Source organism: Pipistrellus kuhlii, unplaced genomic scaffold (genome assembly GCF_014108245.1).
Source record: "Pipistrellus kuhlii isolate mPipKuh1 unplaced genomic scaffold, mPipKuh1.p scaffold_m20_p_3, whole genome shotgun sequence".
NCBI classification, from domain to species: Eukaryota; Metazoa; Chordata; class Mammalia; order Chiroptera; family Vespertilionidae; genus Pipistrellus; species Pipistrellus kuhlii.
In genome coordinates, this window is record NW_023425529.1 from 109,477,686 (window position 1) to 109,621,864 (window position 144,179).

At 39.2% G+C, this 144,179-nt stretch overlaps 1 protein-coding gene and 1 long non-coding RNA gene across 2 annotated transcripts; one reads left to right on the plus strand and one right to left on the minus strand.

Annotated features, from left to right (window-relative positions):
• Positions 1 to 743: 743 nt before the first annotated feature.
• ITM2B (integral membrane protein 2B) lies at positions 744 to 28,515 on the minus strand. The gene is made up of 6 exons (XM_036454642.2): positions 28,234 to 28,515; positions 6,798 to 6,926; positions 5,326 to 5,532; positions 3,066 to 3,176; positions 2,462 to 2,612; positions 744 to 1,431 (listed from the first exon to the last, which is right to left on the minus strand). Exons 1-6 carry the CDS (start codon positions 28,348 to 28,350, stop codon positions 1,346 to 1,348), a joined length of 801 nt encoding a protein of 266 aa, XP_036310535.1. The 5' UTR covers positions 28,351 to 28,515; the 3' UTR covers positions 744 to 1,345.
• Positions 28,516 to 45,161: 16,646 nt separating this feature from the next.
• On the plus strand, positions 45,162 to 63,432 carry LOC118728287. Its single transcript, XR_004990853.2, has 3 exons — positions 45,162 to 45,569; positions 45,996 to 46,121; positions 63,066 to 63,432. It is a non-coding gene; the product is annotated as an uncharacterized LOC118728287 (long non-coding RNA).
• The last annotated feature ends 80,747 nt before the right edge of the window (positions 63,433 to 144,179 follow it).

Sequence of the window (144,179 nt, forward strand, 5' to 3'; positions counted from 1 at the left end):
TTAATGTGCTCTTAAATGTTCTTAGCTTCCTAAAATACCATGAAATTTTAGAGCCTGGAGGGTAGGGAAAAGCATTTTTCATTTTATCAAAACATTCTCTTCTAAAATAAATTCTCAACCCCTGAATAACTCACTTGCTGGCCTAAAGCTCTCACATTACTGAAATGAAACCAAGAGCCAAGAAGCAAATAACATCCTTTTGAACTAGAATGTTTCTAGGCCAAATCCTTTATGGTTTGTGAAGCTTTAAAAATTCTGACCTCCTAAATTCAGAAATAATTTTTTTCGTCTTGAAAATTTGCAACAAAATTATTCTTAGGTATTTTAAATGGTGGTGGATTCTCTGAATTCACATAGGAAGCAACTTTAGAGATTTAAAAATCATCACTATAATTCAAAGCATTCCACTTGCGAGGAGACAGCATCAGAAAAGCACTGTATTTTTATGCTACTTGGAAATCTTAGGTTTAGTAACAACCCTTCCATTAAATACAAAGGAATTATTTTTAAATGTATTAAGCAGCAACTTTCAAGGTTCAGTCTTAGGTATTACTTTAATAGTACTAATGAAGTATATAGTTATTTTAAAAGCTTATTTTAAAAATTTTTTTTACTCACTGCATATAGAAAACTAGATATTTTTAAAAATAGTTTCTTCCTTTACATGGAATATATCTTAAGATACAAAGAACCAAATTGTTTTTATTTTTATTATATGGGAAAAACAACACACAGGCCTTTAGTCAAATAATTTTGTGATATTTATGCTTTCCATTGCACATATGAGTTATACAAATTAGTAACACAAGTTAATTCTCAAATTCCAAACATTTTCTAAAATATTATTACAGCAGATGCCTACGATATTAAAACACTGAAGTGGAAATTATATTCTAAAGAGTTAAATATGACACTGAAAATACTGCATATTTTAATTAGAGAAAGATTAAATTTTGTGCTTAAATGCTCTAACAACTAAGTAGCAGGGCAACTAACAACTACAAATAAGTCACAATGGTCCATTTATGTGACTATCCTTTAGATAATCACTCCTCTTGAAAATGCAAAAACATAAAATCTCTCTACCTAAGATATATGGTGAAGTGTATTATGATTTATGACTTTATACAACTACTAAATTCAAAGATAAAAGACACCACACTTGGAAAGAAGAAAATGTTTTTTAAAAGGAAATGGTTTTAATTGAATTAATGAGATGAAAAGATAGTGAAGCCCTGTTTGCTACTTACATGAAAGAAGATTTTAAAAAATAATCACTGCACAAAATACAAAGAGTATGGTTATGCTGTGAGATTAAGTTTTTCTCCATGTTTTTCTTGAATGTTCAAGAACAAATTAAAGTTTCCACGCCAAATTTGTTTTCAAAGTGCCGAATTGTGATACAATTGCCGACTTCACGTTTCTGAATACCTGTTTGGAAGGGAAAAGTTGTTAAATTTTTGGTTCTTTAGTCATAAATATTCACATTAATCCACACAGTTATTATTTATTTAGACATATGAAAATATCCTACTCTATATTCTATTCTATAGCTTGATTTTTTAACATTAAAGAAAATAATTTTCTCTCTTTTCTGAACTAAATGTCTTAACAGATCTTAGTAACAACAATAATGCCATATGTATTACTTAGAAATATGTCTTGACTGTGGTGGTGATTTGTTGAAACTTCAGACTTAAAGGAGAGAATCTCATTATATGCATAATCTGACCTTTAAAAAAAATTATGAACCATTAGATAATTGAAAAATGTAAGAAGTCAAGCAGATTTCAGGTGACTGACTCATCATGTGAAGTAAGTAAAAATGCTAACCAAAGCCAGGAAAGCACTTTTACTGGGTGCTGCAGTTCCAAAGAAATCACAACTTAATATCTGAATGTCACTTCTTGCTTTCCCACAGCTCTGCCACATGTACTTTCATTTTATTTTATAATGATCTTGAAAGGAAATGGGGAGGTACTGTTATCCTTATTTTTTAGGTGAGAAAACAAAGGCTTAATGATTTGGCAAAGCTATATTAGTTGTGTCAATGCTCTTAATTCTTCAGCCAAATTCCTTTGTATTACCTGACTGTGATTATCTCCAACAAGATCAAAAGGAAAACAAAATGCTTAGAATCCAGATGCCTGAGCATACACCTGAACAGCTTCTCTAGACACCCTTGGCCATGTGACTGTACCAGACGGGATGGAACATGGCCTGGATGACTACATGGAAAGAAACCTTCTAGCAGCTGAAGGCAATGAGATTTCACATTCACCTATTCTCTCTCTCTAAAAAGAGTGGATTTAGAGTTAAGATGATTCTTCAGAAATCTACAAATATTATATAGCGATTGAACAGAGTTCTATTTCTCATTCATGGCAAACATACTAAATCTAGCTTAACTCAATGAAGTGAAACAAAAAACTTTTCTGCCAGCACTTTAAAAAGTTACTACCTCTAATGGTATCTCTGCGTTGCAGTCTGTAGGTTTCCTTGTCATGGCACAGTCGATAAATAAAGAAGCCCAGGTGTTCAATGTCTTCAATGCGGTCAGTGATAACCATGTGTTCATGAATTAGATATGACTGAGGCAAATAGGTTCCAGCCTACATTTGGAAAAAAATAAATTACAAGAATTACCTCAAGGCTTACACTGAATGGACAAGGAAAATAAACAAAACTCTTACAGATTATCGTTGGAATAGAGGCTGGCAAACTACTGCCCATCATCTGTTTTTATAAAGTTTTATTGAAAAACAGTCATGCCCTTTTGTTTACATATTGTCAATGGCATCAGAATTGAGTAGTTGTAACACAGATTTTATTTCTTAAAAGCCTTCTATTTATTCTCTGGCCCTTGAAAACTTAAGTATGATTTTAAAAGTTACATATTTAATTTCAGAATTAGAAAAAAACAAACAAGAAAAAAAAACCATGAGCCCTAGTTCCTCACAGCTATATTTACAGTAAAATGGGCTCCTTTTGGGCTAGTTTCTCAATAAGAAATTCCAAGATGTTATAGCAGCAGCATTAATAAGAAATATTTCAAAATTGTATACCTTTATGTTAATAAGTAACTCCAATAGGTTTCTGGGTGGCATAACAATGGAAGTGTTCAGAGGAATCACATAGCACTTATCCAGGTTAAGATCTAAATAGGCCGTGAGTTTCTGGGAAGAAAAAGATAATTTTTTGTTAGATTAATATTTATAACTCAAGCAACAGCTGGACTTTTAAGAATAATTTATACCATTAAAATGTGTTGGCTTTAGAATATGTAAATCACTTGCACTTCAATAAATCAAGATTTTGCTGGGATAAGAATGGAAATAGTAATGGGAGAAGAAAAATTAATGCTATTAAAAAATAAAATTCTTTAAAAAATTTTATCTATTTATTAATTTTAGAGAGAGAAAGTGAAGAAAGTACAGAGAAAGAAACATTTTAGAGAAAGAAACATCAATTTGTTGTTCCACTTAGTTATGCATTCATTGACTGATTCTTGTATGTGCCCCGACTTGGATTGAAACACAACCTTGGAGTATGAGGACAACACTGTAACCAACAGAACCACCTGGCCAGGTTGGAAATAAAATTCTTATCAGGGGTTTGTTTCTATAATAAGCTATTAAAATTAACAGCAAATAACCTATAATCTGATTTAAGATATTTAGTTAGTTCCCTTATTTACAAGTCCTAATGCCCTCCAAGGCATCCATCAATTGTAGATAAAAATAAACTTCTCTCCTATGCATCAGGAATAGTATCCTATCCTATATAATAAAAGGCTAATATGCAAATAGACCGAACAGTGGAACAACCAAACAACCGGGCATTATGATGTGTGCTGATCACCAGGTAACATGGCAGGCATCGGCAGCAGGCGGCAGAGCTTGGAACATGGCAGGTGTTGGCCATGACACAATGGTGGATCAGGTGAAAGGGGGCACCAGACCAAGGCGGGGGAGGCACCAGTCACTGTCACCAGAGTGAGCCTCTGATGGTTACTGAAAATTCTTTGCTCCAGTGCACTGGAGTCCCACCAGGCACTGGCACCTGCTGCTGGCACCAGCAAGGGCGCCAGTCGCACTGGTACCTACTGCCGGGGCCGGGGCCGCCACTCAACCTTCAGGGCTTCTCCACCTCCCTCTGCTCCTGAGGGGCGATTGGGCCAGCAGCCACCTCTCACACCCACTGCCGGCACTGGCCCCACTTGCACCCACTGCTGGCACCAGCCCCAATTGCTCTGTACCATCAGCGTGTAAGAGCGGCGGCAGTGGGAGCAGGGCTGCCAGCAAACAGGGGACCAGGGGCCATCGTAGGAGGGGCTGTGCGGGAGCGCAGAGGATGGGCTGAGATACGCCCGTGTCCACCGCAGCCTCGGGGCCCACAGTTCCTTTCAAGGTGCACGAATTCATGCATTGGTCCCCTAATTAACATCCTCCAGTCAATTTAATGATTGTCTGTGTTCTTGTGGTTCAGGTGAGAAAACCTGGTTGAGAAAGACTGTCAACAGGATGGTTTTGAGGGTTAAAATGAGTTAACAAAACCACGCAAACATTTAGATTTTAAGAGCTCAGTAAGTGTTAGCTATTATTATTTACTATTTGCTTTGGATAAGGTTTATTATCATGAAGTAAGTAATTTTTCAAACGGGCTTATAAATATTCAGCAGATGTATTTTATCAGGGATAAAATGCAATGCCAATTTCAGGATATGTCTACATGTTCAAAATAGTAAATATATACTTATTTAACATCTATAGGTAATATGAGAACTTCTACATCCTGGTTTGAAAGAACAAAACATTCTTGGGACAAAAATTATTGGGGGAATTTAAATATCAACTGAATGTTAAATAATACTACATTATGTTAATTTTCTTAGATGTGATAATTATGTGGTTATGCAGATAATGTCCTCATTCTTAAGAGATCACAGTTTTATGTATCTAGAATCAAGTGTTAAAAGTGAGGAAAAGATAAAATAAAAATGAAACATATGATAAAATTTGAAAGAAGTATGACAAAATTTTGTAACCATGTGGAGAATTTAGAATATTAACTGTATTTTCACTTCAATGTTTCTGCAATACTTAACATTCAACAGTTGGGAAAAATGTAGATGGGAACTTAAAAAGAATTAATGAGCCCATCAAATGTTGACAGTTTTTATTTTGTAGGACAGAAGAAACCCAAGTTCAATTTTTTAAATAAAACATAAACTCTAAGTAGAATAAATCTGGAAATATGAAAAACTACAAAAAGCATAAATTAAAGAACTTGCACTCTTTTTACAGTTCAGGACATCTGGCTCACCTTGTTAAAGTCATGAACAATGTTGGCAGGATCACTATCTGCAAACTCTGGGACAGGCACACTGATGAATTCAACTTCATCTTCCTCAAAGATCTTAATATTTTCCTCAATTGTCTGGTAGCGAGCAGCTGGGGCATCTGCAGAAGGCTCATTTAGGAGGACATCATCTTTGATGTACTTTATTCCGCAGTAGTACACGTCATCTGGCTATAAAGGGTTTAAACACTGTTTCAGCAATTCAGTAAGAGACAGGTTTTTAAATGTAAGCATTACTTAAGCTGCCACATCTATCCAAGTGATAGTTTGCTTGCAAACTCTTACTTTTAGATGACAAGTCAGACAGTTTAATTATAGAGTTAACACATTCTTTAAGATCAGATTTTAAAGTATTGTTTTAAAAAGTTTCAAAAGAAGAAAAGCAGCTGATTTTCCCTTTACTTTTTGTAGTCCACAGAAATAGAATATAAAGGCAATTATCTACCTGGTGACAAGTACATTTGAAGAAACGCATAGGCCTATTTCTACTTGTAGGCATTATTTTTATAAAAGAATATATTCAGAAATTAATGTTTCTTCTGAAAGAGCATACTTTTAAAACTTTTAATATCATTCACTGATTCAATAATTTTTCTATTAGCCAAAAGAGGGATGGATAATTTTTCTGAAATTTCTGGTCTGATTTTTCCTTAAAATATATCACAATTAAATGGAAAATATTACATTAACGCAAATCATTATAAAGATTGCAAAAAGTACACATATATAATAAAAACTAGAAGTATATAACAAAATACTAAGACAACAAATATCTTTGGACAATAAAACTGCAAATGAGTTTTCCTTTATTAAATATATTTATTATAAAAATTGTATTAAACAAGGTTGAATGGTATTTCAGTAATGTCTATTGATATGCCATCATCTTGAAAAATATAGAAAATGAGCATAAAATTTATACATCTTCTGGCAGACTAATAAAAAATATTTGTCAACACTCTCTCTAAATTTTAATATTAAAACATTTGAGGTAGTCATAAAAGCTTATTCCCCAAGAAAAAAACAACAATAAACCTACTGAATTATCACCCAGAAAAATGTACCACAAAACAGAGGGGATAATTATAATCAGAGGAAAAGTCTGTCTTAACCCACTAGGATTACTATTAAATACTTGTTTCAAATAACTTCCATCTTAAGTTACTTCAACATTATTGCTGAAGTCACACAATTCTCTAGAGAAAGTAATGACAGAGAAAGAGGCAGAGAGAAGTATTCCAGTGTTTTCCTCTGTGTGTCTAAAAGACTGTCTAAAGGCTAGGCAAACAAGTTGAAGAGACTCAAACACAGCTTTAAAATAGAACCACCGCTCTGGCTACAGGCCACAGACTAAAGTGCAGACTTAGAGCAAGTTAGGATCAATTTTCTAACACACATGAAGAAGGCAAAAATGGTCTTAGTATTTTTCCACTTACTTGAAGTGCAAAATATTTGTACAGGTATGCTCCTCCTAGAATGACACCTGCAAGCATAAATGCTAGTCCAAAGCACATGCACCAACACCAAGCTCTTCTCTGGCCAACTGGTACCACTTCATCTGGGTCCTAAAATATCATATGAAAACAGATGATGGTCAATATCTTATCTCCCATCAGAATCAAAGGTCAGCATTGAAAGAAACCTTCAGGATTATTGTTTTATAAACTAAGAGACCATCGAGTCAGGTCTCTAATCAAGATCAAAGTGGTGGTGCCAAAACTCATCATAATGCCTCTGGAGAGTTCTGTCTTCTAATTCTCAATACCTCACCTGCTATCCTATCTCTATAGTAAAAACATACTCCATAATTTCTTTTTTCTGTGCACAAAATTTGGTGGTTAATATGTCTTCTAACATTTAAAAATTCAGAAAAGGTTACAACACAACTTTATTATGCAATATTATGGTGCTGAGCCTCGTATAATTAGAGTATAATAGATTACTTACAGTAGAAAATGGTCTAGGAAATTTTTAAATAAAACCTTTCTAGGAAAGATTCAATTTAAAAAAAATCAAACCCTTATAAAGTCAAAAGACATAAAACAAGCATACAATTACTAGAATAGAATTTTTATTTTGATTCACACAAGGAAATAATTTAGCATTATAATGTCATCTGGGGTCAATTCCTAAGATACCCTTTTGCCCTCTTAGTTTATCTGCTATTTTCTTACTAGTATTTGTACCCTGTTTAATATGCAAACAGCAGACAAAGGAGGTTATCTGCTGGAATTACATTACTAATGGTTCAAAAAATAATATAGTCAATAGCATTGCAGTAGCTACTTATGGTGTCAGTTGGGTATTGGAAATATTGGGGAACACTTGACAAAGTTGTGATTGTCTAACCACCAAGTTGTGAGAACATTAAACTCTGCTAGAGTAGGTATGCTTGTTAATGTACTGTATACTAACATAACAAGTGCACTCCAAGGGAGTAGTACATAATAAGACTAGAAAATTTTATTAAGTCATGTAAGATACTACACACCTGTGAATAAAGAGTTATTAAGAATTCCATGAAGCCATAAGGTAAAATGAATGATAAAAGTAGTGTTTTGTTAGATAAGAAAACATTCCAAGCATAATTTTAAGATGAGGCAGAATGGAGGGGTGGAAATAAGTCATTTCTAAACATTTAATACCAGCTGTTGAAACAGTCAAAAGTGTGTACAATACCCACTGTTTGGCAGGCTCTCTTTTCTAGTAGCACATAAGTGACTAGCCAAAGAGCATGGGTTGACACTTGTAAAAGAATATATAGCCCTAATTATCAAATGAATGACAAGTTTCCAAACCTTTTGGTATATCAGTTTTTACTGGCCAGTAAACAATAACTTCAAGAATGTCTACTACAGTGGTTCCCAACCTTTTTTTGGCCGTGCCCCACCCACAGCATCTCTAAAATCCTGATGTTCCCCCCTCTCCTGGGACATAAAAGTGAGCTCCCATTCACGTGGAGGAAGCCTAACAGACCATTAACTCGGTCTAAACAAACTTTCAAAGAACATGGCATCCATGAAAAAGAAAAAGAAAACAACAAAAGGACAGTTGAAGTACTGAGGAAGAAATCACTAAGAAATTATTAAGAAAATAATATGAAGTGATATGAAAAAAATAGCAAAGTTTCAAAACACATAATAGAAAACAAATGCACAAATATGTCACAATATATATTTACATACTGTATAGGAGGCCCCTAGAACCATAAGAAATGCAAAAAATTCACTGACAACTCATTCTCAAATGCCCCCCTTAAAAAATAAAATTGTCCCCACATTGTGAACCATTGATCTATAATACTATGTTCTAGGCACTGGTAAGATAGCCTCTCAAGAAGAGATCAGACAAAATCAGTCTGGAAAATAGTTATGCAAAGAGAACATAAATATGACATGGGTTCTAATAAAGAATATGGAGAGTACAGAAGAGGGGGTGATATTGTTTGAAGAAGACTACCGAAGTGAGAAACTAATGGAATGAAATATTGAAGAACAAATATTCATTACTCACACACAGAGTTAAGGGGCAAAAAATGAATGAAATCATCAAGCTAAAATGTTTATCTCCAAGGGCCACATGTGGTATGGCTAGAGTGCCCAATATGGTGGGAAGGGGTACAAGAGATGAGAATGGAGAAGTAAATGGGGCAGACCAACGGAGAAGTATCAGGATTGGCTCAGTTGGATAGAGTATCATCTGACACCAAAGGTTGCAGGTTTGATTCCTGGTCCGGGCACATATCTATGGTGCATATGGGAGGCAACTGATTAATGCTTCTCTCCCACATCAATGTTTTTTTTCTTTCTCCCTCTCCCTCCATCTCTAAAATAAAAAATAAAAAAAGAACATCTTAGGTCTCTGCTCTGCACCATGTAAGGATACAAAGGGAAAATAACTATCTTCACCAGGAAGGAGGCTCTCACCAGAACTGTATCTGCCTACACCTTGATCTGGGACTTCCCAGCTTCTAGACTGTGAGAAATAAAGGTTTTTGTTGAAGCTAAAGAAAAATGCAAAACAAACAAAACATTAAGACTATGACAGTAAGACAAAAAATTTAGGCTTCTCAAAGAATTTAATTTAAAAAATACTGTACTTATTCACAGACCATTGCTCAGCACCTCAACACTGTGAACCCCATCTTAAGAATCAGAAAATAAAAATCTTTCAATCGCCAAATTATGGAGCCAAAGTCCATGGCACTGCAGTCATGGAATAACTACCAGGTATTTAAAGTTCATCTAATCTCTCTTCTTCTCTAAATTCAGTGATCACCTTCTACTCTGCATTAGAATAACTCAGATACAGATCTTTTCTTTCCCTGCTAGGCTACAAGGATGTTGTAAGTATTCATTCATATTCGCTGCTTTCTGAGTAGCTTGCTACCACTTGCCTCAGCTAGCTGCCCCACCCACCACCACTTGCAGTTCTCCGCCCCACTAGCTCACTGCCCCACCCACCCGTAACTCTACCATTCGCAGGTTGCTGCCCTGCCCTCCGGATCAGTCTTACTGATTGCATCCCAAACAAGTTGCATATTACCCTATTGTAAGTATCGATTATAGTCATACAGGCAAGTGCTACATGATGTTTCACCTAAGGATGTGCATATAGGAAGGTGGTCCCATCTATACTAAGAAAAGGGTAATATGCTAATTAGATCGGATAGACTGGACGTCCTTCCGGACAAAGACAGTGGCTGCAAGGGCCAAGTAGGGCCAGCAGCAGTGGAGTGATGGGGGTGGCACCTTCCCAATTGGCCCAGTTGCCTCCCCCATCACCCTGAGTGCTCCCAGACTATGAGAGGGGACAGGCTAGGCTGAGGGACCCCTCCCTCCAGGGCACGAATTTTTGTGCATCAGGCCTCTAGTCTATATATATAAAAGGCTAATATGCTAAGTGTACTCTGACTGGTGGCTATGATGTGCGCTGACCACCAGGGGGCAGACACTCCATTCAGGAGCTACTGTGACTGGCCATTTACAGAGAAATGGCACCATGGACCTGGCGCCCACAACACTCTGCTTCCCCCAAGTAGGACACAGGCCCCACCAGCACCTGAGCAACAGCCAACCAAATTGCAGCCAACGCTGCCAAGACCCATGGTACAAAATGCGGCCCACAGTCCAGCCCAGCCCAAAAACGGTCATTATGGGTGCTGAGTAATGACATCACATAGTATGCCCGGCTCCCTCTCCTTAGTGACCAGCCTTCTTGAAGTTTCTTCAGCCCAGGAACACCACTTGCTTTATAGCCAGGTGCAAATACTTTAACCAAATGTCTGTGAAGCATTTTCCCATGCTTCATCTCATTTGATCCCCACAGAAGTCCTGGAGTAGGTAGATAGGAGACTTCGTGGAATCCTATTTTCTTTTCATAAGCAAGAAAACAGAGATTTAGAAAGCTTAGAAACTTGACCTGACTGAAAAGAAGAAATGGTGGAACTTGAAAATAACTTCAGGTTTTCTCACTGTGAAGAATATAGTCAAACACTGCTGCAGTTAAATATTTTACTCTGTGTTCTCCCCATGTGATCTACAATAGTCTACTTCATGTTGATATTTACTGCTGTGTTGCTAACAATGACCTGAAAGAGAAGTTGAGGTGTTTTACTGGGCTGGAAAGAGTTTAGCTACATCAGAAAGCAGATCTAATTAAGCAAGTTTATTCTATAGTAGAGGCCCAGTGCATGGAAATTCATGCACTGGAGAGGAAGTCCCTCAGCCCGGCCTGCCCCCTCATAGTCCGGGAGCTCTCAGGGGTGAGAGGCGACCCAGTGATCAGGGAAAGGTGACGCTCCATCACACCTCTGCTGCCACTGCCGGCAGCTCAAGCCTCAGCCGGCCCTGGTTATCTGAGCCTCGGGCGGCCCTGGGCATCTGGGCAGCCACCATCTGAGGCTTGCCTGCACCTAAGGTCGGCCCTGGGTGGCTAGGGAGCTGAAGAGACTGGGGGACTCCAAAGGCAGGAGCATGGAGTGGCTGGGCATCTGCCGCCCCAGTGGGGATGAGGGCACTGGGCATTTTTGAGGGCTTGACAGTCAATTAGCATATCCCCTCCTAATTGGCAGTGGACACCACCATCTTTTGCGATGGTGTGAGGGTCAATTAGCATATTCTCTTTATTAGATAGGATATATTAAAGGCTAAGTTGACTCGTATATGCGCAATACATATAAATAAAGCTCTCACTGGTGCGAATCACATGCATGTGTTTCGATCAGTCATTGTCGATCGTAAATTTGGTTGACACCGGTTATAGAGAAAGGGCAAATAGCGATATTAAAGTATTTCTTCTAATTAATGTCCTTTCAATGTGCACAAATCCATGCACTGGGGCACTACTAAAATTATAACGCAGCTGAAAAATTGCTATTAGTGATGTCAGAGGTGCTGTAATGCAATGTGTTACTCCTGCTTGTGGTAATACTAATGTAAAGAAATCTACTGTGCTGCCAGTTGTATAAAAGTCTAACACATATAATGGACATAAAGCTCTGGGGAGGGAGGGGATGGGTGGGAGGGAGGGAGGGGGGGAAATAAAATAAAATTAAAATAAAAAAAATAAAAAAAAATAAAAAAAAAGTCTAACACATATAATTACATAGCACATATTTTATGATAATCAACGCTTATGTTGCTGGTTTATGTATTTACTATAGTATACTTTTAGTCTTTTATTTAGAGTGTACTCTTTTTTTTCACTTATCAAAAGAAGTTTGCTGGCCCTCGCCAGTCCGCTCAGTTGCGAGAGCGCTGGCCCGGGTTCGGGTTCGGGTTCGATCACCAGTGGGAGCTGTGCATGAGGTAGCAGGTCAATGCTCTCTCTCATCACTGACATTTCTCTCTCTCTCCCCCTCCTCCTTCTGCTCTGGAATCAATAAAAATATATTTTAAAAAAAGTCTGCTGTAAAACACTATGCCATGTCACAATGGAAACAGCCTCATATAACTCCTGGCCACCTCATCTTAATTGCATCATCTTCTCTTGTGCTTGATTGAATCTCTTCTTGTTTTGTACAGTACATGCTGTACAGGCTTGTAGCCTAGGAGCAACAGGTTGCACCATATAACGTAGGTATGTACGTAGGAGGCTATACCATCTAAGTTTGTGCAAGTGTACTCTATAATGTTCACACAATGACAAAACCGCCTAACACAATTCTCAGTATGGATCCCTGTCATTAGGCAGTACTGGTAGCTTACAGACAACCTTGGCACCTAGTTAGTTCGTGAACTGGTGACATACAGTGGCTATTTAGCAAAGAAAAGCAGTCCTAAGTACTTAGCCCAGTTCAACATTTATGAAGGACCTGTTATTTGCAATGTACAGTGCTAGAACCTATGAGAAATTCAAGTGTGATTAAGCCCTGGCTCATATCTTGATTAAGACATGGCTCATATCTTAAGCAATTTACAGCATACTAGGGGTCAATTTTATTGCATGTAAATTATATTTCAATATGGGGAATGAGAGGGGGGGAAAATCAACTGAAATTCTACATGTATCAGGCGATAAAAATCTAACACCAAAAGCTGGAGAAAGAATAAAAAAAGAATTGAAACTATTTATAGAGTTTCATAAACAGGAGTTAGTACAATTGCTTTGGAGAATAACTTGGCAGCATCTAATAAAATTAAAGCTACATCCCTATGACCAGCAATTCCATTCCTAGGACTATAGCCTTAGATATCCTTTTGTGCACATACATATAAAGATATAACTCCAAGAATGGTTACTGTAGAATTGTCAATAAAATATTGGAAATAACCTAAGTATCCATCAAGTGAATAAAGTATTATAGGTTCATATAATAATAGTTAAAATGAAATTGCCTAGCATTGTTGATTTTGAGCTAAATCTCAGAAGTAATGCTGAAAAACCAAAATAAAAACCACAAACCAGGTAATCTGCAAAATACAGAGTATATGTACCTAAGACTTTAAAAATATAAGATGATATAAAATGGTATTACAATTCTCTTTACTTTTATATGCTTAGATTATTATATTATTAATTCTCCACTGAGGATATTTTTCCCATTGCTTTTTCAGAGAGAGTGGGAAGAAAAGAGAAGAAACATCTATGTGAGGGACACATCAACTACCTCCCACACATATGCTGACTGGGGGCAGGGAGTGAATACACAGCCCAGGTACTTGCCCTTGACCAAGAATCAAACCCGAGGCTGGTGCTCTAGCCACTGAGCCACGCTGGCCAGTGCTACGATTACTTCTTAATTAAAGAACAACAAAAAATCAACGAGAAAGAAAATCACTTGTGGACAAGAGCTTCTTCACGGAATATGTGACATTACCTGGCCTAATTTAAGGCAAATTGCAGAAACATAACTTCCCTAAGTACTGCAATAAAACTAGCTCACCTTAAATTGTGCTGATCTCCCACAGGTGCTGTACAATTACCATTTCATTAATCTTTCTAAAACCTCAAGTTTTCACCCCGGTTTATAATTGAAGACACTAAAGCACACGTTGGCCTACAATTATTCTTCAACAGCAGGTATAGAAAGACACGGCATTCAAAAGCATTCTCAGTCTTGCACTGTACTAATTTCTAGTTCAAATAAATCTTACATGACAAAGTAAAATTGCTTAATTATATTTTAAGCAAAATGAAGGACAAATTCTGTCCTGGTACTTCAATTAGTTAAGAATTAGGTCAACTTCGTCATTTCCCTAAGGAGCTTCAGAAATGTGCTTCAGTTATAAACTTAACTCAGACAAAATGCAAGGGTTTTCATCTCATTTTTATTCTGATCCCATACTAACAAAGCAATTTACATACCCAGGCCTTCTTTTTAGGATGAATGAAAAAAAATTTTTTTTTTCAAAGCTCTCAGATATTATTTTGCATTATTATTGCAAATGAACAATGCTTTAAGAACCAAAGTACTAAAAAAGAAAAATATCTGTTAGGGTTAAAATTATATTACATTAAAAAAAAATTTATGTCATAAACACTTCCGGTATAAAAATGAGACAGAAATACAGAAAAGAACCAACATAATTTATTCAAATCAGAGTAACATGAGCTACTGAACCTTCAGAAGTAGGTTGTTATTTAGAAATGCACATTGTAAAACATATTTGGTAAAGGTTCATAGTGGGCCGGAGTCCTGCACCTATGACATGAGGTCATAATGTATCAAAAAAGATTTTATTCCAGGCACCTGTGTGCAGGTGGGCCAAGTCGAACAAAATGGGAGTCAGCAGGGAGAGAAAGGTTTTTTAATTTTTGTTGGCTGTAAGAGTCCAATTGTTCTTGGTTCCTTCCAGTATCAGTCAGATGGCTAGTGGTTTTCTGGGCTATGAGGTGCTCAAGGCTGCAAGCTTTCTGCAAGATATCTGCTAAGCACAGTAAGTTTTCCTCTGTCCCATTTTATTCTCTTTAACCCTTTCATGTGGTAATATGGATAAATATGGGGATGCACAGGCCAGCTGCTCATGGATGTGCTGTTTGGCCTGTGTACTGTTTTCCAAAATACAGAATTAGTTGCCAACATTTTTAAAAATCAGGTGGTTCAAATTTTTTAAAATGGATTTCTGATTAATGGTCTAGTTTTCTCGACTCCTTTCTCATCATTTTGTCCCAAGTTGGAAACAAAGCATATCAAGTTCTTTTCTATTGTATATCACAGGGTTTTGAACCCTGGTCTTCATTTCCAGCTATGACTAGGGATACACTATTTTATAAAACAACCAGTCTAAACCAGTTCCTCATATAAAGGATTTTGAGTTCTGGATTTTAGAAACTAGATTAATATGGTTAACAAAGCACTTAATCTTTCTATAAGAAAAAGAACAGAAAAATAATATTGATAGCAGACAAGAAATGTCAAAATTTTAGAGAATGGGAAACAGCTGGACAAGTGGTATTTTAACTTTTCCATCTCAATTACTCCATCATAAATGTGGGTTATCTGATAGGATTATTGTGGGGATTAAATGAGACAATATATAAAGCATTTAAATTATTGTTTGGTACATAGTAAATGAGAAGTGCATAATAAATTACAGCTGTCATTTCCTTTACCAGCTGATATAACTGGGAAAGATAAGCTGAAATAAAAAATCAAAGGTTGAAGCAAATAAAAAGCAATCTATAATTGAAAAGGCCAATTACAAAAAGACTTACATTACTGGACAACAAAATTAAATCCCTTTCCATTCCAATAAGAATTTTAAAATAAACAATCAAAAACCTTGGTTATCATTTAAAATCTACATTAAAAATTCCAAAATGCTCTTCTAACTATAATCTTAGATCCACAAAAGTTATGTCAGAAATTGTTCCGATTTATTATTCTTAAACTATAAAGACAGCAAACATTTGTTTGCATTTTTTAATTCATTTAAGTCAGTATTTGACTTTTCAAACAAGATTGCTACAATCTTAACTATGGTGACAAAAGTCCACATGGGAAATGCTATGTCTGACATAGCAAAGGAAAGCAGTTTTTCAAGTGATTATCATTACATGAATAATAGAGTTATTATATTATTCTGTACTTGGAATAGGGGGAGATTTAAAAATGAGAAAATCTAAAATTACAATGTCCACAAAACACATTTCTCATTAACGAACGTCCTTTACTGTTAAAAAAAAAAAAAAAAAATCCTACAATATACAAGCAGCAATACAGGCACAAAAAGAAATTAAAATTTAAAGTCACTGTATCACAATCTATTGTGAGAAATCTATAAAATCTGAACCACATATTGACATTTTATATAATCAGCACAGGTATAGGTTTAGAAAATAGGTCAGAAATAAAAAATCAGAGTATAAATGCTTTTAGTGCTAGATAACTCACTTTTATATGATTAGGAATAAAGCAGATTAATATATGAATATGTACCTTAACATCATATACATATAGATATATAGGACATATATATCATATTGGTGAGATTTAAAGGCAATGGGTAGTCAAAAGAAAAGTCTAGACCAGCACTTATAGGCAGGTTTATAAACAAAGATATTACATATGCTACTTATTGTTAATTGTAGCATTTACCAAGAATAGATAAATTGGTCAAGATAGGTTTCTTCTGCCACTGGCTAAATCATGACTTCATATTGTTCCTAATAAGAATGTCAATTGTCTTCCTGAAAATTTTAGGTATGATAGGAATAATAATTTCTATAATTCATTATAACTTTAAGTGTAAAGATTAGAGGGGGAAAAGCAAACCTTTCTAGACTCATTTTTGTTTAAATCTTGGATCTTAGTGTTATTCAACAAAAGAATTACACATTCATATCCAAATATGAGTAATTCCACTTAAAATGCAGAATTTTTAATAAGAAAATTCCTAGGATATTCTACTAAAAGCATAAAATAATTTAAATGTGGAAAGTTTTATCTTCTGACCAAGTTGAAAAATTATGTACTTTTCTGGCTTTCATTATATGATGTATTGGGCTTGTGCAAAATGACTACTAGAAAAGTAAAACCAGTTCTTGAGATCAGGGATATTTCTCTCTAGAGTGAAAAGTGCTTTGAGCCTTGCTCAGTGGTTGTCACACTGCAGGTTCCATTCCTGGTCAAGGGCAAGCATATGGGTTGCAGATTGGATCCCCAGCCCCAGTCTGGTGTGTGTAGGAGCAACCAATCCATGTCTCTCTCACAGCCTTGTTTCTCCTTTTCTGTTTGTTTCTCTCTCCCCCCTTCCTCTCTCGCTACTTCTACTCTCTCTAAAAATCAATGGGGAAAAAAATAAATCCTGGTGTGAGGATTAACACATAAAATAAAATTAAAAGTGCTTTGAACCCTATGCCTAAGCACCAAATGCATCAACAATAAATACTCAATAGTCATGTGATCTTGTTCCCTCATTCCACCACTCTTCTGGCTCTTGGATCCCAGAGTATTGTTTTCTTGTGAAAGCAGATACAGACATTTAAGTAGGCTGTGATTAATTTGGTTTACATAATTTGTTAGTCTATCTCATCTACCCTAAGTTCTTCTCAAATGTTGGGGCTGCTTAGTAACTTGAAAATTCCTAGTTTAGTGTCTGGCCATGCAATAGGTGCCTCTGAATATATGATCAGTTTAGTTCTCAGAAAGAAAAGCTTCCATGTGGAAGGACCATGAAAAGGCACTTAGCCCAATACATCAATTTAATTATAAATATAATGAAAGCCAGAAAAGTTAAGTAAAATTATTTGTGTACTATCATAGAACTAATAAGACCTAAGTATCATCTGACTCCATACGCATCTTAGGGAAGAGGAAACATGAAGCTATTAGGTCAACCACCTGTCTGACAGCTCAGGCAAAGCAAGTCTGGTAATAGGTAAAGTGACATGATGTCACAACTGGATAATACTTATATCCAACAACAACAACATAGCCTGAGTTTCTACAGAATTCTATCATAATGGGTTTACCTTAATGAAACCACACACATAAATGCTGTGTGTCAGATTTTTATCTGTTTGTCGAATTACAAAGCATAGTAATAAAAAAAATATTATCATATGCACAGAAGCAAAAAAATAAAAATAAAGTAAAATAATTCGGGCACAACAGCTTATATAAGCATGTCAAAATAAATGAAAAAGATATTAAGTACAAAATGAAACCTAAGTAAAGGTAGGAGTAATAAAGCCACAAAGCAAAACCACAAAGTTGGTGATGAGTTGTTGCTCTAAAGGAGACAGTTTTGGAGCTTTAAAGAGGAAGACCAAAAGATGCCTTCTCTCTCTCCAGGCAATCCTGTCTGACCTTAACATGTGAAGCGCCCAGTCAGTCACCTGACTGATACTATACTTTCCATTCAGAAGACAAAACAGGCTGGGAGTTTAATGTGTTAAACTAGTGCTGATAATGCAGCTGGTTTCCATGATCAATTTATTAAGTCCATTTTTAATGTTTAAGGCATATTCTAATTATTATATTCATATTAGAATAATAAATCTTTAAAAAGCTATCAAGATAGCAAAATTCAAAGTCCTATTGATTTCCAGGTAAATATCTATCTTTACTTCTTCCTGAAAGCTGGGCAGAGTAATAGTAAAAAGAACAAACAAAATAAACCTTAATACAGAGAATAAAAATGAATGGCAGCAGATAAACTATGTCAATAAAAATTTGCAAGTTGAAAGTACAAGGAAAAATATCTGAAGCTTCTAGAGAAAAAAAGTAAAACAAAACTGGCCATGTACAAAGAGCCAGGAATCAGAATGGAATTAGACCAGAAGATAAAATGCTGGAGGGAAAATTACTGCTCACCTAGAATTTTATACCCAGATGATTGATTAAATGTGAGAATCAAGATTCTCAGACATGCATGGTTTCAAAAAAATTGATCTCAGATTCATAAAACTACCAATCCAACATGGGATGGAGGCAAAGTTAATTCAAATCCAGGGCAGCAATTACCCTCAGGACATCTGCATAGCAACATGGCTGGAGTGTAACCAGTCTAGATGATAAGACTTAAGAATAGTAAGTGGACTATCACCAAGAAAACAGGAAACATCATCAAGCTATCTGGTCTGTACATACAGAAAAGCAATTATACTACTGTCAGAGAGTCTGAAGATGAATGAGCAATAAGTACATAGAAAAATAAACAACCCTCCCTCTCAGTCTAAGGAGCAATTATCAAATAATAAAAAGGTTTTGTATGAAAAAGATAGTATAAAGTCATTCTATACTACTCAGATGTAAATAATGTTTGTCAATTATAAAAGCAAAGAATATAAATTCAACCAGAAATTACTCTAACTATAGTAGGAAAATAGAATATGTGCAAAATGTAAAAATATACAGAAAAGGCGAAATATCCACTTTTTTATTATTAGGAAGCTAGTAGGCAATACATATTGAAAAAAAAAAAAAAAAAGTGAAACCATGCAACTGCAGTATATGCAAGTATTTAGAGTTCTCCAAATGTGGTCCAGGGGACACCCTTTCAGGTGACCCACCTGTTAGAACTATTCTTGTAATAAAACTAAGACAATGTTTTCTTCATTATTCTCAGCCTAGTATACAGTGGAGTTTTCCGAAAAGCTATGTGGATGATACTACAACAGGCCAGCTGCTATGAGAATCCAGCTACCTTCTATTAAGTTAAGAATGCTGCAAAAAATAGAAAACAATGTTACTCTTAGCTTCTGAATGCTAAAGCAGCGATATTTTAACCTTTTTCATCTCATGGCACACATAAACTAATTTCTAAAATTCTGTGCACACCAAAAAATGTATATTTTTTGCCAATCTGACAAAAATAATTTTGAGTCATTCAGACCACATGGCTATTGTATTGGCTGTCATTTTATACATATATATACATATATACATACACACATATAAATGTGTGTATATACATGTGTGTATAATTGATTTTTTACAGAGAGAGAGAATAGAGAGCTAGAAACATAGATGAGAGAGAAGCACCAATCAGCTGCCTTCTGTACACCTCCCACTGAAGATGTGCCCTCAACCACGGCACATGCCCCTGACCAGAATCGAAACCAGGACCCTTCAGTCCACAGCCAATGCTCTATCCACTGAGCCAAAGCAGTTAGGGTTGGCTGTCATTTTTTTTATTTGACAATCTAAGGGAAAAGGAATTAGTGCCCCTGACTAGTCAGGTATTGTATGTTTAAAAAATTCTCATGACATACCGGTTGAAAATTGCTGTGCTAAAGGGTTTTTATGTTGTAGGAATGCATCCTCTCCAGTTGGTGGGGGCCTATGTGTGAAATAGCAACAATATCCTATATAGCAGGGGTCTTCAAACTGCGGCCCGGGGGCCACATGCGGCCCGCAGAGGAGTCTGATCCGGCCCGCCAGGTTTTTTGGGCAGTGAGCGCAGCCGAGGTGTTACAGTAGGAATTAGTAGTTCATATAGTCCGGCCCTCCAGCTCTCTGAGGGACCGTGATCTGGCCCCCACTTTAAAAAGTTTGAGGACGCCTGCTATATAATAAAAGGCTAACATGCAAATCAACTGAACGACAGAATGATTGGTCATTGCACTGACCACCAGGGGGCAGACACTCAACGCAGATGATCACTGCTAGGCCAGAAGCTGGGCTCCTGGCTGGTGAGCACAGCAGCGGTGGCTGAAGCCTCTCCGCCTCCAAAGCAGCACTAAGGATGTCCGACTGACGGCTTAGACTTGTGAGCCACATGCAGCTCTTTGGCCCCTTGAGTGTGGCTCTTCCACAAAATACCACAGCCTGGCAGGATCTATTTTGAAGAAGTGGCATTAGAAGAAGTTTAAAAAAATTGGCTCTCAAAAGAAATTTCAATTGTACTGTTGACATTTGGCTCTGCTAGCTAATGAGTTTGCTGACCACTGGCCTAAGCCATCCGTGGACATACTCTGAGGGTCCCGGTCTGCGAGAGGGCACAGGGACCCCTCTCCCCAATGCATGAATTTTGTGCACCGGGCCTCTAGTTGTTATATAATGAAGGGAATAAAAAGCACTAACATTTGACAGTTGCAACAGGGTGTTGTTTTCACAACACCATGTAAGGTTGGTACTAACTGTATTTTACAAATGAGAAAACAAGCTTGGGAGGATTTCTGACTTGCCCAAATATCTAGGTACAGTATTATCATTTGCCAGTAGGACCTAACATTATCTAAAAATGGCTTTAGGTTTGAGGCATTAATCTATAAAAGCAAAATATTAATAACTGCTTTAATTTTTTTCTTAAAGTCTGCTACTTCTAAAAATGTTTAAGATAAGCTTACTTAAAACCAGTGACATCTGCAAAGCTGAATCAAAAGCAAAAAGGAAAACAGAATAGATACAATCGTCTTGCATCATGAAACTGTTTGATGAACGGCAAACCCTGTAACAAGGTTAGAGTTATAACTCTAATAATAGTAATAACAATAATAACAGCTAACATCTATGGAGTCTTACTGTCACAGCATTGTGATAAATTTCTAGATCATCATATTCCCTATTTTGCTGATGGAGAAACTGAGACAGAGCTGAAGTAACTTACCCAAAGCATCAAAGTGATAGAGACAGGATTTACACTCTGAATTATAAAGTCTTGACAATATTTTTCTGAACTGTAGCCCTCCCTCTTCTGCTTGAGGGGACTGGGGCAAAAAGGGAAAAAATATTCCTTTGATTCTTCCCCTAACCATTTAAAAATGTAAAAATCATTCTTAGCTCATGTGCCATATAAAAATAGGTAGCAGACTATATTTGGGCCCATGGGCCATAATTTTATCAGCACTGCTCTTCATTGCAAAGGAAACTGAAAGTTATCCATGTCAGGCTTTCAATGTCTTTGCCTAAAATGCTTGTATGAATTAGTTAATATTTAACAATCAGATTTCAAATAAAAACCCTGATTTCAGTGCTTAAAAATTAGAAGGTTGAGCAACATTGAATCCATATTGAAAACAAAGAATGTTCTAACTTGTTTAATATGCAAAATGCCAGCTTTACTAATTTTTTTGGGCCCAGGACATATGCAGTTTGCCTTTTTCCTTAATATGACTAGCAGTACACTAGTTGAAACTGATGGGCATGCGAAAATTTTTTCTGCCATTAAAATGAAAGAAAAAAATAATTTTTTTCCCCCTACAAAATCTGATGGAGTATATAAGAACAGAAATACTAGAAAGGTTAGCTAACAAAATAAATATTATGAAATACAGATCTTAAATTAACTAGCTCTTAAAATCATTTTTCCCAGCATAAAGTTGATTCTTCTTTTGGATGTCACCTTTTTGGCTCTTATATTAAACTAGAGGCCCAGTGCATGAGACTCATGCACGGGGGGGTGGGGGGAGGGTGTTCCTCAGCTCTGCCTGCACCCTCTCCAATCCAGGATCGGGCCTAAACCAGCAGTCGAACATCACTTTCACAATCCAGGACCACTGGCTCCTAACCCCTCACCTGCCTGCCTGCTGCCTGCTCACCCCTAACCATTCTCCCCTGCCAGCCTGATCACCCCTAACCACCTCTGCCTCAGCCCCCCGCCACTGTGGCTTTGTCCGGAAGGAGGACTGGATGACTGAAAGATGTTTGTCAACCCAGTCTAATTAGCATATTACCATTTTATTACCATAATTTTAAACATTATAATCATATTTAAAAAAATAAATTCAAATTTAAACTTTATTTTTAACTAATTCTGCAAAACATAGACTTAAATTTTAAAAAATAATTTTGGCATTAAAAGTTAAACATTCAAATATACAAAAATCCATCAAAACTATGCCAAGAAAAGCTTATGCAAATATTCAAAACCTCAACGTATTTAATACTTAGTATTAACTTCCCAAATAAATTCCCAAGACATTAAACTTCAAAATGTTAGCATTTTTACTTCAACATTAATTTTTCTTCTGATATATTTGCATTAGCTCTAAGTCATAAAATTACTGCTGGAAACTTGTCAGCATTAAAATTTAAAAAAAAAATGAAAAATCAGAATACCCCTCTATCATAAAGCATAATTTCCTCATTTCTATAACTCAAGACTGAAATTCTTCTGCTTAATATTCTTGATTTCCTCCCAGATGGTAGAATTATAGAAATGCTCCCTAAAAGTAATTTTTACCTCTAATCAATTTAAGAGCACAAATCTTCAGTTGTTTAAAATGATTTTATTCAATTGTTGATAACACTTAAAAGTACAACTTTATTGTAGGTTTCCTAAAAGCAATTAAGAATAAGTACTGATTAAAGAGGATAACCACAATTACATATTTTTTCAATGATTTTCTTAGGGTCATTATCTCTAATATAATTTCAAATTTTCAACTTTCAGCAATCTACCCTGTAAATGATTCATTGTTAAGCTTTGTACAAAGAAAAGAGAGCCAAGAAAATAACTCTTTACTCATAATATAAGCTTCTTGAAAATATAGCTCCAGTATTACTATTTTCTACATCATATAAACAAAAAACCTCATTCAGAAATTCAAAATTGTCAAATCCTTTATTTAACAGCAGTTGTGGCCTGAAGATCTTCGAGGGCAAAGTCCTTAACTTCTTCAGTCTGAGCACTAATAAAAAAAATGCCAAAAAGTTTAGGAGAATAAATTCATCAAAGTATCTGAGGAGAAATTTTTTCTGGTTCATTCTCTACTGATAACAAAAATAGACAAAGCAGTCCAAGTACCATTAGTTATAATGTGAATTCAGAAAGCATTTCCTGTTGAAAAAAACAACATGCCTTTTAAATAGACACTTCAGTCATTTAGGTTACGATTCGATAGCACTAAAAGAAAATGTCCCACAATTACTACTTATAACATTTTCAATGTACATTAAAAGCAAGTCAAACTTCAGTGATACATAATGAAAACCTCTTAAGTTAAACTCTAAATCAATTTAAAAAAGCTTGTAACCGTGTTGTCCTGGAGATATTTCTGTTCAAAAATATTTCTACTCACTTAAACCTCTCTCTTACATGAGAGAGTTGAATTCTACAATGTCTTAAAAGTTTATGATTTTGGCCCTGACCAGTTTGGCTCAGTGGATAGATCATCAGCCTGCGGACTGATTCCAATAGAGGGCATATGCCTTGGTGGCAGGCACATCCCCAGTGGGGGGTGTGCAGGAGGCAGCTGATCAATGTTTCTCTCTCATCAATGTTTCTAGCTCTCTATCCTTCTTCCCTTCCTCTCTGGAAAAAAATCAATAAAATATATTACCCCAAGCAGATAACCTGTCCTCCAATTGTACAATAAGCAACCTGGTCCACTCTCTGCAGGAGCAGCATCCAATGGGTCGTGTGTACACAGCAGGTCTTGCCAAGTCACTTGGCATGCACAGAGCAAATGATTTATCTTCCAGTACTAAACCTTCACTTCAGATATCAATACCCTCATGGAGAACCAAAATGTAATGCCTGCAAAGCTTTTTCAGACTGATGTTTACAAACACTAGGTAATGATCTGCACTTGTCAAGGAGAACCAAACTCTCAATCACCTTTGTGAAGATCAACACATTTCAGTCATGTCATCACATATTGTTCCTTCTTTCCTCCGCCCCCCACAACCACAAAAACAAAAAACAAAAAACAAAACTAAATTACCAAACCCTCTAGCCCAGTTTAATGCAAACAGGAAATGCCAGTAAGTGTCAAGAATAAGGGCCCAAAAAATAGCCATTTATGATAGGTAACGCAGACCTTACTCGGTTTATTCTTTCACTTTTTCTCAAGCTTCCATCCTGCCCCATCTTCTCCCCCACACAAGCACTTTACTTTTAAAAACATCTCCTTTTTGCCCTAGCCAGTTTGGCTCACTGGACTGAGCATCGGCCTATGGACGGAAGGTCCTGGGTTCAATTCTAGTCAAGGGAACATACCCAGATTGCAGGCTCCTCCCCAGCCTGGGCCCTGCTCAGAGCTCTGCAAGGCAACCAATCGATGTGTTTCTCTCACATCAATATTTCTCTTTCTTTCCCTCTCTCTTCCAAATCTCTTTAAAAATCAATGGAAAAATAGCCTCTGGTGAGAATTAAAAAAAAAATCTCCCTTTTAAGAACATCTACAACTCCAATGTATGAGAAGAGGCATTATGACCTATTAGCAAAATGTTGTATGGGCTATCTTTGAAGCAAACGTTAGCCTTTTCCAGGTTGGACACTGGGAAAGGTGTTTCATAATTAGCATTATAACAAAATGAGTTGTTGACAATTATTGTTCTACAGCGGGAGTGGGGATGTCCGGGCCCACTGGATGTATAAGGCCTGTGAAATCATTTGGTCTGGCCTTGCCAAGGCATTAGAGGTGAGCTAATTAAATGTTTGACCACATATAGCCGGCTAGTTTTTAAGTTGATAATTTTGTTTGGTCCGTGACTGATAATGGCCCTTTTCAGAAAAATGTCCCCTGCACGTTCTACAGTGACATAACCCCAAATGAATATTTGATGCATTACATAATAACTTTATTTCTCTTTGACCTATTGCTACTTAATATGAGGAAGGAACATAACTTGCAAAATACAGGAAGGATAACAGTCTGGTTAGGGTGAGGAGGTAGTTATTTTTTACAATGAAAACAATTTAATTCCTGCCAAATATAATTATATAGTCCTAGCATCTTCATAGAATATTTAAACTGGAAGAGTCCTTACAAACTATTTGGCCTTACCCTGTTATCTACCTAAAATCTTAAATCCAAGTCCAAACAGTTAAGGACAAAACTGAGATATCTGACTCAGTACAATCAAGTATTTTCTTTGACATTTACACATCTACAACAAACGATTTTGCAAAGTTCAAAGCTACGGACACAAACATACTTTCTGCCTGTAACATAAAACATGCATTTAATTTCAAATTCACCTTTTATACAAAACATAGGTAGTACTTTTTTGCTGTTTCTACTCATCTAAGAGTTTTGTGCTAATTGGGAAGGCGGAGGAAGGTGAAAATAGTTAAGGGGAAATGTAGGAAAAGAATTAAAAAATAGCAAAGCTGTTTGAGATTTTTAAAAAATCAACAGACATGGCTACTGGAATTGACAGTTACTGAAAAGACAAGATTGAAAAATGGGGCAATAAAACTGCTTCCAGTGGGTTCTCACCCTTAAGTGAGAAAAGAGCTAGTAAAAAAAAATATATAGCAAAAGATAAGAGCAGTGTGAAAGTACTGGAATGCGTATTACATAAACCAGCAGACTGGAGCGATAGAATTCTTGAAGCATAAGGTAGTAGAATCTGTATTTTCATATCAGAATCCGGGATGATATGAGAGCAAGTGCCGCTTAAGAGTACATTTTGAGATCGTTTTTTAGGATATTGTGTTCTAGGAGGGTTAAAGGTATTACCAATTCTTGCTCAGGAGTTCTGGTCCATTAACTAGCTTTATTTGATCCTCTCAACCAACCAGGCAAGACCCCGGAAGGGTGATTCTGTGTAGAATCCGGGCAGTCAAACTAGTTGTCTACTGTACAGTCACCCCAAGGAGCCAGAGGACATTATGTAATCACTGCCCAAGCTCAAAGATGAAGAGACAGTTCTTTCATAAATGTCTGTTATAAGCTTTTCATTTATCACTGAGTGACTAGCTGATTATAAGGATTCTACTTTTCACGTAGAGCAGTATTTTGCCACTCGCTGAAGAAGTCTTTGAGCTTATAGCTAGAAAAAGAATTCCTCATTTTGTATCTGTCCATTCATCCATAACTGCTATGTGGTCACAAAGGAAGACTCTAGCCCTCACAGCTTAGTTCCAATATTTTTCTTTGGATATGGGGATCTGAGGAAATAGAAATGGAAAACAAAGCACAGAGCTATGAATAGTTACTTTTTTATAGCTGCTATAACCAAAAAATGTGACTATGGTGAAATAGTGAGAAATTCTGAGGATCTAAAAACAGGACCAACATTTCAGAAATGGCAGGAAATGTCAAAAGCTGGATTTAAAACTGCCCAGCAAATTAATTCTGATTTCTGTGCAGTTTCAAATCTTCACTTCAGGGGAACAGAGCAAAACTGTCTGAAGTGACATCATCTGATGCACCCCTCCCCCCCTTTTAATGGAAGGAATCATATTTGTTTATATAACTTAAAAAGACATATAATAGAATTAAAATCTATCTCTATATATGTATTTGAGACTGCTGTGACTGGGCACTTGACTATCAATCTATTTCAGGTACACTGAATGTTACATAAATGCAGAGCTAAGATAATAATTTGCTACTGGAATTATGGTCTGTGCATTCCAAACATTTTCTTGTAAGACCAAGCCTGTTCGCAATGGATTCAGAAAAACAATACCAATACCCAAACTTAATCCTTAAGGGAATAAGTTCACTGTTCCTATTTCAAGTCAAGGCAGACATTTAAAATCAACCCTGACCTTTGTGTTTTTAACTAGAACATTTCCAAAAATAAGTTACAGGCTAACATTTCTGCATCCAGATTAACATTAAATTCTCAAACATTTTTACAGTACGTTAGTGGCCTATTTTTCAGTAGACTTTATTAAAAAAATAATGCTTATTATGCATACCTGCACCCACATTGAGTTTTTTTTAAGTTAAAACTGAGTTTATCCCAGTGATAAAAGTCTTTGAAAACGCCAACGAAAACTAACACAATTATGACTTCATTCCTGATTTTACTTGGAACTAAAAGAAGGGTTTTGCAAAATAAAGGAACATTTTTGCACGGGAGGTTGGGCAAGTTTGCGACATTTAGTTTCCCTTCGCCTAAAGGGGCCTATAAAAGCCAACTGTCGGTTTTACAGGAACATCCACATAGTAATTACTGATCTTTAGGCTGCAATGTTTTAGTTATAAAATCCACAGCCAGAGCCTACCCCGAGCACCTTCCCTTTGGCTTCTCCTCCCTCCCCGGCCTCGCTCCCCCGGCAGCCCCGTCCCGGAGTTCCCCTGCCGGGCCGGGCCGGGCCGGGGGAGCGGGGAGCGGGGGAAGGAGGGGAAAGCGCTCTTAAACCCCGGGGCTCCCAGCGGAGGGACTCGGTCCAAGGGCTGCTCGGCCTCGCAGCGAAAGCAGAAGCGGCGGCGGAGCTGCGGGCTGGCCGTGCGGTCAGCCATCTTAGGCTCATCCCTCACCGCGGGAGGAGGTGCCAAACTCCGGGCTTGTTTTCGTGGCTCCGCGGGGCGCCGCGGCCTCCGGGCCCAGGAACCCCGCCCCGGGCCCCCGGCCGCGCCGACGGCGGACAGCGCGGCTCCGTCCCTCCACCCGCCCCTCCGCGGGCCCCCGAGGCCGCAGCCCGCGGCAGGCCCGGCTGCCCGCACACACGCACTTTCTCACAAAGGAGCTGCGGCCGGCAAGGAGAGGGGCGCCGCTCGAGGGAAACGGGGAGCCCGGCTGGCCCGCGGCCCCGCGCCCGGCAGCTCCCCGGCCCGCCCGGCCCTCCGCCCTCGGACCTTGCAGTCCACCGCGACGGCGTCGGGCGGGATGATGAGCGCCTCCTCGCTGCTCTTGGGCTCGTCCTTCTTGGCCTCCTTCTGGGCCAGAGCCGAGTTGAACGTCACCTTCACCATGGCGGGGCCGGGGTGCCCACGGAGGGCGGCGGGCTGGAGCGCGGCTGGCGGAGCGGAGCGGCACGGACGGGTCACTCCGCAGCGGCCAGGCAGCTACTGCGGCGGCGCTCCCGCGGCCCCGAGCTCCCGGGCGAGGGCGGAGTCGGCTCGCGCGGCCCCGGGGCGGGGCGGGGCCGGGGCGGGGCCTGAGCTGGAGGGGGCGGGGTATGTGCGGGAGGGGCGTGGTTGGGCGGGGAGAGGCGGGGCTGGTTGAGAAGTGGGCGGGGCTGAGGGGCCGACCCTGCACGGAGCCAGACCCTGCCGGCCCCCGCAAGCCCCACGCGTGATCGGTAATGCAGGGAGGGGCGCTCCTGGGTGCGGACCTGGATTTTCTAGTTCTCAATCCGCTTCTAACAGGTTTACCACACTCAGTGCTACAGTTGTGTAGAAAAATGAGGTGCACTCTCCTGGGTTCTCCTGCAAATGATTAACCTCTGGCTGGCAGCCCCAGGCCCACCCTTCCCTGCCTGCTGCCCCCGCTGCGAGTCTAAAGGCCGTGAAATGTTGGGGCGTGCATTTTCTCACTGCATTGTGGAACCAACTCCGTGGGGCGCAGGAATGTTTCATGGGCTCTATCTTTGGGATCTGAATTCTTTATCTTCCCCAGGCCTCACCCAAGGGCGTTACCTTGACTCAGACTTGCCTTGTCTTCTCCCTTCCCTGGGAAAGTTAATGCCTGCCCTGCCTAGTCCCAGAGCGATTCAGAGGAAGCCATTTGGCAGGTTTGTATTTCATACTTCTCACATTCCGAAAACAAAATGTTCCACTCTGAAACAGACTTGGACAAACCCCACATGCATACTGGCCTGATTTGTGATTCAAGGCAAGGTACTCCATGTTGATGATGGAGTCTCTAGTACAATAGTTTTCTGAGGGAGGAGGACCGGGGGGGGGGGGGGGGGGGGGGGGGTGTTAAAGATAAAACAAAATTATATTTTGAAGAAATTTTGTTTAGAACTAATTTGAGAGAAGATGCTGGCCAGCACTGTTATTGGATTAATGACCGTGTCAACAGATGGCCCTTCTCCCACCCACTCTGTTCTGCTCAACCAGAGATGTGGGTGTGCTCTAAAATGTTTCAGCTGTGTCAGCTCTGCCCTGGGTCAACCCGGAAGAAAGCAGGTCCTGCTCAATGAGGGCTCTGCTTCTTAAACTCCATAGAATCAGATCATCAATCCCTGCCCACGATCTCAGAATCTTTCTGATCATATATGTCCAAGAGTCATCCTGGGTGGAGCTAGAAACCCAGTCCAGACCTTGTGTCTGCTCAGGCATTCTGAATTTCCAGTGAAAATGATTTCACTGTTCCATGGAGTATAGGAAGGGTTGGGTTTTAGTTTATGAATTCTGACCCTAACTAGCCATTCGACTTACAGCAACTTATTTAAACACTTGTCCAGGAATCAACTCTGTGGGGTTGGTTGTGAACTGGCATGGTTTCACAGATTTCCTGAGACACTGCAATTGAAGACCGAGGAATGCTGGAAGCAAGATCTGGAAGGTTACAAATGAGTATACATACAGCCTTCCTGATTCTCTTTTTGTTGTGATAGAATGGTGTAAAAAAAATACTCAAGGCAATTTGCACTAGGCAGAATTAGGGAAGAAAACAAAATTCTGAACAATACAATTAAACAAATTGGGATACTGAGGCAAAGGAGGACAAAGGAGTTTGACAGAAAAGGAAATCACAACCTCCTGTTCTCACTTCCCCCCACTCCCAGTTTCTCTTCTAAAAGATTCAGGAATAAAGGATTATGCATTGTTTTGTCTATCAACAGTTTGAAATTTTGTGTACTAGTAACAGTTTACAGTCTGGGAATAATCTCCTGGTTTTGTTTCTTCATTTTATTTGGTGTGTCTACAAAACTGCAGAGATAATAAAGAAACTGGCTCAAGACCAAACATAGCAAATCCAGTCCCGTGATTTATAAAATGTTGTTCGTTGACCCTGGGAACTAAGAAGTGGGGGAAGGAGAGTCGATGACTCAACAAAAGAAAGTTAAAAACATAGTCATTAACTATTGAATGTAAGAGAGTTTTAGAAGTTCCTTGTTTTGCTTTACATTAACTATTAATGCTCCAGTGCATATCATAGCATTTTTTCACGTTGATTTTGAGAGAGTAAGAAGACTATTTTTAAAGTAATCGTGCTTTACATTTCATCTTGATTTTCATGTTTGTTTTTCTACCTAACCTGGAGGGAGGACAAAATAGAGCCAGCCAAGTAAATTCAAGAATATTAGATCATTTGGATTTGTGTGACAGGCTTGCACAGGGATTTCTTTTTTCAGGTTCTATCCCCATACCTCCTTCAGTTTGTTAATGAAAAATGCCATTGAAACCTGTAAAGAATTTTTTTATGAATTTATTTGAGCCTTACTGTTGACATATGCTGGGAAGCAGAACCTCAACGAATTGAGATAATGCTCCAAAGAATGGCAGGTTACATTTCTATTTATACACTGAAATCAAAGGAGGGACATAGGTGGGTTCCATGAAATTCATTGTTGATGGAATAAGGAGGCGGGAGAAAGCAATAAGGTGGGAAACTCCTGGGATTGGATAAAAAGTAAAATAGGTGAGTGAAGGGACAATTAACATGATAACAAAGGAATTTGAGGCATCTGTCCTGGCGCTCACCACATTTGGTTGTGCCCCAGGGGCTCCAGAAAAAAGGGGAAGTTACAAGTTACCCAGACATCTCACAGATATGTTATCTTAGAGGCAAAAGGCAAATGCGCTCAGTAAAAAGATCAAAGTTGATCTTTGTCTGGGAAAATATATGGGACCTGACTACCTACTATAACCTGTTAGATATTTAATTTTCAAACCATCTTTTGTGATTATCTTAGGTCTCTGGGTTTGCAAGACTGCCATACAGGCCTTCCCTGAGCTTGTCAGGTTAGCATGTGGCTCTTTTCTTTCACAAGTTTTAGCAGGGTGATTGGAAAAACATTTTTGAAAATATGAGGTGCTTAGTGTGAAACAACACCACTGATCATGCCCTTTCAAATGTGCTTCTCTTTTAATCCAAAGCATTACTGTTGGAGGGTATCTTGTGGCTTTGCCTCAGCTTTTTATTTAAAAACTAGAAGCCCAGTGCACAACATTTGTGCATGGGAGCAGGATGTCCCTCAGCCTGGCCTATGCCCTATCGCAATCCAGGACCCCTCGCATAGGGTCCCCAGGCCTGGCCAGCAATTAGGGCCTATCAGGACTTTCCTTCCCCCAGTTGCTGGCAGCTGGCCTTGCCCCCGCCACTGCCCCTGCTTGCCATCTCTGCAGCACTGCTCCTCCCCTCCCCTGCCACCAGTTACCTCCCTCTGTGGGCAATACGCATGGGGTGTGATTGCTTGGCTGGCCTGGGCCTCCCATTGTGGGGTATCTATGATCGCCCCAATCGATTACCCTGCCAGCCTGTGACCTGGGACTCCCTCTTTGGGGTGATTGATCACAGAGCATCCCCTTCCCCCCTGCCCCCTCAATTGCCCCGCAGAGGTGGCCTGTTCCTCCCTCTGCAGGACAATAGTGGGGCCATGGCAGGGTCTCCCGACCATTACATTGCACCCACCTTGGCTGGCCTGGTGCAAGTGCATGTCATAATATGGTCATCTGGAAGGTCATCTGGACGGTCATCCGGACGGTCATTCTGCTGTTCAGTTGTTCGGTCAATTTGCATATTACGCTTTTATTATGATAGAAGTGTTTCTTCTAGGCAAAAGGTGAAGGCTTCTATTTCTCTCTTCAGATTGAAGCACCACTGTTTTCCTTTCTTTATAACTTTAGATATCCTTTATTATTTCTAAATTTCTTAGCTCCCATGTTTATATTTCTTATTGCCTCCCTACCCTCAATACCCTATGTGTTTTTCCATTATTTTCTGTAAAGTATGTTATTATTTCCATGATGAACTGACTAGATGAGGTTTTTGTTGTTGTTTCCCCTCTCAGAATCTTGGGCTGTAATACCCCAACCCTTTGGGAATTGTCCTAATAGTAAATGCAGTTCTCCTTCGATGTGAATGAGTGTGGCATTTGAGATGTTTATTTTGTTTTGATTGTGGAAAGATGGGATATGCTCCACACTAGGTGCTTTTAGTCATCTAGTTGCCATCTATTGGTTTTCCTCCTCCAAGCATTGCTTTCTAAGCCCCATGCTTAGAATGTGTCTCTTTGCATTTAAAAGAGAAAAAGAAAAAAAGAGAGATAAAAATGAGAAAAATAATAATAAAAGAAAAATAGAAATGGCAGGAAGGCACAAAGATAGCCCAGGGAAAGGAATTCACTCAGAAGACTTGAAACCTGGTCTTGCTTAAACCTCATTATGTCTCATATTTTATTAGTAATACTTAATAAATAAACAAACTGTTTATGGCATGACAGGAAAGTTTAAAATGAGCTGGAGTAGCCTTTAAGGTTTCATAGAGGAGAAAGAATTTTAGTTGGAAGAATGGAAAGGGTTTGGATAAAGTGAAAGGAAGAGGAAGAAGGACCTCAATGGGAGAAACAGTATGAAGAAGACCAAGACCATAAGAGAGCACTTAGCAAGAAGAGCAGCATCTGGAGGAGGGTGTATGTCGAGAAAGACAGCTGGATTGATAAGAGGGAGCGATGAATCTCCATGACTGTTAGAATGACTAGTGTGGAATTTTTCCCGAGAAGATTGCTAAAAGTTTCTGTAAATAACCTAGTTTTTGAAGGTACCTCTATAAAGATTAATCTGGATTTTCAGGTTAATGAGAAAGAAGGAATCACCAAAGATAGAAATTTCAAGACCATTGAAACACTTCTCTCTCTCTTTTTTTTTTTTTCATTATGAGGATAAATGAGATGTTTCTAATGCTCTTTTATCTATGTTAGAATAAAGGATACCATGTAAATTAACATTAATAATTAGAGGCCCAGTGCACGAAATTTGTGCACAGGTAGGGTCCCTAGCCAGGGCACCTCCCTTGCCCCAGCCACCTGCCACCATAGTCACCACAGCCACAACAACCGTCATCCCCTGGTCAAACTTCCAGTAGAACTTCCAGTCAAACTCATGGTTGAGGGGACAATTTGCATAATAGGCTTTTACTATATAGGACAATAATGTATAATTGAGTGTGTATGTGTGTTTATAAGTCAAATAAGGTAAAACATGTGCACAGAAACTGGCCTAATATCATTAAAAAAATCTGCCCTACTCCAGTTAAATCTTACCAAGTGTCATACCAGGCTTAGCACTTCCAGGCAAATAGCACAGAGGTACTGTTGTCATAACCATTATTTTGGCAACATAAATTGTGGGAGGAGGCACTCATATTTCTCTATCATGACTGCATATATGCCCCACTACAGTTTGCATGTGTGAGGCTGAACGTGTATGTGTATACTTTAAACTTTTCAAGACTCTCTATCGCCAAGCCAACCTGTATCCCCAGTGCATTCTCTCTCCACTATATTCTGGCCAGCCTTAAATATAGGAATTTACCCTGCTTATAACTCTAACAAAATCATTATTCTAATTAATACAGAGAAAGCAGGTACTTTGCTATTTAGAATTCAATTTTTTTAAAAAAAGGAATATGAAGTTAGTATAAAGAAATTTCTTTTAGTGAGTTTTTTAGAAGTTTGATTAAATTTCCAGACAGTTCCATCTTTTGTGCACTTTTCTAAAATGAGATAAGCCTGATACATAGAGTAGGATATATATAAAGACCCTGAAGGCAGACTCCATCTAACAATGATTTTTAAAAATGTATTAATTACCGTAGGATATAATTAAAATCCTCATGTAATCCTTAAATATTTTCCTTCCTTATTTTTTAACCTTTTCTCTATGGCTGAGATTAAAACAATACTAACTTAATTTGAATTCTGGTGAATTATTTAACATTCTGGCACTTTAATGAAATAAAAAAAAAAGAATATCACTTAACCCTAACTCTGAAAATATTGTTTTAAGTGTAGATGTATTCATTAGTGGAATGCATGGCAATATACTAGTATGTTATGTCTTGGTGAAGAGGGCCTCCTGGGAAGGCACATGGAGATTTTTTAAATTGTCACTGAGCCCCAGGCACTGGCAGAGTCCGGTTACACCCTTCCCCCCCAAGAGGGTGGGGGTGTTATTCAGTTTCTGACTTACTTTTGTCCAGGTGTCAGCAGGGGCGGGTCTAGATATGTAAATCCAGGAATGCTAGGGCCTTAGTTACGAATGCAAATAAGCTCCTTTGACCCTATAAAATAAACCTGATGTGTGGCTGCCTCTCCATCAGAGGGGATGGTGCCCACCTAGCTTCTAGCTTGATGAATCTATTTCTGCCTCTTGGTCTCTTTCTTTCTTTAATTTCTTAATCCCCAGCTCCTCCACTCAGGAACCTGACTGTTTCCTTTTCCGTGATGGAGATGGATGAGGAAAAGAGAGAAACACCCCCTGCATCCTGGAAATATTTTCATAAACTTAACTGCTAAAAACCTTTAAAAATTCATTTATCTAGAACCTTTCTGAGAATGACTAAGATAGTCTAACCATGATTTGATCTACCATATCTCTAAATAATTTTGTATATTATATCTTGTATTTTGTATATACTCATTAATTATACTCAAGACATATGTGCTTTTTGAACCTAAGTCAAAATAAAAAAGAAAAGGTGCTGGGCAGAAAATTAAAAAAAATAAACTTGGCTGTCTTGGGACACACAAATTTCTGAAAACCATAAATATGAAGTGTCATGCTCTAAGACTTAATAGCCAGAGGACTTTGCCTTGTGTCCAAACAATGTTCTTGCTATTAGAATCAAAGTTCTGGAAAAAGATTTCAAGAAGTCTTCTTATATTTCTTTTCTGCCTAGTCTAAGATCAGATTGTAATTAAGTCTAATGGGAAGGTCATGGCTATTTAGACAGACTGAATTTTTAAAGCCTCAATAAAATTACTTTTCTTATGATCATTAAAAGGATTACTCAAAAATCAAAGAAAAATAATCTATTTTGGTTTCCTGTAGAACTGTGATCAATGGAACTGTGATCAAAGATCATTAAAGTGAGCTTTCCAACTTGGGACCCCAACAAACATTGCATGTGGCAATAGTTATTAAGTAAGAAAAACATTCATAAAGCAGTATAATTAATGAATAGAAGTAGTAAGGGCCTTATTCCACACGTAGTCTTCATGGCTTCTAGTTGGTAGTTCAACTCAAACCTAGGCATAGCTTCTGAGGAGTAAGCTATTTCCTGTTAACTCAGAGATAATTTCCTAGATCAACACGACAGTCTATGCTTAGCTAAAACTCTCTGCTACACCCCCAGCCTTTAGTGGACACAACGCCCTGGGAAAGGCCCCACCATGAGTTATGGACAGATACACCCTTAAAACCAACTGGCACAGTTAACCTGTGTTGCCCAGATCAGACTTCTTGCTACTGCACTTCTAGGGAAAGCAGAGGGAGGGCTTGTACTTGGGAGTTATGTTTCTCAAACTTGTTGAAAATTGCAAGATCTTTGGGCTGGTTTATTCTGTTGGGTTCTGGCTCACACTATTTTAAAAAATAATAATAATTAGGTTTGTTTTAATTTCATTTAAAGTTTGTTTGGCCGTAAGTAAGTGATAGCTAGCTGAAAAGCAAATTGAGTGGTTATAACCAAAGGTGTGCTAAAAGTTTAACAAAGGAATTGTACTATGTGACTCATGCCAAGACCAAAAGAGGTCTTAAAGAAGTGTGTTTAAGAGTCTCCCTGTTACAGATTGCTCCCTACAAAGCAATCAGATATAAAAGGAATTATTTTATTCCCTAATCCATATGGGGCAAATATGCCTGGGTCCCAGGCAAGTTTAACCAACATGCAAAAGAATAGGGGAAATGCGAATAAGCCCACCAAAGCAAGAGAAATCTACTTGGATTTTTCTAATCAATGGTTCTTGGCACCAATACATTGCCAACAAAATCCTCAATTTTGGGTGTGGTGAAGAAGGAAACTTTCTTTAGTGCAAACAGTTCATTTGTGATATGGCACATCTGTGAAAGCAGAAAGGCTGTGGAACAGCTTTACAGTGTTACTAGTGGCCTGGTGCACAAATTCGTGCACATTGAAAGGAAATTAATTAGAAGAAATATTTCAATATCGCTATTTGACCTTTTTCTATAACAGAAGTGTCAGACATGAAAGAAAATTAGTAAAATGTATGTTAAAATAATATATAAATTGATAAATAAATAATAACAACAACAAAGATATGACTTAAAAACAACAAAAACATGATAAAAAAAAACGTTGATAAAAAGAATAACTGATAAATTGATTAAATTTATTCTAACACTGAGGCCAGTGTCAGACGGGGACAAATCAATTCTTGGAATCAGAACAACCTCTCCTCCACAGATCCTGGTAATACTTCAGCTTCACTTATGTTAGGTCACAATCTTTTGATAATAAATCTAGTACCATTACAAAGACGCCATTTACTATTAAGATTTCTCAGTAGCATGATAATTGCATCTATTTTCAATTCTAATTTATGAGATAGCATTCCCAAAGAAGTAATACTTTTATGAAATTCAATGAGAAAATTTTTCTTTTTGCATCATTCATTGAATCTAGTATTATTGTCTATTACACTATTGTCTCTGAGTCTTAATGCAATATTCGTTCCCCAGACTTTTTCACCATGTGGGAAAAGAATAGGATACATCATTGCATCAAATGTGGGAATCAGGATACTGATTTATTTCATTTTAGTGGCATTCAGGTTATTGGGATCTGGTTTACAATGAATGAGCAAGACCCTTTTAAAAGGAGGTCCTCCATCTTCATTTCTGAATATGATGGCAAATTTGGTTACAAAGGGATAATTATATTTACCCGATCACTATTACGATCATATTTAATCATCATCATTACTTCCATGTGATGCCACTGTTTTCTTTCAGCTTCAGAATGTCAACAAAAACAACCAAATTCATGAACGACAATGACAGATTGAAACACACATATGCAATTGGTGCCAGTGAGAGTTTTATATGTATCAAACATGTGTCAATCAACAGCCTTTTATAGATATAGAATAAACTTGCTTAATTAGACCTGCTTTCTGACGTAGCTAAACTTTTTCCAGCCCAGTGAAGCACCCCAACTCCTCTTTTAGGTTGTCAGCAACACAGCAGTAAATATCAACACAAAGCACATTATTATTGTATCAATAGATCATGCAGGAAGAATAAAGGGTAAAATATTTAACTGCAGCAGTGTTTGACTATATTCTGCATAGCGAGAAAATCTGAAATCATTTTCAAGGTCTACCATTTCTTCTTTTCAATTGGGTCAAGTTTCTAAACTTTCTAAATCTCCATTTTCTGACTATTGAAAAGAAATTAGGATTCCACCGAGTTTCCTACTCCAGGACTTCTGTGAGGATCAAATGAGATGAGTCACGGGGAAACACTTCACAGACATTTGGCTGCAGTGTAAAGTGTTTCCACATGAGGCTAGTGATCGCTCGGGAGAAGCCAGGTGTTGCTACTTGACATCACTACCTGGAAGGTCGGACACTTAGCATATTAACCTTTTATATTAGGGGTGTCGAACTCAATCAGAGAAGGGGCCAAAATCTAAAACCCAGCCTAAATCGCGGGCCGAATGGTTTACTGAACAGTCATAAACTGTCATTGTGATGGAAACGCAGCGGAGTGCAGTGATGACAGCGCTGTGCGGGCCACATTGCAAGGCCTGGCGGGACGGATTTGGCCCGCAGGCCTTGTGTTTGACACATGTGTTTTATATAGACAGATAGCTCAATTAGGAAGAGGCATCATGTGAAGAAGCACAGCTGTGAAGAGGCCCAGGGCAAGGTGGACCTGGCTAGACAGCTCTGCTCAGTGTTGGGTGGAAAGAGAAAGTGTGCTCACTGAGCCAGAGGGGAGCTAATATGAAAGTTTCTGTTTCTGGTCCCTGATTGGTCCATCCTCATGCAAATGAGGGCTCCAAATCCTCAAAGTTTGATTGGCCAAAGGTACTGTCCTGATTAGTCAGAATGGAGCCATTATGATTCATTTATGAAGCTATTGAAGGGGATATAGCTAGGCAGCTCTGATGGGAGGGTAAGTTTCAATCCTATTGGTTGATACAGGATTTCAGGAAATGCATTATAAGGGCTGGCTCCGATTGCAGAAACAGTGCAGGAAGGCAGCTCTGTGCAGGCTTCTCCCTGAAGTGCAGTTTGTGTGAGAGGCTCCTGTGTAGAAATGGCTGCATGATCCTGTTTTTATTTTTTAATTATTTTTAAAAATTAAATTAAAATTTCCATCACTATTTGTCCCTTCTTCCACCTTCATCTGTCCCCCTGCATCCTGAAATCACCACACCATTGTCCATGTCCATGGGTTTTCTCTCTCTTTTTCCATTTTTGCTGAATCCCTTCAGAACCCATTCCCACTCCCAGAGCTGTCTGCTTGCTCTCTCTGAGTCTGTCTCTTTTCGCTTGGTAGTTCTGCTGGTTCATTTGCTAGGCCGTGTTTCTAAAATTTGAACCCAGCTAGCCACCAGGAACTCTTCTCACTAGATATCTTCCTTCTCAGGGTCCACAGTTTTTACTTTGTGTTTAGTATAATCAACTTCCTTCTGCTTTGAATCATTGTGTAACAGAGAGAACTTATCCCCAAGAGAAAAATCATTTGTACTTTGAGTAGGAAAGCATCTAAAGAGATTGTTTCTGCATAATCTTTCATCTAGGTTTTCTCTGACTTCTTTTAAGGAAGGGGGGAAGGGAGGAGATTGTTAAAACTCCAGAGAACCAAGACCCAAATATTTATGTAAAAACCTCTTTTGTATTTTTGTGATTTCCCTTAAAGGATATTTTAGACAGATAAAATAAGATCAGAGCCAAAATGTGATTTCCCTTAAAGGATATTTTAGACAGATAAAATAAGATCATACTCTCTGAAGGCAAGAGAAAATCAGACATGTTAAATAGACTAAGCTTGGAAGTTTGTCAGGGTATTCTTGGGGCTAGTGGATCATGCTGCATTCAAGGCCTTTAAAATCCATCTTGAGACAGCACCTGACCTAAGCCAGCATGTTTAACTGACATTTCCTTTAAGAGATCACACAGAGAGAAAAAATATAGAGATAAAAGATATATCAAGGAAGTGGTCTGCCTTTGGTTTCACAGTAAAAAGAGCAAAGGAATAAAACATAGCAGCTTCTTCCCTTTTCTACGTGCTCAGCCCAAGGCCATCTTTAGGCAGAGAAGGAATGAAGGAACAAAAACAACAAGATAACCCCTGAAAGAACAAAATAACTCAGTTGAAGACATTTTCAGGAAGTTTTTCCTATGGAGGGCCCAAGGAAAGCCAGCCTTTCAGAAGGTCTGGTATCCATGATCATAGACCATAGGGTATCTTCAAACAGCTGAGGAGAGAGGCAAGAGTGGCACAATTCAAGTCATGACATAGTGAAGAAGGCAGGGCAGAGGAGAATCAGTGCTGAGCTGAAGTTAACCACATGCCAAAATGCACATAACAGACAAGGTTTGCTACTGAGGCCGCGATGGCTGCTCTCATTTAGGAAACTTGTCCTCCTAAGACAAACTGAAGTATGTTACTTATAGCAGGCATCCTCTGGGAAGAACCTGAGGAAGGTCACAAACACACAAAAAAGGAGAGGAAGTCAAAAGAGTGTTTTTGGTCTCACACATCCTGTGCTCTTTTCAGCTGCTATTTTGAAAGATAAACATTACATTTGTGGTTGAGTTTTTTTCCTAGGTTAAAGAAAAACAAAACAATATGGTCCTGAAGAGAACTTCGAGGGAGTTAATGACCTTGGAAATGAAGGCTGCTTTCCTGGTTTACAAAACAAAAGGAAACAAAGAAAGAAACCTAAAAAAAATAAAAGTATAAAAACAGCGAAGGCCTGGCATCTGCCTCTAGTGCCCGGTCCTCAGATGGTTTGAAAGTAACCTAAATACAATGACACTCTTGTCAAGTGGGAATCTGGGTAAGCAGAGAATAATTAACCAATTGGTATAGGTAATGACATGCCTTACGTGTATAATTCCATTTTAGGTTTCATTCAGTTAGCATTTTATAGTGAGTTTTAGTGAAACTAGGGTATTTCCATATTCTTCTCAACTAGATAATTAAAGCCAATTTTATTTACAATAGGAAGCTAGCAGAATTTACTTGTGGGTTTGAAGGCATTCCACTTTATCATTGGGTCACTTTCAATACAGTCCTTTGGTTTCATCTTTTATTTATTTATTTTTAAAAATATATTTTATTGATTTTTTATAGAGAGGAAGAAAAACGGAATAGAGAGTTAGAAACATCAATGAGAGAGAATCATCGATCAGCTGCTTCTTGCACACCCCCTACAGAAGATGTGCCCGCAATCAAGGTACATGCCCTTGACTGGAATTGAACCTGGGACCCTTCAGTCCACACACCAACGCTCTATCCACTGAGCAAACCGGTTTCAGCTGGTTTCATCTTTTATTATTTTATTTATTTATTTATTTATTTTAAATGTATTTCTATGTTATTTTTAAAACATTTTTAAAAAAACCATTTTAAAAGGAAATAGCTTAACTAACTTAACAAGAAGTCTTGGTAAGACAGGATCGGCAGTGGTTAGCTTATCATTTCAATTATGGTTCCCTCAGCTCAGCCTGTACCCTCTCCAATCCGGGACCTCTCATATCTGTTAAGAATGGCTAACACTTATACAGGCTTTACCGTGACTTGGGCACTGGATTCAGAACTTTATGTGCATTAACTCATGTAATCCTCACAATGTTTCTAATAAGGTAGTTACCATTGTCATTCCCATTTAACAGATGACAAGTTATCTGCTGATAATTTGCTCATGATTGGCAGAGTCAGGATTTGACACCAGATAGTCTAATTCCAGAGTGCCATTATACGTTATGGTATATTGCCTCTCACTTCTCTATATTTCTCTCCGATTAAAAAATAGTGACTAGTTACTGTTTCAAATAAAGAACTAAAGAAATACATGTCAACATTTCAAATTGCAGCTTATAAGTAGTTAAATGAGCTATGTACACTGTACCACTTTTCTATTACTGGGTAACAAACCAGCCCCAAATTTTGTGGTTTAAAACAAAAATATATATATTTATTTTGTTTGGAAATCTTTAATGGGGCAGAGCTCAGCAAAGGTGACCTATCTCTGTACACACCCCATCCACAATAGCAGGGGTGGCTAGTTTGGGCACTGGTTAGTCAAGATGACGCACACACATGGCTAACAAGTTGGCGCCGGCTTTGTGCTGATCTCAGCCAGGACTGTGGGTTGAGGTGTTAAGTTCTGCCCCACATGGACCTCTTCACAGTTGCTTGCACTTATTCTCTTTCGCTCTCTTTCTTTCTTTTTAATTATAACTCTGTTTTCTTTTCTTTTTAGTGATTACAGCTTGCACTTTTTCACAGCAAGGTGCCTCAGTTCTATGAGCAAATGTGTCTTTTTGATACACTTCTTTTGGCCAAACAGAAACTTGCCTTTTATTCATTTTACAACCTAGCCTTGAAGGTACCACGGCACCACTTCCCCTAGAATCACATGGCCACCCCAAATCAAGGGGAGAGCACTGCGATGGAAGGAGTGTCACATAAGAAGGTATGCAACTAGTTTGGTTGTTACAGACAGATTAGGAAATACAAATGCGGCAAACACTTTTATACATTCAAGAATACAAATAGGAAGTCATTCCATGGGAAATGCAGTCACAAATATTTTTTGAAATGCTAATTTAAAACTTCCAAAAGAATTTAAAACATTTGAATCCAGTGCTTGGCAAGGCTGAAGGTGCACTGTAAATTGGTTTAAGATTGTGTATAAAGCTATTTGACAGTATTCATATTCTTCGATACAATACAAAATATTCTTAAGTTTTAATACTAACAGGATGTCAATAAACATGATTACAGCCTATTTAATAATTATAAGGAAATCATGGGCAGTAAAAATAGCAACTTTGTAGACTTAAAACACATACCTTCCCCCCACACACTGAATAAAGAGCACAAAATTAGTAAGCATAAAATATTAGAAGTGTACAATATGTCTACATATACAGTGGCAGATTAAAAGTGATATAAAGAAGTAGAAATATAATTTAATGGCATTCGTGTTATTTTTTCAATAAACTTTCTTAAATGAATAGTATTAGCAATTTAAATATACTATATAAATTAAATTCCAACAATCATAAATAGAGTGCTGTACATTAAAGAAAGAACTCATAAAAATAGAGCCTGATACTTCATCATATATAGGCTAATATATACTATTTATTTAAAATGTTGAATATTGCCGAAACCGGTTTGGTTCAGTGGACAGAGCGTCGGTCTGCGGACTGAAAGGTCCCAGGTTCGATTCTAGTCAAGGGCATGTACCTTGGTTGTGGGCACATCCCCAGTAGGGGGTGTGCAGGAGGCAGCTGGTCGATGTTTCTCTCTCATCGATGTTTCTAGCTCTCTATCCCTCTTCCTTCCTCTCTGTAAAAAATCAATAAAATATATTAAAAAAATAAAATAAAATGTTGGATATTAACTAAGAATAACTTGCTTGCCTTTTATTATTAGAAGAATTATTGGGTTATAAATTGGAGGATCTTTGGGAAAACTTTAAATAACAGTCTATGAAAGTTAATTCCCACCCTACTCCTCTTTTTCTGTCATGTTAGAACTATCTCTCTAATAAATTGACTTGAGATGGAGAACTGTGAAGCCTCCCTACCCAGCTGCCTCACTTCCTTGAGATTGCAAGTTATAAAAACAAAGAGGAACTCATTCTATTGCTTGAAAGTAGGGCTATCAGTAGATCTGAATTTTTGAAAAATTCCAAAAAAATGTTGAAAACACATATCATCAGATAAACAGAGTAAACCTCCAGTTTAAAACCTGGTGTAGCTTGCAATCAACATGCCACACTGCTGGGGGATGAAGGCCGTGATTGGGGGCAGGGGCAGGCTGGGAGAGGACAATGGGGGGAAAAGGAAACATATGTAATACTTTCAACAATATATGCTAATAATAGAAGAATATGCAAATTGTCCGGAACACTGTCACAGTAACAGTAACGACCGAAGAACAGGCTGCACGGGGCAACCAGGCTGGCGGGGGGGGGGGGGGGGGGGGGGGGTTGTTGGAGGTGACCAGGTCGCCAGGGGTGGCAGTTAGGGGTAATCAGGCCAGCAGGGGGGGCAGTTAGGGGTGGTCAGGCAGGCAGGCAGGTGAGCAGTTAGAAGCCAGCAGTCCCAGATATCCCCTGAGAGGTCCTGGATTGGAGAGAGTGCAGGCTGGGCTGAGGGGAGCCCCCACCCCATCCACGAATTTCGTGAACTGGGCCTCTAGTAAAGAATTAAAAATAAATAAGTAAACAAACAAGCAAACAAACAGAAACATGCCACACTGCTGAGGATGTTGATGGTGGGGAGGGCTGTGTATGGAGTGAAGTGGGGTATGTGAGAATGCTGTACTTCCTGCTCAGTTTTGCTGTGGACCTGAAACTACTCTAATAAACAAAGTCTATTAATTAACAACAACAACAAAACCCCGAGTATCAGACTTTAGAGGTAGGAGTGGTTCAGGGAATGTTGAATGTTCTAAGCTCAGCGGCATTGGGTGAAGGAGGAGGAGAGATCTTTGGGCAGCTGCTTTCTGAGCAGAAGCAATAAGAGCACTGACCTCAGGACACTCAGTACAGAAAGGCAGGGATATTCTTCAGAGCACACATTTGCTGCAGGGTGTAGGTGATTTTGCTTCCATTGGGGAAATATTTGATTTTTGGGTGAAGAGTGGGGGGAAAGAGAAGCAAAACAAACAAACAAACAAACACCCAACCCCTTTGATTTTGCAGTAAGGGCCACAGAGAATAAAGAGATATGTAGTATCTCTGTGGTATTAAAGTTTTATTTAAGCAGTGAATTGGGGGAGTGTCTTAAAAGGCTTCTGAGGAGGACAATAATGACAGAGATTTTGAGGAACATTGCTGCAGAGAATAGTGAATTGCTGGAAGGCAGGGAAGACATGGGCTCCTCTCGGCACCTCTTTCTGGGCCTATCCACAATGACCAGAGACAAGCTCTTAGGAACAGAACCAGCTCCAACGACAGAGATGCTCAAATACAGAGATAAGCAGCAAGCCAAGAAGGAAAATTAACACCATGAAACACAGGCACCAAACTCAATAAATAAAAGCATGAATGCCCAAGGAAACAGTTAATCAAGCAAATACGACTTTAAATGAACTATAATCAATAACCTCAGCAATATGACAAGATACGACAATCATAACAGCAGGCAGTTTTTAAATTAAAGAATCTTTTGTTAATTTGTTAATCATGAAAACAAAAATATGATCACTGAAATGAAAGTTCTTAGTAGATAAATCAAATAAAACAACAAATAAGTAACAATATAAATTTGTGAACTGTAAGGAATGATCCAAAGAATTCAGCCATAAGAGAGTGTACCAGATAGAGGCAGAACATACTGCACAAAAAAGGAGCAAAGTAATAAATTAATGTATTTTAATTGTAGTAACACATTTTTGAACAACAATAACAACAACAAAAAAACCCCTCAAAAAACTTAAGCTATACATAGATGTGCAGGTACTTTTCTAAAGTGAGCCCGCATCTCAGATGCATTATTTACCAAGAAAGAAACTTTTCTTTTTATTACAGTGCTAATGCCTTATTATGTGACTAAGATTTTTTCACCATTACATAAACAGCATCAATAAACAAGTTTAAAATGGTTCAATAACTTTCTCTAACTTTATTGCACAATATAATAGTAGTGAATATATCATTGAGTCAGTTGGAGAAAAAAATAGCTTGTCTTATGTCAGGTGAACAAGAACAACTTAAATAATAATAGCTCTCAAACCACGTATTTTCTGCAGTAGTTAATTGTAACAAGAAATTAATTGCCCACATTTTATAGCTTAGCAAAGTAGAAAGGCAGAAGTTGCACAATCTTCCCAAACCTGTCAAACAAAGAACAATTGGAAAATCCTGGAATTTCTAACTTTCTTTTTTTCCTTTGGATGTCTACAATGGAATTGTGGCTCAAAATTAAATAGTCTCTGACAAATATTCATTGAGCACTATTAAATTCCAGACACTGTATTAGTGCTTTATAAGTATTAACTCAGGTAATCATCTATGTAAGGTTATTATTATTATTATTATTATCTTCTTTTTATAGGTGAGAAAACTGAGACACAGGGATATTCAAGGAATGTGACAGCTGGTAAGTGCAGAGACTAGTGTGAACCAGGTAGTCTGGCTCCAGAACTGTGTTCCTCTGATACGTAGGCAGACGCGTTATCCATTGTGCCACTGGCCCGGTACATAGAGCTGCGTTCTTAACTTTGTGTGTAGTGGAGACACTTTGGGGCTATGGACTCAGAGGGCTGTCGCATTGGAGAACTTCTATGGGGTCAGAGTCAAGAAATAACTTGCACTATTGGGTAGCTCAGACATTTCAAAAAGAATTGTTGCTGCCTGGCAACAAATGCTGACTCTGCTTCCAAAAGGTTACTTACATCTTACTCTGCTATTCGTTCTCTTGACTTTCCTTCCTTTTTTTCTGTAGGATTGATGTCAAGCCCAAGAAGCAATGGTCGATGGCCACCGATAACAAGCTGGCAGTCTTCATGTGCTGAACAGTGTGTACACATGGAAGAGGAATTTAGGCAGAGCAGAGGGAGGCTCACATATGGTGATCTTTCAAATTTCAAAACAAAATATGGCAAGCCTACTTTCATTCTTTTCCCATATTGCTATTTTTCAAATTATATCTGTTATTGGTTTTTGTTTTAAAAGATTTTCATAGAAAGATATATCAGTACTATACTAGATAGTGACTGTATTTAAAAAATTATAATAGTAACTTATGCTCATTGTAACAAAAGCATTGAAGAGTACAGATTTCTATAGAGCAAAATCTTTTCACTTAGAGATTTAAATGCAAAAATGAGTCCATAAAATTACTGGAAGAAACTTCAATGAATTGAAATGATAATCTTGGAGTGAGGGAAAGACTCTAGCACAAAACAATATCCTTAAAGGATAAAAGAAAGAATCAATATGTTAGATTGCATTAAACTTTCTCATGAAAAAGAACCATAAACAAATTAAAATGAGTAACAAAAGCAGCAAGATAAAATTTATAATTTCTATAATAAATAGCTTTTTCTTTTTTTTTTTTTTACCACAAGCTATTTCAAATCAACAAGAAGAATGAAATTAAATAGAAAAGTAGGCAAAGAAGATGAATAGTTTACAAAAAAATAACTACCACTATAAAAATATACTTTGACTTCACTTGTAAATAAAAATATTAATACACTAAGGAAATATAATTTTTATCAGATTACCAAACATTCAACATTTTAATAATACCCAATGTTGGCAGAGTGTGAGGAAATAAGTATTTTCATGCTTTCTTAGTGGGGTTGGGAATTGATGTAGCCTTTTGCAAGGCAATAAACAGTATTTATGAATATTTTAAATTCTCAGACTTACTGACCAAACAATTTTAGTAGGAACTTATCTTATGTACATTTTAATTTAGACACATCAAAATACATGTCATTGTGCCATTGTCTGATATAGAGGAAAACTGTCAAACAACCTAAATGTATCTCAGTAAGGGAAAGGATAAACTATGATGCTTTCCTTCAACAAAATACTGTCAGTATTTAAAATAATGAATCAGAGCTAAGCCTGCTTATCTGGGAAAGATGTCTGGAATATATGAATTAATGAAAAAAGTAATTTGCAGTAAAAAAATCTATGATATGATCCCATTTGTGTATGTGTGTTTTGCAGTATATACTATATGCATTGGTTAAGATGCTCATGTTGCAAGTAAATAGAAATGCATGAAATTTATTAGATCCCATAATTGAAAGTGCAGAGGCCTGTTGGGTTTAGAGTTGGCTTTAGTGTCTTAATCCAGTAGCCCAACTCTCTGTTCCCTGATTCTCCTGGCTCAGCCTCCTCTGCTGACTCCCCAAACTGGTTCTCTTAAGAGGAAAAACCTCAGCAATTTCCCCTTGCACCTCACTGATCTGAACTGGATCATGGCAGTGACTCAGGAGCCCTTTCTCAGCACAGTCCTTGGGACAGGGAAATAAATACCTCACCCCTATGCATGGGCCTGGATTTCTGAACCAGTCACCAGCAGAGGAGAGGGATTTAACATACAGTATAGTATGAGGCAAATTAAAGCTCACCTAAAGAATGAAATCAAGTCAATCCCACCTGCTCACCCTCCCGGACAAAAAACTCAAAATAAAAATAACAAAAAATGGCAATGGCCATTGCACATGGGATGAAAGGGAGTGAAGAGATACAGGGCTAGACACAAATTTTTATTTTTCACTTCTACGACATTCATGTTTTTTATAGCTGCGTGTCCAACTCAGGATTACAGCAGGAATAATGTAAACAGATGGCCTACCCAAAGGGTTTAAAGAAGAGACATTAATATAAAACACTATCTGCAAAAGGATGGGTGAGGTTAAAAGAACAACAAAAACAAAAGAGGGATAGTGAAACATGCAGGGACTAGCAGCCGCAGGAAGGGAGAGGAATGAAGAGCAGCTGCTGATGAAGCAGGAAGGGAGTGCTTGGGTAAGGGAGTCAGTAAATACCTCCTGCCCTAAGTCTCCTGATGGTGCTTCCCATTAGCCAGGCCCAATCACAAACCGGAGGGCAAGGGTGAGGTGCTGTGTGCGGTGAGCCCGCTGAGACTCAGAGTCCAGAGGGAAGACTGGGGAATAGATAATGGGAGGAGAGGAGCAGGTGGGGCAAACAACTAGTGCCACATATACCACCTAATTGAAACATTAATAGCTTTTCAAATAAACGCAATAACCTGGGGGGTGGGTAGCCGGTAAAAGGGGAGGGGAATGGGTGATATCTGTAATACTATCAATAATGAAAAATATATTTTTAAAATGTGGGAAATCCTGTCACATGCAATGACGTGGATGGACCTTGAAGACATTATGCTAAAAGAAATAAGCCCAGTTGCAAAAGGACAAATACAATATGCTTCTACTTATATAAGATACTTTCGCAGTCAGCATAATAGAAACAGAAAGTAGAATGGTTGTTGCCAGGGGAACAGAAGAGGGAGAAAATGCAGACTATTGTTAAATGATATAGAGTTTCAGCTTTGCAAATGAAAAGAGTTCCGGAAATTGGTTGCCCAACAATGTGAATATACTTAACAATACTATTGATAAACTATAGACTTAAAAATGGTTACAGTAGATTATGGTCAGCCTGTAAGTGTATAGTGGTATCTTACTGCTGTTTTAATTTGCAATATCTTTATGACATATTATGTTGAGTGTCTTTTTGTATGTTTATTTGCCATGTGTATCTTCTTTGGTAAGGTGTCTGTTCAAGTCATTGTCCACTTTTTAATTGGGTTGTTTGTTTTTTCTATAGTTGAGTTTTAAGAGTTCTTTGTATACTTTGGATGAGAGTCCTTTATCAGATGTATCTTTTACAAATATTTTCTCCAAGTCTGTGGTTTCTCTTGACATCATCTTTTGGAAAACAGAACTTTTTAATTTTAACAAAGCCCAGCTTATCAATTCTTTTAAAAAAAAATTATTGAGCCGAAACCAGTTTGGCTCAGTGGATAGAGCGTCGGCTTGCAGACTGAAAGGTTTCAGGTTGGATTCCGGTCAAGGGTATGTACCTTGGTTGTGGGCACATCCCCAGTAGGGGGTGTGCAGGAGGCAGCTGATCAATGTTTCTCACTCATATATATTTCTAACTCTCTATCCCTCTCCCTTCCTCCCTGTAAAAAATCAATAAAATATATATAAAATTATTGAGAGAGAGAGAGAGAGAGAGAAACATCAATTTGTTGTTCCACTTATTTATGCATTCATTGGTTGATTCTTGTATGTGCCGTACTGGGGGGACCCACAACCTTGGTGCATTGGGACAACGCTCTAACCAACAGCTACCTGGCCAGGTCTATAATGGTGAATACATGTCACCATATATTTGTCCAAACCCGTAGAATGTAAAACACCAAGAGTGAACCCACAGAAGCAAACTGTGGCCTTTGGGTGACAATGATGTGTCAATGTAGGTTCGTCGATTGCAACAAATGTTCTCATTTGGTGTAGGAGTTTTATAGTGGAGGAGACGGTTAAGTCAGGGGGTAAATGGGAAGGCTCTGTACTTCCATTTATTTTGCTGTGACCTGATAATGCTCTAAAAAAAAAAATTAAAATCCACTAAAACAATGATTATGGTGTTACATTTTTTATGTTTTTCTACCACAATAAAATAATATGGAAGTCTTTCCTTCTTTTCTCCTCCCAATCCTATTCATCCTCAACAAAGATTATTGTGTCTATATTTTTACCAAGTTTCAAACTTCACATTCTTTTATTTTCCAAAAGTGACGATTTAAAGGCTAATACTGTGCTCAGAGAGAGGTCCTGAGTAGAGAAACACAAATTTGATAGTTACCAGTATGGCCATAATTCTTCCATCATGGGAGTGGATAAAATCTCCAGGGGCAGGTGTGCAAAGAAAGCAAGAGATTCTGAGAAGGCGCCCTGGGAAATCCACTAACGCTGCTGAGAGTGGAGGGGGAGTCAGCCAAGGAGAATGAAAATAAACAAGGAACCAATATGAAGTCAAGAACCAAGGACAGAGAGCATTTTACAAATAAATGCGTAAGTCAAAACCATAATGAGATACCACTTCACTGTTATTAAAATGGCAAGATTTTTTTTTTTTTTTTTTTTTTTTTTTTTTTAAGGGCAAGTGTTGGCAAGAATGTAGAGAAAGGCTTCTCTGGGAATGTAAAATGGTTCAACCACTGTGGAAAAACAGTTTGGCAATTCCTCACTATGTTAATCAGAATTGAAAGGAGTTAAAAAGCAGAATTAGATAAGGTTAGGGGTGGAAACAGGAGGAATAGTGGAGCTAGCTGAAACAAACAAAAAATGTGTTTTGCAGAAAACAGTATGGCAGAAAAACAGAGTATTTTAAACAAGGATGTTTTTCTTGCAAGTGCAAAACAAAATGTTGCAAAAAGTCCAGAAGTCAATCAGAGAGCAGCACAGATAGAGGATTAGCAGGCCTTTAGCAGACATAATGGAAGAGCAGAAAGCTTCAGGGGCAACCCATTTGAATCCCCTCTGAGTGGGGAGCCTGTGTTTGTTTGCAATAAACTCCTGCCTCGTTTGAACTCCTCTGGTTTTGGCTTTATCCTTCAATTCCACGAGACACAATTCCAGGAAAAATTCCTGCTCACCAGTTTCGGTATCAGAATTACCATATGATTCAGCAGTTCTACTCGTAGGAATATACTCAAAAGAATTGAAATCAGGAACTCAAACAGATATTTGTATACAAATATTCATGTGGCACTATTCACAATAGCCAAAAAGTGGATGTTCATTGTGGATGATGGATAAACAGAATGTGATACATACATACAGTGGAATATCGTTTGGTTTTAGAAAGGAAGGAAGTTCATCTGGCATGGATGAATCTTAAAAACATTATATTAAGTGAAATAAGCTAAGCCAGACACAAAAGGACAAATATTATATGGTCCCACTTATTTAAATTACCTAGAATAGGCATATTCATAGAGACAGAAAGTAGACGTTACTAGGGCTGGAGGGGAGGAGAGAACGGGGACTTTATTGTTTAATGTGTATAGAGTTTCAGTTTGGGAAGACGGGAAAGTTCTGGAAATGAATGGTGGTGATGATTGCACAACAATGTGCATATAATTGATGCTGTTGCACAAATACTTAAAATGATTAGAATGGTAAATTTTGTTACATATATTTACCACAATAAAAAAGAATCAATGCATAAAATGAAGCCAGACACAAAAGATACACACTATGAATCCATTTATACAAAGTCCAAAAACAGGCAAACCCAGTTGGAGGTGGGGTGGAGTTAAAGCAGCACCTACCTTCACACGTGGGTAGGAAGGAAATTGGAGGAAAAGAAAAACACAGTGTACATTTCAAGGAGTTTAAAAAGGGGACAAATAGGATAATGTTAGCTCAGAGAACCTAGAATGAAGCCTTTTTTTTTTTTTTTTTTTTTTTTTTTTTTAAGGAAAAGGAAAGTGGAATGTATTTTTAGCTTGAGGAACAGATGGAGAGGGAGGGATGACATCGCAAGACAGGGAAGAAACAGATGACATCCGGAGGTGTGAGGGGCCAGGATGAAGAAGGGCGGGCAGGGGTTATTCTTGGAAAGGCAAAGGGCTCCCCTTCCACAGTGACTAAGAGTCAAAGAGAAAGGATAGTGAAGATCAGCTAAGTGAGGAGATAAATAAGCAGATTAAAGCATTAAGAGCTGCATGATCTTTATTTCATAACTAGTGGCCTGGTGCACAAAATTTGTGCACATTAAAAGGGAATTATTATAATTAGAGGAAATATTTTAATATTGCTATTTGCCCTTTCTCTATAATAGACATGTCAGAGATGAAAGAAAATTACTAAAATGTATATGAAAATATTCCTTCTGTCAGAGTCTGGGGTGTGCCATGGGAACTAGAATCAAGTCCCCACTCACCCATGTGTACCTTGAAATGGCGAGAGGATCAGATTCAGCTGGCCCCACACCCATTGGGCTAGATCCAGCCCCAACCAGCCCCACCCCTGTCAAGCCTCATGGGCAGGGAGCATGCCCTCAGGTCCCCTGGCCTGGGCCAGGGGGTGTGACCTGAGTTTCCTCCGTCAAGCCCTGCCAGGTGTGGGTGCAGCCTCAGGTTCCCTAGCCCAGCTCAAGGGTGGGGTGCACAGCCTGAGGTCCCCCATAAAGCTCCATGGGCAGGGGGAACGGCCTCAGGTCCCACGGCCTGGCACTGGGGTGTGAGGCACAGCCTGAGGTCCTCTGGTCCAGCACTAGGGCGGAGGGTGTGGCTCTGCCGGGCGGGAAGCATGGCCTGAGGTCCCCCAGCCAGGCACCAGGGCGGGGGGCGTGGCCTGAGGTCCTCTGCCCGGTCCAGCACCACACAGCCCCAGGTCCCTGCTGACTGCTTGTTAAGGCTCATTATGGGAACTCAGCCTCTGCTGTGGGTGCAGCCACCTTGTTATGGCATCAGTCAATTTGCATATTCTCTCTTTATTATATAGGATACTTGACTGGCTCCCCTCAGGTATTCATTATCACCAATATCTCTGCAAAATATAACCGATCTAACCAATTTCTCCAAAACTGAGCTCTATCACTTACCACCACTTATTTAAAAAATAATAATGTTGAACATATACCGTATACATTTGATTAGAGACCTATAAGGTTTATTCAAGGCACAACATTTTGTTCTACTATAGATGCAAATTTTAGGATAAATCAGTTGACAAATATATGTATTTTTAATTTCCTCTGTGGCCTGAATTTAATAAATGCAGCTAAGAAATATGAGCATTTAAACTAAAATTGTATTGCTACATGCCTTCCTCACAAAAATTTCATTGTTTTCTTAAGTGTGAACTTTTTGATAATGTTTTCCATCACCATTTATCCCCCCTCTGCCATCTTCCATTTCCACCCACGCCTCCTTACCCCCTCAATCACCACACTGTTGTCTGTGTACATAAGTTCTTTCTCTTTTTCTTTTTTTGATCAACCCTCTCCCAAAAAATCTTCCACACTTCCTCCCCCCAGAGCTGTCTGCCTGCTCTCTATGAGTCTGTCTCTATTTTTTGTTTGTTTGTTTTGATAATCCTCACCTGAGGACAAGTTTCCATTGATTTTTAGAGAGAGTGGAGAGGAGAGTAGAGACAGAAAGAAACATCTACATGAGAGAGACACAGAAATCAGTTGCCTCCCACAGAAGCTCCAACCAGAGCCTGCAACCAAGGCACAGTATGTGCCCTTGACCGGAATTGAACCTGGGCGTTCGCACGTCAACACGCTATACACTGAGCCAAACCGGCAGGCAAGTTTGTTTCTATTTTGCTTATTAGTTCAGTTGTTCATTAAATTCCACATATAATTGAAATCATATGATACTTGTCTTTCTCTAACTGGCTTATTTTACATAGCATAATGTTCTCCAGGTCTAGCCATGCTGTTGCAAAGGGTAAAAATTTCTTCCTATCTACAGCCAAGTAGTATTCCATTGTGTACAGTAAATGTAGCATAGCTATTTTACCCATTCATCTACTGTTGGATACTTGGGTTGTTTCCAAATCTTGGCTATTGTAACTAATGCTGCCATGAACATAGGGGTGCATATATTCATTTGAATTCGTGTTTTGGGTTTCTTTGAATAAATTTCCCAAAGCTGAGTTGGTGGATCATAAAGCACTTTCATTTTTAATTTTTTGAGGTAACTCCATACTGCTTTCCACAGTGGCTACACCAATCTGCATTGCCATCAACAGTGCATGAGGTTCCCTTTTCTCTACATCCTTGCCAACACTTGCTGTTTGTTGATTTGTTGGTGATAACCATTCTGACAGGTGAGAGGTGATATCTCACTGTGGTTTTAATTTGCATTTCTCAAGCAATATTTTTTCTGATATAGTTCCTGGAGCAAGGGAAACAAAATAAAAAAATAGGACCATATCAAACCAAAAAATTTTTGCACAGAAAAGGAAACCATCAACAAAATTAAAAACAATATACTGAATGGGAGGACATATTCACCAATGATACATTTGATGAGGGGTTAATATCCAAAATTTATAAAGAACTTATAAAACTCAACATCAAAATAATTCAATTAAAAATAGGTAAAGGATCTGAAAAGATACTTCTCCAAAGTGGACATACAGATGGCCAATAGACATAAAAAATGCTCTTGGTCACAGCCAAGAACTTTATTTTCATTCCACAAAGAAAACTGTTTTCAGACTTAAATGGTTAAATTAAATATATCCATATGCACCTGAGGTATAAAATTTTTTTAAATAAATTTTTATTGTTCATATTATTACAAATGTTCCTTTCCCCCCCCTTCTCACCCCACCCTCTGCCCTTTCCCCACCCCGAATTGTCCTCATCCATAGGTGCATAGTTTATGTTCAGTCTCTTCCCACATCCCCCTCTCCCCTTTTCCCCAAGAATAAACAGTTCACTCCCCTTTCATACCTCTGATTCTATTATATTCAACAGTTAATATTGTTCCTCAGATTTTTTTTTTTTTTTTTTTTTTTTTTAGTTTCCTTGGTTTTTAGATTCACTTGTTGATAGTTACGTATTTGTTGTTCATAATTTTTATCTTTATTTACTTTCTCTTCTGAAAGAACCCCCTTCAGCAATTTATATAATTCTGGTTTGGTGGTGATGAACTCCTTTAGCTTTTTTTTATTAGTGAAGCTCTTTATCTGACCTTCGAATCTAAGTGATAGCTTTGCTGGATAGATTATCTTTGGTTGTAGGTTCTTGCTATTCATCACCTTGAATATTTCTTGCCATTCCCATCTGGCCTGCATGGTTTCTGTTGAGAAATCAGCTGACAATCGTATAGGTGCTCCTTTATAGGTAACTACCTTCTTTGCTCTTGCTTCTTTTAATATTCTCTCTTTGTCTTTTGCTCTTGGAATCTTAATTATGATTTGTCTTGGTGTGGTCCTCTTTGGATTCCTTTTGTTTGGAGTTCTGTGCACTTCCTGGACTTGTAAGTCTAATTCTTTCACCAGGTGGGGAAAGTTTTCTGTCACTATTTCTTTCAGTATGTTTTTGATATCTTGCTCTCTCTCATCTTCTGGGACCCCCATAATTCTGATGTTGGTTCGCTTGAAGTTGTCCCAGAGGTTTCTTACATTATCTTCAACTTTCTGGATTCTCTGGTCTTCTTGCGTCTGCGGAGGAGTGTCTTCTGGCTCTTTATGTTCCAAATCTTTGACTTGATTCTTGCGATCTTCCATTCTGTTTTTAGGACTCCATAAAATATTTTTTATTTCAGACAATGTATTCTTTATTTCTTGTTGATCCCTTATTATTTCTAGTTGATCCCTTTTCATATCCTCATAGGTCTTGTTTATTTTATCGGCCTTTTCTAGGAGATTCTTGAACAACCTTATAAGTGTGGTTTTGAACTCTATATCCAGTCGCTTTTTGTCCTCCATTTCTTTCGTTTGTGATCTATTTGGTTTAGGCATTTTCACAGGCAGCTTTCCTGATGGGGCAGGGTTTCAGGGTGGAGCCTACAGCCTTGGCTTCCGTCAGCCCCGCCCTATGTGACTCCTGAGACTCAGGGTCCTTCAGTACTTGTTGTGAGCGCCTCTGAGAGAAAGGTGCCCTCGATTTTCGCCTGCTGCCAAACTGTCTATGCTCTTCCCCAATGAGTCCGGTATTGGGGTTCAGTTCAGTTGGTCGTGGGATTGGAGGTGGCGTTCAGAGCAGTCTGGAGCCCCTGTCTCCTTCCTGTCAGGGCAATCCCGCGGCACAGCCGGCCGGCCCTTCTCTGCACGCAATGTGCGCGCCTCCGGGACCTCCTTTCCCCGCTTCCTCGGGGCTCCGCCTTACAGCCCAGCTCCCTATGGATGAGCCTGGGTCCCCGGGGTCTGGCCTAGAATTGGGGTTCAGAGCAGTTGGAGCTGGGCCCAGCACAGTCGGAACTTTTCTCTCCTTCTCGCTTGGGACCGCCAGCCAGACACTCGGCCTCCCTCCTCTCCGGTTCTGTCCTCTCCGCGCGCCGCGTGTCTCTGTACCTTGGGCTTTTACAGCTCCTCCGCGCCTCCTTCTGGTTTTCTCCTTGCTTCTCGTTGTAGAATTTCCAGTCAGTCGACTTTCCTGTAGTTCTGGGTAATGTCCATTTTATATTTTAGTTGTATTTTGTTGAAATTGTTGTGTGCAGCTGTGGCTAGTTGCCTACCCGAGCAGCCATCTTGGATTCTGAGGTATAAAATTTTTGTTAGTAGGAGGTGAATAATTGGGACAAGTTTCTCTGTCTGTTCAGAAGAGCAAGGACTTCATTACAGTGTAGCAGCCAGTAAAATTCTGGGACAGCCCTAGGATGTGTCACCTAATTAACTTACAAGTAGAGGCCTCTTGAAGGACGCAGTATTGCAGTAGGGGCCTGGCTAGAAAGCTACATCAGAAAAGCCTCTTTCAAAGGCACACACAGGCAATTAAAAAGACAAAATTATAATGGCTAATGGTGGAGGGAAAGGAAAACTACATTAATGTTCAAGGAATGAAAATTAAAATGACACTCAGATGCCATTTTATTTTATCAAATTAACAAGATTAGTAGCAATTATATTTAAGGGTAAAGTGTGATGAGAAATCTCATGGACTGCTTATGGAGTAAAAATTGGTTTATTTTTCAGAAAGCAATCAATTGTCTTAATAATTGATTCAAATGGCCATACATTCTCAATCAATAATTATAGTGCTATGATGTTATTCTTTAAAGAATTTAGAAAAGTGGATAAAAATGTTTTCACACAAAGATTGCAGTGCTAATTATGATGAAAAAAAGTAAAAACATCTGAATGTCTAAAAATGAGAATTTTCATTATGAAAGATACACATATTATAAATTTTATAGGCATTTAAAATGTTAATGAAGAATTTTTAATGATTTGGGGAAAATGTGACAAGTGATGCAGTATTATTCCACTGTGTTAAAATATATATAGAAAAAGACTAGAAAATGTCAAAGTTTAAAGTGGATATCTGTAAGAGCAGGGTCATAAGTGATTATTTTCTCTTTTTTATATTGCTCTCTATTTTTCACAATAGATGGGCATCATTTATTTTTTAAATATGTTTTTAATTTATGGTTAGTGAGAGAGAAAGGGAGGGAGAGAGAAAGAAACATCAATTGGCTGTCTCCTGCATGCACCCTGACCAGGGATGGAACTCAAAACCCAGGTATGTGCCATGACTGCGAATTGAACCTGGTGACCTTTTGGTGCATGGGACAATTTTCAACCCATTAAATCTCATGATTCACATGATGCTTAACCAACTAATCGGCCAGAGTTAGAAGGGCATCGTTTTTAAAAAGCTGAATATAAATTATACTTTTGTAAAGAGAAAAAGTTCCGTTTTGTCATTTTTAGTAAAGATTATAAGCCTATACTCTAGTAAAATGGACCAGACATCCAGCTACAGCCGGCTATTCCTTCAACAATATTTATTAAGCATCTCCTGTGCATTGAGCCCATGATATGTACTTGGGATACAAGGGTAGAGAAGACATCCCGACACAGGCCAGCCCTCAGCGAGCTTACAGCCTAGTGAAGGTATAGGGCATTCGTTTTCTAGGCTGTCTTACTAAGCTCCACAGACTGAGTGGCTTAAAAGAACAGGAATTAATTTTCTCACAATTTTGGAGGTTAGAAGTTCAAGATCAAGATGTCAGCAGAGCTGGTTTTTTCCAAGGTATCTTTCCCTGGCTTGTAGACAGACATCTGCCTGTGTCTTCACATCATCAAACTGCATGCGTGTGTGGGTCCAAATTTTCTGTTTTTATAAGGACACCAATCATATTGGATTCTGGCCTACCCTAATGACCTCATTTCTGTTGACTTACTCCTTTAAAGATCTTATCTCCAAATGAATCACTTTCTGAGGGGTTGAGTGTGATGAGGTTAGAACTTCATCGTATGAATTTGGCTTAGACACAACTCAGCCTATAACATATAACAAATGCAATTGCACCAGGACTGGGAAAGCTGTGCGCCAACCATCACCATTATCATTGCACTCCAAACACTACTGGCTGTGCCTAGGGAACAGTGTTGCTTATACCGTACTATAATGCTTGCTACTCTTAGTCTTTTTCTGTGTGTTCTTATGTTTTTAGCTTCTTTATTTAACAGGTTAACAGGAACCAAACAACTTTTCATCAGTTATGATGAAATGTGACTGACATTTTAAATTTACCTTATCTTCTGAGTGTCAGAAAATGAATATTTATTCTTTCATGCCTGATATTACAAAGTCATTCATTATCTGTCAGGGCATAGATTGGTTCATGAATTGACACATGCTGATTTCCAAGATGAACATATATCTTGATTCCCAAGGAGGTTCTAAGTCTCTACAGTTATATTAATAAATGAACAGAGGTCTGAGGAACAAGTTCTGTCCAGTCTAATATCTTTTCTGTGGGTTCATTGTTAACCATTTTCAAATTTCAGAAGAATATTCCTTTATGATACTATATATAGAATCTACCTCATTCAGATTCTACTTCCTATATTTCTTTTGGTCTCAAATCCTTCCTGGCTGAGGCAGGCTATAAGTAAATTCATTAAAAATAAAACAGATTCTGGAAGCTGGATAGATCACAGTTGGAAAATGTTTGTTATATTGCATTTATATGTACAACTAATTGCCCCTCTGTTCCAAGAACAGACAGAATTTTACCTAATTCTTTGAAAAGACAGAGTAGTGGTGGCTTAAGGCCTGGACTCTGGCAGCAGCAGCAGCAGCACTTTCCACCTCCAGCAGGACTGTGAAGATGAAAGAAGTGAATCTAGGGAGAACCCTTAGAATAGTATCTGGTGAAAAGTGCTGAGTGAAATATGTGAGACCTGCTATTATTAGACATTGAAAAGCAGACTTTCCATTTTGACTCCTTTCCCACACTGTGTTCAGACTTAGCTCTTGTCAGATATCCAATGTCTAGTTCAGAGTCAAGATTGAGTGCTCTGTGACAACTTAGAGGCCTTCTGTTTGCTGACAATTTAAACCTATCTAATAAAAGAGCAATATGCAAATTGAGTACACCTCACTACACCCACAAGCCATACCCACCAGCCAATCAGGAGTGAGTATGCAAATTAACCAACCAAGATGGCTGCGGCACAGAGCTGGAGGGAGCAGGAGGCTTGTGTTTCCCTGGCAATAGAGGAAGCCAAGCTTCCCGCATACCCTGGCAGGCCCTGGACTCCAATGAAGGTTACAAAGTTTCAATGATAGAAGATATATAAATCCCAACAAAAATGATGGCAGCCACGGAGCTGGAGAGATCAGGAGGCTTGGGTTTCCCCTGGCGATGGAGGATGCCAAGCTTCCTGGCCTTGGTTGCTGCTCAAGGCTACAAAGTTTCAATTATAGAAGATAAATAAATCCCCAAAAAAAGGCTGCAGCCACAGAGTGAGCAGGAGGCTTGGGTTTCCCCAGCAATAGAGGAAGCCAACCTTTCTGCCCACCCTGGCCTTCCCTGGCCTCCTCTGAACACTACAAAGTTTCAATTATAGAAGACAAATAAATCTCAGATACTAGAGCTTCTGCTTGGGTCGACAGCCCCCTCACCCAGGCCACTGCACGCCCCAAGGGAATCCCCACCCTGATCTGGGACACCCTTCATGGAAAGCCAGCCAGCCCCCATCCATGCACCAGGCTTCTATCCTATCTAATAAAAGAGTAATATGCAAATTGACCATCAGTCCAACACAAGATGGCTACTCCCATGTGGATACAAGATGGCCACCACAAGATGGCCAGCAGAGGAGGGCAGTTGGGAGGGACCAGGCCTGTAGGGGAGAGCAGTTAGGGATGACCAGGCCTGCAGGGGAGGGCAGTTTAGGGGCAAACAGGCTGGCAGGGGAGCAGTTAGGCATCAATAAGGCTGGCAGGGGAGTGTTTAGGGGATGATTAGGCTGGCTGGCAGAAGTGGTTAGGGGCAATCAGGAAGGCAGGCAGGAGAGCAGCTGGGAGCCAGCAATCCTGGATTGTGAGAGTGATATCCAATTGTCCATTTAGGGCTGATCCTGGTAGGACAGTTAGCGGTGAGATCAGGCCTAAATGAGAAGTTGGTAGGATTGGGCCTAAATGGGCAGTCAGACATCCCTCTTGGGGTCCCAGATTGGAGATAGTGCAGGCTGGGCTGAGGGACACACACCCCCATGCACGAATTTTGTGTACTGGGCTTCTAGTAAGGGAAGTAATTGACCTATTTGAAATTCAGCCTTTGGCTAGCTGGAGCCACACAATTGTAGTGATTCCCCTTTCAATGACTAGCAAAATTAAATTTGTATGACTTGGAAGTATAGTTTTAGGTGTTCTTCCATGAACTTGTAGTACCTCTTATTCCCCTGGACCCTCCATGCCATCTGTGAACAGTCAGTCACCTATAGGACAGTCACTCTCACTGCTTGCTTTTTCTTAAAGTTCTCATGTGAGTCTTATGGGATTCAGTTTGTTCCAATCTCCAGAGCTTTGTTGTTGGTCTTCCCAGGTTGCAATGCCCCTTTTCCTCTTCCCTACATTATCCCTCCTTTTCTTCCAAATGAAACCCCAAACCTCTGGAATCTTATTGTTTTTATTCCTCTGTCTAGTCCCTGATTATTACCTATGTATCTTTTATGTTATGGTAATTTGTCCACATGAATTATTGCTTTACAAATGTTTCTTACTTATACCTCTTTTTTTCCCTGTTAGATTGCAGGATCCTTAGTAGTAAAGCATGTGACCTAAATTCTTTTGTAGTTTATCCTGCTATAAACAGTAAATAATACTTAGTGGTTTTTTAAAATTACTTTTTTCTCCTAATCTTCTCAACCTTGTAACTTAGCCTTTCTAGGTGGTCTCCACCTTGTGGTTAATGTATCTTGAGTATTTTCTATTGTCTTGTATCTTGTAACCTCAATATCTTCTGATACTTATTTTACATTTTTTTATTTTAATGGTTACAAAGCATGTCCAATCTACAATACTTACATGTCATACCAGTGAAATTAAAGAGTTGAAATGTTTCTCAGAATACAAAGGGTAAAAACAGTGCCCTACTGCAGGTAGAACTGAGCCTTCTTTGTGACCTGACAGAATTCTTTCTCGTGTACCTTTCATTTCTCTCTCTCTTTATTGGACTAAAGATCATGTCTTATAGTTTTATTAATCTCTAGCACTTGGCTAGAGATTACCTGGAATATAGTAAGTGCTTAATGAATTTTTATTCAAGAAATGAAAGAGTAAGCAAAGAGATTATATCCATGAAAATAGTACGTAGAACTTAACTGGGCTTCATTGTTTTCCAAAACTTTGCTTTAGACTATTGCTTTCAAGTGTGGGCCCTGGAGCCAGGCTGGCATGATTTAATATCACACATCTATCACTTAGTAGCTGGCCATGGAGATCAAATGATTTCTCTGAGTCTAGTTTTCTCATATCTAATTTTCTAAAATCTTAAGGTTGCTAGATTTTAATACTTTGACTAGTATTCAGAATATAGTAAATACTCGGGGAATTTAACTATTATTATATTTAAATAATATTAAAATGTATTGATATTTACTTATGAAAGGAGACAAAGAAAACACTGTCATACCATTGTCACCATCTGCATTTATTGCCTACTTAGGATTTGAGTAAATTCTCCAAAGGATAATTCATCAACTTTAGACCTAGGTTTGGGAATTGGGACAGAGAATTTTTATTTAGATAACTAAATGGTGATATGAATATTTAGAAGTTTATTCATAATTAAATTTTTAATTTAAACATTTTGGAAAAATATACATAACACAAAATTTACCATCTTAATAATTTTTAAGTGTACAGATCGGTGACATGAAATACATTCACATTGTTATGTAAGCATCACCACTCTCCATCTCCAGAACTTTTGTCACAGGAACAAAACTGAAAATCTATAACCATTAAATAAATAACTCCCTATTCCCTTCTCATCCCCTCCCTTGGGCAACCACCATTTTATTTCCTGTCTCTTTGAATTTAACTACTCTAGATATCTCATATAAGTGGAATAACATAGTATTTGTCCTTTTGTGTCTGGCTTATTTCATTTGGCATAACGTCTTCAAGATTATCCATGTCCTAGAATGTGTTTTTTAAGGCTGAATACAATTTTTTTTTTAATGGTTACAAAGCATTTCCTCTCTATTGCTGTGTTTCAGTGTTTCCCCTTTTTGAACAATTCTAATGAAAGTTGAGACCTGAAATAATAATGGAAGATTGAAAAACAAAACAAAACATATAATACAACACCTCTAGTAGCCAGGAAATCTGATTCAGAACATACATTTTTGCCTTTATAAAGAATACATCCATATAAGATTTTGTTTTAGAAACAACAGAATTGTTAAAATGTGTGGCTTTTTTGTTTTAACAGTGATTACAACATCATATTGGTCAATATACTCACTGACCATAAAAGCAGGAAAATGTGCATTTACTTGATAATATTCAGAATGAGTTGGCAACTGATCTCTGAGCTCTGGGATTCACTGAAAGGTGAAATGAAAAATGCTTTAACCTGCCAAGACTTGAGTTTAAGCCCTTAAAACTGTACATTTTCCCAATAATTGCTAAGATAATTAAATTGCAAAACTGGATAATGAAATATCTGCCATGAATTTTATTTCAGACAGCAAGCTATTAAAATAGCAAGAAAATCAGCAAGACATCAGGGAAGTCAAGAACAAAATTACATATAACAATCTTGTTATTTTAAAATATATTTTTCAATATAAATGAGGGCTCTATAAGGTGCCTGAGAACTTCTTGGGGTGTGGATGTCCTCTTTTTCTCACAGAAATCCAACTTTAAATTGGATTTTATTTGTTAACTTAGGTCGTAGAAACATTTTTGCATTCATTATTCATATCCTGCCCACTACAAAAATTATTTGAGGCCATTGAGAGAATATTAAAGAATGTAATTTAAGAAATCTGAGTGTAAATTCTCTAGCATGTCTTTTGTTGTTCAGGCACTGACCTTTCCTCTGGAAGGATTAGCAAAAACCTTTACCAAGAACATTAACTGGAGACAGTTGGGAAATAGTTCAGCAGCTTCTCAGATGGTGGTTGTTTCTTGTCTACCTGGGATTGGTCAATTAGGATTTTCTTGGCCTGTAAAAACAGTAACCATATGTTCTAGATTTTCTGGGACAGCCTTAATTAAAAATATTCTTTCCCGTTGTTAGACCATGTGTCAAACCATGTGTTCTGGTATTTTTTTCTCCGCCTCTTTTTGACCCATCAAATGTTTTTCCAATAATCATTGCCTATAGTTAACCCTCACTGGCTTATGAGTCCTTATGCCATGCCAAACCCTTATGCTAGATAACGACTGAGAAAAAGACTGCCCTTAAGAAGTTTATAGTTCGCCGAAACCAGTTTGGCTAAGTGGCTAGACTCAGGCACATGTGTCAAACACAAGGCCCGTGGGCCAAATCCGTCCCGCCAGGCCTTGCAATGTGGCCCGCACCGCGCTGTCATCACTGCACTCCGCTGCGTTTCCATCACAATGACAGTTTATGACTGTTCAGTAAACCATTCGGCCCGCAATTTAGGCTGGATTTTAGATTTTGACCCCTTCTCTGATTGAGTTCGACACCCCTAGGCTAGAGTGTCGGCCTGAGGATTGAAAGGTCCCGGGTTCGATTCTGGTCAAGGGCACGTACCTTGGTTGCAGGCACATCCCCATTGGGGGGTGCAAGAGGCAGCTGGTCGATGTTTCTCTCTCATCGACATTTCTAACTCTCTATCCCTCTCAATTCCTCTCTGTGTAAAAATCAATAAGATATATTTAAAAAAAAAAAAAAAGAAGTTTATAGTTTAACCTAGAGATAAAAAGGCAAGCCTATGAACTAAACAAGGTAAACAGAGCCTTTAGAAAGGTCTAATAAGGACTCTGGGAATTTGGGGAAAGGTGAGATGACTACTTGCCGAGTGAGGAGATGGCGCCTGAGTTGGGGTTGGAGGATTGGGAGCTGGAGAGGCAAGGAGGCAGGATGGCTGAAGGGAGGCCGGTCTTCCAGGCAGAGGGCTCAGGGTGAGTCAAGGGAGGTGCTCAGGCTGGAGCAATTGCAGGGCTGGCATCTGCAAGTGGGTGACTTCTTCCATTCTGTCCCTGGGAACCTTGCTTGCCCCACCTAGTTGCAGCCCTCAGAAGGGAAGAATTTGGGGTGGCTAGAACAGAGTGAGCAGATGACCAATGATCGGTAAAGAGAGGCCCAGGAAAGCATTGTCCTGGTATTTTTAATGAGAAATGTGGTCAGCTGACCCATAATTTTCAGTGTTTCTCTAATGGTTAAAAGAATTTAATTTGCCATGATTATGCATTTAATGTGTTAGATTTTAAAAGTTATTTAAGTACTTAGGAAGTACTCATCTATATATATATATAAAAGCCTAAGTAACTCTACACCCATTCAACCAGCTATGACATGCAATGACCACCAGGGGGGCAGATGCTCAGTGCACAGACGTGGAAACATGGAACAGACTGGTGAATCTCAGAGGTAAGAGAGGTAAGGGGAGGATGGGAAGAGATTAACCAAAGATCTTGCATGCGTACTAGAGGTCTGGTGCATGGATTTCTGCATCAGTGGGGTCCTTCAATCTGGCCTGTGGGGATTGGATCGAAACTGGCAGTCTGACATCCCCCAAGGGGTCCCAGATTACAAGAGGGTGCAGGTCAGGCCAAGGGACCCCACTGGTGCATGAATCCATGCACAGGGTCTCTAGTTGAGTTATAAAGTTGTTCTGCAGACATTTGAAGTATTTCAAATAAAAATCATCTCTTAAATTTATAAATGCAGTTTAAAATGTTTAAGGGGATTTAATTATCCAAATTTGTACTGTTTAATTTAGTTTATTTAACATCAGCTAATCAAATATTAATCAAAGAAAAGTGAAAGATTATTTTTTAAATTTTCTTTTATTTTTAAAAATTGATTTATTTTTAAAATATATCTTTCATTGTTGATGGTATTACAGATATCTCCCACTTCCTCCCTGTCCTCCACCCCACCTCCTCTTTCCAACCTCAGGTCTTCACTATTCTATCGCCAGGGTCTATGGGCTATGCATATAGAGAGATTAATTCTTAATTTGCATAACAAGCTTACTAATTTAAACTCAAAGAAAACTGAATTTTTAATTTTGTAACTTAAAAAATGAAATATTAATTTGATATTTCAGTAAGTGTAAATAGTTTTCAGGGTGATAAAGTATAGCATAGGGAATATAGTCAATAATCTATAATAATAAAGGCATAATATGCTAATTAGACTGGATGTCCTTCCAGATGAAGCCAGGGCTGTGAGGGAAGCCAGGGTCCCAGGTGTCTGCCAGTGGCTGGAGGGAAGCCCGAGTCCTGAGTGCCAGAGGGAAGCCAGTGCTGGCAGCCGGGAGAAGGAAGGCCTACCCTTGCAGGATTTTCATGCATCGGGCCTCTAGTATTGTAATAACTATAGATGATGTCAGATAGGTACTAGATTTATCAGGGTCATCACTTCATAAGTGATGTAAATGCCTGATCACTATGTTGTACATCTAAAACTAATGTAATATTGTATGTCAACTGTAATTGAAAATATTTATAAATGAAAAAAATTGTAGTTTTTTTTTTTACTCCTAAAGATTCCTTTTCTAAGACATAAAAACAAACAAGTAAACTTTTTGACAATAGCAAAAGACAAATCCCAAGTATGTTTAAATGTTGATGACACCTAATTTCCCAAGTCTCTTAGCTCCTATAGCCCTGAAATATCTGGAATATAAATGATCCACAGCAATCCTCTTAATCTAAGGAAGAGAATTATTAGCACTTTTTAAATTTTCTATTAAATGCAAAGCTCCTTTATCATAGGGCAGGGATAGTATATGTTTATATTGTAAAATGGAATTGCTCATTTGGTTTGTAAATGATCTGTTTTAACACATGCCGATTACTAAATAAATTACAAAAACACTTTTACAGCTAGAAAGTCTCAGACTTGTCACCTCTTCCTCTTCTTTCCCTACCTCATAGTTCTCTTCTTGGGTGCCATACCACCCCACAGTTTCTGTTCTTGGATGTGATACAAGTGAAATAAAAAATTGTGGCATCAGCAGATGCAAACAGAATTGCAAAGCCTAATGTCTTTGATATTGGGAGAGCTGAAACTGCATAATTCTCTTTTTTCACTTCTAGTCTGTGCACATCTGCTCATAAAAAAAACCCTGCAAATTTGTGGGGCAGGCACACTGCAGGTCATTAACTGCCTGGACAGACCCAAGACTTATCCATGCACTGTGTTCTCAGACCAGGGTGATTGTGCAGTGGCACATACCTACACTATGGCCGATCACCCTGTAGATGGCTACACATTTATTTGCTTTGGACCCTTCTTGCTATTCATATGTTTATTAAGAAAAAAAGTTCCTATAGCACTATCTTCTGGATTAGTTTAATTGAAGAGTACTCTGTGATTTCAAGCAAACTGTAAAATAATCCTCCCTAGATGACCTTTCATTCTCCTAATCCAAGGCTTCAAATACTTTTTATACACCAGTGTCTGGGAAACTCTGAACCTCTTTACTAAACTTCATTGCCATACATCAAAATGGCCACTGGACATTTCCCCTGAGAGACCTCACATGCTTCTCAAACTTAATATATTCAAACTGAACTCTTGTTCACCCCTACATTCACACTCAGAGCTGCATTTCCTTGCGTATTTTAGTGAATGGATGGTGATTCTTCAACCCAACTGCTCAAGCTAGAATTCTGAAACTATTCCTTCAAGCTCCTCCCCTACATCCAATCCATCACCAAATTATAATAATCTTATTTTCTAAACATATCACAAATTTGTTCCCTTATGTCTACAGCCACTATTCTTATTCAGGTTACCATTATCCCTTGACTGGACTATTGCAAAATTGTCCTACCTGGTCTTTCTATTTTTAATTTACTGCTTCCCTCCAATTCATTTTTTATGTAGCAACCAGAAGGATTTTTTAAAAGCATAAATGTCATCATGCCTAATCATACCTTTATATTGTATATTCAAAATAAATCCAAACTGCCTCCAAGTGGTCTCAAATGCCCTTTGTGATCTGGTTGCTGCTACCTTTCGTGGCTCATCTCATAGAACTCTTCTCTCCCTTGATGTCTTCCAACTTGTACTGGCTTTTCAGATTCTCAAACACCCTCACGCTCTTTACTACCTTCTGACTGATAGCTTTCCCTGCATGTCACTGTCCGGTTAACTCCTTCACTTAAAGCACATGTGTCAAACACAAGGCCCGCGGGCCAAATCTGTCCCGCCAGGCCTTGCAATGTGGCCCGCACCGCGCTGTCATCACTGCACTCCGCTGCGTTTCCATCACAATGACAGTTTATGACTGTTCAGTAAACCATTCGGCCCGTGATTTAAGGTGGATTTTAGATTTTGGCCCCTTCTCTGATTGAGTTCGACACCCCTAACTTAAAGTGTCAGAAAAAAAAAAAAGTGTCAGAAAAGCCTTTTTTAATCTTCTAGTCTAATTACCATTTAGTCAAAATGTTTTTATTATGTGATTCCTGGTTTGTCTGTCTCCCTCTGGACTGTAGCATGAGGGCAGGAACTATTTACTACTAACACTGTCTGGAGACTGCTTACATACTACCATGTTTCTCGGAAAATAAAACATCCTCCGAAAATAAGACCTACTTACAGGTTTCCTTCTGAGAGAAATATAAGGTATTCCCCTGAAACTAAGGCTCTATCTCAGAATGAAAATTAATTTACCATAAACTGATTGCTAGGGCCTCCCCGACTGGCGTCTAGCAACCAGTGATGTTACCCAGAGTCCTGACATCACTGCTGTGTGGAGACGAGCGGAGGTTGGAATGAGCAGTGAGCGCAGGGCGGGAGAGAGGAGGAGACTTTCGCAGATGTGTGTAGAAGAACAGGAGGATTAGAGAGGACAGGACTCTGAGAAGGTGGTGAGTGCTGGTCTGTCTTTGGTGACACTACCTGATGCTCCCGGCCACCTTCATGATGACTGAAGGTTCTCAGTCAGTGGCAGACCCTGCTCCAGCCCAGATCCAGGCCCCAGCAAGCCCAGTGACAGTCCCCAGGCAGGCCCCAGGGGATAAATGTCTGATAAGGGGTAGGGGAGATGTCTGGTGAAGGTGGTCAGTGGTACAGGGGTGGGGGGAGAGGGATCACTTAAAATGACACAGAAGGATCAGAGGGAGCAATCAAAATGACACAAGAGGATCAAAAGGGGTTACTAAATTGGTAATCCCCCCTCTGATCCCCCGTGTCATTTTAAGTGATCCCCCTCCCCCCATCTTGATACCCCAATTCCTTTTTTTTACCCCTACAAATGAGCGCAAAAAGAAAAAGCTACTCCGTGGAGTACAAGAAAGGAATCGTGGAAGACTCTTGGGGCCAAAATATTACTGCTTTCTGCAAAGAGAAGATGTTGAGTATCCGATTGGTCCAAAAATGGTGAGCAGAGTATGGCAACCTCATTGAGCAAGTGGACAAGGGAAATGCTAAAATGCGCAAGTGTGGATCAGGTCGGCAACCATTATTTTCCGAGCTGGAAGACCTGATCTGTGAATGGGTTGTTGACAGGAGAGCAAAGGCTTTGGTTGTGAATAGGGCTCAGATTCAAGAATTTGCCCTTGCAATGGCACCACAGTTTGACATAGCCCCCGAAGACTTCAAAAGCATCACAACACTGGCTGCATAATTTCCTTCAGCGAAGTGAACTGTCTTTAAGAAGATCTACCAGTACAACATTGTTTAGGTTGGAAGATACTCAAGTTATTAAGCGAGCACTTGCATTCAGGTCCTTTATTGATGATGATTCTCTAAATACAATCTTTCCAACATTTTTGCTATAGATGAAACTGCAGTGTTTATGGGCCAATCATCTCAAACAACAATTGAACAGCGGGGTGCCTCCTTAGTGTACATTCTCTCCACTGCTTATGAAAGTGCACGTGTTTCTGTATTTTGGCAATTGGTCTGGATGGCACTAAAATCCCACCTTTAATCATTTCTAAGGGCAAGAAGGAAAAGATTGAACCTGTTTTGGGTGTTTTTATTCTTGAAACTGAAAAAGCCTGGGCCACACAAGCAATTATAAGGAAGTGGGTCGATTTAATACTGCCACTTGTTATGCGAGGGAGCCAAAGAGGTCTGCTAGTCTGGGATGCAGCCAGCACTCACTGCGCTAAAGACTTGAAGACATTTCTTCACGAAAGAAAAATAGATCAGATAATGATTCCCGCAGGAATGATGACCTATCTCTAGACTCTTGATATTGCAATAAACAAGCCATTCAAAGACAAATTTGGGCATGGAAATTAAGGACTACATTGAAAATAGAATGGAGAGAAATCAGTATGGAAACTTTGTGAAACCTAAACTGCAAGAAGTTGTGACTTGGGTGAAGAATTCATGGGAGAAAATCACTGACAGTTGCATTGCAAATGCACTGCGAGCAGGCTTTCTTGACAAGAAGTACTCATTTAAAGACAGTGCTATTGCTAACCATTAGAGATTTGGTCCACTGATTCTGAAAGAAATAGAGTCATAAGAAATTCACCAGGAAATTCAGAAATTGGATTGTTATGATGATGTTCCAGAAGATGATGACACGATTGTCATTGAATAAATGAGTAAATTCTTGATACTGTAGGATTCACAGTTTGTCTGGTTTGTGTTGACAACTACCGTACTACCGTACTGTATACAGGTAATAAATTTCCTTTAACAATAAATGTGTACCGTATTCTTCTTCATGAAAAAATAAGACATCTCCTGAAAATAAGACCTAGCACATCTTTGGGAGCAAAAATTAATATAAGACACTGTCTTATTTTCGGGGAAACAGGTTAGAGGCTTAAGAAGTATTTGAAGACTGACTAAATTAATACACATCTACTCACTTTCTAGTGATTAGTAAACAAGTTATTTATTTTCCAGGTATCTGAAAAACTGATCAAAGAAAAAGTACTGGCTTGATAAGCATGGAAAATAAGAATCCAGGTATTTGCAGAGTGTCGGAAAACACTTTGTTTCATGAATTCTACCTCTTTCGTCTCATGTGAGCATCCCTTTTGATAGGATTGGGCTGGATAAGCATTACCAATTCTTCCCTTCCCACTTCAGTTATCTGCCCTTCTAATAGGTCCTTGTGACTACAAACAACTGTGTTGCTTCATGCAGTCATATTACAATACCATTGATTGGGTAATAGAATTAGTCTACCACTAATAACAGTAATTACAACCGCAAATGTTTCTATAATACTCGACGGTTTTCTAAGTGCTCTTACTGTACATAATTTCCTTTAATCTTGGAGTCAGGGACTGAAGATGCATCTGCTACCTTGATTCATTTGCATGGTTTCCTAAGCTTTCTCTGCAGCGGCTTATCTCCAGTTTATCCCTGCAGACCAGTTGAGGACTGAGGTTCTGCTTTTTTATGTTGACTTTTAGTAGTTCCATCTGAAGTCAGTGACTTTTTTCTTACCCCCATCTTCAAATTCTGGAGACTCTAATTCCTTCTAGGATTGTTGGGACAGGTAAATGAGATAATAATATTTATGGAGTGTTTACTCTGTGCCAGACAACCTTTAACCGCACTTATTTATTCAGTCCTCATAACTGCCCCCAAGTTATAAGAAGTAAGTAGCCATGCTATACCCATTTATAAAGGGAGAACTGAGGCACAAAAAAAGTTAAGTAATGTGTTTCCTTGCTAATAACTCGGGAGTTTAGATATGAATACAGCAGACTGATTCCAGAGTCCATGCTTTTAAGCAGCATATATATGAGTGTTTATTCTTTATTCTTTAATTCACTTATTAACATTTTAAGGAAAGCGTACTGTGTGACAGGCATAAAGCTCAGTGCAGGAACATAATTTGTGCTCTAGCAGGGAAGATGGATTTAGACAAATGATTTGGACAAATGATTGTGGGTGTGATGTGTGTTATGAAAGCAAAGGAACAATGGGCTGTGGAAGCATAGAGCAGAGGACCTAGTCTCACTGGGGGTCAGAGAAGGCCTCCTTGAGGAAGAGATGTTTTAGCTGATGCCTCAAGGGTATGCATGCAGAGACTAAACAAAGGGGAAGAGGGGAAATCAATAGTGGGGCACAGGCACTATTGATTTGAGGAACTAAAAAAAAAATAGTCAATACAACAGGAGTTTCTTGATGAGGAAGGCAAGTGGACTGAGATGATGCTGGAGAACAAAACACTGGTTCTCATTGCAAAGGGCCTCAGATGCCATAATAAGAATTTTGTATTTTATTCTAAAGGCCTTGGACAACTACTGAAAATATTTGAAGAAGTGCAGGGCTTTTAAGAGATGGCTTCACCTGCAGTGAGGAGAAGGTGGAGCTCAGTTGGGAGGCTGTTGTCTTCGGGAGAGAGAAGCTGGTGGTGTGGGCAAAGGCTATAGAGAAGTGGATGGGTTCCAATATGTCCGGGAGGTGCAATGAACAGAACTTGGCGACTGATGGATGTGAAGGATGAGAGGAAAGGAGAAGTCAAGGTTTCTGACTTGAGCAAGGTTTTGATAATGGAAATAGAAATGAATAATAGAAATAGAAACAGATTTGGATGAAAGGATGGACTGGATGAGGATTGAATTTCAGGGATGTGCAAATAGAGGTGGTTGTGACCAGATTGCAGTTGGTTTATAAGGGTCTGAAGTCCAGAAGGAGTAATAGGCTATGGGATTTCTTTAATTCCAAATGGGGCATTTTGTTTTTATGTTTACCATTTCCAAAATTAGAATTAAAAAGTTTGTGTATTAAAAATAGTATTTTAATGGTGAACCATAATGGATAGTGTCTTAAAATAGAGGATATTATATTAAATAAGAAGGTTCTGTAAAAACATAACTTGTATTTAATGGTGTTTTGAGAAAGTAGAGGGAAAAAAGCCTTTAAAACACCTCTTTATCTTGAATAAAGATTATATTTAATGAAACTAAAATTCAGCACCGGCACTGAATTTTTGTTACAAATGCCAAACTGGTTAAGCCCAACTTAATGAGGCTCTGCCATAATTGTTAGTAGGCTTGAAGTGTTTGTTTCTTTTAAGTAAGTCCAAATCATTTCTTCCTCCATTTCTACCTCCAATACAGTTTTTCATACAACATTAACTTAATTAGCAGTCTCTGTCTCCACATTATTAAGGTATGCTTTGTCAACTTTTGATAGAATAATGTGCCTTTGAATCATAGGAACTTAAATTAATAGGGTTTAATGTGGTATGCTTACCTTTTCCCTGAGTATAAAAGGCTGAATCTTTTCATGTAATTGCGGCAATGTTTCACATATCCATCGCCCCCATCCTTAGGCATCTAAGTGGGAGAAGAGTTAAAGAAAGAGTACACTTAGTGCAGAAGAAGAAAAGGACTACCAGACATCCCTTTCTTATTATTTTTTACAGCTGATGGTAATCCATTTACACTTAAACTGCTGATGTGAATGACTTTGAACATAGTGTACCAGTTAATAATGGTTAATAATGGCAGATTTTGTAATCAAAGAAAACAGGATAATTTCAAGAGAAACATCAAAAGTGCTTTATTCAAAGTAATGTTCATTGCTAGCTACACGTTTCCCCATCTTCCAGGTAATTTGTGGATACCGTCCCAATAGAACTTTTCTTGTTTTGAGACAAACCATTCAGAGGCCCAATTTTCCACTTCTTTGTATGTTTTGAAGTGCTGCTCAGAAAGTGCATGTGCCACATGTGTCAAACACAAGGCCCGCGGGCCAAATCCGTCCCGCCAGGCCTTGCAATGTGGCCCGCACCGCGCTGTCATCACTGCACTCCGCTGCGTTTCCATCACAATGACAGTTTATGACTGTTCAGTAAACCATTCGGCCCGCGATTTAGGCTGGATTTTAGATTTTGGCCCCTTCTCTGATTGAGTTCGACACCCCTAGGCCATGTGCCATCGATCAGAACAAGTGGTAATCTGAAGGAGCAAGGTCTGGTGAATAGGGTGGGTGTGTTAATACTTCCCAGGCAAGATATGTGAAGTGTGTGATGGTGCGTGATCATGAAGCAAATTACTTTGCAGTGCTTTCTGGAACATTCTGGTCACTTCATGATCAAAGCGTGGTTCAAATTAATTATTTGATGTCAGTAGTGATCGGTATTAATGGTTTCACCTGGTTTTAGAAGCTCATAATACAACACATCTTCCTGATCCCACCAAATGCAAAGCATTGTCTTCTTTCTGAAGCCATTTGGCCTTGCAGCTGATGTTGATGGCGAACCTGGATTGTGTATTAGGGATTCTCAAAATAAATCCACTTTTCATCACCAGTCACAATTCGATGCAAAAAAGACTCTTTCATGCCATTGAACCAACATTTTACTGATGACTTTTTGGTTTTTCATTTGTCTTTCGTTCAGTTGATGTGGCACCCATTTTTCTTCCTTTAAAATCTTTCCCATTGCTTGTAAATGATTGGACATTGTTTGCTGAGCAATGTTTAATCTTTCTGCAAGTTGTTTTTGAGTTTGACACGCTTCTTTATCCAATAATGCTTGTAACTGAGGGTTTTCAAACTTTTTGGTTGACTTGGATGTTCACAAGTATCTTGAAATGGATAAAGTTCACCATAAGCTTCCCAAAGTATACTATAACTTTTTCTTCAAAATAAAGTAATGAATTAAAACTTCCTGAAAATGTTCTTTTTTGGCACGAAATTCGACATTTTTAAGCATTAAAATATCTATGATGTTAACACCCTCAGCAAATTTGACATATGAAGTTTTGAAGCTTGCTGTCAATACAACAAAATAGCATACATATCAAATCACATGTATATCAACATATGTGTAACTCCATCTATTGAAAAAAATTCACATTCTTAACTGGTACACCTAGTGCTTCCTTTTGTGCATATATGGATATATCTATCGGACCAATTCTTACCAATAGAATTTCTGGTCAAAGGTTATGTACATTTTGGAGTTGAAAGACATTACTAAATTGTCTTCTGTTAAAATTGTACCTATGTACACTCTCATAGGCCATGGGTAAAATGTTTATTTCCTCACAGTGCTGCCCACAACGTATGTTATTAAAAATTTTGTTCTTTGTCCATCTGATAGGAAAACAAATGGTTTACCAGTGTAATTTAAATTTTCTTTACTTTTATTATGGGAGGAAGAGAGAAATGTAGAGAGAGAGAGAAAGAGAGTGAGAGAGTGAAAGAAACATTGATGTGAGAGAAATACATTGACCAGTTGCTTCTCGACTGGGGATAAAACCTGCAATCTAGGTGTGTGCCCTGACTGGGAATCAAACTGTGACCTTCTGGTACATGGGATGACACACCAACCAACTGAGCCACACCTGCCAGGGCTGAGCATAGTTTTATATTTATGAGCCTCCTCTATATACTTTTTTTTGTAAACTCTTTGCATGTATACTTTTTCCATTTTTTATTGGGTTTTGGTATTTTTCTTTTAAAATTTAGGAGTTTCTTTTTATCTGAAGGAAATTATCTTTTTGTGATAAGAGTTGCTAACTTTTTTTTTTTTTTCCATTTTGTCACTTTCTTTTTGCTATGTTTTTGGTGTTTTTTCCCCACATGATAAAAATTAAAAAAAAATTTATACAGTTGAATCTTTTATGACTTCTAAATTTTATGCAATATTTCCTCACTCCAAAAATGATTTAATTTTTTTAAAATATATATTTTATTGATTTTTTTACAGAGAGGAAGAGAGAGAGATAGAGAGTTCGAAACATCGATGAGAGAGAATCATCAATGAGCTGCCTCTTGCACACCCCCTACTGGGGATGTACCTGCAACCAAGGTACATGCCTTTTACCGGAATCGAACCTGTAACCTTTCAGTCCACAGGCTGTCGCTCTATCCACTGAGCCAAACCGATTTTGGCATGATTTAAATTTTTAAAAATGTAATTCATTTTTTTCTTTAGTACTTCTATATTTTCATTTTTATACTTAAGCCTTTGCTACATATGGATTTTGTTATATTTTTTTCCATGTGACTATATGGTTACCTCAATATTATGTGATAGATAATCCATTTTCCCCTCCATGGTGTTGAAATGCTACATTGAGACATGAACTTATAAAATAGAAAGCTGTGAGGGTTGGTACCTGCCATTTAAACAAAAGAGAGTTCTTCCTGTTTTGGGGAAGTGACGGTGGAGACATACAGTTATTGCTTGAAGTGGTAGATTTCTGTTTGTTTTTATTATATATATGGCAAGGGTAGTACAGGGAACATAAAATTTTTAGGATAGTTGGGAAACTGAGTCATAAAATTTTTTGAATGTGTTGTTCTTATTCTTTTTTTTCCTCCTTTCTTTCTTTCTTTTTTTTTTTTTTTTCTGGATTGGGGAAGTCATGCTAATAAAAGAAAGGATTGAATAGAGAACTAGGCTACTAGCCATTTCAATTTCTCCCTTTACCAAGAAGTTCCTCCCTTTACCAAGAAGTTCCTTGTTTATTTCTTATATAATAATATCAATTTTGCTATACTCCAACTATAGAAAAAAGAAACAGGAATGCTTAATAATTTACATCAGAAAAAGTAAAGTTTCTACTCATAAAATAAAACATTTTTGACCACTGTTTCAGAGAATGGAGAATTTCCTCTTAATGATAATTAATCTTGGCCCAAAATCTGTAGATAGTGGAACTTTCAACAGCCATTGTGAGGTCAGGAGAAGAAAAAAAAAAAGGAGAAACTGCACATAGCTGACAGTGATCTGAGTTTGTGACTTTGTCACATGTCACATGCTGGTCTCCGGAAATGGTCTAGGACCAGTAGTCCTCTGACAGGCCGCCTATTGGAGAGCTCATGGTATCATCCCTGCATAGGGGAGACGAAATGGGCTTGGCCAGCTGAGGCTTAAAAATAAAAGTAATGTAACCCCCGAAGTACTCTCCTAAGCACCTTGAGAAATTGAAATGGCTTCTCCCCTCCTTCTGTCAGCATATTCTGACTGCATACACGTAGCAGCCTCTCTACTCTTTGTGGAATCCTTGGTGTTAATTTTAGTTTGATTTTACCTATATGTATTGGGGTAGGGAAAAGGAGGCTAAAAGGTAAGAGAAGCACATTGTGTTGATCCAACCCTGTTGGATGTAGCCTGAAAACTCTGGGTTCCGTGAACATTCCTACCCAAGGGCAATCTGAGGTCAGGTAGAAACAGAGAGCAACCTGGAGATCTTAAGCTGCTGTTTCCACAGTAGATTATTGATCAGGACTGACTTTAGCATAATAGAAACTTGTTTTTGCAAAACTGGAAAGTAGAGGAGTCTTGTCCTTGGTCTTGTTTTTTAAGCCCCCAAGACCCTTACTGACCTCTTACACTACAGGTGACCTCAAAACTGATACATGATTCACTTTGAGACAGAGATAAGAATCTTTTTTCTCCTGCCATAGCTAGTGACCTAAAGTAAAAAAAAAGGTCAACATATTGAAATAGCTACATTCCAAGTAAAATATTAAATCTATGTTAAGCATTCCCAATTGAAGAGAAGAAAAAGGAATGTGTTAGAAAAAGTAGAAAGAAAAGGAGACAGGATATAGGAGGGGATGTTAGGTTCAGTGGAGGAAAGTGACTGTTCACATATATATATATACTTCCCTTTGAAGTGTCAAAAATTTTAAAAACAATTTCCATTTTTCCACTGCTTTTATCCTTAACAGTTTTGATTGAAGCAGGCAAGACATCACCCACAGAAGTCATTTTATAACCTGCAAAAGTAAGGACTGAAGCCAACTACTCCAAGCTCCTATCAGAATCCAGATGTTATGGTCTGAATGTTTGTGTTCCCTCCAAATTTATTAGGGTGTAACCCTACCCCCAATGGGATAGTTATTTGTAAATAGGGTCTTTGGGAGTGATTAGGTGTAGATGGGGTTATGAGATTGGATCCTTGTGATGAGATAAGTGGCTTGATAAGAAGAAGGCAGAGAGGGCTTGCTCTTTTCACATGCACGCACCAAGTAAAGGCCACATGAGGACATGGCAGGAAGGTGAAAATCTATAAGCCAGGAAGGGCCCTAATCAGGAACTGACTCTGCTGACACAGGGATCTTGGACTTCCACTCTCCAGAACTGAGAAATAGAAATGCCTGTTGTTTAAGTTGCCCAATCTTTGGTATTTTGTTGTAACAGCCTGTGCTAAGACACCAAAGAACTTGCAGAAAATACCTATTGGCTAAAGGTCATGGTTAGAGTGACGGGTGGGAGATGGTGTGTGTGTGTGCACGCACACGCCAGAAGTCTGCATTTAAAAGTTATCTCAAGCATTCAAAAGTTGGCCTCTATAAAGTATCTGCATTTTTGTTGCTATTGATTTCAGAGAGGAAGGGAGAGGGAAAAAAAGAGAGAGAAAGATCCATGATGAGAGAGAATCATTGACTGGCCGCTCCCTACTAGGAATTGAACCTTCAATCTGAGCCCTTGACTGGAAGGGAACCTGGGATCCACTGAGCAAAACCAGCTAGGGCTGATATAGGCCTTTTAATCCCAGGTTGCCTGCATGTACAATAGAATAAGTCCCTATTGTTAGAGTTTTTGGTGCCATTACAAGTGAAGACTTGTTTCCTTGTGAGGAAGAAAAATGAATTTCCTAGTGTTTCTCAAAGAAAACATTTTTTTCCTTTAAATTTCAACTCTGTAATAGGCCACAGATATCATTTCTATAAGAGATCCTCTGGACATATTCAGTTAAAATATTTTTGTTGAAATATATTTTTTCAAATATTCATATCAGAATATCCCCCCCTCCCCCCCCCCAGTTCCTCATCTCCTATCTGACTTTGTACACATGATAAGGGCTGCTTCTTAAGCAGCTGTTGCTGAGAAAGGAAGAAGTTGTGTGTGGGAGGGGGAGGGAGGCCTTCCTCTCTTCTGCTATCATTGGCTTCTCAGGCTTTGCTTCTGCAAGATGACAGGAAGAGTCCACCCACCGAGCTAACATCCTGAGAAGCACTTAACTGCTCTCTCCCTGAAGCCTCTTCCTAGCAGAAGCACATGCATGCTACGACGCCCCCACACTCCAACTGACAACCGGGAAGCTGCTGCTGGTGGGGAGGGTATTGGCATTGAAGGTGGGGTGAAGAGTTATAACTTTCTACTCATTTCCTGGGACCTTATATGGCAGAGTGCCATTAGAGAGTTGGTTAACGTAGCCTCTCAGTCAGTGGAGTCAATGGTCATTTCATCCCCAAGAACACTGTGGTTTGGAAGCGGTGACTTGCATTTAATGAAAACAGAAATTCCCCACGGCCTCTAGAAAACACAGTTTGGCTCTTTTTGCAGAGCAAAGTGTTTACTTTCGTCCATACCAGCCCAGTGAAGTTTTCAAAGTTCAGAAACTTTCCTCACTATCAGTTGATTAATAACTACAGGTGGAAATTTCTTTGGCAGCAGAGTGAGAGGGTAAAACAGCACGGACAAGATTCTTGCCACCTAAAGCAAGAGGAACTGGTTTTGTGCAACCAGTTTTATAACAGCGGTGGGGAAACTGCCTACCCTCCAGGCGGAAGTGCTGCAACTGGCATATTCTGGAGTGTCATGCCTGACTCCTCCTCAGTCCCTGCCTTGTGCCAGCTGTACTTCCGTCTCCTTTCGTTTCAACTCCAGAAATGCATTTCCCTGAAATGGTTGGTCAACAACCTGGGCATCTCAGACTGCCTCTGGCCACATTTTGCTTCTAAGGCAAATAAACCTCTTTAATTTGGGCTCCCAAGTGGAAATAATAGATAGTCATCAAGAACAGAGGGCTCTTGCTTGGGCTTGCTCAGAAAACCTCCTTTGCAGACGAGGGTGGAGCTGTCTTTCTGGCTCCCTGATTATGCACCCTTTGCAAATTACAGGGAAGTTTAACTCTGTCAAATATTAACTCTTGTCCTGAACGCCTTGATTGTTTTCCTTCAAAGAGATGAGGATAGAAAGTGGGGGGGAAAAAGGAAAAGAAAAGAAAGAGAAAGGGTATGTAAAGAGCAAAAGGAGCCCCAGACAGTTTGGTTCAGTGGATAGAGCGTTGTTCCTGGGTTTGATTCTGGTCAAGGGCATGCACCTCAGTTGCAGGCTCCTCCTCTGCCTGGGCCCTGGTCAGGGGCTTGTGCAGGAGGCAACCAACTGATGTGTTTCTCTCACATCGATATGCCTGTCTTCCACTCTCTCTAAAAATCAATGGCAAAATATCCTCGAGTGAGTAATTAAAAATCAAGCAAAAGGAGAGAAAGGTAAAAGTAAGGGCAGATCAGACTAGCGGTACGAGAGAGTATTAGTCCGAGGTCTGAGCCATCAAGGACATCTACCTTTTCTGTGCTCCAAAGCAGCTGTCTCACACAATTTAGGGCTTTGTTGGAGCTTTCATTCTTACTGTCGTGGAGAAATATAATTACCACGTGAAAAAAAGTCAGGTTTAAAACAGCATGTGCAGTATGATCCCCCTTCTAAATATACTGTATGTTGATATAAATATCTGGAAGGCTACAGCTAAAAATTTTAAGTGTTATCTTGGTATTGTGAGGTTATAGATGAGTTTTTCTTTCTTTTTTGCTTATCCATATTTTCTATAACGAATGCCCATTGTTTAAAACAGAAAACAAAGTTATATTAAGGAGTGAAGGGAAAAAACAGATACAGAGAAAGAAAAATGATGTGAGGTAAGGAGACAAAGTTTTTTTTAAGTTATATGATAATCCAGATCTTTAATCAAGCTATTCATTTCCCAGTCTTAATCACCTGATCTTTGTACTCAGGGTAGCCATTTGGCTACTATTTATAGTTTTATGGACGCCAGTTGTTAAATCTTTAGCTCTATATTTCTTACCCAGAGGTGCCCATAGGAACCAGAAGGGAAACTTTTCCAAAATATCATTGCCAGAGTCCCACCCTCAGAAGTTCTAATTCTGAATAGCCAGGTAGGGCCTGGTTAAGGAGTCATTTAAACAAATCTTCCCAGTTGTTCTGTTACTCATCCTGGTTGAGAAGACCATGATGTGCAAGATGATTTGCTGGGTGCTGAAGGAAAATATTAGAACTTCTATTTCATTTACTTTCTAGTGCATGCTTAAAAAGTTTCTACGTATATATGTATCAATGCTATATTTAATGTTGATATAGTAAAACATGTACAATTTTCAAATAAATACAATTACACATTTGAGGGCTTGCTAAAAATGGTTTCCAAATCAAAAACTTTGGAGACAACTGTGGGGACCAGATGTGGCAGGGGCCAAACATGGCGGGGATCTCCCTTTTCTGCATCCAGTGTGGAAAGAGAAATGAACGAACCAGTTCTAAATGGAGGTGGCCAGGGATTGAGAAATAATAGAAAGAAAGGAAGACAGAAAGAAAGGAAGGAAGGAAGGAAGGGAGGGAGGGAGGGAGGGAGGGAGAGAGAGAGAGAGAGAAAGAAAGAAAGAAAGAAAGAAAGAAAGAAAGAAAGAAAGAAAGAAAGAAAGAAAGAAAGAAAGAAAGAGAAAGAAAGAAAGAAAGAAAGAAAGAAAGAAAGAAAGAAGACTCAGAAATAGCCGAAAAGAAAGAAAGAAAGAAAGAAAGAAAAGAAAGAAAGAAAGAAAGAAGACTCAGAAATAGCCGAAGCCAATACCAGGAAGTATCACCAACTTCTTTGCATTCTTAAGTAGGCCCTGCCATGCCTGGATTTAAATATCTAGGCCTGCCTCTGCTGACACCTGGGCTAATATGAAAGCCAAGCTGATTACACTTTCCACCATCTTAGGGAAATGTGTATCCGAGCCTTGGCTCTGCCAATTGTCTCGGACTCAGCTGACAATTTAAGGAAAATGCCCATGTGCCTTTCCAGGCGGCCCTCTACAGACAACTGCTTCAAACACTTATTATGAGTGAGAGAACTCAAGTATCCACCCAAACAAGTCTTCTCTGGTCGAGGTAACAACTAGAGAAAAGTTATACCATGGATGATGACTCATTTTGACCTACTTTGTTTCCTTCGTAGCAGGGTATTACTATTAACTGGTCTGTGTCATCATTGTGGGAATATGATCTTCTCAGGTAGGCTGCAGCTGTCTCCCTGCTGAATACACATGCACATACATGCTGCAACTGCAGAGGACAGCATCTGGGAAGCTCAAGACTTAAAATGGCTGAGCATTATTTCGTGGTTCCTACATGCTATACTTTTATAGATACTTTGTTTAAAAAAAAAGCAATGGATTGTCTTAACTTGGAGAAGAAGAAAACAATAAGTAATAATTAATAAATGATTTAAAAAACAATAGAAAAAGGTAAAGAGTGAGAAGTAACCCTTCCAAGTAAATTAGAGAGCAAAAAGAACTAATGAAAAATGTGAAGCCTGTAACAGGGGATCTAATATGTGAAAATAGATTTCTAAGAAGAGAGATCAGAGAAACCAGGGGAAAGAAATCATTAAAGACATAATTCAAATTATTTCCCACAACAGCGGAGTGTGCATTCTGAAATGAAAGGGTCACGAAATACTTGCACAAAGATTGAAAATAGACCCACATCAAGGCATGCTAGGCTAAAATCTCAGAACAATGGGGAGAAGGCAAAGACGCTACAAGCTTCCGTAACTGGGAAGGAAATAATCAGAATGGTCTCAGACCTCTCAGCAGCAACCTTGGAGGCCAGATGGCAACAGTCTTCAAATTTCTCAGGAAATTACTATATTTCCAATTTAGCATTCTCTACTCAGCCTACACTATTTTTATTGTTTCAGTGTCAGGGTAAATTAAGATCAGACATGCAGAACCTCAAATATTTATATCCCTTTTCTCTGCCACAAGAATACCCCAGAACACGAGTCAGTTTGTGGAGCAAATAAAAAAAGTGCACCAAGGAGCGAGGCGGAGAACCTGGGACCCACCTCAGGGCCAGATTGCTGCATGCCAGGCTTTGGGGGAGATGGTTGGAGAAATTGGTGAAATTATTGGAATATTTGAGGATTCTGAATGTCTTGAGCACAAATAAGTATGTATGAAATAAAGCAAATAATAAACATTTATTAGCTCTGAAGATAACAAAAAGGTGTTCAGGTAAGGAAAGAGTTATCATAATTTATTATAGTTCAATTTTGAATAGTGTTTTATATCACAATAATGCAAACACTAAATATTCACCAAACCAAAATTACAGCATAACTGTGTCAGAATAGTGGGGGTTGGGGAAGGATGAGAATGTATGCTAAGGCCAGCAACAGGAAGATAAATACAAATCCTTATCTTCCATCCCGGTGACAAATCAGATAACGGCTAACATTGGAAAAGTGAGGCCAAGTATTTCAAGCATGTTAATATAGTGATCTCAAGGTACATACCAAAAAGAATCATCTTGTGGAATTTGGTGAAAGGAGTTTGGTTTTCACAGCAAGCCTGGTAGAACTGTGTGTCATTTTTATATTATGTGCATGTATAACTTGGGGAGAAAAAGAGAAAAACAGGGGGTAGGGGAGGCTGGGGGAAGGTCAATGGGGGGGGAAAAGGAGATATATGTACTAATATATATATATATATATATATATATATATATATATATATATATATATATAAAATATTTTAAACAATAAAAATAAAAAAAGTACCAAAAGAACTTTCTTCAGGACAAAAAATAAAGTAAATCTTCCGTCTCTGGGTTCTCACTTCCCCAGCTTTGCTCGCCAGAGACACCCATTGCTCCTGTGGTTCCTTCCAAAAATGCTCTTTGGCTGCATCCTGAGGCTTGCTTTATAAACTGCCGTACTGGCTGAATCCTGAGGGCCACCGTGATCTCTAGTCAGGATTCTTGAAGCTGATACCTCTAGGTTGCTTTCATTTTCTGAAACTCCCAAAACGTTAAAAAAGGAAGAGTTACAGAAAGAGGATTGTCAGACTGTGGTGAACTTCACCTGTGTACATTAACAAATAAGCACCAGTCTAATGTCAGAATTGTGAATTTCAGGGCTGTGATGTGGGGCCCAGGCCAAGCGGTCTTCCTGCTCCTCCAGCATCTCCCCGCACCCCCCAACTCCGCGGCCAGCCTTCCCTCAGGATCCTTTTCTAATTTTACAGTTTCCCCCACCCCTCCTGTGATTGTGCTGATTTCCTTCCTTTCTACAGAATGTGTATTCTTCTGCATTTGCCTTCACTGAACCTCATTCAGTTCCCAGCAACTCCTCCGGCACTTCCACACTCTGCTGTCCCCTGTCCTTTGAGTCAATATGCTCTCTGTCCTAGCAGCCCACTCTAATTAATTAAAACTCTCTCCTCCGCCTGTTTTCCATCTTGGCACCACATTCACACCTAATGAGCATGCTCACCATTCCATTATCCAGGTTAATGATGAAACGTTACATCACCAGGCCCAGTCTCTGTGGACACCACGTTTGCTCGGTCCTCCCAGGTTAATAATAATAATCTACTGTACTCATTTTTAAGGCATCTAGCCACTTGTAATTATGCGATTAGAGTTTAAATTCTAGACCCGTGGTTTGCAAACCTGGCTGCATACTAGCGACACCAAGGGAGATTTTAAAAATATGGATCTTGGCTCTTACAACAACCCTATGGTAGAAACTTGGCTGATGATGAGCTTGGTTATCTTAGATACAGAATTTTCTTTGTCTCCTCTGAGAGAAGCAAAGTAAAATACATATTAATGATGGCTTGCAGGGCCTTGTAAAAAAAGTGACAGGCTGTCAGATTTAAAGTTCTTGTTTTTCCTTTTCTTGCATTCTAAAGGAAAAAGTTGGAGTTGTAGTACTTTTCTATTCCTGTTATAAAAAATTACCACAAATTTAGTGACTAAAAACAAAAACTTCTGGAGGCCAGAAGTCTGATCAGGGTCTCACTGGGCTAAAATCAGGGAGTCAGTAGGGATGTGCTCCTTCTGGAGACTCTAGGGGAGTCCATTTTCTTCCTTTTCCAGCTTCAACAGGTCCCTGTGTTTCTTGGCTGATGGTACCATTTCTCCAGCAACCTGGAGTCCTTCTCATGCTATTATCCCTCTGGCTCTTTCCTACCACTCTTTCCTGTTTTTAAGGGCCCTTGTGATTGCACTGGGCCCACCCAAATTATCTAGGATAATATCCCCATCTCAAGGTCAGTTGGTTAGCAACCATTTGTTTTTGCCATATAACCTAACAGGGAGTAGGTTATATGGACATCATTAGAGTAGGGGACATTACTTTACCACTGGAGCATATTTAGTTTTCTCCTAATAATGTCCAGGTAAGATACGGGAAAATATAGAATACCCCTGCTAGAGTTGTAGATAAAGTTTCTAGCAATGTGAGCACAGTGACCCACCCTGCTTCATCACAAGAGGCTTACTGTCCAGGCTAATGAGCAGGATGTGATCAGGGTCTGCTCCCACCTTGTGCTGCGGAGCGATGGTCCATCCTTGGTGCCGATGAATACCTCATCCATTCACTGTGTTCAATGTAAGCTGGAAATCTCTTTCCCATGGGGACTAGGGGAGGGAGGGCCTGGGATAGTGGCAATAAGATCATCTCTGGGTTAACCTCAGTTGGCTCCCTATTTCTCTGGCTGCACAAAGGAAACTCAGCCATAGCTCCCATTGAATCAGAAGCTCAAGGGGTGTGACCCCCAAATCTGTTCTTTAAAACTCCCAGTTTGATTTTGTGTACAGTCAGGTTTGGGAACAACTGGTTAGATAATATGTTTTAGTTTAATGAATATATTGTAAGGATTAAGATTTAAACCTTGCTAAAGTCAAGGCATAATACCAGCTTCTATTACTTTTTTGAAGATTGTCAGATTTTGATATACTATTAACAAATATTATATATAAATAGAAATATATTAATATGCACATGAGTGTATTTATATTTATAAGTATATATTAATAGATATAACATGTAATATATTAATATATACATGTTATCCTTATATATTATTCTCTAGTAGGAGGAAATTAGGTTAAAAGGATAATTTATTTAAGAAAATCCAATGGATTAAAATCAGATTTATAAAAATATAATAATAATTAGGGACTAATGATTCATATTACAAAAGTAATTCACAGTATTATTATTTCCCCCCCAAAATATATTTTTATTTATTTCAGAGGGAGGAAAGAAGAGGGAGTGAGAGATAGAAACATCAGTGATGAGAAAGAATAAAAAAAAAAAAATACTGGCTTATAGGACCAAACCAGAGAGGGTCGAACCTGCATTGCCAACATGTGCCCACCATCCAGATATCATTGCTGACATGTACACATAAGGAACTGTTGGACATTGAAACAGGGACCCAGAACTGTTGGACATTGAAATTGGGACTCAAACAGAAGCAAAGAAGCATTGAACAGACTGCCAAACTACAGTGGGAAGGCAGGGGGGGGGGGGGGCTGTAAGAGATCTACCAAAGGACTTGTATGCATGCATATAAACATAACCAATGGATACAAGACATGGTGGAGGGGGGGCATGTACTGGGAGGTAGGGGAGGTGGGGGGGATGTCAATGGGGGAAAAAAGAGACATGTGTACTACTATTTGTAATACTTCAAACAATAAAAAAAAAAGAGAGAGAGAGAGAGATAAAAAACAACAACAAAATACTGGCTTAACCAAAATAAAAGGTTTTTTTTTTAAATTTAGTATCTGAGAAATTTGAAGAAAAACAAATTAGGATGTATATTGTTGCTTGATGGTCATCAGTAATCCAGGGAACTTCTCTGTATTTGATTTATTATACTAGCCTTTAGTTTCTATTTTCAAAGGCATCTCATTATTTCAGGATGGCTGCTGGAATTTTAGTAATATCCGTATCCCAGACAGCAGACAGGAGAAAAGAAGGTGGCATCAGTTCCCTTTAAGGAGCCTTTCTAATTTCTTCACAAGACTTCCACCTAATCTTGTCCAGAATTTAGTCATGGTCACAGCTATACAAGGAAGGGTAGGGAATGTCGTCTTTATTTCAGACTGGAGGCCCAGGCTTAGCGCTGCTGCGGAGATGAGAGAGGCTCCCGCCATCGCCACTGCGCTCGCCAGCTGTGAGCCTGGCTTCTGGCTGAGCCGGGCTCCCCCTGTGGGAGTGCACTGACCACGAGGGGGCGGCTCCTGCATTGTGCATCTGCCCCCTGGTGGTCAGTGCACATCATAGCGACTGGCCAAGCCACAGTTTGTCTCTGCCAGGTCACAAGCCCACTTCCTTTTGTGCCCAGGCCTCATCCTCCCTCTGACAGACAACAAGGATCTCTTGGCTCTGACCCATCTCAGCATGGAAGTAATTACAGAAGAGAATTTCAACGCCCATTTTCCCAGAAAGAATTCAGAGCCAGGATCCCTGGCGTAATATATTAGGCAGTGAGACAGACATGAGCACAGCAAGGATGATGGGCCAACTGGCAGTACCAGATGTGTATGTGAGACAAGGGGCATAGCCAAAGGGTCCTCACCCAAAGGCTTGGGCCTTGGAAAAGACCAGTAGCTTACTTGTCCAAGAGACTCGATCCTGCTGCATCCAGTTAGCCTGCTTGCCGCAGCTATGCGGCTGAGGCTTGTCAGATGCTCGAGTCATCCAGTTTCAGGCTCTTCTGCTACCAGCCTCCTTCCTGATGATGACGGTGAGGAACCTCTACATCACTGTTAGAGGTCGACGACTTTGTAAAGACAGCCCACCTGGGCTTCCCTGACACCCACTGGCACCGCTGGATGAGGTACTATTCCTGGAGGGGAGCAGTTCTGTCCAGGGAGGAATCAAGTTTGCGGGGGCGGTGGTGGTTGCTTTGGACCGAACCATCTGATCTCAGGCGCTCGCCCGCAGGACTGCAGCACAGAAGGCCGAGTTGATTGCCCTTATTCAGGCTCTCTGGTGGGCAAGAGAAGAATCAGTGATGATTGTGCTGATGGCGGGTATGCGATTGCAACAGCTCACTGCGGAGTGCTGTTGCAGGATATGGGGACTCCACGGAGGCAAGAGGGATCCGGGCCACAGCAGAAGTGGCCGGAAGGTGGCCGTGGAAACCAGTGAGGCCTCTACAGATTCTGGTGGGAAAAGGCTGAAATCCATGACTAATTTTTACTTAAGTTTTTACAGGCTTTACAGTCTACACAGAAAGCAATCCAAAAGCACGTCTGAGACGTCCTTCTGATCCGGTCCATCCCTTCCAACCTGGTGACTCTGTTTGGGTAAAGACCACCAAGGACTGACTGCTACCTGGAGGGGATGACCACATGCAGTCATCCTGACCACCCCCACCACTCTCAAGGTTGCAGACTGAACACCTAGACACCAGAAACACCCCCTACGGATTCGTTGCTCCACGGGCTAAAAGAAGCTTGTGGGTCAAAGGGGAGTGGGGAGGAGAAGGGGGAAAGTGGTCTTGCAAGGCATGCCAGGCCATAAAATCTCTGAACAATGCACTGCCATGGGGGAGAAGGGTCATTATCATTGGCCCCAGGACAGATCATAGGATCCGGCCTGGGGAACCTTGACAGCTGGGGGACTTCCTGTAAGCCCACGGAAAGGGGGCGGAACCATATCTGCAAGACAAAGACCCCAGAAGGTTATAAAAAGTGAAGCCCTCTACATGTTTCTTCACTCTGATTTGGAAATTATTCCCAGAGTCCACTAGTGTTAATAAACGGGTCCCTCCCTTTCTCTAAGAAGCGTGCTTGGTGTTTCTTTGGTTCTCTAAAACAATATTACCTCACTCACTGGGAATGACAATTGTATAAACATTCAGGACAGGAATCCAAACCATGAAGTTATGCATCATGTAGCATCACGGAATGAACAAGTGGAGCCATTTTGGTTGCAGTGAAGGTCTCTAGGGACCAGCTTGTCACCTTGTCACCCATCATCAGTCGCAACACAGGAAGCTTTGCCCTAGAGATCTGCTGTTAACGTGGGGCCTGTTTTGTTTTCTGCTCCCATTACCAACTCTTAACTTCCTTTCATAGTTTCAGTTCATTTTCCTCACACAAGCCATCTGATTGGGTCAGCTCATAGGCTCCATGGAATTTTTACTTCAGGCTACATCATTGGTCACTTGGACAGATTATATTTGTCTGTTCTTATCAGGATCATGTGCCCATCACTGTCTCAGTCTTTTGTGAGTCTAGTGGGAGCAGAACATGGCCTCTGTGTGTTGAATTTATGGTAATTTGCTAATAATTTTTCAAAATACTTGACCCCCAAAGGTAGAGGCACTGACCAGCCAGTTCCAACTGGTGGGCCATGGTGGAATGCCCCTGGCAAACACCGTTTCTGGATGAGGGCCCAGCAGGCTCAGTGGTTAGTCTGTTCAATGCCAGTTTACCTGCCCAAGGTAGGATACATAAAGTATTCAACTTCACATAAACATGCCTGCTATTTATAGTTCAGCTACAGATTCGTGCCCCAGAATATTTTGATAAATTCTATTTCACATGATATCCATTTTTAAAAAGATTATAAATATATGGGGCATTTATAATTGCTACATTATCAAGTATATCCTGACATGTGAGAATATCCATTTTGGCCAGATATCTTTAATAGTTTTTTTTTTTTTTAAATAAACTAATCATTCTGCTTATCTAATGATTAAAATAATTTTCCACAGGTTGGTTTCTGGCTCTATATATTGTTTCTTTTCTACTACCTACATTATGGAATCAGGCAACCTAAGACATGTTCATATTTCAATATGATCTCTGGCCCTACAACTGGTCAGAATGGCAGGTGATTGGCGAAGTAGATGGTAGTGTTATTCCTGGAAACTATTCCTACACCAGGACACCCAGCAAAAACCTGGCTGTAATGTCAGTGACTGCACACCACAGAAATAGATCCCATTAAATCCAAAGTAAGTGTATCTTCAGCTTCCCTTTAGCCTAATCCCAAAGGTTCCTGATGTCATTCCAATGCCATACTTTACAAGGGTGGAAGTCTGAATGAAAAGAGAACAGTTGTCTTAACCAATCATGATTAAAATGTTTTATTTTGAACCCCCCCATTTAGCTCAGTGAATAGCATCGGCATTCGGACTGAAGGATCCCAAGTTCGATTCTGGTCAAGGGCACATGCCTGGGTTGTGGGCTGGATCCCCAGAAGGGGGTGTGCAGAAGGTGGCCAATCAATGATTCTCTCTCATTGTTAATGTTTCTCTCTCTCTCTCTCTCCCTCCTCCCTTCCTCTCTGAAATCAATAAAAATATTTTTAAAAAATGTTTTATTTTGCAAAGTTTTCAAAAACAATGTTGATAAATTGTTGGGATTCTTCTCATGGCTCAGAAGGGGCCTGTGCAAGTCAGTAGCCCCGAAGCTTATACGTTAGGTCTACTGTCAATCTGCTTGGCGCTATGTGCATTTGCAGTTTTGAAAGATTTGCCAAATTGCCCTCTATTGAGGCTGCACCAATTTACTCTTCCACTTGTAATGCAAAGGCTTTCCTTCCCAAGGAGAACAGTGTGTTATCAAGTTTATAATTTTGGACAGTCTGATGGATAGGCAAAACAATTTAGAATTAGTTGCATCTTGCATTTCTTGAATTATGAGGTAAGTTGAGCATCTTTCCATAGAGCAATATGTGTTTCTTCTGTGAGCTCTCAGTTTATTTGCTTTGTTCTTTATTTTATTGGGTCATTGGCCTTATTGATTGCTAAGACCGCTTTACACATTGGTAGACTACTTTTCTTATGTTGGTATGAATTGCAAACTTTTTAAATCTGTTTGTTGTTTATCTTTTATTTTTTATTATGTGCATTGTTTTTGCCCTACTAAAGTTTTAAATTATTATATTATTAACTTTATATGTTATCATTTTTCCTTAACCTGTTAACTGAACAGGACTTATAAATACGTCAAAAATAAACAATATCGGGTACGGATAGGACATATTAATACATCCTTGAAATATATGTTGCTCCCTGAAATGGGCTGGACGTATATTTCTGAACAACAAAGGTATTAGTCATCCATACATGTCTCCACATGAATTTAAGACACTGAGGGAATCAGTATAATTTCGCTAGTGAGAGAGGTGGACATGTTCAACAAGAATTGTTTTGGAGTTAACAAATGATTTACTGAATAAAGGGTATAGGATTTACTTAGATAATTTCTATACGTCAATTCATTTGGCTGAACTCTTGTGTCAAAACAATACAGACATTGTTGGAACAATGAGGATAAACAGAGTCGGAATCCCCAGTGAAATAAAAACAAAAAAATTACAGAAAAATGAACATATAGGGAATACAGACAAGATGGAGACCGAACAGACGGACTTGTTCTGACCCTGGCCCCAGAACAGATAAAAGCAGCTTCTGAGTCACTCAGGGAATATTGATTGGCAGCTAAGGGGCAGCTGAACTCTAAAGGAAGGTAAGGAAGGGTCCACTGGACAGGATTTCCTGACCAAGCAGCCAGCACTGCGGCGGCGGTGACCTCTCCCAGAGCTACGGGCTCAGAGGGAAGGCTGCGCCATCTTACCAGGAAAGGAGGATCTTCTCTGAGGCCTGGAAAACCCACAGCAGAGGAGTCCATCGAGTAGCTGTGATGCCCCAATCGGCGCAAACATGTGGATTCAAGGGAGTTCTTCAATCACCCACGGAAAGGAGAAGGAACACCACATAACCAGACATCCTGAAAAGAACACCACATAACCTTGGGGAGACAAAGAAATAGTCCACACATGAAAGAAAAAGCAGGCATCACCAGAAAAGGAAATAAACGAGTTAGAGGCAAGCAACCTACCAGAGCAAGAATTCAGAGTAATGACCATTGGATGGCTAAAAAGAATGGAAGAGAAATTTGATGATATGAATAAGAAACAAAAGGAAATGAAGAAGAACCAAGAGGAATTGAAGAATAACCAAGAGGAAATGAAGATGAATCAAGAAGAAATGAAAAATGACAACGCTACTATGAAGAACTCAATAGAAAGCATCAAGAGTAGACTGGAAGAAGCAGAGGACCACATTAGTGAGCTAGAAGACAAGATGGAAAAAAATACCCAATTAAAGCAGCTTTTGGAAAAAAAAAATTAAAAAGCAGGAGGAGAGCTTAAGGGAACTTTGGGACAATGCAAAACAAAACAATATTAGAATAATAAGAGTTCCAGAAGAAAAGGAAACTGAGGAAAACATGGAAAAAGTATTTCAAGAAATAATGACAGAAAACTTTCCTGAGATAGAGAAGAAAAAACCCACACAAATCCAAGATGCTCACAGAGTCCCAAGCAAAAGAAATCCCAGAAGACCAATGCCAAGGCACATTATAATTAAATTGGAAAACACCAACGACAAAGTAAGAATCTTAAAAGCAGCCAGAGAGAGACAGAAAGTTACATATAAAGGAACCTTCATCAGACTAGCAACTGATTTCTCAACAGAAACTCATCAGGCCAGAAGGGAATGGGATGAAATATACAAAGTCATGCAAAGGAAGGGTCTGAATCCAAGAACACTGTACCCAGCAAGGCTATCAATCAAAATTGAAGGTGTAATCAGGAGCTTCACAGGCAAAAAAAAGTCTAAAGGAATTTATCTCCACCAAACCAACAATGCAAGAAATGCTAAAGGGTCTACTGTAAAAATAAAGAAATAGGAAGAGAAGAAGGAACACTGGGGTATAGAATAAAAATGGCATCAAATGAGTACCTATCAATAATATCTTTAAATGTAAATGGATTAAATGCTCCAATCAAAAGACATAGGGTAACAGATTGGATAAGAAAACAAGACCCATATATCTGTTGTCTATAAGAAACCCACTTCAGAAAAAAAGACCCACACAGACTGAGGGTGAAGGGATGGAAAAAGGTTTTCCAGGAGAATGGAAATGAAAAAAAAGCAATACTTATATTTGACAAATCAGATCTCAAAGTGAAGGACATAACAAGAGATAATGAAAGCCACTTCATAATACTAAAGGGAGCAATCCAACAAGAAGAAATAACCCTGGTAAATATATATGCACCCAATATGAGAGCACCCAAATACAGTGGTGCCTCGCATAAAGAACGCCTCTCACAGCGAACGCTGCACACAACAAACTTCATTTCATGATTCATATAACGAACTTCGTTTCACACAACGAAGTCGCCCAAGCTTCCACGACCGCTTTGCCCGAGCTTCCACTACTGCTTCGCCCGAGCTTCCACCATCACTGCCGATGTATTGCATCCTTCCGCGCAGGCACTGCAGGCAGTCGTTAGTCACTGCGCTTAACTTAAGTACGTATCGCGGCAATCGTTCTTCATTACGAATTAAATCACGCACGTATCACGGCAGTCGTCCTTTTAAGTTAAACTCAATATTTTTTTTTATATCATGGCTTCTAAAAAAAGCAGGAAGGTGATTTCTTGAAAAGTATTTCAAGAAATAATGACAGAAAACTTTCCTGAGATAGTCTCCACCAAACCAACAATGCAAGAAATGCTAAAGGGTCTACTGGCAATTGAAATGAAACAGGAAATAATTAGAAGGAGTGAATGTGGGGTAAAACAGTGTGACCTCGTCCAAGAGTTTGGCCTCAGCAAGACCACCATTTTCACCATTTTGACAAATAAGGATGCAATCAAATCAGCCAAAGTAGCCAAAGGAGTATCAAAACTATTTCATGAAAAACATAGGTCTTCAATCCACGAAGAAATGGAGAGGCTATTAGCGATTTGGATTAAGGACAGGCAGGTGAAAGGTGACGTAACAACCCAAGATATTATCTGTCACAAAGCCAAGAGAATTTATGACGATCTAAAGAAAAACGTCCCTGGAAGTAGCAGCAATCAAGATAATGAAGAAGAATTCAAAGCCAGCAGGGGGTGGTTTTTTAGATTTAAGAAAAGGTGTGGAATCCACAGCGTTACTATGCATGGTGAGGCTGTCAGTGCTGACAAGAAAGAAGCAGAAAAGTTCTCTATTAACTTTCAAAAATGTATTAAGGATGAAGGATACTGCCCACAACAAGTGTTCAATGCCGATGAAACAGGTCTTTTCTGGAAAAGAATGCCAAGCAGAACCTTCATTACAAAAGAGGAGAAGAAATTGCCAGGACACAAAGCCATGAAGGACAGACTTACCCTTATGTTTTCGTCTAATGCCAGTGGAGACCTCAAGATCAAACCTCTATTGGTTTATCACTCTGAAAATCCAAGAATTTTCAAGAAAAATAACGTTATTAAGTGCTGGAAACCAAATCAGTTTCACTGAAAAAAAGATGTTGACAGGAAGCCAGGAAGGCTGGTCAACAACCTTAATTGCTCTAACCTTTAGTTGAGATTTTGTTAGCTGAAGCAGAATCTACCTTGTCCATGAAAGTTTCTGTTATTTCCTGCCTAAGGGTTACATGTAAATTTCTGTTTATGTTGCTTAAGATGTTTTCCCCAAAGCCTGAATAAAAGGGGATGGCAGGGCCAGAGCAGTAGTAGTTCTCCCACTAGAGTTGGACTACCGCCTGGCCCCCCAAATCGCCAAATTGAATTTCTTCAAGTCTCTTCATTTGTGTGCGGCCCTTCTCCAGAAGCTGAACCCTGAATTGGAACTCTTTCTACGCGGGCCGTGAAAGAGAGTCCTATAATTAAGTCCAAACTGCCCGTCCATTGGAAGTCCAATCAAAAAGCCTGGGTGACCCAAGTTATCTTCAACGAATGGATTCTGGAAACCTTTGCTCCTGCCGTGAAGAAATTCTTGCTGGAAAAAGAACTGCCGCTCAAAGCCCTTCTGATACTTGACAATGCCCCTTCTCACCCAAAAGACCTACAGGAAATACAGTATTGCAGGAAAATTATCCTTTTATCAAGGTGCAGTATTTGCCACCAAACACCACATCCATTCTTCAGCCAATGGATCAGCAAGTTATTGCGAACTTTAAAAAACTCTACACTAGAGCCCTCTTTAATAAGGTGTTTGAAGAATGCGAGTTTGGTGGAGACAATATGACTGTCCGAAAGTTTTGGAAGGAGAAATTTGATGTCCTTATGGCAATACGACTTATACAGAAGGCCTGGGAAGAAGTGTCACAAAGGACCCTCATTTCTGCTTGGAAGATGCTTGTGCCTTCGTGGACCCAGGAAGAAGCAGTAGTTGATGACACAGAAGTGGTGAAGGACATCATCACAGTGGCCCAAAGGTTGGAATTAGAGGTAGAGGAAGAGGATGTAGAGGAGCTTATTGAGGAACACGAAGAAGAGCTGACAACTGAAGAGCTCCAAGCACTTCTGGTCCAGCAACAGGACAATGCTCAAAGGGAAGCATCATCTGATAACGAGGAGCAACAATCAAACAATCAACCAATCCCAACTGCTGACACCAAGAACATCCTGGTCAAATGGAAAGCAGTTCAGGAGTTTACCAATGCCCACTATCCGGATTCAGCTGAAGCAAACAGGATCAACGATCTTTACTCCGATACTCTTGTCCGTTATTTCCGGCAGATGTTGGAGAAAAGAGAAAAACAAACGACTTTGGACAGGTTTTTCATGAAACCATCGGCCAAAAAGCAGAAAATGGATGAAGATGTGCAAGATTCGGTAGACTCTACTTAGTCTGTCTTAAAATTAAAAAAATGTGTTTTGTTTTTTTTTAAATTATGTTTTTAGATGTATCTAAATAAAAATAATAACAAAACATTTATCTTTTTTTATGTCATCTTAGCATATTTTATGCTACAGAACGAATTATTTTTTTTAACATGTATTGTTATGGGAAAACACGTTTCACATAACGAACTTTTCGCATAACAAACTTGCTCCTGGAACGAATTAAGTTCGTTGTGTGAGGCACCACTGTACATAAAAAAAAACTACTGGAGGACATTAAGGGAGAGATTAATAGCAATACAATCATAGTAGGAGATTTTAATACCCCACTGTCACCCTTGGACAAATCATCTAAACAAAAAATCAGCAAAGAAATATCAATCCTAAATGACTCATTAGACCAGATGGAATTAATCGACATCTTCAGAACATTTCACCCCAAAGCCACAGAATATACATTCTTTTCAAGTGCACATGGGACATTCTCAAAGATAGACCACATTTTGGAACATAGGCAAAGTCTCTTCAAATTCAAGAAGATAGAAATCATATCAAGCATCTTCTCAGATCATAGTGGCATAAAACTGAAAATTAACTACAATAAAAATAAACCTAAGAAATCAAACACATGGAGACTAAACAACATGTTACTAAACAAGGACTGGGTTACCAGAGAAATCAAGGAAGAAATTAAAAACATTCTGGAAACAAATGACAATGAAAACACAACAATCCAAAATCTATGGGACACAGCAAAAGCAGTTTTGAGAGGGAAGTTCATATCCCTACAAGCCTATTGCAAAAAACTAGAAAAAAGGGTAACAAATTATCTAAGTCTACAACTCAAAGAGTTAGAAAAAGAGCAACAAGAAAAGCCTAGTGTAAGCAGAAGGAAGGAAATAGCAAAAATCAGAGTGGAGATAAACAACATAGAGACCAAAGAAACAATACATAAGATCAACAAAACCAAGAGCTGGTTCTTTGAAAGGATAAACAAGATAGATGAACCTCTAGCTAGGCTAACCAAGAAACAAAAAGAAAGGACTCAAATAAACAAAATCAGAAACGAAAGAGGTGAAATAACAACAGACCCCACCAAAATACAACGGATTGTTACTAAATACTATGAACAACTCTATTCCAACAAACTGAACAACCTGAAGGAAATGGACATATTCCTAGAAAAATATAACCTTCAAAAACTCAATCAGGAAGAATCTAAAAATCTCAATAGACCAGTGACTTGGGAAGAAATTGAAACAGTCATCAAAAAGCTTCCAGCAAACAAAAGCCCAGGGCCAGATGGCTTCACAGGAGAGTTTTACCAAACATTCAAGGAAGAACTAAAACCTATCCTCCTCAGACTATTCCTAAAAATTCAAGAGGAAGGAACACTTCCAAATTCCTTCTATGAAGCCAGCATCACCCTAATACCAAAACCAGATAAAGACAACTCAATGAAAGAATTACAGGCCAATATCCCTCATGAACATAAATGCCAAAATCCTCAACAAAATTCTAACAAATTGGCTCCAGCAGAACATCACAAAGATCATACACCATGACCAAGTAGGATTTATTCCAGGAATGCAAGGATGGTACAATATCCGCAAATCAATAAACGTGAAACATCACATAAACAAATTGAAAGATAAAAATCATATAAACATATCAATTGATGCAGAAAAAGCATTTGATAAAATCCAACACCCTTTCCTGATAAAAACTCTCAAGAAGGTGGGAGTACAAGGATCATACCTCAACATAATAAAAGCTATATATGATAAACCCACAGCCAACATCATACTCAATGGGCAAAAACTAAAACCATTCCCTCTAAGAACAGGAACAAGACAGGGATGCCCACTTTTGCCACTTCTGTTTGACATAGTACTGGAAGTACTAGCCATTGCAATTAGACAAGAGGAGGAAATAAAAGGCATCCAAATTGGAAAAGAAGAAATAAAGTTATCCTTATTTGTAGATGACATGATATTGTACATAAAAAACCCAAAAGACTCCATTAAAAAACTAATTGACTTAATAAATGAATTTGGCAATGTAGCAGGATACAAAATTAAGGCCAAGAAATCCATAGCATTTCTATACACCAACAGTGAAATTACAGAAACAGAGACTAAAAAAGCAATTCCATTTACCATCGCACCAAAAAAATTAAGATACCTAGGAATAAATTTAACTAAGGAAGTAAAGGACCTATATGCGGAAAACTACACGACACTGGAAAAAGAGATAGAGGAAGATGTAAACAGATGGAAGAACATACCATGTTCATGGATTGGTAGAATCAACATCATCAAAGTGTCTATTCTTCCTAAAGCAATCATAGGTTCAATGCACTCCCCATTAAAATACCAACGGCATATTTCACTGACCTAGAAAAATCTCTCAAAAAGTTCATTTGAAATAATAAAAGAACTCAAATAGCCACTGCAATCCTGAGAAAGAAGAGAAAAGTAGGAGGGATCTCAATACCAGACTTCAAGCTGTATTACAAAGCCACTGTTCTCAAAACAGCCTGGTTCTGGCACAAGGACAGACATATAGATCAATGGAATCGAATCGAGAACCCAGATATCAACCCAAATCACTATGCTCAATTAATATTTGACAAAGGAGGCACGAATATACAATGGAGTCAAGACAGTCTCTTCAATAAATGGTGTTGGGAAAATTGGACAGATACATGCAAAAGAATGAAACTAGATCACCAACTTACACCATACACAAAAATAAACTCAAAATGGATACAGGACTTAAACATCAGACGGGAGGGAAACCATAAAAATACAAGAAGCATCCACAGGCAACAAAACCTCAGACGTATGCCAAAAGAACTTCTTCCCTGATACTGCCCCTAGGGCAATGGAAGCTAAAGAGAAAATAAGCAAATGGGACTACATAAAAATAAAAAGCTTTTTTACAGCAAAAGAAACCATCAACAAAACAACAAGAAAGCCCACTGTGTGGGAGAACATATTTGCAAATGTTACCACTGATAAAGGTTTAATCTCCAACATCTACAAACAGCTTATACAACTAAATAAAAGGAAGATGAATGATCCAATTAAAAAATGGGCAATGGACCTAAATAGAATATTTTCAAAAGAAGACAGAAGGAAGGCCAAAAGGCACATGAAAACATGCTCAAAGTCACTAATTATCTGAGAGATGCAAATCAAAACAACAATGCAGTACCATCTCACACCTGTGAGAATGGCCAACATCAACAAATCAACAAATGACAAGTGTTGGCAAGGTTGTGGAGAAAAAGGAACCCTCGTGCACTGCTGGTGGGAATGCAGAGTGGTGTAACCACTGTGGAGAACAGTGTGGAGTTTCCTCAAAAAACTGAAAATGGAACTCCCATTTGACCCAGTAAACCCACTCCTATATCCCAAGAAACTAGAAACACCAATCAGAAAGGATATATGCACCCCTATATTCCTAGCAGCACAATCTACAATAGCTAGAATTTGGAAACAGTCTAGGTGCCCGTCAGCAGATGATTGGATAAAAAAACCATGGTACATCTACACAATGGAATACTATGCTGCCATAAAAAAGAAGGAATTCTCATCATTTGCAGCAACCTGGATGGAATTGAAGAACATCATGCTGAGTGAAATAAGCCAGTCAATGAAAGAGAAACACCACATGACCTCACTCATTTATGGATAATAAAGAACATTATAAACTAATGAACCAAAAGATAGATATAGAGACAGTAAAGCAACAAGCAGACTGTCAAATTACAGCAGGTAGGGTAGGGAGATCTGGGGGAGATAATAGATCAACCGAAGGACTTGTATACATGCATATAAGTACAACCAATGGACACAAAACTCTGGGGAGGGGGGTATGTATGGGGGGGGGGCAATGTTAAATTATGTACACAGATAATAAATGTATAAAAAAAAGAAAAATGAACATATAGTAAGATTCAAAGACAAACTTATAATTTTAAAATGGAAGGATAAAAAAGACTTATTGATGCTCAGTTCTATTCATAATGACGAAAAGACAATGATTGAAAAGAGAGGAAGAAGGCAAGAAAAACCAAATGTTGTCCTGGATTATAACAAGAATATGGGCTGCGTAGATTTGGGAGATGGAGTTATGGTGGCCTACACGGCTGCCCGTAATAGGGTAAAAAAATTTTATAAAAAATTTTTCTATGATTAATTGCTATGTGCTGCTTCAATGCATATATTATATACAAAAAAAGATAAAGGTCATTTGGATTGATTACACTTTTTGATAGAGTGTGTAGATAAATTGGTAGATAACAACATATTGAAAACCCACCCAAAGACATCAACAACAGCTCTACATCTAAACCATCACGCTCACTTGAAAGGCATTTTCCAGAAAAAATGAAAATTACAAACAAATAGCGATATAGGAAAAACGAAATCCAGGAAATGCCGAGTTTGCTACAAAAAAGGTCTTAGGAAAGAATCTACATACTGGTGTCCGGATTGTAAGGTAGCACTATGTATCAACAATTGTTTTATTTTTATTTTTATTTTTTAAAAATATATTTTATTGATTTTTCACAGAGAGGAAGGGAGAAGGATAGAAAGTTAGAAATACCGATGAGAGAGATACATCGACCAACTGCCTCTTGCACACTCCCCATCAGGGATGTGGCCACAATCAATGTACATGCCCTTAACCAGAATCAAACCTGGGACCTTTCAGTCCGCAGACTGATGCTCTATCCACGGAGTCAAACCGATTTTGGCTGTATCAACAATTGTTTTAAAATATATCACACGGAAGTTGAGTTTTGAATTTTTACATCTATATTTTAATTTTTTAAACTCAATATTTCTATTTTATTTGTGTGCTTTTGTTTATTGTTCTGTAATTGTTAACTTTTTTATATTTTTTATTGTTTATGGAAATAAAAAATATATTTTTTGTAATCTTTATAATTGTTTGTAAAATTTATAATTTTTTAATTTGATGTTTCCATATTTTTGTTTGTATTCTTTTCTATTTGTTTGTAATTTTGTATTTTCCTGTCTGCTTTACATATAAATAAATGAAAAAATATATATTTCATAGTCTTTTCATTTATTTTAAGTATAAATAAAATAAATAGTAATATGAAATTACATCCTCCGGGCATGACATACTGACACGTCCTAGTGAAAGAGTACACGCCCATTATATGTTGTGTAATTAAAAAGGGAATTCCCCAGTTAACAGGTTAATGATTTTTGAACTTTTAGTCACCGTAGAAGGTTCTTCCCCCCTTTAAGATGATAAAAAATTTCAATGTCTTTTTCTATTATAAAAATGATTTCATTTTTTATACATGAATCTTTGATCCATGTGATATGGGAAGTTTTAAAAATTGATGGTTTATATGAAGATTCTAGGTTCAATAAAAGTAGTAACTCTATATATTAATCAAAGGGTACCGTTCCTGAGCTTTACCTTAAAAAGAACTGTACTTCTATTAATAATTAAAGCTTAAATATTAATGTGCTTCCTTCATCAAGCTAATATTTATTGAACACCTATTATGTGTTAAATTATCATATTTCTCTGGGCATTAAAGATTAAAGATAAACACTACTCTACTGTCAGAAATAGAAATAAGTGTAATTCTCAGTGACCTGAAATAAAAATTCTGAATGTTTCCCAGACATCTTAATATTTTTAGCATTACAGAAGGTTCTGTCCATTCTTCATGGTTGGTATCACAGGCCTCCTGCTGAGGAACTGGTCCTTCTGTGGGGATGAGCAATCTCCTTTTGTAGTGCAGGTACTTATTCTCCAAGAAAAGATCAAATGCTCCCGTCAGCTGGAAACGCCCACTCTCCATCCTGTTTCAAAGGGTTTCTTACTCCCACATTTCAGACATGTCCAAACTAAGCCTGGGTCAGAAAAAACTTGCCCCTGATTTCCGGTGCAACTTGTCTTTTCCTCTGGAATTAGGATAAAAAAATATGCTTATTTTTCAGTCATAATTCTAATTTAATAATTGTATAATAAATGTACATTAATTAATACTTATTCAATAGTCATCCTTAACAAAAGTAGTCTTTATTTTTCTCTGATGTTGAAAAATGAATCACAAATTGGATTCATTTGGCATTCAGTTCTATGGCTTTTCCTTTGGTACTTAACAGAGCTCTTTGAGCAAATTCAGTGAATTAGAGCCTACTTATTGTTGAAAAGTGGCATCTCTGAAGCATAACCAGAAACAAATAGTAATATTAAAATTGAACAATGCCTCTAATATTTCTTGATTCAACCATCTCATTTTATTTTTTTATTATTATTTTAATTTTTGTTAATCCTCACCTGAAAATATTTTTCCATTGCTTTTTAGAGAGTGGAGGGGGAGAGACAGAGAGAAAGAAACACCAAAGTGAGAGAGACACATTAGTTGGTTGCCTCCTGCACATGCCGGACTAGACCTGGGGATTGAGCCTGCAACCAAGGTACATGCCCTAGAACAGAACTGAAACCGGGACTCTTCAGTCCATGGACCACCGCTCTATCCACTGAGCCAAACTGGCTAGGGCCAACCTCCTCATTTTATTTTATTATTTATTTATTTATTTATTTATTAAAATATATTTTATTGCTTTCACACAGAGAGGAATTGAAAGGGATAGAGAATTAGTAACGTCGATGAGAGAGAAACATCGACCAGCTACATCTTGCACACCCCCCACTGGGGATGTGCCCGCAACCAAGGTACATGCCCTTGACTGGAATCGAACCTCGGACCCTTCAGTCTGCAGGCCGACGCTCTATCCATTGAGCCAAACCAGTTTCGGCCCAACCCCCTCATTTTAAAGATAAGGAAGCAGAGACTCAGAGAACTCTGAGCTTAATGACATATTATCTATATTCATCCCACATCATTACGCCCATAAATAAAAGAGTACTTAGCACTCTTTATTTTTATTTGATTAATTCATGTAGTTAGTAGGTTAGTTTTTTTTTTTTCCTTTTAAAATATGTGTACATGTAAAAAACCTAGGGGAAAATCATCCCAAATTTGTTTACTTGGTGACAATCACTGTTAAAAGGCAGCATGACCATCATTAAGGGAATAGGCTAGAAAGCCAGTGCCAGACAGATGCAATCACTTAAACTTTCTGAACCTCAGTGTCTTTATCTCCAAAAGAGAAATGATAGTGTTTACTTCCTAGTGAAGATTAAAGTCTATCACACAGTAAAGCATTCAGGTCAGTGACTGACATGGTTGTATTAAATTCATGTTAGCAATTATTAATATGACAGCTGAGTTAATACTCTATAGATTTTTATATTATGATTCTTTCACTTACTATATCATATGCATTTTCTTAGGTCAACAGAGAATCTTTATTAATACACATCTTTATGTCATGGCCATCTTTGTAGGAAGAAATGGAATTATTAACCATTTCAAAGCCAAGCTTGCCTATACCTTTTCTCCAACAGAAGAAAAGCTGAATTCGCCGCTGCCAACAAAAAAGAAAGGAAAGGAGGGTTAGTTAAGTGAAACTATTTTGGAATAAATAGCTGGATTTACAAGAGTGTGCATAAGAATGCTTTAATGTGTGCATTTAGAAAGTAAAGGATGTAGAATAATTGATGGCTACATTGGCAGATCAAAGTATCTCAAGAGCATTGCAAGCTGTGGAGCTAAACCATTTGCACCTTTCCTGCCTTTAGAGTACGTACTTTGTGAGCATAATAATAATTTGTACTCACACAGGACCTTTCATCTGGGGAGGAGCTCAAAGCACTTTGAAAATGTTAATAAAAGACCTGCTAATTAAGAATAAAACTCTCCTTTCAACATGTTAACATGATTACTGGGAAGGTTCTGACATAAAGAGTTTGTTATCACAGGAGAATTATTTCATATGTGTTCATTTTAAAATGTACTGTTGGATTTAGTATACTGATAAAATGTCTTTCTCTGGACAGTCACACTAACTGAATCAAGAATAATCCAATAGTCCATGTCTGTGGTCACAAACTGTGGCTCGCGAGCACATGCGGCTCTTTGGCTTTCCACAAAATGCCACGGCCTGAGTGAGTCTATTTTGAAGAAATGGCGTTGGGAGAAGTTTAAGTTTAGAAAATTTGGCTCTCAAAAGAAATTTCAATCGTACTGTTGATATTTGCCTCTGTTGACTAATGAGTTTGCTGACCACTAGTCTATGACATAACTGATTTGGAGATCACATTTTTACCCAGAACATTGTGGACAGAGCAAAAAGTAGTAGTACCATGTTACATTACTTGTGGCAAGTTTTCAGGTTATCAGATACAGTTGTAGACTAAACCCAGCCAAATAGGCTTAGAAAGACAAGGCATTCCAAGACATTTCTGAAATTTATATTTGTTAAAGGAGATTCAGATAGCAAAAATTGCACAGCCCTTTATCTCCAAGCGTGGTGAACAGAATGACTGCAATGGTTCTAGTAACTTCCACATCAATTTCCCTACATCAAACATTCTGAAGCAAATCTCTACAGAGATGAAGTCAATTCATGAAACCATCCCTAACCTCAGCTGTTAGAATTGGATCATTCCTAATTCTCTACTCCCTGGGGAGGGACCATGTTATTTGTTTGAATATATATTATTTGCTTAACTACTTAGTATTTAAATCATGGTTTTTAAAAAGTTCTTTATCATCTAAAGTATTACATATGTCTCCTTTTCACCCCCATGGACCTCTCCCAGGCCACTCCTCCCACCCCTTGCACATGCCCCCCCTCCCCCCAGTGTCTGTGTCCATTAGTTATACTTATATGCAGGCACACAAGTTCTTTGGTTGATCTCTTACTCCCCCCATCTCCTGCCTTCTTTCTGAAGTTTGACGGTCTGTTTGATGCTTCTCTGTCTCTTGATCTATTTTTGTTCATCAGTTTATGTTGCTCATTATATTTCACAAATGAGTGAGATCATGTGATATTTATCTTTCTCCAATTGGCTTATTTTGCTTAGCATAATGCCCTCCAGTTCCATCCATGCTGTTGCAAATGGTAAAAATTTATTCTTCTTTTTTATTTTTATTTTTTATAGCAGTGTAGTATTCCATTGTGTAGATGTACCACAGTTTTCTAATCCATTACTTGCTTACAGGCACTTAGGCTATTTCCAAATATTAGCTATTGTAAACTGTGCTGCTATGAACATAGGGGTGCATATGTCTTTTCTGATTGGTGTTTCTGATTTCTTGGGATATATTCCTAGAAGTGGGATTACTGGGTCAAATGGGAGTTCCATTTTTAATTTTTTGAGGAAATACCAACTGTTTTCCACAGTGGCTGCACCAGTCTGCATTCCTATGAGCAGTGCACGAGGGTTCCTTTTTCTCCATATACTTGTCCGCACTTGTAGTTTGTCAGCGTGTTGATAGCCATTCTGACAGGTGTGAGATGATATCACACTGTTTTATAAGTCATGTTTTTCTTATGTCAGTTAGATGTTTATAGTTTTCCCCACCAGAGAGTAAACTCCAAGAAGACAGAAATCCATTTTATTTATCTTAATAGCCTATAGAAGGCTAAGCACAACACCTAATTTTTGAAACAACATGCCTTTTACTATTTCTTTTAATTAAAAATTTTATTATAGAGATTCAGGATGGGGGCTGACGGGTTGGCAGGCTGCAAGACAGTGCATGAGTGAGAGAGAGAAAGGAGAGTGCCTATATGTGCAGGGAGAGTCTGCATTTGTGAGTGAGGGACAGCTATATTTCATAGAACTGTTGGGCTGCTGGACAGAGCTCCCCTGGCTATGCAGCCTCTATTGAAGCCTCTACCGTACCATCTTGAAGGGGAAAGAGGCTGTTATCAGAAGCCCACAGCTCCCCTTCAACTGGGGAGACCTCAGATACCTCCCTGGGCTGTACAACCACAATGCCCAGGGATCAGCTGCCTCAGCTGCGAATGCACAAACACCAAAAGTCCAGCTTCCCCTGCAGTGGACACCTAAAGAGTTTGTCCAGGGAGAGACAAAGTGGCGCTAAATACACAAATAGGTCCTGCACCTCCTCACAGAGTAGATAGAAGGAATATCTGAATTGAATAACATCCACCCGGAATTGGCGAATTAAACACAGTGGTGAGGCAATACATGGACGGAAAGGTCAGAGATCACCTAGAGAGAGGTGAGATCTGGGTTCCAGGCTGGAGGGAGAAACACCTGTAGCAGGGACTAGAGTCTCCGAGGGAGAATGTGCTCTACCTAACCTGTGGCCCTTTGGGTCAGTGTAGCCCTCAAATATAGAAGGGGGTCCACAGGGCTGCTGAAAGAGGAGGACTCTAGAGCTAAGCCCACAGTCATGGGAGACTGTACCCAGAAAGGCAGCCTGAAGTTCTATACCAGCTGTGCAGTGCCAGTGGGAAAAGATGTAAGTCGTCGTGGTTCCTTTCTCTCTCTCTCTCTCTCTCTCTCTCTCTCTCTCTCTCTCTCTCTCTCTTTCTCTCTCTCTCTCTCCTCTTTTACCTCCTTGCTTTTGCTTGCTAAGTCCAATATATAGGATCTTCCCATTCACCGAGACTGCAGGGGAAATTGTTTTTGTGGAAACAAGATCAGAATAAGGAAGGACAAGCAGGAAACCAGCTATGGGTCAGCCCATCCCTCCAACTCAGTATAAAATGCAGCAGGGAAAGAAGAATCTAAACAGTGGGTAGATGAGCCATTTAGTCCTGGAAATTAATACAGAAACACTGTCTTCCAGAGGTTGTGTCAGAAATTGACTTTTGTATAAATACAACTGAAGGCAGACAGAAACAAAGTGAGCAGAGAGATCCTGCCTACTTGGAAACAAGGTTATGGCTTATGATACATAGGAGCAGTAGATCACAGGGAAATTCAACACTGTGCTGACTACCTGACAGGAAACAGAAGTGCAGTAAAGGAAGTGAATGACCTTCATTACTTCATTTTTTAATTAAAAAAATATATTTTATTGATTTTTTACAGAGAGGAAGGGAGAGAGATAGAGAGCTAGAAACATCAATGAGAGAGAAGCATCGACCAGCTGCCTCCTGCACCCCCCCAACCGGGGATGTGCCCGCAACCAACGTACATGCCCCTGACTGGAATTGAACCTGGGACCTTTCAGTCTGCAGACCGATGCTCTACCACTGAGCCAAACCGGTTTTGGCCATTTTTTAATTTTTTATCTTTTACTTAAGAATTCTAAAAATTTTTTTCTTTTTCGCCTGATTTTACTTTATTATTATATATTTTTAATTATTATTATTACTACTATTATTTTATCTTTTATAGGTTTTATTTTTTCTTTGTTGTATTTTATTTTATTTTAGGATTAGTGTTTCACATTCTATTTTTCTTTTTCTTTTAGCATTATTTTACTCTATCTCAATGAAAAATGACATAACTGATATAAAGAACACAATAGAAAGCATCAACAGTAGACTAGAAGAAGTGGAGGACCACATCATTGAGCTAGAAGACAAGGAAGGAAAAAACACTCAAGCAGAGCAGCAACTGGAAAAAACACTTAAAACACAGGAGGAGAGCATAAGGGAACCTTGGGACAACATGAAATAAAACAACATCCACATTATAGGATTGACAGAAGTAGAGGAAACCGAGAAGGGAATAGAGAACATGTTTGAAGAAATAATGACAGAAAACTTCCCTGATATTGGGAAGAAGAAAAAACTCACACAAATCCAAGAAGCTCAGAGTCCAAAAAAGATGAACTCAAAAAGACTCACACCAAGACATATTATAATTAAATTGGCAAATACCAATGACAAAGTAAGAATCTTAAAGGCTGCCAGAGAGAGACAGATAGTTACCTACAAGCGATCTCCCATCAGACTATTGACTGATTTTTCACTTCAGGCCAGAATTAAATGGAATGAAATATACAAAGTCATGCAAAGCAAGGGTATGAATCAAAGAATACTGTACCCAGCAAGGCTATCAATCAAAGTTGACATCAGGAACTTCACAGACAAAAAAGGATTAAGGGAGTTTATTACTACCAAAACAAGCAATGCAAGAAATGCTAAACAGTCTGCTGAAAAAGAAGAAATAGAAAAGGAAGAAGGAACATAAGCATAAAGAATAAAAATGGCAACGAACAGGTACCTATCAATAACTTTAAATGTAAATGGATTAAATGCCCCAATCAAAAGACATAGGGTAGCTAAGAGGATAAGAAAACATGACCCATATATCTGCTGTCTATAGGAGACCCACCTCAGAACAAAGGACTCACACAGACTGATGGTAAAGGGATGGAAAAAGGTTTTCAGGTGAATGGAAATTAATAAAAAGCTGGGGTAGCAATACTTATAGCTGACAAATTAGATCTCAAAGAGAAGGCCATAATAAGAGATAAGGAAGGCCACTTCATAATACTAAAGGGAATAATTTAACAAGAAGCTATAACTCTGGTAAACATATATGCACCCAATATAGGAGCATCCAAATACATAAAAATACTTCTGGAGAATTTCAAGGGAGAGATTGACAGCAATACAGTCATAGTAGGGGACTTTAATACCCACTGACATTATTGGGTAAATCCTCTAAACAAAAAAATCAGCAAAGAAACATAAATTCTAATGACTCACTAGACCAGATGGAATTAATCGACATCATCAAAACATTTTATCCCCAAACAACAGAATATACATTCTTCTCAAGTGCACATGGGTCATTTTAAAAAATAGACCACATATTGGGATACAGGCAAAGTCTCTTCAAATTCAAGAAGATAGAAATCATATCAAGCATCTTCTCAGATCACAATGGCATAAAATTAGAAATCAATAAAAACAATGAAAAATATCAAACAACTGGAGGCTAAATAGCATGCTATTAAACAATGATTGGGTTACCAAAGAGATCAAAGAAGAAATAAAAAGCATCATAGCAATAAACAATGAAAACATAACAATAAAAAAAAAATCTATGGGACACAGTGAAAACAGTCTTGAGAGGGAAGTTCATAGCTCTACAGGCCTACCTAAAAAAACATGAAAAAATAGTAGTAAATTATCTAACCCTACAACTCAAAAAGTTAGAAAAAGAGCAACAAGAAAAGGCCAGCATAAGCAGAAGAAAGGAAATAATAAAGATTAGAGTGGAAATAAACAACATAGAGACCCCCCCAACAAATAAACAAACAAACAAAAAAACACACAAAATAAACAAACACTAAAGATCAACAAAACTAAGAGCTGGTTCTTTGAAAGGAAAAATAGGATTGATGAATCCTATTTTTCCTCTAGCCAGGTTCACCAAGAAGCAAAGAGAGAAGACCCAAATAAACAAAATCAGAAATGAAAACAGTGAAGTAACAACCAATCCCACAGAAATACAAAGGATTATGAAAAAAATATTATGAACAACTCTATTCCTACAAAATGGACCACCTAGATGAAATGGACACATTATTAGAAAAATACAAGCTCCGAAAACTCAATCAGGAAGAATAAAAAAACCTGAATAGGCTGATAACTACTGAAAAAATTGAAGCAGTGATCCAAAATCTTCCAGCAAGCAAAAGCCCTGGTCTGGGCAGCTTTACAGGGGAATTCTACTAAGTATTCAAAGAAGAACTAAAACTATTCCAAAAAATTTAAGAGGTAGGCACACTTCCAAGCTCTTTCTATGAAGCCAGCATTATCCTAATCCCAAAACCAGACAAAGACACCACAAGAGAGAGAGAGAGAGAGAGAGAACTACAGGCCAATATCCCTCATAGATGCTAAAATCCTCAACAAAATTCTAGCAAATCAGATCCAGCATTACATTAGAGAGATCATACACCATGACTAAGTGGGATTTATTCCGGGGATGAAAGGATGGTACAATATCCGCAAATCAATAAATGTGATACATCACATAAACAAACTGAGAGATAAAAATCAAGTAATCATATCAATCTATGCATAAAAAGCATTTGACAAAATGCAACATCCTTTCTTGATAAAAACTCTCAGCAAAGTAGGAATAGAGGGATCATACTACAACATAATAAAAGCTTTATATAACAAACATACAGCCAACATTATACTCAATGGATAAAAACTAAGCTAATTTCTCTTAAGAACAGGAACAAGACAGGGATGCCCACTTTCATCCTTCCTGTTTGAAATAGTACTGGAAGTGCTATCCATAGTGATCAGACAAGAAGAAATAAAAGTCATCCAAATTGAAAAAGAAGTAAAACTGTCCTTATTTGAAGATGACATGATACAGTGCATAGAAAACCTCAAAAATTCCATAAAAAATACTACTAGACCAGCCAAAACCGGTTTGGCTCAGTGGATAGAGCATGGGCCTGTGGACTGAAAGGTCCCAGTTCAATTCTGGTCAACGGCATGTACCTTGGTTGTGGGCACATCCCCAGTAGGGGGTGTGCAGGAGGCAGTTGATTGATGTCTCTCTCTCATCAATGTTTCAAACTCTCTATCCCTCTCCCTTTCTCTCTGTAAAAAATAAAATATATATATGAATTAGGCAAAGTAGCAGGATACAAAATTAACACCCAGAAATCTATGGCCTTTTTATACACCAATAATGAACTCACAGCAAGAGAAATGAAAAAAATAAAATAAAATAAAACAAAATAATCCCATTGACCATTGCACCAATAAAATTAAGATACCTAGGAATAAACTTAACTAACCACATAAAAAAAACCCTGTACTTGGAAAACCATAGGACATTGAATAAAGAGATAGAGGAAGACATAAACAAATGGAAGTGTGTACCATTATCATTGATTGGTGATCAACATCATTAAAATGTCCATATCACCTTAAGTAATCTACAGATTCAATGCAATCCCCATTAAAATACCAATGGCATATTTCAAAGATCTAGAACAAACTCTCCAAAAATTCTTCTGGAATAAAAAAAGACCCTGAATAGACACAGTAATCCTGAGAAAGAAGAACAAAGATGGAAGGATCACAATACCAGATATCAAGCTATATTACTAAGCCATGGTTCTCAAAACTGCCTGATACTGGCACAAGAACAGGTATATAGACCAATTGTGCAGAAGAGAGAACCCAGAAATAAACCCAAGCCATTATGCTCAATTAATATTTGACAAAGGAGGCAAGAGCATGCAATTAAGTCAAGACAGTCTCTTTAGTAAATGGTGCTGGGAAATTTGGTCAGATACATGCAAAAATATGAAACCAGATCACCAACTTACACCATTCACAAAAACAGACTCAAATTGGCTAAAGGACTTAAATGTAAGACAGGAAACCATAAAAATACTATAAGACTCCAAAGGCAGCAAAATAGCAGACCTATGTCATAGCAATATCTTTACCAATATAACTCCTAGGGCAATGGAGAGTAGAGAGATAAACAAATGGGACTATATCAAAATAAAAAGCTTCTGCACAGCAAACGAAACCATCAACAAAACAAGAAAGCTCACTGCATGGGAGAACATATTTGCCAATGATATTTTAGATAAGGGTTTAATCTCCAACATTTACAGAGACCTCATACAACTTAAGAAAAGAAAGACAAATTATCCAATCAAAAAACGGGCAAAGGACCTAAATAGACACTTCTCAAAAGAGTACATACAGAAGGCTGAGAGAAATATGAAAATATGCTCAAAGTCACTAATCATCCGAGAGATGCAAATCAAAACGACAATGGGGTATTATCTCACACCTGTCAGAATGGCTATCATCAACAGAACAACAAATGGCAAGTGCTGGCGAGGATGTGGAGAAAAAGGAACCCTCATGCACTGTTGTGGGAATGCAGACTGGTGCAGCCACTGTGGAAGACAGTATGGAGTTTTATAAAACAGCTAAAAATGGAACTGTCATTTGACTCAGTAATCCCACTTCTAGGACTATGTCCCAAGAATTCAGAAACACCAATAAGAAAGGACATATGCACTCCTATGTTCATAGCAGCACAATTCACCATAGCTAAGATTTGGAAAAACCTATGTGCCCACAGCAGTTGAATGGCTTAACAAACAGTGATACATCTACACAATGGAATACTATGCTGCTATAAAAAAGAAGGAACTTTTACCATTTGCCACCTCATGAATGGAACTGAAGAGTATTATGCTAAGTGAAATAAGACAGTTGGAGAAAGATAAATATCACATGATCTCACTCATATGTGGGATATAATGTTCAACATAATTTGATGAACAAGAATAGATACAGAGACAAATTGTAAAGGGGGGGGGGTGTTTAGAGAGCAACCAAAGGACTTGTATGCATGCATATTAGCGTAACCAGTGGACATAGACACTGGGTCAGTGGGGGCTTGCCCCAGGAGGGAATGGCTGTTGCAGGAGTCAATTGGGGGAAAAGGAAACATGTAAAACCATAGACAATAAATAAATACATAAATATTTAAAAAACTTATTATAGCATTTTCATAATACAAAAAAAAAAAAATTGGAAACAACACAAATGCCCATCAATAGGTCATGGATTAATTAAAGTTATGAAACATCCATATATTGGAACAACTTTGTGTCACTACTAAAAAGAATGAAGTTGATTTGGAAGAACTCAAGGATATGTGGAATGAATAACTCAAGTAGAACATATATTTTAGCATCTCATTTTTTGCAAAAGCAAAATCAAACACATGATATGAATAGATAAGAGTGAAGATAGACTGATCAAGTTTCTTTTCTTTCTTTTAATTCATGAAAATAAGAAGCTCTGAAGAATATGAGAAAACTAGAGGCCCAGTGCATGAAATTCATGCACTCAAGGGGGCCCTTCAGCCTGGCCTGTGCCCTCTCACAATTCGGGAGTGAGCTTTTAGCTGAGCGGCTTTCCCCATATGGGAGCACACTGACCACCAGGGGGCAGCTCCTTCATTGAGTGTCATTTGGTCAGTGTATGTCATTTGGTCAATTTGCATATTAGCCTTTTATTATATAGGATTATCCAGAGTGAGTATTTTTCATGAGGGGAGTTGATGGGAGGGAGCTGAATGTGAGAGGAAAAACCTTCACTTTTCACTTTATCCTCTACATTATTTGAAGTTTTAGCAATGAACAAGTATTTTTGATTACTTAAAAAAATAAAATGGAACTATTTTTTTTTTACTTGAAGTTTGTATTTGTTGAACTTGCCTTCAGCAGGGCAGATGACCTAATATCCCATATTTCTCAACTTCACAGCCTTTCTTCCTGACAGCGCTTCTGGCAGGGAGTGAGCCAGAGAGGACAGTCTTCCTTTTTCCAGAGTCAGCATTTGGCTGGATTCAAACGGGCTCCTCTTGGCATGTTCCTGGGGCACCATTCCAGGGCCTTGCTTTCTAAACTTGGTCTATTAATGGGGGGTGGGAGACACACACACACACACACACACACACACACATCCCCTGGTGGATGTTGAAAGTTGTCAAATGACTCTGGTAACTTTCCTAGGCTTTCTGGTTTCTAATAAGTTGCCAGCCTTTTTCTGTTGTTAATCAGTCTAGATAAAAATTCAAGCTGGGGCATGCGGGCTCTGAACTCCCTGAACTTCCTTCTGCTGTTTATCTAACACTCCTGCCTACAAGGACAATTGGAAATAGCTACCTGGGCAATTTCATAAGTGACCATTCTCTTGCTTTGACCAGCAGAAAAACTGTAATCTGTTTTTTACAGTTTGGGTAGCTTGGCTTGCTTGCTGCCAGCATGATTCTCTTAACCGAACACTCTCTAATATGAAAGGACAAGAGGGTATTTGTGTGATTATTATAAATTAGTTCACTTTCCTGTGCGTTGGCCTGGCCCAATTTTAGTAGGGGCCGGTTTAGGGTTTGTTGTTACATAAACAATCCAGAGGAGGATAGAATACCCTCTGGTGGTAAAATCATATCCCTACACCATATGCCCTAAATTTCAGCCCGGGACCACGCAGCCTGCCTGCACGGGTGTCAAGTGTGCATGAGCATTTTTTAGTCACAGAAACCTGGACTTCAGGCAATCAGCTCCATCTTATTGTACTTTTGAGTGATGAATGGTGATTCAGTCAGTAAAATCACCATTTCCCAATTACACTTTTATTGTTCAGAATTATTGTTATACATTATGCAGATTAAAATTCTTTTTTAAAGTCATTATCTTTTTATTATGGAATAAATCCCCATGATTATACGAACTGTAGAGCTCTAACTGATTTTTGTGTATATTATTAACAATGTTGTGATTGTTATGACTACTTAGGACCATTTTGGTTTTCCAAACGGGCGCTGCCTGCAGCACAGGGGATTTCAGTTGGTCAGAATGTATTTCCACATTCTGCTGCGTGCCACCTCCTGCAGATGCACCCACAGTCCTAGGTGCCAGCCTTCTGGAGAGTCTCTCCGCTCGTGTCGCAGTTGGATGACTGTGGGGGGACATGGCCAGAGAGGATGCTGCGGCAGTGCAGTGGGCAGGCCGGGTTGGCAAGCCTAGGCAGGCGTTCTCCTGATCCTGACGTTTGCCATCCTCAGACTCTGCCTTGCCTTTGCTTTTGGGAATAATGCCATGAAGGCTCCTGTTTCTTGTTCCAAATGTCCCTGTTAGTTTCCGTTTGGGGAGAACTCTGTGCAAAGCCTTTTCGCTTGACTGATGTCCTCCCAGGGCTGAGATTGCTTCTGAAGTGAAGGGAGCTGCGTGAACCCAGGCTCCCTTCTTGCTGGGAGGCCTTATTGCCTGCTCCTCCCGCAGTCACCGGAGGGTGCGGAGTCCCTGGTGAGGCGCCTGGCACAGGATCTGAGATGACAGGGGAGGTAGAAGGTGCAGTCCATTATTCAAAACGTACGTTGCTTCTTGCCAAAATGCCTATTGGCCACTTGGTAGGAGACTAAGGGGTTGCCCAGGACACGGGACTTTCAGTGTTAAAACTGTCCAAGTCCCAGGTCAACTGGGCTAGTTGGTCACCCCTGTCTGGGTTTAAGGACCAGGGAAACCTATTCTCTGCTCCTCTCACTTTACCCAGTTAGTCATTTTTCCTTTCCTATCTGTATCTGTCCACGTGCTGTTCTTACGCCTTCTAATAAGAGCTGTGCTGTTTGAAAATGATTACCCATTAAGGATTTACCACATTGCAGTGTTAACCATGGAAAACTTTCATTTAAGTATAAAAATTCCACAAATGTGAACTCGAGGCAGGCATGCCCAAGGTTGACTATTACATGCAATGCCTGGTGGTGGGGGCGGGGAACGGAATGGATAAAGAGATAAATGCCACAGAAATTATCAGCTGCAAGGAGAGCTGTGTAGGAAGCCAAAGAACAACGTGGTTGCTGTGGGCTGGTACACGTGGGAGAGACTTAGCACAGGAAGAGGGGCGGAGAGAAGGCTGGAGAGGAATCTGAGAAGAAAAGGTAAAACTTCAATAAAGAGGCTGTTCCAAGCAGAGGAAACAGCTGCCTGGAATAGACCCCGGAATGTCTGGGTGGGAGCCGCACAGGCTAGTTGCCCTGAAGCCGGGTTTGCAGGGGGTGATCATTCTGAAGAGGGGGTGTGTTTCTGCATTGCTGCTTTTGCAAATTGAGCACACTTTCTCAACTGAGCCTCTGCCAGCCTTTATAAGTTAGTCTTGGCCTCTCTAAAAAAATTACCTGTCTCAGTAAATATTTGGGGGCAGAGAACTGGAGCATTGTTGAAACCCTGTGCCTACTCCACCCTTCCTCCTATTGAGTCCCGGGCAGGGTGGGGCGGCCCAGAGTGTGGGTGAGGAAGCTCACCTTCCCTTCCCTGTAAACAAGTTCTGGCACGGAGATGTGGAGCACCAGCCCCTACGCCCCAGTTCCCGGCAAATGCAATGGACATTTCTACCTAAAATGAGAATATCAAATAACTACTGGTCTCCCCTGTGCTTTACTGCTCAGTCGTGAGTCTTCAATGACCTTGTTATAGTTTGCACACAGCAACGTATCCTAGCACAATTCTACCTAAATGACCTTTCCTTAACAGATCCCATTGCTATTCAATGAGAAGAACCTTTTCAATTGTGCAAGGACAGTGTGAAGCTGTGTAATGTTTGCAAACAGAGGCAAAAGCAGAAAGCGCCTTCTGTGAGATTGGGAGAAGGGTCACAGGAAGGTTCTGGTACTACTTCCACCAGCTTTCAACCTGAACATATCTTCCCACGTGAAGGCGAAGCAAATGCTCCTGAGAGTCTACACCCGCAGTTTCCCTTGGTGATGACCAGCTAGGGCCGTGAGCGCTGAAAGGGGAAAGTCTGCAGATATGAGAAAACACGGCCAAAAATGAGGCTTAGCATCTTAAAACCAAATTTATATCTAAATTTTTCTGAAATGTGTCATAGCTTATACTTGAAACAACATTCTCTCTTAGTTTCCTTGTTTTAGGTTTCTAGTCTCTTAACACTGTATGGTCTCGACCATCTACTGCCTTCCTTTTGTCATTTGTTCGATTTCCTTCCCTTGCTTTCAAACTCTTTTTGGAAACTATTTTAATCTACTTTATTTCTGCTCCCGATTTCCACTTGGTTCCCACTGGTTGTGTTTATTTATTAACTCATAGTGACTGGTTCCTTTCTCAGGCCTGGAGATGCAAGCCCCTTACAAACCATGAAGGCAAGGTTAAATTATTGAGTTGATAACTGTACCTACTAAAAATATTGTGAGTGCCCTTCTACTAACATAGCTTAGTAACTAATATTTCTATGGTTTAAAAAATGGGAGAAAATTTTCAGTTGATAGTGTAATTAGGAACATTTTTCTTAAAAAAAAAAAAACCAACAACCTGGCTTTATACTTCTTTTTGTGTATGCTGGTCCTTAGTCATAGCTACAGCTGAGACTCCTTCTGCACTCATTTTCTTTGTCTCAGGCACCCTCTTACCTACATCTATTTGTAAACTTAAAAAATTGCAATTGATTTTGCCCTTGCTAGGTCAATTAGATCACTATCATTTGAACTGAATGCTAGCATATGGTGTTTGCTATTAGGTTAAAAGTTTTCTTGGTGTGAGTCCAGTTCTTTTCATCTTTTTCGATAAGCAATGGCTTTCAAAATCCTGGCTTGAGGATCCTTAGGAATTAGGAATTCTTATCTCTAGATAATTTTTAACAATTCCAGATGACATGGGCATCTCCCACATCTCCCAGACAGCCATCCTCTGTTAAAGCTGCACATTTAGAAGTCTGGAGGAGAATTTAGGCGGCCATACTGGACCGGGCAGCTGAACCAAGACCACTGAAGAAGCTACTAAGAGAATATTCTACTGCTTCTGGCACATTTTAACTATACTTTATAAAAAATATAGTTAAAAACAGTATTATATTAGCCTCAGAGGTACAACATAGTGATTTGACATTTATATACCTCATGAAGTGATCACCAGGTAAGTCTACTAACTATCTGTCACCACACAAAGTTATTATGATATTATTGACTATATTCCCGATCTGTACCTTACATTCCCGTGGCATTTATATTGTAACTGGAAGTTTATACCTCTTAATCCATTTCACCCTTTGATCCATTCCCCCTCTTCTGTCAACCTAAATACCATTGCCGAGTCATTCTGTTCTCTAAAAGTTCACCTAGTCCTGGTTATGGCTCAAACACTTTGCCCATTAGCCCTGTGCATTCCTCTGAGTCAGGGAGCTGAAAAGTGGAAATAGCCCAGTTTCCAATGTGAGCTCAGAGGCACAGAGCGCTTAAATAACTGCAGCAGGATCACTAGTTCAGACAACAAAACTGTACACACATGAAACCAAGAAGGTATCAAAATGTTCCATAGGATTGAACATCATAACTTCTTCAGCACTGCTCTTCCTTTAAGGAGCAGATACACAACTTTGCACCAAGATAAAAGACCTCTGCATTGGATGGAACTCAGAAATAAACAGGCTGACTTTAGGTAACATCAACCACAAAGGGAAGTTTTGTCTCTTGAGCCATTTTCTCTTCAAGCTAATTTTGTTTCAGCCTTGGCCAAGAGTATGGACACTAGTGCTAGAAATGCCAGAACTCAAACCTTGGCCCTACCACTATGACCCTGGGCAAGTTACCTAACCTCTCTGTGACTCAGTTTCCTCATCTGTAAAATGGGAATTAGTAATAGTCCATACCTCATTCAGGGTGCTATGGAAATTGAACAAATTAATTCATGTAAAACACTTAGAACAGAACCTGACACATACTCGATGGTAGTTGATTCTCTTGTTATCACTTTATGTGCTTCTTTTCCTTCTTTGGAAAGCCTTCTCATGCCAGGGTCTTCCCATTCTCTTACTTCCTCTTCCTATCAAAATAGTAAAGAATCCAGTATCACCCAAAGAAAGAGTTTCATTTTACTTATGTTAGCTGGTTTGCTTAACCAAGCTTTGTCTCCAATGGTGGAATGAAAAACATTATTCCCTGTTAAGAATTTGGGTTACTACAAATGTTTTGAGGGAGGAGGGAATCTGAGAAATCAGAATAGGAAAAACCTCAATTATCCTTGAAAATATCTGAAGGAACCTGCTTAAGTGTTTTTAAGGTTCCTTTTTTGTCAAAGAGCAGGCCTACCTACCTCACCAGAACCTCCTTTTTTAAAACAAACAAACACACAAAAACCTTCTCCATCCCTATCCTGTCCTTTCCTCTCTCCACATGAAAAACTTTTCCTTTACTCATTTATAATATTTTATTTTTCCCTCTCTCACTGAACCAAGACCTCCAATTGCCAGAGACGCAGGGCCTATTTTCATGTATTTTGCTCTGTCATCTACTTTCGGACTAGAATCTTCTCACCCTAACCCTGCTTCACTATGGTGATAAATGTGGTGGTTAAACCAAAAATGAGAAGATCTAAACTGTAAAAGTATAATTTGCATCTATAAAAGTGATCAGGCTACATTGTAAGTGCTTATTAATTATCTATCAGCATAATAATATAGTCTACATTAAGTACATAAAATATTAACTTTATTAGTCTTTATTTGGTCATGTATGCTCAGCTTTCTTAATTAATTGCTGTCATAAAATTCTCATTTAATCATAACCTTGTCCATCACATTTCTGTTTTTATTTTTATTTTTTAATTTTTAAAAAAATTTTAAAAAAATATATTTTATTGATTTTGTACAGAGAGGAAGGGAGAGAGATAGAGAGTTAGAAACATCGATGAGAGAGAGTCATCGATCAGCTGCTTCTTGCACACCCCCTACTGGGGATGTGCCCACAACCAAGGTACATGCCCTTGACTGGAATCTAACCCAGGACCTTTCAGTCCGCAGGCTGACGCTCTATCCACTGAGCCAAACCGGTTTCGGTACATTTCTGTTTTTAGACATGTGTAACTAAATATATGAAATTCAGCAGAGGGTAGATATTCTATATAATAAAGAATATGCAAATTGACCATCACTCCAACAAATAAGATGGCCATCCCCATGTGGTCTAAGATGGCTGCTCCCATGAGGACACAAGATGGCCACCACAAGATGGCCTGCAGGGGAGAGTAGTTGTGGGCAATCAGTCCAGCAGGGGAGGGGGCAGTTAGGAGCAACCAGGCTGGCAAGGGAGGGCAGTTGGGAGAGACCAGGCCTGCAAGAGAGGGCAGTTGGGGGCTATCAGGCCTACACAGGAGGGCAGTTAGAGGTGACTGGGCTGGCAGAGGAGGGCAGTTGGGGGTGACCAGGCCTGCAGGAGAGGACAGTTGGGGGTGACCAGGCCTGCAGGGGAGGCCATCAAGAGAGCAGTTAGACATTGATCAGACTTGCAGGGAAGCGGTTAGGAAGTGATTAGGCTGGCAGGCAGAAGTGGTTAGGGACAATCAGGCAGGCAGGCAGGCAAGTGGTTGGGAGCCAGCAGTCCTGGATTGTGAGAGAGGGATGTCTGACTGCCTGTTTAGGCCTGATCCTAGTGGGAGTCCCAGATTGGAGAGGGTGCAGGGTTGGCTGAGAGATAACTCCCCTTCCCCATGCACAAATTTTGTGCACCGGGCCTCTAGTGAGGTAGAGAATTCCCAAGGTCTAAGATTATTTTTCCCCCCGGGCCTTTTTCTACACTTTACCACCCAGAAATAACATTTTAAAGCCACAAGTCTTAAAAGTCAGTGATTCTCAGATTGAAACTCTAGTCTTTCTTTCTTTTTTGTTTGTTTGTTTACAGAAATAGAGATTAAAGTTCATGTTGCAGTTTTATATGACATAAATAACTTGATTTGATAGAAACACTGGCCAGTTTTTCTTATAGTTCTGGTCAGATTTGAGGTGCTTGTGAATCTATTGGTTTTTATTTTCAAATCTGCATATTACTCTATTTTTATGTTCTTTGTTAAAACCCCGTTATTTGTATTTTACATGAAGTTCATAGGCACTTAAATATTTTATTCGAAATCTTGCCAATGTTCTATTATATATGTTTTAAAAGCCTCTGTGTCTATTCATAGTTACCCCCAAAGTAACAGATTTCATTTTCTCCACCTAGTGTCTCCTGTTAGCTGTTTTCCTTGTCAGTGTCAATCATGTACCCTTCAAATAGGATTAGGAGCATACCTGTTTTTATAGATATCAAAATGCTAGAACGAATGTCCTCAATGAAGCCAACTTTAAAAATTGCCTATGATTAGCTCTGGTCAGTATTGCTCAGTGGGTTGAGCATCCTCCCATGCACCTAGAGGTCACTAGGCCCATTCCTGGTCATGGCACATGTCTGGGTTGCAATCTTGATCCCCAGTAGGGGGCATGCAGGAAGCAGCAGATTGATGTTTCTCTCTATTTCTCCCTATTCCTTCCTCTCTCTGTCTAAAATTGATGATATATCCTGGGTTCTTTTCCCAGCCTTACAAAGTGTTCAGCATTCTGGAGAAAGGGGCTGCATGTAGATGATTAAAGAGTCTGGAGATGAAAGATAATTTTGAAAGGCATTGAGGATCAGAGGAGCTTCAGCTAAAAGGAGCTAAAGACTCACCCTTGTCTAAGGACCCCGTGGTATTTTTTTAAAAACACAATTTTTCCTAAGGTAAGGTGGAGATATACATTTCAAAGGGTAGATGCTTCAAAGGGTACAGAAGCATTGTCAGTTTGGGGAATAGCCTACAGCTGTTCAGGTGTTTGTCCAATAGGAGGCAATAAAAAGCCCTGTGCTGTCTGGCAGTTAATAATCCTATTCAGGTTTGGGGGAAGTGCCATTTAGCCATTTCCAACAGATAAATTACATATGTGGCTCACCCTTGTTAAGCAGCCCAAGCTTCACCAACCTTTTGGTGAAACTCTTGTAATTATTACTTGCTGGAATTGTTTCTTGGCAATATATAAAGTTGCCTATGATTATTCTAGCATGGATGGGCCAGATGGAAAGTATTTGACCTCACTACAGTCAGTTTAGGACCTATAGCTTTTATTTTTGGTTCAATAATGCAAATGGTTTTCAAAGTATATTCCATAAAAACTTCAGGGGTTCAACAAAGGATTTTTTAGTATCTTAGAAAAAACAGTGTATCATAATAATGCATTTGATTTGTGTCCCAATTCATCCTCTTTAATCACCAGTCCGTAATAAACTAATATTTTACAAGTAATTAAGTAAGAATGTTGGATATATTTGGCCAAATGTGATATGATTTAAGTTTTAAAATTCATATTTTATATGTGTGCTTAATATTTATTGAGTACTTATTATGTGCTAGGATTTATTTAGGTTATTTACATTAGTCATCTTAACAACTCCATGATGTGGGTGCTCTTATTAGCCACCTTTTACAGATAAGGGAGCAGAGACTTGCTCAAGGTATCAGAGTAGAAACCAAGCCAGGATTGAAACACTAGAATTTGGTCCCAAATCTATTCTCCTAAAACATATGCTCTGCTACCTCCTATAATAGAATAATTTACAAATCAAGCTTTTTTTTTTTTTTAATGTAGTAAGCTTGACCCTGCCCCTCCAGCATACCCATCTTGGTAAATGTTTAGATTATAAACTTGGAATTTTAGGCATTGTATGAATCATGTATTGGGGCATGATTGAAAAACATGAACCCCAGGGCTGTTTTTCACGTAGTTAGTTGAGAGCCTATCTATATTTCCAAATTCCACAGGCCAGTAGAATGGCAAAGATGATCTCTGATGACTGTTTTTGTGGCACAATCTCCTCTCAAAAGCCCTTGGGTCAGCAATGCTCAGGGAGGGGAACTACAGTCCCCTCAATGCCCCCAGTTCCTTTGGTTCCTTACTGCTCTGTACCCCAGTGAACTCCCTTGGAGGCTACTCTCTCCTGACTGCTTACAGGTCTTCAGGGGCTTTCATTAGGGGGCCATTTCTCCATTTCTTGGAGGGATTGATGGATTGCTGTTCTCTTATTATTTCATCTTGTCAGTCTCAGCCTAAGATACTTTGGGGGTAAAGGATTTATGTTGTGGACAACCAATGGCTTCTGACCCCACCAAATTCCTCACTACCATATATTGTTCCCCTAGGCTCACCATAGCCACTCTGAAGTCTGCAAAGAAGCCCACACTGACTCTACTCCCAAAGCTCCTCTACCCCTCATTCCCCCACAGGCTATCCATTATGGGAAGCGTTTTGAGGCTGCATAATGACTGTTCAATGGCTCAAAACACCTGTCACCCAGTCTACTCAGGCAGATTGAGGCCTTAACTCTTAGGGTTCCTACTCCATGGACAGGAATGACGAAGGCAGGCTTCTGTTCTTCTCAGAAAGTCTTGGGGCTCTTAACTTGCTCTTGGGCTGCACCAGATAGCCTTAATTTATCAATAGCTGCTTTCTCTGCTGGAGGTTCAGACCAGAGTCTTGAGAAAATGGATTAAGAGTAACTATCTTAAAAACTGATCCAAGTTTTATTCTTTTCAATGACTCTAGGATTGTGTCTAAGTCAATCAGTCTATCTTGTCCTCCCTTCACTTGAGCACCATTTCCTATATTACTATGGAAATTTTTCTTTAAAGCTGGGATTCATCCATCTATCCATCCATCTCTCTAGTCATTGATCCACTCACTTATTATAAAGCATTTACTTTCCAAGCAGTTAGGGTTACAATGAGTAATAATACACAGTCTCTGCCCTTGAGGAGCTTATAGTCTATTGGAAAATAATTAAAATAATTACAGGAATCACACATTGTCATAAGTAATTCTATTTACCTTTCTGAGCACTGAAGGGGCACATGCTAATGGCCTTGATCTTCCTCTTCTCTCTTTGGGGATTAGGCATGTTCCATCTCATTGTGACTTTTGACCAAACTCATTAAGCTCTTCAGGGTCCGGGTAAACATTCAATTTATAAAAGGGAAGTGAAAATGCTGCACTGCTTGATAACGAACCAACTTGCTTCAGAAATGAAAGTGAGGCATGGAGAAAACATGTTTTGCAGCTTGAGTCAGCTTTTCTTCTTTTCCTTTTTAAAATTAATTACTTGGAGCACTGGAAAATGCTAATATCTGAATTGTCCGGCCTATCCAGTCAATTCAAATTATTTATTCTGAATTGCAAATTCACTTTTTTCAGGCTTCAATGAATGCATTGCAGTGTTTATAGTTAAAGATACCTCAGAAGAACAATTATTTTGTCATGCACCTTAACTCTGAGCATGTTGATGAAGTAAACTACCTTATAGTTCTTTTTTTAAAAAAATATATATTTTTTATTGATCTTTCACAGAGAGGAAGAGAGAGGGATAGAGAGTTAGAAACATCGATGAGAGAGAATCATCGATCAGCTGCCTCTTGCACACCCCCTACTGGGAATGTGCCCGCAACCCAGGTACATGCCCTTGACCGGAATCGAACCTGGGACCTTTCAGTCCGCAGGCCCATGCTCTATCCACTGAGCCAAACCGGTTTCGGCTAGTTCTTTCTTAATGTTTAGACCCACTAGGAGATTCGTATTTCCAATGGATCTTAACTTGGAACATTCCTGATATTTGATTGCACTCTCTGCAGACTTCCCGGAATAACCTTAACTTACACCTGCTTCACTTTTCCCAGGACAACATTTTGTCCTTAATCCATCTTACTGCTTCAAGAATGTATAGTTAAATTAAAGTTCTTTTTGTTCTTGGATCTATGATTCTGTCAATTCATTTTTTTCTTCCATGCAAGACACCCTGCAATTTACAACAAACATTCTGAGTGTCTTGGCCCATTGTTGGCTTGATGTAATCAATGGCTCAAATACCCATCTTGTTCTAGTAGAAAAAATCTTCTTGGATAGAAAAACAAGAATGATCAGCATCTGATAGATTCTGGACACTATACAAAGCATTTTCACTTACTTCATTTAATTATAAAAGTAACTCTGCCAGGCAGGTGAAACAGTACCTTACATATAGTAGATGCTCGTAAAATACTTGTTGCATAAAAAAATTATAATTTTCATTTTACAGACTAGAAGATGGAAGATGAAAGAAGTCATGTTTGAAATCTCTCAGTGGCCAAAGCAGTTCTGCTTCTTTCTTCCCATGCCCTCCTCTGTACTACGAGCCTTCAGAGCCATATACTTTCTGAGAGGTTTATAATGCATTACCATTTTACGCCCCAAGGGTTTTCTAAGTCATTGTAATCAACACATACCAAGCCCTCTCAAGTAATTAAATCCATTTAATCCTCAAATGTGAAAGCAAACAACAAGGCTTTATCTTTATATCTGTGTTGAAAAATGTCTCTCCTGAATCTTATCATTCTTGATATCAATTATCCAATGAAGTGTAGAAAAACTCTCAGGAAAATTCACAGGGCAAAATTAATTTTCATGCCTTTAATTTACTAAGAGCTGATGAACTAACTGTAGTTTACTGACACTGCTATCTTTGCCACATATGCCTTTGTCTGCCCTTCCCTGCAGGCCTGGTCACCCCCAACTTCCCTCCTCTGCTGGCCTGGTCACCCCTGACTGCCCTCCCCTACAGGCTTGTTGCTCTCAACTGCCCTCCCTTGCAGGCTTGGTCCCTCTTAACTTCCCTCCCTGCTGGCCATCTTGTGGTGGACATCTTGTGTCCACATGGGAGCAGGATCTTTGACCACATGGGGGCAGCCATCTTGTATGTTGGAATGATGGTTAATCTGCATATTACTATTTTATTAGATAGGATAGAGGCCTGGTGCATGGGTGGGGCCAGCTGGTTTGCCCTGAAGGGTGTCCAGATCAGGGTGGGGGTTCCCTTGGGATTCGGGGCAGCCTGGGTGAGGGGCGTGTGGTGGTTTTCAGGCCAGCCGTGCCCCCAGGCAACCAAAGTGAAGACCCTGGTATCTGGGGTTTATTTATCTTCTATCATTGAAACTTTGTAGCCTGGACAGAGCCAAGCCTCCTGTTTGCTCCCTGGTGGCAGCCATTTCTGTTGGAATTTATTTATCTTCTATAATAGAAACTTTGTACCTTAGAGTGGAGGCCTGGGCTCCTCAGGGTATTGCTGGGGAAACCCAAGCCTCCTTCCTGCTCACTCTCTGGCCCCAGCCATCTTGGTTGGGGTTAATTTGCATACTTGCTCTGAGTGGCTAGTAGGCATGGCTGGTGGGTGTGGTGGAGTGATGGTTAACTTGCATATTACTTTTTTATTAGATGGGATTATTGATAATGAACTACAACATTCACTAATGACTGATTACTATAATTGTGTTGCATTCATTTTCTTTACACTTCATAGGTGAAGGCACACCATTTCTCCCCACTAATACTAGCAGTGAATTTTTTTTTTAATTTTTTTAATTTATTTTTTATTTTTATTTATTTATTTATTAATATATTTTATTGATTTTTTTTGCCCCCCTCCCTCCCATACATACCCTCCCTTCCCAGAGTTTTATGTCCATTGGTTGTACTTATATGCATGTATGCAAGTCCTTCAGTTGATCTATTATCTCCCCCAGATCTTCCTCCCCTCCCCACTGTAATTTGACAGTCTGCCTGTTGCTTTACTATAATATATCTGTCTCTTGGTTCATCAGTTTATAATGTTCTTTATTATCCACAAATGAGTGAGGTCATGTGGTGTTTCTCTTTCATTGATTGGCTTATTTCACTCAGCATAATGTTCTCCAATTCCATCCAGGTTGCTGCAAATGATGAGAATTCCTTCTTTTTTATGGCAGCATAGTATTCCATTGTGTAGATGGAATACTACTAATACACTAATACTAGCAGTGAATATTTTAGCAGCCGATTGCTTTGTCATTAGTATTGGACTGACTTGTTTGGTGTGTGCAACAGGAAATATTTTGCTTTTGGAAAACAAGAAAAATAGGTTTATTTACATTACGCTTATTAATTTGTGCAGTTACTTGATGTCTTTATTAAAATGTTCTATTGTTTTATGTTAATAATTACTCATTTATTTCAGCCCTTTGTATTCAGCATGTCTCTATTGAAACAAACCTACATTTCTATGAAAGTTGAAGCTTTTGTTTTTTTGTGACCTACATAAACTTAAACCTTGTTTATTTGACCCGTGTTAGCTTTTGAGTTTGACATGCTTGGTGTACAAGCAGCCCTGGAGATGGATGCCTGATCATCCAGCAAGAGAAGCATTATGTGTCTGTCTGGTTGAGAACAGATAAAAAGCATGGGTCAGACAGAGTGAAATGTGGCCAATGTTTGGCAAGGGCTTTTCAATGAAAATAAAAGATCTTAACAAAGAGTTGCTTGCATTTTCAGATCTCCTAGGAGAGAGAATTTGGTGTCTGTAATTAGCAATTTCATTTCAGGTATTAGATTTACAAAATGGGCAGGCCACTTTCTGGAAGCCCGACATCTGAGGACAGGGAGTCACTGTGCTCCCCAATGGCTTGGGGCTGCCCCAGGGAATAGCTCCTGGGGAGGTTTGAGGCCAAACCTGGCTGATGCCCAGCATGTTGGAGAGCAATGAGTTATCCAAGAAGAGGCTAGGGCCGAGCCTCAGAGAATCAAGGACAAAGAAGCCACTGTTCTGTGCTGGCGAGTGCCAAGAAACCTCTTTTAACCTCATTGTTTTTACTCAACATTAAGAAGTAAACTCATCCTTATGCCTTTAATTGTAAAAATCTTCTGGCCAGGGTTGGAATCAGATAACATGAATTTGGATGTATTTGAAAGTAAATGGAAAAATGAGGAATGATGATACACTTTTTCAAGAAGGCTAAATGGGCTGGGATTTGGTGGTTTTGAGATGGATTCCATTCTTCATTTCCTGGTGCTCCAATGTTTATCTCTGCCCTTGGTGGGGGGGGGATAATGTGGCTCATTGTACACAGGGTCATGCAGTACTTTCTGGGCTGTGATAAACATTCAGCGACAAGGTTAAAGCAATCTGAGGCCAATTTTGCTAATTGAATTATATTGTTTAGTCCACAATGTGTTTTTCTAAATTAAATCAAGCCGGTAAACATTTATCAAGCATCTGCCTATCATGTGAGAGGCTAACACAAAAATGAACAGGATTTGAAATGCAAGGAAATAAAAAACAAACCAGCAGCATGGAGATTATTGCTAATCTTTTCTGAATTGTCGCCATAAAGCTAGAGTCAGGAAGTGAACTAACTAACAGCCAAAAAGGAAACTTTTTCTGGGAAATATCTCTAGATATGGCCAAAATAAATACTTTCATGTGGGAGAAAACAAAAGTTAATATGAATGTAAAACTGACCTTCACTTTAAGATGCTAGGGCAACTCAAAACAACTTCAATAGAATTAGTGAACATTTATTATGTGATAGTACTGGCTCTATGAAATTTTTTAAAAATTGGCTCACATTCACAGAAAAAATTTAAACATAAATTGTGCAAAAGGGGTGCTATACTGTGCAAAAAAAACTTTTTTGTGGTGGTTGTTTAGGAATGTTAGATGGAGAATAATAAGGTGCATTTGTATTTGGTTAATTGTTCATACCCTAGCAGCACTGATTTGATTAATGGCTGCTGCATCCCAGAATGTCTTCAAAGGAATGAGGGCCATTAGGGGTTAACTGAAATATCACATCTTGTTTGGATTGGAATTATATCAACTTCACCCAACAAACCACAAGATGAGAAAAGCAGAAAAGGGCATTTAGAGTACATGTAATTCATTCAGTCCTCCGGCTACTTTAAATTCTATCCTTAAATCAGAATAGACACCAGAAGAGTGACCCAAGGACCTGGCAGCTCTTCAGGGCGCTGCCCTCCCTCACCAAAAGGCCAGGGCCCACCCACCTCAGTGGTCTGTACAGCACCTCTGCCCAGCAGGTCCTCTTCATGTCTAGCTCTACCGTCCACGTGTGAACACCAAAGCCTTGGAGGTTAAGAAAGTTGCTAGGTTAGCTGATAAGTGGGGGAACTGGAATTTCATCAGGATCATGGATTCTGGATCAGGAAACGCAGGCCCGGAGCTCTGATGACAGAGGAAAGGTTCTCCCCACCTTCTTGACAGGCTCACTGATCCAGTAGTAGCAGCTTCTCTATCACCATCTGAGGAGGGAACCCCAAGAAGTTAAGCTTCTCCTCCCCAGCAGGTTCTTGCTGGTTACAGCACAGGGGCAGGCAGGCTCTGGCATTGGAGCTGGTGTGGAGAAGAACAGAGAAAGGTTCATGCATATACCTGACTCACCCTGTGCCTTCAGAAGTCAGGGAAGACGTTACAGCCTAGAAGGGAACCCCAGCCCATGACCTCATCCAGAGAGTCTCCCCAGCTTGCAGTCCCCTTACCTTCTAGCTCTGCTCCAGAGCTGTAGAGACTGATCATATAGAGAAGGGGAAACAGATCTTGTTTTGTAATAGGAACTCATGTGCAGGTTATCATTATGGTAACACAAAATGGTAGATTCCTTCTCATGATGACTGCTTTAAGAAGTAGGATGCAGGACCCACTAAAAGTGAAAATGAAAGTGGCTCTGGCCAGTATGGCTCAGTTGGTTGAGTGTCATCCTGTGCACAAAAAGGTCACCGGTTTGATTCCTGGTCATGGCACATGCCCAGGTTGCAGGTTTGATTCTCAGTTGAGGCAACTTATTGATATTTCTCACATTCATCTCCCTCTCTCTCTTGATGTGTCTGTATGAATGTAGAATCAATCACAGAAATTCAGGGAAACTTCCAGACTTCTGGGTGTTAGAACATGAAGGCACACCTGTAACCTTGTGAGATTTCTTCTCTCCACCCAATCTCTCCTCAAAAAGGATGTATAGAGGAGGAAGTGTTGTTAATCAGTTTAAGTGAGTCAGATAATATTTTGCCAAATAATTATTTCTTTGACCAGAAGTTGGACTTATTATCTTTCATGGTCTTGAGCTTCATAGCCAAATGGGGTCCCCAGGCATCTGATGATGGGTGAGGGGCTTCCCAGAAAATGTCAGCCTATATCAATATTTACTACATTTTGAAAGCTTCCTCCAGGATCACTTTATTTTTATTTATTTATTTTTTAAATATATATTTTTTATTGATTTCAGAGAAGGGAGAGGGAGAGAGAGAAATAGAAATATCAATGATGAGAGAGAACTATTGATCAGCTATTTCCTTTATGCCTCACATGGGGATGAGCCCCATAACCCAGGCATGTATCCCAACCGGGAATTGAACCATGACTTCCTGGTTCATAGATCAATGCTCAACCACTGAGCCATGCCGGCTAGGCTCCAGGGTCACTTTATGCATGTCATATTCTGCTGAGAGTTGTAAATGGAAGGAATGACTATGTTCTAAACTCAAGCAATTGATATGGCCATTTGGAAGTCATTCATTATTTACCAAGTACTTTTTTATTTCGACAATGTCTGCCACAACCTTGTAGATTGAGTATAATAAGATTGTAAGATTTCATATCTAACTGGGAAAAAGAAAACCACTGTGTTTTAGAGATGCATCTAACCTTGGGAGGTGATATAAATAGATGGGAGATGAGCAGTAAGAACTGACCCCAAATGAGAAGATGGCAGTGGAGGTAAATGCTGGTACTTGCCGCCTTCCACAACCACATCAAAATTACAACTAAAATACAGAATGACCTTCATTCAGAACCATCTGAAATCTGGCTGAGTGGAAGCACTGCAACTAGAGAAGTAAACAAAGTACATCAAGACTAATAAGAGGACAGAGGCACAGAACTGTCTGGTCGAACACCCACGTGTGGTGTGTATTGTTACTTTTTAATCAGGTGGGATATGTGGGCTGCAGAGACCTTCTATGAGAAGCCAGGGGTCCCAGCCCCACACCAGACCCAAAGCCAAGAGTTCCATGGCTGGGAAGAGAAGTCCCCCTAACTTTGGGCTATAAAAACCAGCAGGAATTGTGTCTGAGTGACACAAAAGCTTCTGGAGACCCAGTAGTTCCTCTTAAAGGGCTGTTTCATGAACTTACTTGGACCTGATCCCTTTGGGCTCCAGCACTAGGGTGGTGGCTTTGGTGGACATAGGAACATATGTGGAAGAACTGGATTGTCTGGAACAAGGGCAGGAACTCACCAGCAGCTTTTTTCAACACAGGAGTGCCAACAGGGGTTATTGTTCCTGTGTTAGGATCTCCCCCTTCCCAGGGCTGACTGGCAGCCATATCTGAGTTGCCATCAGCATGACCTACACTGTTTGCTCAGCCCTGATGATCCCCTGAGATCCCACCACATCCAATTTGCAGCCCTACCCAAGCTGTTCGCAGTGGCTTTTGCATATGAATGGCTTCTTATGGCTTAGGCTTCAGATTTTTCTAAAATCTTTCAGAGAAGCAGCATCTGGCATCCAAGTCCTCATACCTATCAATAAGAGGCCCAAGACCCAGCACTAGCACCAGCCTGCCTTGCTTCACAAATTGACCTCCCTTGGAAACTTCCAAATCCAATACAAGTAGCAGACAACTGCAGATAGCTCTAGCGCCTGCTAGGTGATCTCAAGCAATGGCTGACTTTGCATCTCCCAGGAGGCCCTAGAGTTAGTACAGCTAGTGGACAGCTTCAGATCATACCAGATTATAAATCTACACACCTACAAATGTTATACTCAAAGGGCAGGCTCAGTGAGCACTAAAGCCCCACTGAAGCAAGTCTTTTTCAATAGGGGTGTCTTCTGCTCAGCAGCATTTCTACTGTAGTCACGGCTGGTATAGCCAGTTGGCCTGGAGGTTAATTCCTCCCAGTGATACCAACAGCAATCAAAGCTCAACTACAGTGAGACTGTGCACACAGTCCACACAGAGGTTCACTTAGAGGGCCCAGCTCAGGTGACTAGGGAGTCTAAGCCACTGGGCCCTACAGGATACTACTCAAGGCCACTCTACCAATTCCAGGAGACATAACAGCTCTATGTAATAGAAACAAACACAGGGAATCAGCCAAAATGAGGAGACAAAGAAACATGTTACAAGTGAAAGAAATGGAAAAAAGCAAACTACTGGATACAGAGTTCAAAACAATGGTTATAAGATTGCTCAAGGATCTTAATGAAAGCTTTAAGGGATTTAATGAGAGTAACAAGGAAGTTAGTGAGACTTACAATAATCTTAGTGAGAATTTCAAAGACATGAAAAAGGACCAGTCAGAAATTGAGCATACACTAACTGAAATAAAGAATAACTTATAGGGATTCAACAGTAGTGTAGAGGATTCTGAGAATCAAATCAATGTTTTGGGATATGAAGAAACAAAAAAACACCCAATTAGAAAAGCAAAAAAGAAAGAAAGAAAAAAGAATCCAAGAATATGAAGATAGTGTAAGGAGCCTCTGAGACAACTTCAAGCATACCAATATTCACATTATGGGGGTGCCAGAAGGAGAAGAGAAAGAGCAAGATGTTGAAAACCTATTTGAATAAATAATGACAGAAAACTTCCCCCACCTGGTGAAAGAAATAGACTTGCAAGTCCAGGAAATGCATAGTCCCAAATAAGAGGAACCCAAAAGAGGCCCACACCAGACACATCATAATTAAAATGCCAAGAGTTAAGATAAAGAGAATCTTAAAAGCAGTTTGTTACCTATAAGGGAACACCCATACAACTGTCAGCTGATTTCTCAACAGAAACATTGCAGGCCAGAAGGGAGTGGCAAGAAATATTCAAAGTGATGAATAGCAGGGACCTATAACCAAAATTACTTTGGCCAGCAAAGCTATTACTTAGAATTGAAAGTCAGATAAAGAGCTTCACAGACAAGAAGCTCTTTACCAAACCAGTATTATACAATATGCTGAAGGATATTCTTTAAGAAGAGGAGGAAGAAGAAAAATAAAAGATAAAAATTATGAGCAATAAGTGGCAATAAATACATATCTACCAACAACCTAAAAATTAAAATAAACAATCAAGAAATTTAATGAAGAGAATAAACTGATAAATAAAATAGAACCAGAGGCACGGAAACATGGAACAGACTGGCAAGTCTCAAATCTCAGAGGAAATAGAGGGTGGGAAGAAATTAACCAAATATCTGATATATGCATTACCTATGGACATAGACAATAGGACAGTGAAATCCTGGGGTGGGGTGGGGTGGGAACTGTGACAGGGGACAATGAGGGGGACATCTGTAATACTTTCAACAATAAAGGTTGTTGTTGTTTTTTTTTTGTTTGTTTTTTAAAGAACTGACTCCAAAAGCAAATAAGAGGACAACTTAGAACCCTACCTATGTATCTTCCACTTTGATTTTTTTTGTCTTTATTCTTGTTATTCTCAACCCTTTCCCCATCAAGCTTGGTATGGGTGGTCCTTGGTCAAGCCATGAGGTTTGTGACAATTTTAGAACTTGGTAACCTTTAAGAAAGTGACTGTGGAGGTCAGTCAGGCAGAGTGGGCATTTCTAGACTCTTTTTTCCTTCCTTCCTTCCTTCCTTCCTTCCTTCCTTCCTTCCTTCCTTCCTTCCTTCCTTCCTTCCTTCCTTCCTCCCTGTCCTTCCCTTCTCTTCCCTTCCCTTCCCTTCTTAAATTAAATTCATTGGGGAGTATTAGCGAAGTTGTGGAAAAAAGGGAATCCCCATTCACTGCTAGTGGGAATGTAGTCTGGTGCAGCCACCATGGAAAGCAGTCTGCACCTCACAAATTGATTCCTCACAAATTGAGAATAGAGCTATTATGTGATCCAGCAGCTCATCTCTTGGGTATATACACAAAAACCTTAAAGTCATGTATTCACAAAGATATATGCACCCCTATGTTTATTGCAGCATTATTTACTTAACTATTTTTTAAAATAAATTTTTACTGATTTCAGAGAGGAAGAGAGAGAGAGAGAAAGAGAGAGAGAGTGAGAGAAATATCAATGATGAGAGAGAATCATTGATCAGTTGCCTACTGCATGCCCCACACTGGGGATTGAGCCCGTGCCCTTGACCAGAATCAAACTTAGGACCCTTCAGTTGGCAGGCCGATGCTATATCCACTGAGCCAAACCAGATAGGCTACTTAATTGTCTTAAAGTGTATAATTCAATGACTTTTAGTAATGTCACAGTGCTGAGCAACCATCACCACTATCTAATTCCAGAACATTTTAATCACACCAAAAATAAACTCCAAAGTCATTACATAGTCTTTATCCCAGACACTGGCTACCACTAATCTACTTTCTGTTTCTACAAATTTACCTATTCTTGACATTGTATAAAAATAGAATCATGCAATACAGTAGTCCCATTTTATCCGTGGTTTCACTTGCCATCGTTTAATTTACCCAGAGTCAATCATCATCCAGAAAGTTAAATAAAAATTCCAGAAACAAATAATTCATAAGTTTTAAATTACATATTTCTCTGATTAGTTTGATGAAATCTTGTGCTGTCCTGCTCTGCCCCACATGGGATGTGAGTCATCCCTTTGTGCAGTGCATCCACAATATATATGCTATGAGCCCTTTAATCATTCGATAGTCATCTTGGTTATCATATTGTCTATCAGATCTTCTGAGTCAGAGAGGGGGTGGGGGAGAGACAGAGAGAGGGGTTGAGATAGAGATACACACAGAGAGAGACCATATTAATATAACTTTTATTGCAGCACATTGTTATAACTTTTCTATTTTATTATTAATTATTATTAATCTCTTACTGTGCTCAATTTATAACAAACTTTATCATAGGCATGTATGTATAGAAAAAAAGCATAGTATTTATAAGCTATGGTACTAACCATGGTTTCAGGCATTCATTGGGGGTCTTGGGAAAAAAGATCTCTCACAGATAAGGGCGTATTTTTGTGTCTGTATTTGTTGTTGTTGTTTGTTTTGTTTTTTCTTAATATGTTTTCAAGGTTAAGCGATGTTGTATGATGGATCAGAACTTCATTCATTTTGGGGGCTGAACATCATTCCATTGCGTGTATATATACCATGTTTTGTGAATCTACTCATCAGCTGATGGGCATTTGAGTTGTTTCTATCTTTTGACTATTATCAATAGTGCTGCTACAAACATTCATGTACAAGTTTTTGCTCAAACACTTGTTTTCAGCTCTCTTTAGAATATTCCTAGGATGCACTAGCTGGATCAAACAGTCATTCTGCTTAACTTCTTGAAAAACCTTAGAACTCTTTTCCACAATAGTTGTATCATTTACATTCCCACCAGCAATATAATAAATAATGGTTTCAGTTTCTCCAAATCCTCACCAACATTTGTTTATTTTATTTTACTTTTTTACTATAGCCATCCTTGTAAATGCTAAGTAGCATCCATCTCACTGTGGTTTTTATTTTTTTATAAAGAGGTTGATTATCATTTCATGTACTTTTTGCCATTTTTATGTCTTTGGAGAAATGATTATTCAATTCTTTGGCTTAATTGAGAGGAGATAGGTTGCTTGTATTTTGTTGTTCAGTTGTAAAAGTTCTTTATATATTGACTAGAGGCCTGGTGCAAGAAATTCATGCATGGGGATGGGGGGTCCCATAAGCCCAGCCTGCACCCTCTCCAATCCAGGACATCTCTCTCACAATCTAGGACCCCTGGCTCCTAACCACTCACCTATCTGCCTACCTGATCAACCCCTAATTCCCCACCACCATCAGCCTGATCACCTCTGCCAGCTGTCTGCCAGCCTGATAGCCCCCAAATGCTGCCCCTGCTGGCCTGGTCATCCCCAATTGCCCACCTCCGCCTGCTGATCTGGTTCCCCCACTGGCCTGATAGCCCCTATCACCTCCCTCCCCCTCACCGACCTGGTTGCCCCATAAGGGTCACATCCCACATGGGCAGAGCAGGACAGCACCAGTGCCAGGAAGAGGAGTCCCCAAAACATTTAGCTGTAAAAATGAGCAGGGATTGTTCAGTGAGATGGAGGGCTGCCAGAGTGTCAGGCATTTCTCTTAAAGGGTCCACACATGGATTTACTTATTAACATATCCAGTGGCTCTGAGCTCCAGTGTTGAGATAGTATCTAGAAAAGAGCCAAGGATTTATGAGAAGAAATTGAATTGTCTGGCTACAGGTCAAGGGCAGGAGGGAGAGTCATTGGGGAGACAGTGTGCTGGCAGGTGTCATTGTTTCTTTATTTGGCTCTCTCTACATTCAGCCTGAAGGCACAGGCAGGTACAAAATCTGAGTCTCCATCAAATTCACCCTCACGGGTGATTGCCTGAAAATCAGTCCAGCCCAACTTGTGCATTGACCAGAATCTTTTTTAGCAACTATTACTGACAAGCTTCCAGACTAGACCCACACTTCAGACTTCTCTAAAACCTCTAAAAGGGCCATGAACTTCAAATAAACAGAAGCTAGCTTTAGAGTGCCCTTGATCTTTGGTTAAGCAGCCCCCATTTCAGCACTCATAACAGTTTACCTTGGTTCATAGCATAACTCTTCCAGGTACCTTCAAGCTCAGCATAGGTAGCTACCAACAACAGATCACTTTGCAGCTGTTACCAGGTGACCTTGAGCTGGACAGAGGCAGATGATGACCTGGGCCTGAACTGGAGCACCTTCTAAAAGGCCCATAAACAAAAAACCCAGTGGACACCTCAGACCACACCAGAGCACCTCACAATTAGCTCCACAAATGACACACCCAAAGAAAGGACTCAGCAGACAATATACTATTTTTTTTGCTATAGCAAAGCCCAATCAATGGCATTAGCCCCCACAACAGCTCATCTGCTGTTATCACAGCCAGTCCCAAAAGCCAGCTAGCCAGAGGATCAATCCCACCCACTGATGTTCTAACAGCAATCAAAACTTGCTGTTAGAACATCAGTGGGTGGGATTGATCCTCTGGCTAGCTGGCTTTTGGGACACACAACTCACATAAGGAACACCTCTAACACACCCAGTTCAGGCAAACAGAAAGACTATACCACTGGGCCCCATGAGATACCTACTACATAAGACCACCCTGACAAAACTCTGAGATATAGTAGAAATACTTAATGTGTAGAAAGAAAAAAAGGAGATATCCAAAATGAGGAGAAAAAGAAATATGACCCCAAACAGGATAAAACTTCAGAAAAGGAATTAAACAAAATGGAGGAAAAAAATACTATATAAAAAGCTTTTAAAAACTTAGAAGAATAGATTAACTCAGTGAAAACTTATACAAAGTGATAGAAGCCAGAAATAAAGAATACATTAGATAGAATCAATAGCAGATTAGATGAAGCAGGGGATCAAATCAGTGATTAGGAAGATGAAGTAACCAAAAACACCCAATCAGAATAGCAAAAAGAAAAAAGAATTTAAAAAAAGAGGATAATTTAAGGAACTACTGTGACAACATCAGGTATAACAACATTTGCATCATAGAGGTACCAGAAGGAGAAAAAAGAAAACCAAGGATTGAAAATCCATTTGAATAAATAATGACTAAAAACTTGCCTAACCTGGCATAAGAATAGACATAGAAGTCCAGAAAGCACCACGAGTCCCACAAAGAAGCTCAAACTATGATAAAAAAAAAAATACCAAAGTTTAAAGACTGAAAGATAATCTTAAAAGTAGTGACAGAAAATCATTTTGTTATCTTCACGGGAGCTCCCATAAAACCAATCAGCTGATTTTTCAACAGAAACTTTGCATGCCATATTTAAAGTAATGAAAAGCAAAAACCTAGGAGGAAAAATGGTGGTCAAATAGGCAAACATGTCGTGCATCTCATCCCTGGGCCAGACTGGAAATACAAATAATCGGAGAACACCCACCTGGAATTAACAAATTAGACACAGCTGACGAGACAATTTACAACAAGGAAGGGCAGAGGACAACTGGAGACCGGTAGAAATGGGGATGAGGGCTTGATAGGGGCAGCCAGACAGCAGGCTGAGAGGGTGAGGAGGAAGCTGAATTGCACCAAAGCCATGGCCCTTGGTGACAGGTGCAATATCCATCTGTGAAAACGGAAAGCCACAGGGCTGCTGGTGCCTGGGGAATCTGGGCCCAAGACCACAGCCACAAAAGGCTGCACAACAAAAGGCAGCCTCAGCAGCTCGGTGCTGGGGGAGAAAAACCCACAGTTTTGTTGTAGTTTTGGTTCTGTTTTTGCTTTTATTTTGTAAACCCAGAACACAGGACTTTTCAATTGCAAACACTCACCAGAAGCTTTGGCATGCCTGAGAGGCACAGGCTTGAGGTGCCTGAGGAGAGCCTGGGGACGGAAGCAGGGCAGGGACATAGGGTCAGGAATCCCACATTAGGGCTTCCAAACCTAAGTGGCCATTTCTCCCCAGAGGAGCTAGCTCCTCCCAGTAGCTTCAAGCAGAAGATAGAGCCTGCCACACCCTGCATTTTAAGCTTTATAATGGAAACAAAGGCAGAGGCCAAGCTTACAGATCTGAGTAGTCCCAAGGAACCCTCAGTGACTGGATTGGAAGGTGGGCCAGTTTCCCCCACTATTTGGGGAACCTGATAAACATTCTATGTTTCCAGCCAACCCCATTGATCTCCATACAGGATCAATGACCAACCAAGGCCAGAGTAATATTTTGGTTGCTCTCAGAGAAGAAGCTCTGGGTTAGGAAAAACACACTCATCTTATTCCCAGAAAGTGAAACAGCACCAACCCATCTGAAGCCTGTCAGAAACAGATGCTTAAGTGACTAAGACTGACAGTTGGCAGACAGGCAAAGGGGGCAGATTGGCCCTGCCTGCTTGCATCCAAGGCCTGTGAATACAGACACAAACAAAGGGACTTTGGATCACTTGGAGCTTCAAGCAGGGTGCTAAAAGCCCAAAAGACAGTGTCTGACAGTGGCCAGAACCTAAGTACCTAATAGGAAGCCCATAATGAGCAGATAAAACAAGAGTGGGGTCTTAAACCAGCTTCCACAGGGCATTAAACCTTGGTTGAAGCAAATGACACTTCACTTTATTATTTTTGTTATTTAAATATTTTAATTATTATTTATCATTTTATTTTATTTTTATTTATTTTTGGCATCTTTTTTTCACTTCTCTTTTTTTATCCTGTTTTGCTTTTCCTTTCCCTGTTTTAATGTTTCTCTGTCTTTTCTCTTTTCAAAAATAAATCTTCTTTATCTGCTTTATTGATGTATTATTATTCTGGTCTCTGTTGGTTTATTTACATATCTATGGGACAGAGTGAAAGCAGAACTGAGAGGGAAGTTTATAGCACTATAGGCCTACCTCAAAAAAGCAAGAAAAACTAATAAGTTATCTAACACTACAACTGAAATAATTAGAAAGGGAACAACAAGAAAAAAACAGAACAAGTGGAAGGAAACAAAGATCAGAATGGAAATAAATGACATGCAGACCAAAAACACTCTACATAAGATCAATAAAACCAAGAGCAGGTTCTTTGAAAGGATAACAAAGATTGATGACCCTCTTGCCAGGGAGGCCGAGAGCCAGAAGCCAAGAAAGATGAAAACTGCATGAAAAATAGCAGAAGGTTGTGTTGAAGAAGCCAAGTTGTGTGTCCCTTGGGAAATGGTTCACTATGAGGCCACACTAAGTTTTACTTGCTTCCATCAATATCAGTCTTGTTTCTTGCTCTGGACTGTATTGTTTTGTTGTATTATCATTGTACTTTCTTAAACTCTTTTGAGAAAAAAGAAATGTGAAGAGAAGATAGTTTTGCAGATGAGAGATTAGGTTTCATGTGATAACAAATAAGATTTTTACTTGTCTGTGTATACCTCACTTTCTATTTATCATGATTTTATACAATTTTATATTAAATTCTACACAGGTAATTTAGCCTGAGGAATTATTTAGTGTGTTAGTTATAAAGTTTTAATAATACTTAGACATTATCTGTTCCTCAAATCCCAATAACATGGGTTGATTTCCTCACTCATTGAATATTTTCTCCTCTCTTCTTATTATCATGTTAAATAAATTTATCTTAAATTAATTTTAGTTGGATTTTCTCTTCCATGAATATGAATTATTCCTGAGTGTTTCCAAGATGTACATTATAATTTCAGGGAGTTACATTGTAAAAGAAAGGTGTTCAGGAGTGACAATTTAAAGGATGGCATCTGGCATGGTTGTCAATCTTTAGGACACTTATATAATAAACCATGTGATCAGTGGGATTTTTAAGACAATGTCTGATTAGGTTTGAATGGTTTGACTGAGAATAAATGGGAGATCCTACAACTGAATGCCAGTTTATCAACAGCAGAGAATCCCCCTTACTCTTCCAGCTCCAGTTGGTTGCCGCATTCTTGGCCTATGGCAGCATTGCCCCAATCTCTACCTATGTTTTTCATATGGTCTTCTCACCATGTCTCTGTTTTAAAATAGCATTTATTTTTTAATTATAAAACTAGTTTGTGCTTTATAAGTATGCTTGTAAAATATAGAAAATCACTAAGAAAATACAAGTCATTGAATTTACGGTCTGCTGGACATTGGGCGCGATTTAACTCAAGTGGTCTTAATCTGACATCTAGAAGGGTTCAGCAATCTAAAAAAGGGGCTGTGCATAAATTAAATAAGAGTCCAGAGATGAAACATAATTTTGAAAGGAATATTGAGAGAGGCAGAGGAACTTGGCTGAAGAAACCAAGTTCTCCTTGTCTCGGGACCCCTTCCTTTTTCTTAACACAAATTGTCCTAAGGCATGGTGGAGATATACACTTCAAAGGGTAGGGTTTCATACAGAATCCATTGTCAGATTGGGTAATAGACAATAGCTGTTCAGGTGTTTGGCCAGTAGGAGGTAATAACATGTAGATTAAGATGCCCTGAGCGGAGAGAATCCAAGATGGTTGCTCGGGTAGGCAACTAGCCGCAGCCGCACACAACAATTTCAACAAAATACAACTAAAATATAAAATGGACATTACCCAGAACTACAGGAAAGTTGACTGACTGGAAATTCTACAACAAGAAGCAAGGAGAAAACCAGAAGGAAGTGCGGAGGAGCTGTAAAAGCCCAAGGTACGGAGACACGCGGTGCACGTGGAGAGGACAAAGCCGGAGAGAAGGGAGGCCGAGTGCCTGGCTGGTGGTCCCAAGCGGGAAGGAGAGAAAAGCTCCGACTGTGCTGGGCCCAGCTCCAACTGCTCTGAACCCCAATTCTAGCCCGGGGACCCAGGCTCATCCATAGGGAGCCGGGCTGTAAGGCGGGACTCCGGGGAAGCGGTGAAAGGAGGTCCCGGAGGCGTGCACACTGCGCACAGAGAAGGGCCGGCCGGCTGTGCTGCAGGATTGCCATGACGGGAAGGAGACAGGGGCTCCAGAATGCTCTGAACGCCACCTCCAATCCCACTACCAACTGAACTGAACCCCAATACCGGACTCATTGGGGGAGAGCATAGACAGTTTGGCAGCAGGTGAAAATCGAGGGCACCTTTCTCTCAGAGGCGCTCGCAACAAGTACTGAAGGACCCTGAGTCTCAGGAGTCGCATAGGGCGGGGCTGATGGAAGTCAAGGCTGTAGGCTCCACCCTGAAACCCTGCCCCATCAGGAAAGCTGCCTGTGAAAATGCCTAAACCAAATAGATCACAAACGAAAGAAATGGAGGACAAAAAGCGACTGGATATAGAGTTCAAAACCACACTTAAAAGGTTGTTCAAGAATCTCCTAGAAAAGGCCGATAAAATAAACAAGACCTATGAGGATATGAAAAGGGATCAACTAGAAATAATAAGGGATCAACAAGAAATAAAGAATACATTGTCTGAAATAAAAAATATTTTATGGAGTCCTAAAAACAGAATGGAAGATCGCAAGAATCAAGTCAAAGATTTGGAACATAAAGAGCCAGAAGACACTCCTCCGCAGACGCAAGAAGGCCAGAGAATCCAGAAAATTGAAGATAATGTAAGAAACCTCTGGGACAACTTCAAGCGAACCAACATCAGAATTATGGGGGTCCCAGAAGATGAGAGAGAGCAAGATATCAAAAACATACTGAAAGAAATAGTGACAGAAAACTTTCCCCACCTGGTGAAAGAATTAGACTTACAAGTCCAGGAAGTGCACAGAACTCCAAACAAAAGGAATCCAAAGAGGACCACACCAAGACAAATCATAATTAAGATTCCAAGAGCAAAAGGCAAAAAGAGAATATTAAAAGAAGCAAGAGCAAAGAAGGTAGTTACCTATAAAGGAGCATCTATACGATTGTCAGCTGATTTCTCAACAGAAACCATGCAGGCCAGAAGGGAATGGCAAGAAATATTCAAGGTGATGAATAGCAAGAACCTACAGCCAAAGATAATCTATCCAGCAAAGCTATCACTCAGATTCGAAGGTCAGATAAAGAGCTTCACTAATAAAAAAAAGCTAAAGGAGTTCATCACCACCAAACCAGAATTATATGAATTGCTGAAGGGGGTTCTTTCAGAAGAGAAAGTAAACAAAGATAAAAATTATGAACAACAAATACGTAACTATCAACAAGTGAATCTAAAAACCAAGGAAACTAAAAAAAAAAATCTGAGGAACAATATTAACTATTGAATATAATAGAATCAGAGGTATGGAAGGGGAGTGAACTGTTTATTCTTGGGGCAAAGGGGAGAGGGGGATGTGGGAAGAGACTGAACATAAACTGTGCACCTATGGATAAGGACAATGGGGGGTGGGGAAAGGGCAGAGGGTGGGGTGAGAAGGGGGGGGGAAGGAACATTTGTAATAATATGAACAATAAAAATTTATTTAAATAAATAAATAAATAAATAAATAAAGATGCCCTGAGCTATCAGGCAGTAAATAATCAATTTATTGCATCCTTTTCAGGTCTGGGGAAATGCCTTTAGCCATCCTAGCAGGAGATAACATATATGACTCAGCCCTTGTTGAGTCCCCAAGTTCCAACAACCTTTCAATGAAACTCTTGCAATTATGACATGCTGGAAGTGGTTTCCAGCAACGGTCCACCCTAAATCCAGGATGAGTTCATCTTCATATTTTAATCACATCTGCAAATATCCTTTTTCCATATAAAATCTCATTCTGAGGTTTTGGATGGACCAAATTTGAGTGGACAGTTTTCAACTCACTACCCTCTCTGTACTCAAGTGGGGTGGTGGAAAATTTATTTTGGCTGTGACCATCTTGTGCCTGGTGAGACCTGAGGGGTTATGTCAGCTTCAGCTATACAAAGTATACAAACAGATATCTTTTATGGTTCAGTCCGATCTAAGTGATAGCAATATTGCAGGCATTGTTTTCCTCAAAAGTACTTAATTCAATACAATGAATCATAATATAGTTTTAAAACTGTGATCCTGCCGGACCTGTTTGGCTCAGTGGATAGAGCGTAGGCCTGTGAACTGAAAGGTCCCAGGTTCGATTCCGGGCAAGGGCATGTACCTTGGTTGCGGGCACATCCCCAGTAGGGGGTGTGCAAGAGGCAGCTGATGGATGATTCTCTCTCATCGATGTTTCTAACTCTCTATCCCTCTTTCTTCCTCTCTTTGAAAAATCAATAAAATATATATTTTTTAAAAAAACTGTGATCCTTATGTTCATAGAAAGGAGATATTTTATAGAGTAAATAAGAATTTTTGAACACTAACCAGCCAAAAAAAAAAAAAAAAAAAAAAAAAAAAAAAAAGCAAGAAGGAGAATAAGGAAAAGGTGATATTAAAACATTTTCCCAGTTTAACAATAATGGCAGAGTAGAGAGCTCAAAGAATCAGTCTGTCCATTGAAAAAACCATTAAGCTGGACTAAAGTAACAGAATCACTGTTTCAGAACTGAGGAATAGAATAAAAAAATTACAGAGTCAAAGAAAGTGATTATGTAAAAAACAAACAAATAATGTGGTTGAATTTTGGTAAAAAGCAATGTGACATTTTTGGATAATGCCTACCCGTTGCCATTCCCCATCACAGCAGTGGTTGTGAGAATGGGAGCTCAGATTCCTTGTGTGGCTTGCTGTTGCCAGGTGGCAAATATTGACTTTGTTTTTAAAATGGGTGATTGTAGGACTGGAGGGCAGTGACCTGTCTCTTGGCTCCCTGTAACACCAGAACACAAGCTGATCCTTATTTCTCCACTTTGTACTGAGTGACTTTCCAGGTGGTTTCATTACCCTAATATATAAAAAGCCAGGGGCAGTCACAACTTAAATGACCAGATGGATGGCCAAACAGCAGGCTACGTGGGGTGATTAGGCTTTCAGGGGGATTAGTGAGGGATGACAAAATGACCGCATAGCAGGCTGCATTGGGTGAACAGGCCAGCAGAGGGGGGCATCCATCCAGTTGTTTTGATCATGACATCCCCTATCTTTTTATACATTATGATAACTGATCCTGCATGGGAACCAGTACTTTGCAATTGTATTACATTGTATTTCGATTGTCCTAAAAAGTCTGAAAAACCCTGATATGAGAAAAATATCCTTCATCTTAACTTACAGTAAAAAAAACATAGAGTAATTAGAAAGTAAATTCCTGGCCTTTTCCATGGCCATTGTGATATACTTTGTGAGAAAGTGTCCAGGCACCACAGTGTTAACAACATCTCAGCTGTGATTCATGCAGACCAAGGTTCAGGACCACAGCCTCCAAACAGCTAGAGGACTTGTTTTTCACCTTTGGCTGTCCTCTATCCTTGGGGAGTTGTAAAATTCCTGCACACAAGGCTGTGCCCATATCAGCAAATAAAAATCTGGAGGACTGGATACAGTATCTGTATGTTTTAAAGCTCTCCATGTGACTCCAATGTACATCCAGATTGAGAACAATTAAAATATATTTCCTAACTCTTATCACAATTGAAGTAAGATGATGTCAGATGCTAACTATAAACTCTGCCATTTTCTCTGGATTATTGGTCTGGACCAGCCGCACACTCTGTTTCTCCTAAGTGTGACTGGATTCCTCAGTTTCCATGGAAAGCAGGCCCTGTGGTTTTGACTCTTGACAAGCCCCTCAGCCATGGTCTTCAGGAGCCTGGTTGTTAGGCCCCTCCTTCTTGGCCGGCCAAGCTCATGCAAACAGGCTCAGTGCCTCCAGCTTCCTTGGGTCTTTGTCCATGAAACTGGTACTAGAGCCAAGCAAGTGAGCCATTTCCCTGAGCAAAATCTAAAAGGTGCCCCAAATCTCAGTAAACAAAGTAAATTACATTCCTTTATTTTTGTTGTTTAAATTTAAATATATTTAACATATAAACTTGTGTAAATCTAATAAGTACATGTTAATTTGATACATTTATATATTAAATACAATTGCCCTATTAGCAATAGTTAGCATCTTTATCATATTCCATAATTATTTCTTTTTACTGGGATTGGAATAATTCAGTTCTATTCTCTTAGTGAGTTTGATGATCATAATACAATGCTGTTGTCTACATTCACTTATGTGCACCGGTTAATAATGTGGATTTTGTAATTAAAGAAAACACGATAATTTCAAGAGAAATATCAAAGTTGCTTTAGTCAAAGTAATGTCCATCGCTAGTTACACATTTCCCCCATCTTTTAGGTAATTTGTGAATACCGTTTCAATAGAACTTTTCTTGTTTTGAAGCAACCATTCAGAGACCCAATTTTCCACTTCTTCATACATTTTAAAGTGCTGCTCAGAAAATGTGTGTGCCACAAGTGGTAATCTGAAAGAGCAAGGTCTGGTGAATAGGATGAGTGGATTAATACTTCCCAGGCAAGATCTTTTAACATGTCTTTAACTTGTTTTGAAACGTGTAATGGTCCGTTATCAGGAAGCAGAATTACTTTGCTGTGTCTTCTGGCATATTCTGGTTGTTTCACAATCAAAATGTGGTCTAAATTGATTATTTGTTGTCAGTAATGATTGGTATTAATGGTTTTACCTGGTCCTAGAAGCTCATAATACACCACATCTTCCTGATCCTACCAAATGTAGAGCATTGTCTTCTTTCCGAAGCAGTTTGGCCTTGCAGTTGATGTTGATGTCTGACCTTGATCAACCCATGAATTTGTGCGTTTGGGATTCTCAAAATAAATCCACTTTTCATCACCAGTCACAATTTGATGCAAAAAGATTTTCTTTAGTTCGTGCCCTTGAAGCAACATTTTACTAATGACTTTTCAGTTTTCCATTTGTCTTTCGTTCAGTTGGTGTGGCACCCATTTTCCTTCCTTTAAAATCTTTTCCATTGCTTGTAAACAATTGGAAATTGTTTGTTGAGCAACGTTTAATCTTTCTAAAAGTTGTTTTTGAGTTTGACATGCATCGTCATCCAATAATGCTTATAATTGTTGGTCTTCAAACTTTTGGTTGACCTGAACGTTCTTTGGCTTTCACATTGAAATCATCACTTTTAAAGTGTTTAAACCAGTGTTCACAAGTATCTTGAGATGGAGCATGTTCACCAT

Coding starts and splice junctions, on each gene's coding strand:
- ITM2B (XM_036454642.2), bottom strand. CDS start 28,350: ATGGTGAAGGTGACGTTCAACTCGGCTCTGGCCCAGAAGGAGGCCAAG. Junction 5,533..6,797: donor ACAAATATTTTGCACTTCAA/GTAAGTGGAAAA, acceptor AACCCTTTATAG/CCAGATGACGTGTACTACTG. Junction 1,432..2,461: donor ACGCAGAGATACCATTAGAG/GTAGTAACTTTT, acceptor CCTTCCAAACAG/GTATTCAGAAACGTGAAGTC.